This window comes from Acartia tonsa, chromosome 6 (assembly GCF_053477335.1).
Source record: "Acartia tonsa isolate MP-2025a chromosome 6, ASM5347733v1, whole genome shotgun sequence".
In the NCBI taxonomy this organism is placed as follows: domain Eukaryota; kingdom Metazoa; phylum Arthropoda; class Copepoda; order Calanoida; family Acartiidae; genus Acartia; species Acartia tonsa.
In genome coordinates this window covers 26,202,329-26,346,507 of record NC_137265.1, presented here as the reverse complement: position 1 = coordinate 26,346,507, position 144,179 = coordinate 26,202,329, and the positions used below count along the sequence as shown (strand labels likewise).

Below are 144,179 nucleotides of genomic sequence, written 5' to 3'. Positions count from 1 at the left end.
AGTAAAACATTAGGATGTTTGTATATCTGCCTCTGTATTAAAACATCATGGACGTAGAATCTGACTTAGGTAATAAACAGCCTGAAACCATCCAATTACATTAAGCTTCAGCCAAAAAAAAAACAATTACTTTATAATATCGGATAAATGATAAACAATGTTACCTACAGATTGAATCATAAGAGAGAAATCTCTAGCTACCATAGGATTTACATCAAGAGCTAAAAATAAACAAAATAGTCATAAAAAAAATTAGTTCAAGATTAATAAATTTAAAATCTGCCTCTTTTTGTCCTCATTCCTAAATTGTCTCAAACAAAATAGAATCTTCATGCACGGTTTGAAGTCGATAGGACGAATGCCCAGTTTTGCCATGCTCTGCTTTCCTTGACGAAATATTGTCATGGTTTGTCTTAATTGATGTGCATTGCTTTGCTTAATTTGATCCAATATTTTCACCCAAAGTCATTACAGGAAAGGCAACAGCTCCACCTCCTTCACTTGTCATTCCTGAAATAATTATTTCAATAAACACTTGGAATATACAGTATTTTTCAGAACAATTATAGGTTGAAGGACGGACGACTGTTGGAAGTATAAATAAGTTATTTATAAAGTACCTGCGCTACTAAAAAGTAAAGAACAGAATTGATTTAAAGTCTTTAGTTTTAACAAATAAGGAGAGAAAGGTCATTATCTATTTTATTTTGTTGTTTATTTGTACATAAAAAAACGTACATAAATACTGGCGGCTGTGCTCCTAGCATCTAGGGACATGACACTGTCTATAAAGAAGTAAGAAGAGGGCAGAAATTAGCTTAAAACTATAACAAAGCTAAAGTATAAAAACCTATGTGTGAAGCTTAACTAAAAAGAAGAACTCAATCAGTTGTGTAGTTATCGAAAAGACAAAAAAATCTTTCTCCTTTATATTATAATGTTTTTATGTCAATGCTTCGACAACAAGTGTACGAAAGTCAACCAAAGTCAAAGTTTACCTGCAACTGTAGCCCCAAATATCATGGTTATTGTCATCAAATATCTTTCTGGAAACAGTGAAAAGTAGTCATAACGTCCAGCCTAAACAAAAATAATTTTAAAACCTTGTGGATAAACGTGAATAGTATTATAAACAACTTTCCGCGGATATAAAAATGTACAATTATATGATTGAAACCAGTTTTGTTAGCCCCGAGATGCCGAAGGCACGGGCTAACATACTGGTTTTAATATTATGGTTATTCATTTTTATATTCGTAGGAAAACTGGAAAAATACGATACGATACATTACTTTCAGTATTGATTAGAACCGGTTCTAATCCAGCGGATATTAATAGGTTTCGAAGGCTGGAAAATTTTTTCCTTATCTGGAGTGGTAGTGCATCTATATCATATCCCTGCTATATATTGACTTAATCTATAATACAAAGTAGCTTGATGTCTGTCCGTCTGTCTGTCCCTTAAAATCTCGGTAACCACTAAACCGATTGGATTCTACTCTTCAGGGTATATACCTATTGGTCCTGCGGTGGTTTTAAGCTATTTTCTTGGAGGGTGGGACACCCCAAACCCCCCCAAAAACAAAAAAATCCCCCCCCCATTTTTTTTTTACAAATTTTACGAATTTTACGAATTTTACGAATTTTTCGAATTTTACGAATTTTACGAATTTTACGAATTTTACGAATTTGGCGAATTTAATCGCAAAATGTTTTCCTGCTGGGTAGGTGCGAAAATTTGTGATCCGTTCTGCTGTGTAAGTAATAGAAGATGTAATTATACCTCTTGGGGCAAAGAGTATTTTATAAAGTAGGGTTATATAATAACAATATCTTTATGTCGATAATCTAACTTGCATTGTCCTATCTCTTTATTCTAGTAATAATTTCAACATAGTACATGACAAAATATACTTTTTAGTCAAAAAATATTATTTAATTTAAAAATAACAGATCACAGTGGGATCTTTTGAAAAAAATCGGGACATCCAAAAAATTCAAAATCGACTTTTATCTATCCTAGGAATTAATAATGGCTGTAAGTAGACAGCTAGAAAAGAAATTTTTAAAAAATATTAATTTTTGGCGGATTTATGCCATTTTTAAAAAAGGTAGTGAAAAATTTCTTTTCAGTTTTGATGATTTTCCAGATTTTTTTACACAATTTTTTCAAAGCAACAAAAAATACATTTATGTTCATCTTATGAAAAAAAAAATTATTGAGGTACTTTTGAGATACCTGTACCAATGTCTAATTAAAGAAAAAATTTTAAAAAATATTTTTTTGGTGGTGTAAATTGACATTTTGTGAGAAAATTTCACCAAAAATATTAAGATTTTTAACCCAAAAAATCAGTTTTCTCCATTTTACCGAAAAACGGACAGGAGGCCCCGGGTTTTGCAATAATAATATCAATATACAACATGTATTGTGTATAAAACAGTTTTCACAACCTGGGGCCTCTTGTCCGTTTTTGAGTAATTGAGCATTTTACATTGCATGGTTTGAACAATTTCGTTCTTGTCAATTTCAAATTTTCCCCCGTTAGAGGGGGAAGGAGTCATTTTAGAGCCCAAAGTCATCTCTGCAATATTTTCAAACTTTTTAAGGCGGATCTTTCTTTACTTCTGCATTATTTGCCTCCGGCGAACCGTTTCGCCGTTATTTGCCGCCGTTGGCGTGATTTTTAACGATTTTGCCGTTCTCGCGGTTTTAATGGACATTAAGGGATAAAGGAGTCGTTGAATAAAGATGACTTAAAAACACTTTTATTTTAGCAATTAAATTTGCTAAATTTCATGTGTTCTAAAAAAATTTGTAGTTCTAACTGGTTTTGGTCCAGCAGAAATTCAAATATGGGGATTAATTATAATATTGCAAAAACATTATATACGCATCAGAGAGAGTGAGAGAAATATACGTTTGAGAGAGAATATAATTTAAGTAATTATGCTTATATTCTTATACAAACTTTAAATGAAGATAGCTAGACTTAGAATAAAGGTATTAACACAAAATCAAAAGTGTTTTGAAAATTATGTTATTGTTGTTTATATCTGTAAAAAAAATATTTGAAAACATGCCTTATAAGTGTCCTATTTTACTTATACTGGACCTACCTAAAAATGCCGGGACTCGAAATGGGTGCACCTGACGCTATATTCTTGTTCACAAACATTGTTTGCATTGAAGAAATATTTACATAGACGTTGATTTTGTTAAAATATTCCTATCCTAACTAAAGTTATGAAGTTTTATAGATTATTTAAAAATAGGGTAGCTTCGCTCCTTCAAAACAGCAAGACGTACTTACCAAATGCACATTAGAAGTTAACAGAGGCAAAATTTAAGTTATTTCCGAGTTAAAGCAAAAGAAATTACATCATTTCTTCAAATACAAGCTTATTTATTGAAGTTTACTTTTGCCTACTCTTAATGTCCCGATATTTGTCAAAAGATCCCACTGTGCAGATTGTAGTAATTGAAGTTGAAATAAAGGAAATTCAGAAAATTCTCAATCTTAATTGAAAATGTCATTTTTAGTGTTGTATTGTTTTACGTAATGTTTTTAGATTTTGATTTGATAAATCATTTATCCTAAACAAGGATGGCGTAGCAGCTAGTAATTTCAATATAGTACATGGCAAGTTGTACTCTTTAGTAAAAAAATATTCAATTTAAAATATCAGATTGTAGTATTTGAAGTTGAAATAAAGAAAATTAAGAAAATTCTCAATCTTAATTGAAAATGTCATTTTTAGTGTTGTATTGTTTTATGTAATGTTTTTTAAATTTTAATTTGATAAATCATTTACCCTAAACAAGGAAAAAAATATTTACATAGAAGCAAAGCGTTTGTTTAGTAAAATGGCAAAATGGCTTAACTTTTGAGCATTGTTATATATTGCTATATTGTTTAATATTAGCCAAAGAGTCCTTATGAGATTAGCACTCTTTTTAAAGGCGAAGCTTTTCTATAATTATTAAATCTAAATATCTTGTGATATTTGCATGCCTAGGCATTGTTTCTGTTCTATAAATTTTTAAATACAACATACATAACGCAAAAAATTAGAGCTCACTTACCTTTAATTTATTTCTAAACTTTACAACATGAATTGAAAAAAGTTGGCATGAATTGAAAACAAAGTTTAAGATGTTAAAGTGCAAATTTATAATTCTGCTCTTAGATATAACTTTTATAGGCAGGCCAGGGGGCCGAGCGCTGCGGTCATGATTATTATTAACAGTTTAGGCTGTATTCCTTAAGTAAATGTTGCGAGGCTATTTTGTACTAGATGCTATTTTGATTGAGGCTAATTTGTATAAGATCCGACATTAATGTTAATATTATTAATTATCAGGTAAATTCTATGAATAAGGTTGTCCTTATTATGCAATGTTCAGAACAATCGTATTACCAAGGCAACCTAAAACGTTTTGACAAGGACAAAATTATTAGGCAATTGACAACAATACATTTATTTTTTTAGAAGAAAACTTAATCTAGTACTTTCAATTTACATTTCCAAAAGTTAATTACAAGGAACATAGATATCAGAAATACAAAAGTCCTTTAACATTTACCTAACTTGCATGGTTTCGAAACTTTTTACTTCAAAGTAAAATTATTTGTGGGTTATTAAAATTGGGGAAAAAATTAATGCTAAAAAAGGGCAATACATGAAAAATAGAGCGCTATATTTTTAGCCTGTGTTTAAACCTTTAATGTCATTGTTAGAATCCTCAATGTGGGCATTTAGATCTTTTCATGAAAATACCCTTTCTTGAATTTCATTCTTCTGCTAACCTAAAAAGTTACTTTAGGGGCCTAGAAATACATGTACAAAATTTCAGCTCTTTATCTCTACTGGCGACCTAGCGCCAGGCATGTAAAATATCAACAGATAACGGTAGCACGGCGGTTTTAACAATATCTCAGTAATGTGCAGGTTTTAAGCTCATCTGCATATTTCAATTTAAACACATAAGGCCAAAGATATTATATTCAAAAAAATCTTTTGTCAAAGTCTACTCTACACCTAGCGCCAGTCAGTTTTCTAAAATCATGCATTTTATACCTGTGAAAAATGAAAAGGCCTAAAAAGTATCTTTTTTTGTCCCTTTTTTCACTGTTTATAGTTACAACTTGATAAGACATTATTCTCAGTTAAAAAAAATTGGCGCTTCCAGCACCAAAACCGGCAAAAACAGGCAGTTAAACTTCTGTACCCCTACTTAACCCCCTAACAGAACCCCCCCTCTATCTCGGCTCCTGTTACAGATAGAGACTTAAAACTTTTTTCTGGTGGTTCATGTGTAATTTTAGAGAAAATTACTTTCTAGTCATAGCGGTCAGACCGCTCCTTATCCGCTTTTTAGCGGCCATCTGCTAAATATTAAAACTGCTGTAGAGCAGCCAATTTTAAAGCTAAGAAAACCAAATTTTATGACGAACTATTATTTTTTATAACAAAAAAATACCTTTTTGACCATCGCCGAAAAATGACAAATAACGGAAACCGCCAATTTTGGCGGTAAAATGGCGGTTGGTGGCGCTAAATAATATTTTTATCTGTTTATAGTTACAATTTATTAAGATATTATTCTCAGTTAAAAAAAAATTGGCGCTTCCAGCAACAAAACCGGCAAAAACAGGCAGTTAAACTTCTGTACCCCTACTTAACCCCCTAACAGACCCCCCCCCCCTCTATCTCGGCTCCTGTTACAGATAGAGACGTAAAACTTTTTTCTGGTAGTTCATGTTTATTTTTAGAGAAAATTACTTTTTCTAGTCATAGCGGTCAGACCGCTCCTTATCCGCTTTTTAGCAGCCAGCCGCTAAATATTAAAACTGCTGTAGAGCAGCCAATTTTAAAGCTAAGAAAACCAAATTTTACAACGAACTATTATTTTTTATAACAAAAAATACCTTTTCTGACCATCGCCATAAAACAACAATTAAAGGAAACCACCAATTTTGGCAGTAAAATGGCGGTTGGCGGCGTTAGTTAATATTTTTATCTGTTTATGATCACAATAAAAGAATACAAAAATTGGCTGATTAAGGTCCAGAAAGGGGCAACACAGTTAATTGTTGAAACTAATGTAATAGATTTTTATTTTAGTCAGATGCCAGACGCAGGCAATTAAATAAATTAACATTTAGAAATAGGAAAGAAAACAAAGTCATTCCTAATTAGGACAGAAGTCACTGGAAATTGATCAAATTGATCTAAGGAAGGCTACTTATGTCCTTCATCTAACAAAATCTAACTTAAGGGAGATGACTTATGTCCTTTGTCTGACAAATTCTTACATTAGGAAGGCTGCTTATGTCCTACATCTTGCAAAACTTAGCTTTTCTGTCCTTCACATAGCAAAACCTCACAAAACATAGCTTTTCTGTCCTTCACATAGCAAATTCTTGCAAAACATAGCAAATTCTTGCAAAACATAGCAAATTCTAGCAACACATGGCAAATTCTTGTTTTAAAAAAATTGGCTGCTCTACAGTAGTTTTAATATTTAGCGGCTGGCTGCTAAAAAGCGGATAAGAAGCGGTCTCACCGCTATGACTAGAAAAGTAATTTTCTCTAAAAATATACATGAACCACCAGAAAAAAGTTTTACGTCTCTATCTGTAACAGGAGCCGAGATAGAGGGGGGGGGGGTCTGTTAGGGGGTTAAGTAGGGGTACAGAAGTTTAACTGCCTGTTTTTGCCGGTTTTGGTGCTGGAAGCGCCAATTTTTTAAAAACTGAGAATAATGTCTTAATAAGTTGTAACTATAAACAGTGAAAAAAGGGACAAAAAAAGATACTTTTTAGGCCTTTTCAAAAGGCAGTTTTGAAATCCCGTTATTTCATAAAAAAATTTAAAATGCATAGAGAATGGCTTGGAAGGTGAATTTAGGTGTTCTGCATATTTCAACTTAAACACATAAGGCCTAAGATATGATATCCCAAAAATCTTTTGTCAAAGTCTACTCTACACCTAACGCTGGCGATTTCATTTTTCACAGGTATAAAATGCATGATTTTAGAAAACTGACTGGCGCTAGGTGTAGAGTAGACTTTGACAAAAGATTTTTTTGGATATAATATCTTTGGCCCTATGTGTTTAAATTGAAATATGCAGAAGAGCTTAAAACCTGCACATTACTGAGATATTGTTAAAACCGCCGTGCTACCGTTATCTGTTGATATTTTCATGCCTGGCGCTAGGTCGCCAGTAGAGATAAAGAGCTGAAATTTTGTACATGTATTTCTAGGCCCCTAAAGTAACTTTTTAGGTTAGCAGAAGAATGAAATTCGAGAATGGGATTTTCATGAAAAGATCAAGTGGGCATATTGCTAGATCCTTACTAAATTTAGAATCAATGTAATAGCAATATTGATAGATATTGTAAGAAAACTAACGGGACAAACATACGTGCAAACAGAGTGAGGAAAGCTAAACATTATAGATCATGTTTTGCATGTTAAAAATGCTGACCAACAAGAAATACTTGAAAGATTTTATCCAATCTATATCATTGTATACTTTCAATAAAAATGCGTAAAAATATAATGTAGTGCCTCTGAAATTGTTTTTACCGTCTTGTGTCTGCAAAAAATATGCAAGTAAATTTGCTAAAAAGATGAAATAAACATATTGAAATTACATAACACCTTAGATTTCAAAGGAAATACAAATAAAAAAAGGAGTTTAATAATGTTTAGAGAGAATAAGAGAGAGAGAGAGAGAGAGAGAGAGAGAGAGAGAGAGAGAGAGAGAGAGAGAGAGAGAGAGAGAGAGAGAGAGAGAGAGAGAGAGAGAGAGAGAGAGAGAGAGAGAGAGAGAAAGGAAAATGAACCTAAAATGACTCTACCCGAAGGGTTAAGACTTGCTCTGCCATTGGTTAGCTTAAAATTTGGGTCAGAACTTTGTACCTAAAATTCTAAGTTTAATTTTGATGGGTTGAGGAGATTAATTTATGAATCCCTGTATTTTCAGGTTCATGCTGTTGCAGTTGCAATGCAAATTTATAAAATCTGGTTAAAACCAGATTTTAGCCGCGAAGATTCCTTATAATTTAGGTGTAAGCACGGAAAAGGTTTTAGTAGCTACTCCATAACCCAAGGTACCCAAATTAATTACTATAGTTCAATAATCAATGATATCTTTGCAATATATAATTTACCCAGTTCTTCAGGATGTGTTTATCTATGACGGATAGCTCGGAAACAAAAAAAATAAGATATTACTATGTATGTATATCTAATTAAGAATGAAAAAAAGGCTTTTGCATATTAATCAATTTTGTGATTGATAAATAGCATACTTTTGTTAATCTATAATACAAAGTAGAATGCTGTCAGTCCGTATGTCTGTCTGTCCATCCTGTGGTGGTTTTAGGCTATTACCTTGGGGGATGAGACACTCCCAACCCCCTCAAAAAAATTTATACAGGGTGAGTCAGAAAAAACTGAGTTTTTCGATTTTCAGAAACAATCAGAAGGAATACAGAAAAAATAATTATATGTCCATGTTCTCTGTACAAAAGCACTTGCAAAAGGTGTTTTTCATTATCTCTAAAAATGCGGCCTCTATGATAGGTGTATGGTGTCAAAAAATGCCTTGTGTGAAAAATGTTGATAAAAAAAATTAAAATAACTCATCTATATTGTATAAAAAAATCTTAAAATTTCAATATTTATTTAGAAAAAGATCTAAGAAAAGTACTTTAATTAGTTTTAAAGGTGAAATGATTTTTGGCTCCTCACAAAAGCATTTTTAGAATACTGCAATTTGTCATTTTTTCTTATATTTCTTGATTGTGATGCATGTGGTTTAAAAGAATCTTCTATAATAAAGTAGCTTATTGTAAAAAGAAAAAAAAAACTTTTTATTTGACAAAAAAATCTCTCAAGATAAAAAAGTTATCAAGGTTTGAATTTTTAAAATAAAAATACCTTTTAGAAACTATCCTATTTAAATGAAGTTATTATGATGGATTATAACACACAAGTATAATTTGTCCAAAGGGGGCGGAGATTTTGGAGATAAAATCCAGTCTTGCACCAAATATAGAGGAAATTCAGGGGGAGGGGGGAGGAATTTAGGTAACAAGATGAAAAAATTCCGGTCATGAGGTATTAAATCTTAACAATAGATTACAACAAAATGTTTGATTTATAATGTGATAATTTAATTTAAATAAATTGTATTTTTAAGATGTTAAATATTTACAATCTGTTGAATAAAAATTTTAATAATCAAAAAATATATTTGTTTAACTTTTTAGAATGTTAGACATTTTTTATTATAAAAAGTACAAATGATAGCCGAAAAAGTCATCACACACACTTATTGAAGTCTTTATGCTCTAAAAAGCGCCGTTGTTTTCAGAGATATTCAAAAACACCTTTTCTAAGTTTAATGTATATTTTTATAGAGAACAAGAACCTATAATTGTTTTTTCCATATTCCTACTGGTTGCATCAGAAAATCGGAAAACTCAGTTTTTTCTGACTCACCCTGTATATTTAAAATTTTTTTTTAATTACCTCTTGGGGCAAAGCCCCTAGAGGCTAGTGGCGAATCCGATAGTATCCTTTTAAAGTATATTCTGTTACCAAAACACAATCTGTAACTTTTAATGTTCGTTTCAATGTTTGATTTGATGAACCCTTTTTTGATATCATTACCTTACAAGCAAAATATTTTTGTGTGTTCATATTTCATACCCATTTAATAAAGCAAAAATAATTTCACCTTGCTATAATTGAAACAAAGCATTTTACTTACAAAAAAAGAACACAATTAAAGTTCAATTTTTAAAGCAATTAATTATGGTTCTTTTATGGAAAATTTCTATTAAAATGATTTGCCACATTTTACATCCCTCTTTCTTTCTATCTCTCTCTCTCTCTCCCTCTCGCTCTCTGACTTTGTTCTACCCCACTCTTTCTTGACAAAAGAAAATTTCATTTATTTGTAGCGAAGGTACATAATAATTTTAATCGTTCGCCTGTCTGTACGTTCCTACCCAGCCCAAACTTTTTAAAAGCCAATAATAAAATGCTTATTTTTCTATGCAAGGCTAAAGAAACCCTAACTCCTAGGCTAGTCCAGGCTATTTAACTAATGGAGATTTTCAAAAGGTTATAAAAAACTCGTTATAGTTGAAATATTATTGATTCAAGAATAAAGTCATTCTTTTCCAATAACTTTAATGGCAGCTAGACGCCATCCTTATCCCTTAGAATCCTTGATCTTAGTCAATATAGAGTTGATGCACTCTATGAAAAATCTACATGGGGTCTAAAGGGATACGACAATGGCCGACTAATTGATGGTTATCCCCAATGCTAACTTAATACACAAAATATTCCTTCTGTAGATTACAATTAGTGGTTAAAACGTATGGACACTCAATTTAATAAACCACCCAAAATTCATTAAAACTCCCCAAAGTTGTTATCCAATGAATAAGAAAACGTTATTATAAAACTTTGGGGACTTGTGAAATAAACAGCCCATTGTCCCTTCCTTTCATCTAAAATATGTACCTGTAGCCACCAAAACAGTTGTACTGTCACCAAAGGAATCATTATACCTAGAATAAATGAATAAAATATTTCCCAGTATGGCTTCGAAACAGATTAGTACCCGCTAGATATGTACCGGTTCTCAACCATACTGAAAAACCATGTATAGTATCGCATTACAGGCAATTGTCCAAAAATTTACTAACCTTATACAGTTCTTCTTGATATTTGACTAGTAGCTTTAAGTGAAAGGAGCATTCGTTTCAAATTTACTAACCTACAATTTGTCTATGTTTGACTTGTGGTAATTGAGTAAAAGGTGCATCCGTGTCAAATTTACTAACCAACAATTCTTCTATGTTTGGCTTGTAGTTTTTTAGTTTTCATCCGAGTCAAATATACTTTTTAAAAAATTTTTCTTTATTTGATTAGTAGTTTATGTAAAAAAGGAGCATCCGTGTCAAATTTACTAACCTACAATTCTTCTATGTTTCACGTGAGGTTTTTTAGTAAAAGGAGCGTCCGTGTCAAATTTAGTAACCTACTATTCTTCTATGTTTGACTAGTAGTTTTTGGTAAAAGAAACATCCGAGACAAATTTACTAACCTACAATTCTTCTAGATATTTGACTGGTAGATTTTGAGTAAAAGGAGCGCCCGTGTCAAATTTACGTACCTACAACTCTTCTATGTTTCACGTGAGGTTTTGAGTAAAAGGAGCGTCCGTGTCAAATTTACATACCTACAATTCTTCTATGTTTGACAAGTAGTTTTTGAGTGAAAGGAGCATCTTCTGGTAAATTTTCTATCGCTTCTACTTGTTTCTGGTCCAATTTTTGACCTAAAAGAATAAAAATGATTCAGCCAGTAATTTGCGAAGTTATAAAAATAATATGATAATTTTTTAAGCAAAGCTTTTCTACTCTTATTATCGGTCCATATGTCTGTGGAACATATATCTGATTATGAATTTAGGCATGTAAGAACAATCTTATCGATTTTAAACTTTGCGTGATGATTCTGGAAGCAATAAGTCATAATTTAGAAAAGTAACATCTTATGACGTAACAAAAAAAATTAGCCAATGAGAGGCCATTATTGACCAATGGTAAGATTAATAGTGGCCTCTCATTGGCTATTTTTTTTTGTTACGTCATAATCAGTCAGACACTTTTACTGTGTTCTTAATTTTGATTTTAAAATCAACTTTACACCTGACACATAAGGCAAACTCTATGACCTGACATTATCCTAATTTAATGATTCCTAGAATGATTGGGCAAAGCTACAATAAAAATTACCTTCTAGAAAGTATTTTTTCCCAAATCTTTTTATATTTTCAAGCATTTTCATTTTCAAGTCTTTTTGCTCCGACCACCTAATTAAATAATCTGAAATAAACTGTAATTTGAACTTAGTATGAGAAAGCTTTTATAACACACTAAAACAAGGACATTAATAAGCACAGTAACAACAAGTAAACTGTTTTACAGTACTACATATAGATATTGTTATTGTTAGTTAAAGAAGGGAAAGATACTTCAACACAGACGACCAAGGGGGAGAGGTGTAAAATTGTAAAACAACCCCAAAACTTGAAATACCTCTCCTATCCCCCCCCCCCAAAAAAAAAGAGCTTGAACGTACATATATACATTTTTAATTATGAATTGAGAAAGACTAAACTACATAACTTTTGTGTCACTTTTGAGGTAGACAATTCCCTTTTCTCCCATCTCTTTTAAAGAGATTTTCTTCCCCCCTTCCCTTTTTCTTTTCCCTTTATATAACGTCATATAGGAATCGTCTTCCTCAAAAGTGACACAAAAGTTATGCAGTTTGGTATTTCTCCGATGAATTCAGTTATTATAAAAATATAATTACAAAAAATATAAAAAACAGTTTATTTGGAATCCAAGTCAGAATGAAGCTATGTTGGAAGGCGGACAATCTCTAAAAGCGAATAGCCGTGCTTGTAATTAAAGATTAGCTCATAACTACCACTTTTGAATCCCGTTAGATTTGCTGTGAAATGGGCGTTTGTATGTTTTATTACAAAACCTTTACATATATACATGAATACTACCCCGTCCCGGATTTTAAAAAAAATTGTTAAAATTTTTGCCCCCAGCCAAAATATGGTTGATTTATGCATAAAAATGACCCATGCAAAATATTTTTTCTGTAATGCAAAAATTAAGACGGTACAAGCACTGCAAAGTTTTTAAAATCTGCAAAAAACCCTGTTTTTATGGCTTTTTTGGGGCTTTTGTACCATCCCAATTTTAAAGATTTTTACAAAATTTCAATTCGAGTGTGTTGATATATACCTGAAATTTACCAAAAAAAATGGGGGCAGTCTCAATTATAACATATGAAGGTGTAGCAAGTAATATTCCAAATACAAAATTGTCAAATTGCATACATATATAATAGGATCGGGCTGGATACTTTTTTGGACGGATACTGGATATCTGGCTGATTTATAATGCCGGATATCCGGCAAATATATGTTAATTGGCCGGATATCCAGTTATTTGACCGGATATCCGGTTATTTGGCCGGATATCCGGTTATTTGGCCGGATATCCGGTTATTCGGCCAGATATCCGGTTATTCGGCCGATGTTCTTTTATTCGGCCAGATATCCGGTAATTTGCCATATAACGATTATCTGTCATTAGAAATCAACCGGATATCAGGTATCCAGCCAAAAAAGTATCGGCCCAACCCTATTATATATGTATGCAATTGTTTCTTCTTTACAGTAAAGTTTCTGATAGATCCAGGGAATAATTCAGTTATTACCACTTAAATAAAATTAGAGGATCGACCCTTCTCTCAGGTGCCCAAGAGTCCTTTAGGAGCGTTACCGCTAGAAAGTAATATGGAGAAGCTCTTCTTGTAAAAATTAGATAATTTTTAACATTATCTTTTTATGTGTCATTATTCATTGTTTATCTCTGTTAATTTTGTATTGACTTAATGAAAAAAGATGTCTCAGCTTATAAAAGATGTTCGGTGCTTTCCCTCAAAGTGTCTTTTAAACACTGACAACCCCTCCCTCCTTATATTAACTTGCAAGGGTCCCTGGTACCCAATATTAACTATCCTAACCTACCTTATATAATTAAGAAACAAACTAGAAAGTATCCCTTCCTTTTTTCAAGGTCGGTAGATGGGGGGGAGGGGTATGTGCTCGACTTGGCACTTGCGAAACTGGCAATAATTTGCATTAAACTCACGTCTTTAATATATCAAAAACTAAAGCTATAAAGCAGAAGTACCGATTGCAGAGTTGCTACACTTTCTAAACCCTTATTGTTACAGGAATCATCAACCAAAGTTTTCAATCAAAAAATTTCAACTTGTTTAGATTAAATAAAAGAGCTAACCTTTACAGAGTTCATTCATACTCATATTATAGAAAAGATTTGCATTTAATAAGTATCAGAAATAGATTGGACAAAATAGGCTATTTAATACACTAGTCCTAAAAGTTTGAAAATAACCTTTTCTTATTCGTTGACTTAATAACTTTGGGGACTTTCAATAAATTTTGATGGATTGGTTTATTAATTTGAGTGTTCAATCGTTTCTACCACTAATTTTAATCTACAGAAGGGTTAATTTGGTGTATTATTAGTGGGGATGTACATCCATTCATTAGCCATAGTCTTATCCCTTAGATACTTCAGTAACATGTTATTTCTTGTTATGTAATAAAAATGAAAGTGTTATTATTAGACTTTGGGTACAGGGATCTAGAGGAATAAGACAATGGCTTTTTAATTTATTTGTATATCCCATGATGATACACAAACTGACCCTTTTTTGTTGAAAACATAGTGGTTGAAACGTTTGATCACTAAACCTAATGAACCAACCAATTAAAATTCAATAAAAGTCTCCAAAGTTGTTGAGCCAAGAAATAAAAAAAATGTTATTATAAACCTTCCGGGACTAGTGTATTAAACAGCCCAATGTCCCCTCCCTCCCTAGTTATTATTAGACTTGTGATAAACTCTTGTACAGTTCAGGGAGGGAGGGGATATTGAGCTGTTTATTAAATTAGTCCCCAAATTGTTATAATGGTGTTTTCTTACATTTGGGTTAAAACATTGGGGAAATTCAGTAAATTTTATTTGGTTGATTTATTAAGTTGAGTGTTTAAAAGTTTCAACTTCTAGTCTTAATCTACAGGAGCCCTTACTGTTGATCACAATAGGTGGTTGGAACATCTTATTAAACCAATTAAAATTTCAAACAATCTAAAAAGTTGTTGAGCAAACAAATGAAAAAGTTGTAAAACTTTGGGGACTAGTGTAATTAACAGCCCATTGTGCTCTGCCTCCCTAGTTATTATTAGACTTTTGGTACACTCTGGTATAATTCAGAGATGGAGGGGAAATTGGACTTTTTATTTCACTTGTCCCAAGAAGTTTTATAATTGTTTTTCTATATCATTAGGTTAACAAATTTTGAGAATTTTATTGAATTTTGATTAATTGGTTTATTAAGTTAAGTGTATAAACGTTTCAACCGCTAAGTTTAATCTACAGAAGGGATAGTTTTGTGTATCAAACAAATTTCATACTTATATAATAGAGATAGGCCGGATACCGGATATCTGGATGATTTAAAATGCAACATATTTGGTATCCGGCAAATTACCGGATATCCGGCCGAATAACCAGATATCCGGCCAAATTACCGGATATTTGCTAGATATCTGGCATTATAAATCAGCCAGATATCCAATATCCATCCAAAAAAGAATCCGGCCCAACCCTAATATATATGTATGCAATTTGACAATTTTGTATTTGGAAGATTACTTGCTACACCTTCATATGTTATGAATGAGACTGCCCCCATTTTTTTTGGTAAATTTCAGGTATATATCATCACACTCGAATTGAAATTTCGTAAAAATCTTTAAAATTGGGATGGTACAAAAGCCCCCAAAAAGCCATAAAAACAAGGTTTTTTGCAGATTTAAAAAAATTTGCAGTGCTTGTACCGTCGCAATTTTTGCATTACAGAAAAAATATTTTGCATGGGTCATTTTTATGCATAAATCAACCATATTTTGGCTGGGGGCAAAAATTTTAACAAAATTTTTCAAATCCGGGACGGGGTAATGAATACTTGAATGTATATAGATTGAAACAAGGAAAAGTATCTAAAAAATGGTATAACAAAGCAGCCATAAATATAATAACTAATCCTTATTTAAAAGTAACAAGACGTCTATCTGTGTTCTATTTTGAGAAAAGTACCTAAAAAAAAAATAATAACATTCACAGAACCAATATAAGCATTCTTTAAAAGTAAACCGCAATATGTCCGTCTGTTTGCTATTTGAAATGTAATTAACTCTTTTTCCTTTTTATTATGACATCTGTTCTATTACTTACTTCGTCTGTTTGTCCATCCATAGTAATTTTGTGCACAATGTCATCCTAGTTTTAGAATAAAAGAAATAATGGGAATAATGGTTGGTCCACTAGTGATATTAGATATTTTGCTAAGTACTTTAGGAAGAAAGGAAATGCTTCCGATAAAGAAAACAAAGTAGCTAAGAATAAAATTCTTAGAAGCTAACACAAAAAAAAAATTCATGGCTGTCTGTAGTTCTGTAAAGCACCAGAAGGACCAAATTGTCGGGCCCCTGAGAATAGAAAAAAAGTTTTAATAGACAAAATTAGAAAAATCTCCCCTTCTTTCTCTTTTTTCCTTCAATTTTTTGAACGCTGTCAAAATCAAATTGTTATTCCTATCACTAAATTTATAGGAATTTTGTATTTTTTGAAGTTTTCATGCTTGTTCTTGTAAAATTGACATAATTCTGAATAAGTATTTCATACTATTTCTTTCTTCATTAATTTGTAAATTATGCAGTATGGTTCACAACAATAAATTTTAAATGGATATTAATAATTGTTTGTTTGTTTTTTAAGGCGAAGCTTTTCTATAATTAGGGTCGGTCCGTCCGTCCGTCCGGGACAATTAACTCTTTTCATTAACTTATAAATGTTAGATTTGTCCTATCGATTTCAAAAGTTGCACGTTTATTCCTATAACGATAAGGAACGATTTAGGAAGCGTAGCAACTCTATAATCGTTACCATTTCAGTTACCACAAGGTACATTGTTATACGCGAAGCTCCTTTATAATCAATTCCTGAAAATGTAAGTATGTCCTAAAACAGTATCCTGTATTTAAGAAGTTTTGCAACAAAATAAATTGTTTTGACTTATGCATTAATATTCTGCATATTAGATGTGTCACTCTACAAAAGCTAATGTTCTGTCGTTTCAGAGCTTCGCTTTTTTTTATGTTGTCATCCTTGTTAGTTTATAACTATGCTTTATGGATTTATGTGCATTGCTGCCAGATCGACAAACTATAAAAATGCTAAAAAATATTTGATTTAATTTCATCTTAAGAAAAATAATTTTAAAACTATTTTATACAAATTATGATTTTAAACAAATTAAACACACTTATTTAGTAATACATTATTTTTTGCAGGGATGTTGTAGTAAACGCTACAACAGTCTGTTAACAACTGCTGTGGTGGAGCGACGACGTTGTTGTGTATGTATAGTGAAGGGGGAGGGGGGGCAGTATATATCATTGCCGTAGTAGTAACTATTAAAGAAGAAAGCATTTCAATGTCACCGAAATAGTTTAGTATGAAGTGTTAGAACCCCCAACTTCTTTGAATGTTAAGGAATATATTTTTTATACTTTCAACTAACGTCTGTAGTCTGTCGATTTGATACATAAGATCCACAAAATTGCCGGACAAAAAAGACTTAATTTCCACCCCACTTCCCAGTGAAATTAAAATTTATTGTGTCTTTTGGGGGGATGTCCTAACAGTAGTATATATCCATTAATATAGCAATCAAAGAATATTTCGAGGAGGTTGCAGTAAAACTGTTAAAATTTATAGAAGGTGGTGTCTTTAGAAGGTTATATAAAATAAATGGGTTATTATTGCAGTGTTTCTGTACGTCCAACCACAATAACACACAGAAAACACAGTGTTAGTTTTAAACAAGGATATCAATAAGCAATTTTTTACAAACCTTTAGTAACAAAGCTCATTAAAGTCTGCAGGTCGCTTACAAGTACCCGGTATGTGTATCTATCTTTGTGTGTTTCTTTCCCTATTTTTTTTTACCGTTCCTGTTCTTTTATTTTTTGTCTTTTTTATCCTTATTTTTTCGCTCTTCCTGATTTGATATAAATATAAACATAAATCTATTAAAAATATTAGGCGGATTAAGATTTTTTTCAATTTTTGAAATAGTTTAGCTTCGCTTCAAAAAAAGAAAACATCTAGTGCATGATTTGTAGGTTTTTTTATGTAGCTTTCTTTATACATTTTGTCGGTCTTAACATTTTCAAGTAGAAATTTTAAATTCATGCATAAACTTCGAATAATATCAAATAATATTATTACTTTTTTTTGCTTAGTAGCATAAGAAAAAATAATTACATATATAAAAGATAATAGAGCATATAAAGAAAATTATATGTACCGAAATAAATTACAAAATCAAGGTAATAAAACACCCTACTACAGACACCCAACCCTTTGGTTACACTTTCTTTGTTGTCAAGTTTTTTTTTGTGTACGCGATGATAAGTTTAGTTTTAATGTTGACGTCTTGTGTCTGACAAAGCAACAGTATGACATGTACCAAGTTTATTTTTAAAGATTTCATTAAAAAGGCCTTTATATCGTGATCGTAACTTGCTTACTCTGTTCTACGCTTTGTTTTCAGAATATCTTTTTGACTGACGCAAGTTACGCACGTACTTACAGAAGTGTTTTTCCCTATCGCGCGTCTATGCATATCTATATTTACCCTAGAGGTGTAAGCACCGCTGCATATATTTCTAATTGTTTTTTTTCCAAGCTTAGAAAAGATTCTAAATATGTTCCATTAAAACAAGAGCGATAACTTATAAACAAGCAAAGCTTACCAATTCAGATAGAAGTAATAGTTATTTCTTTCATCGTATTATAAACGGCTTTCTGCGGATATAGAATGTACAATCATAAGATTAAAACCGTTTTTTTAGCCCCGAGATGCCGAAGGCACAGGCTAAAAAAACCGGTTTTAATCTTATGATTGTACATTTCTATATTCGTAGAAAACTGGATATAATACGATGCTAGACATAGTTTTTTCGTATAAATGAGAACCGGTTCCTATCCACCAGATTCGAATGAATACGAGAAATAGATATCAACAACACCTTCGAAAATAACCACTGATTTTTTTGTTGATCCTAATAACGGAGTTGGGTTTACAGTTTACACACATATTTTTGTTAACAAAAAAAGATAGAAGGAGAAATACTATTTCTCGGTGGGATTAGGGTAACAATCTTGCTAAATAGCATAAAGCATGCCGTGTACCGATACAACTAGAGATAGACATAAATCCTATTACATGTAATTAGAATATAAATTTAACTTTTTAAGTTGTAGTTATGAAGATATTAAAGCTTAATAATTGTAAAAATACCTATAATTTAAACTTTTAAATATTAAATCAATTGGAAACTTATCTTGTCAAAATTATTCGTTTAAATAAGAAAAAAAATAAAGACTTTTTGTTCTCAATAACATTTCTCAAAACTACACTTTAAATATGTACATTTCGTCAAACACAAATAATAATTTTTTTTACTCTAAAAGAAAGGGTTTTTATAAATATTTTAGTTTCACTTCTTGTGTCTATACTTATACGTATGCCCAATAAATCTATATATATGTATACCCAGACAACTATCTGGATTCCCCTGTTGGGGACCTTTTTGTCTGCTAGCAATTTGCTTTCTGCTCTTTTGTAGCGACTTGCTGTGTTAATATCACCGATGCAAGTTTTTTATTTTCTAGGACCCAATTGGTAGTCGGCACAGGGTCCTCGTTAAGGGGACATACAGTTATAGAACCCCTTTTCCCCTCTATTGTTTTACTAAAATCTATGTTCTAACCGTCAATACATAAAATAATAGCTGTAGCTGGATTTAATCCTAAAGAAGAATCTTGCGAGGGGGCTGATACCCTCCTCCAAAATAGTTAAAAACTGTCCCAGGACTTATGAGAAGCTGCACAGTAAAGGAGAACCATATCGGTTCAGCGAATAACGAAATCCTTCTGTACACACAGTTTTAAAGTTTGAAAATCAACAAAAAAAATTTCCCCTCAGGGACAATTTCAATGAAACAATAGTTGTTCTTGTTTTTGATCAAACAAACAAAATAAATAAAAGAAAATTTATTTTTTATTTGTACAAAATGATTAAATAAAGAGCATACGTAAATAAAATATTCAAACAACTAAAACATAAAAGATAATAATTAAGTACGGTTTATTATTTACTTAAAGTTAAAGAAAGAGAGAATTACCTCATACCAAACACCCGGGGTATTAGGTTAAATAACACCCATAAGAACCCAAATTTTTCATTGCACGAGCTTTGTCTGAGAAGTCCTAACTGTGCATGGTAATTGTTTTGGGCCAAGGTATTCCCCCTACTCTAACTATTAATGTTGTGCACCTGTCATAGCAGCAGTAAGAACCATTTTTAACGTCTGTAGTTATGACTTGGTGTTAAGCCGAACCTATCACCTTCCCGACGACAGAAAGAAAGAAAAGAGGTATGCTAAATAACTTGACATGAGAAAATAAGATTTGATTGTGTCACTGCTATTCCAGTGCTGATAACAATACATTCAACCTGACACAGACAGATTGTACAAAGGAACTAAAAGCAAAACTACAATAAATAAATGTTTATGATTTTAGCTATAATGCTGTGTAGTCGTATTTGCTGAAACAGGAGGACGCCGAAATCGAAGAGGTAAGGGATTTTCTCGTATTCATTCGAATCCGGTGGATAGGAACCAGTTCTCATCCATACGAAAAAACTATGTCTAGCATCGTATTATATCCAGTTTTCTACGAATATAGAAATGTACAATCATAAGATTAAAACTAGTTTTTTTTGTAATTGTACATTCTAAATCCGCGAAAAGCTGTTTATAATACGATGCAAGAAAAAACCACTTAAACATCTATGTTGCAATTGTTAAAATCGAAGCCTTTCTATAAATATTAAAAATCAAAGCGGTTAAGCACTATCTTATTAACTTATTTTTACTTTTATTTTCTAAAACATTTCCTATAACAAAGACGACATTTTATGCATTAATTTTTAAAAACAGAATGCTTGACATACACACAGTTCGGGATTTATTATGATTTATTGAAAAAAAGTTTACTTTGTTAAGAAAAAATAATTGTTAAACAATATTTTATTTTGAACAATAAAACTATTAATCTGGCGTTTACAGATATTTGCCCAGGGTTGCCACATCTTGTCAGAGGTGTGTTTAGATTTGAATGTTGTAGCATATCCATCATGAAGAACCTTAAAAAACACTTTAATTAAACTAAAATAAAATATCAATTATTTCAAGTTATGCTACGGCTGGAGGTAGGCAGCTAATGCCGATCTTAACTACCTTCTCATCCTAAATATCTCAGCCGCGCTCAGCCAATTCGGATTCTAGACAAAATTTTGAATAAGATTGTTCATATTCAAGATTTTTTTAATTTGAAAATTTCTTTAAAAGCCAGTGCCGACACTTTTATTAATCAAAACCTTAGATTTTGGATTTGGCAGGGATCTTAGGAATAAGGTAATAAACGAAAAATTTAAATACATCCTAAATTAATAATAGTAAACTAATGATCCCTTCCGTAGATGAAAAGATGTTGAGTTGAAAAGTTTGGACACTGCTAGTTCGGAACTTACCAATCAAAATTCATTAAAAGTGCCAAAGTTTTTTTTAGCCAATACATAAGATAACGTATAAGATAACGTATTGAAAAACTTTAGATATGTTTATTACATTCCAATGTCTACTTTCCTCTTGGAAATTATAGTGAAGGTTGGCCATAAAAATACTTACACTCAGCGACATCAGTGACTTGAGCTACAATCTTCATGGAGCACTCTCTTTCACCTATAATTATAATGCATCAAATATTTGTGAATCACTAAATTTGTTCAATAATAGATCTATAATTATTGGATCATTCTACATAAAACATATTAGGTTTGGCCAAGGGAGAATTTTAGAAATAACATAAAGCCTGTCTTTAGCAGGAAGTTCAAAGGAACTGACATTTCAATCAATGCATGCAATTAACCGTTTGATTGAACAAACTTTGCCTGGAATTTATAGCTGCTTTTGACTATTATCTGGGACTAAATATATGCTTTACATATTAAATCATGACTTGGGTCCGAACCCATCACCTTCTCAACGTACATATTCATTCAGTGCAGTGTTACAAATCAGTCATGGGATGTCATGCATATTCCTGATTAATTAAAAAAAACAAGCAATTATTTTATACCTGAATCATAGCAATCACATTTCTCAGTCTCTCTGTTCCATGTCATGAAATTAGACCCAGGTGCTATTGCGCACAATCTTTTGCACACATCATAGGAAGGAATAAGAGAAAAATAATCTATTATTTCTCCTGTCATCTTAATTAGAAAAATAAGGATAAGTATGTTGTTGAAAGCAATACTGAAAAACACATATAATTTATTATAATAAGAAAACCATAGAAGTAAATACTGTCCCTTAATTGATGTAAATAACAAGAAAGTATTAAAAGATTGAATTGGTGGAAAAGGTAAAACATGCCTTTTTTTTCTCATGAATGTAATTCATAAATATATGCAAGGCTTTTCATTGTATAACCATTCTTATAAACTTGCATTTAATAGCATCTAGCAACTGTTTCATTTTCGCTGTTTGTTTTCTTGACATCTTTTAATAAATTTTAGCTTCGCTACTTAAGGGTGTTGTAATCCTTGTTATTATTTCTTAAATTTCTTAAAATTACATTCTTGTTAATCAAATTTTTTCTGTTTCAATCTTTTATTCTGAACTGTGAATTTTATTGCATTTCAATCAAAATTTAAAAGACAGCAGCTACGATTTTATTAAATTGCCTCATATTTTGAAGGTTATTCTTCTATTAGATGGCTTCTCTAACCTATAAAAGGTGTCCCGAAAAATAACTGCGTTTTCCGGTTTTGGGAAAAATATTATCTGTTCATATACTCTGTAAAAATAGGCAAAAAATTTTTAAAAAGTATTTTTGATATCTCTTAAAACAACAGCTCATTTTAGAGCTTAAAGAACTCAAAAGGTCCGTGTGTTGCTTTATTCTTGTAGAATTTTGTGCTATAAAGTTTGATTAAAATAATCTTAATGTTATCACAGATTCAGCATCAGATATTTTTACCCTACATGCACTTATTAGTACAGCCACATTTTTAGAGATATTAAAAACACCTTAAGTAAATTTATGTATATTTCTACAAAGAATATGGACCTGTAATTTTTTTTTTGGTGCTCCTTCTGGTTGATTGACAAAATCGAATAAAAAAACAGGTTTTTTTTCGGGATACCTGATCTTTATGTATATAAACTAAGCGCAAGATTAAAACCTATCTTACCTCACATTGACTGTCCATGTATCCTCCACAAGTTCCGGTTCCACAGGCAGTACAGGCAGGGCAATCATCAGTTATTTCACAGGTTTCCTTACAAATAAAATGTGTTCAGTTGATGTAAAACAATTAACAATTAATACAAATCCAATGCACTGCATTATAATAACCTGATTTCTAATTTTTTGATAAATAATTTATAATATATGCCCTTTTGAAAAAAGGCATATATTTTTTACTTCTTCCAAAAATTTTAAAAATGCTTTCTCCACATTTGTGTGATTCTTGGGACATCTAAAAGGATGGTCCCCAAATAGTAGTTTGTTTTTCTGTTCATTTGTTTGATATAGGAGGTTTTGAGGTTTTCATGTGTTTTATGATTAAGCTTTCTTGATTTTTGCCTTTCTTTCGGTTTTAAAATGATATAATTGAGCCTTCTCATTTGTATATCTGCCCATCTAAGTATTCTAGCAAACAACTCTAACATTTCTTACGAAGGGCTAGAAGAATGATTCTTTCAGTTTTACAAATCATCAAACTGCCGACCTCTGAGTTTAAGGTTCGTACGTTTTTACATGAAAGGACAGTAACCTTTTTTACTTCCAAAAGGCATCAGTTTTCATAAAAACTATTCTTGTTAATTCAAATATTGAAATATTGTAATTGAAAATATATTTTTAGCAGGGCTCGGCAGCTGCGACTAAACCTCGAATTAAAACCCAATCGGAAATGCTTTAAAATTTGTTAAATAGAAGGATTGCCACATTCTGGTCAGGATTAAACTTTTAGCTGATTTTTAAAATTATGAAAAAAAGTTTATTTCTCTAAGGCTTACAGGCGGCTGACGCACAGATGCCGAGCCCTGATTTTTAGTGAGACTTACATCATAAAAAACACATTCATTTACAACAGGAAAGGCAATAGTGCCACACTTTGCCTGGAATTCTGGGACTGTCTCGTCAAGAACATAGAACTATTTATAGAAAATATGATGAACCTAGTAAAAGTGTCTGACTCTGTTTATGACGTAAAAAAATAGCCAATCAGAGGCCAGTATACACTGCAATTGACCAATGGTAAAATTTATAGTGGCCTCTCATTGGCTAATTTTTTACGTCAATATCAAAGTCAGACACCTTTACTAGATTCAAATATGATTATAATAGAAAAAAATTTCAAGATCATTATTAACAATATTATAATTATAAAATTAAGTGTTCTACAAAACCTAAAAGTAATTGTAAATTATGTTTACCGCACAATTTAAATCCACATTAGAGTCAAAAGTATACAGATCACATTTTCCTTCGAGGGCAGCAATCTAAGTTTAAAAATGACGTTTATGAGTAATGTTACTTATTTATTTTTACTATGCAGATTTAAATAGAAACTTAGGGATTAAAAACAGCAGGTAACAAATGTGATAATAATTTCAATCATATGACATAGTAGAAAAGAGCAGCTGACGAACACCTGATTTAATTCGAAAAAATACATATTTCGTAATTTTACATATTTTTTTCTCTTGTTGGCTAAACTTTATTCATGATAAAAGACCTATAATTTCACTTTACCCAAAACGCCATTAGTCTTTTTAGAAGCGGAGCTACTCTATAATTGAAATATCCGTATGTCTGATTTTCTCAGCTCCTATAAAAGATATAAGGCTAAAACTTCTTGTCAACATTCTAATCATTAAGGAGCATAATCAACTAAAAGTCATCCATGGCGGCCGGACTGCGTTAAGGCAGTTTTTTTGCCTATTATAAATTTTTTCCAATATCTTTGGTGTTTATGGTCCAATTTTCAAAATATTTTTTTTTAATAGGGATACCAAAATTAAATTTCCCGGCGTTTACAGAAAACATCTATAGCGGTCAGACTACCTTTTTAAAATCCTTGTCCCTATTCTTATAATAATTGTTAATGACAAATACTTACATCACAAAGTTCAGCACAGACAGCAATATCATCTGCATGAACATTAGTGTCCACACCAGGGAAAGTACAGTCATTCATTACTGTGTTCTATGTGTATTTATATACATTATACAAAAATAATATTTTTAAAAAAATTACGAAATGGTAATAAATAGTTCATCATTAAAAAAATTACCTTGCAGTCAAATTGAGCAGAAGCAATACCAAACGAAGCCTTTAAAAATATGTTTAGGTAACATAATGTAAGAGCGTGTACATGAATTTAGAGAAAAAGAGAAAGAAGGTGTACGACAAAGGTACCTTCATTATACTTAGAGGCGCTACCAAATAAATATTGCTTAATTAATGTTCCATTTAAGATCGAAATTAAAGTCACAAAAATTGTCCTGTTTGTAAGGGGTATCTCAACAAAAGTTTAGGTTCTGTCTTGTTCTTGAAACAAGCTTAAAACCTGTAGAAAAATATAATGAATAATTGCGGCAAAAAAGTAGTGGACTTAAATACTCAAACTTGTCCCATACTTAGAGAAAATTAATACTAAAAAAGACCGCCAGCATTCATAACCGCTGAGACAATCCAATTTTTGTAAATGTAATGTTTAGGAATGATGGACAGACGATCCCAACCATGTTTATGTAGCCAGATAAATATAGTGGTGACTGTACAGCAAAATTTAGATAACAAAATACTTACAGCGATTAAAAGAGATCCAAACATTCTGTATGTAGGATGGAGCAGCTTTCTATAATATCTTTATTTTCTCTTCATCTCAACCTTTTAAACATTTTTTATCTCTATGTAGCTAGGCTAAAGATAATTATGCATGTCATTTGAGTGATAACTTTTTATTCTATGAAAGGAATGTACATAAACTTTGTACCTATAGTCATAGAAACTAAACGTTGCTATGTCAATGTTTGTTACATTAATTACAAAACTACATGGGGCCTTAGTTGCATATCTCTGAATAATAAAAAAGAATAACTTGCATAATAATACAATAACAATTTCAAATTCTTTCAAAAAGCATCATTTTCTTTTGTTAGATGATATTTCCAGTTTTGAGATACATTTTATTTTATATTGACGTAGTATGTAGTAGGTCAAATTTAAAAAACTTTGTAAATAATCTCTAAAATTTGCAAAATCCGGTCTTTAGTGAATTTTCATAAGCTATAGAGATGTTTTGCTGTAAGTTCATATGAATCTGCTTAAGCAAGTTCAGATTCTAATATTCTAAATGTAAAATCTGTTCCATCATATACAGCCGAGACAACAGACGGATATTTAGAAATGTAGACTATCTTCGCCAATAAAAGAATTATCTTTATAACGTTTGATGACATTTCTAGGAATTTCTGTTTCTCAGGAAGCAAACCACCAATTCTAAAGTTATTAGCTGATATGTATATTTTTGTTGTTAAATTTTTAATATAATATATTTATCGTATTCATCATTTGATTTTTGGAATATTTATGTCTAGGATGATAGGCACAATGTTTTAATGTTTTAAATCAAGTCTTAAAATGTATGTATGTCCATACTAAGAATCCCGTGTTTAAGCAATTTTGGCTAGCGCATGTCAATAGGCTAATAGACTAATAGACCTAATGGAAAGAAGACCTGAAATTTTTATGTTTTTACCTCAGGTAAGGTTGTATTTAATCAACGGACCGACTATATAGAAAAGTTTGGTGTTAGTAAAGATTGGCTGCACTTTCTAAATTGTACCTTATTGTTACATAATTCATCCTGAGCTGGATATTTAAATCATTTTAATGGTGAGCCAGATCGGTCTGCGCCGAATTTCAACCAATCACAGCGAAGCATTTCATAAAATGCTGTGCTCTCATTGGTGGAAAGTTGGCTCACCCCGATCATGCTCACCACTAAAATGATTTAAAGATCCAGCTCTGCATAGTTTGAAATACGTAGATAAGATTACTCCTAGATATGCCCTAATTAAGTATCATAGACATTTGTTACAGATGTATGGATCGACCCTGTTTGAAAAGAAGCTAATTATCGTAATGTTCAAAATGAACGCCAGGACGTTCTTTAAATGATTATAAGGTTGCTAGGCTTTCCAGATTATGCCAAAAATTCAAATTGTAAGTTGAAAATTTTGGGTGTGGGTTTTTTATTACCCTATGTTGATGTAAGCCTATGAGGCTTAAGCCCAGCGAGATTTTAATCCTAACAATAAACAATTTAATCACATAGTGATCATTTCAAACAATGAATCAACATATAATCAATTAGCTATTATGTTCTATTTATACCTAGTGGGCGTGGCCCTGGCTGGTTTTAGGGATTTATTAACTAATAATCACAACAAAGTTTTTACCCTAGCCACGTCAAGTACTATGCTGTTAAAGAACAGATTTATAAGTCTTCTATTTTTTATTAAATTTAAAAGGCATTATTAATGGTAAAAGCAGCTACTATACTTAAACGTTTAAACTTAATAGTAAAGTTTTTAAATTAGCACAAAGACGTTTAAGCTATTTATTTTGGTGGGGGTAAAAATGCAGGGTGGAGAAAATGACGCGCGATTTTTTTTGCACGCAGTTAAGATTGACATAACTTGCAACCGTGGCTCAACCGTCGTCGTCGGGGAGGTTATAGGTTCGAATCTCGGCCCGACAACGCGTCATAACTAAAGACGCTAAAATTATTTCTTCTGCTGCTATGTCAGGTGCACGACATAAATACTTTGAGTAAATAGAATGCCTTGGCACAGAAACAGGCACAACTCATTACCATGCACAGTTAGGACTTCTCAGACAAAGGTCGTGCAATCAAAGGGTTGGCTGTCTGTTGGATGTTACTTAACCTAATATCCACCAATAGGCGTTATAGTATTGCATACCATTATGAGCGAATGATGCCCTTGGGATCTCTAGATTATCACTTGAAATACATAGAAGGAGTGTCCAGTCCTAATTAGGTAAAAGGTATAAATTACTTGGTAGGGGTAATTACCACAACATGTAAAAAATTCACCTGTAAGCCAAGATAAATAATTATCTCTTACGAAACAATTGAAATATTTTACACTTTTGAAGGAACATTTTATTGGGTATTCAAAATTTGCAAAAATAATTTAGTTTAAATTTTAGATAAAATCTGTGCAGAGTCTGATTGATTGGACAAGACAGCTGACTACAAAGTGTTCGCAACTAACAGAGAAACAAAATATAACTCGCAAATAGAAAAAAATTAATTTTAATAATTGAATGTAAGGATTTTCTTTTTTTAATTTTGGGTAGGGGAAGAAAGTCACCCAAAAATCAGCCACGTGGTGTCATAAAAATGAGGGATTATCCATCTCTCTTTGGAGGGGTTTCCTTCCCACTTCTCCTCTCATCTCCCTCATTTTTATGACGTCACTCGGCTGATTTTTGAGTGACTTTCTCCCCCTACTAATTTTGGAGAAGTTACGATTTCAAGATTTTACCTAATTTTTGCAAGATTTCAAATGCAAGATTGAAACTCAAAAGGGTGATTTTTAAATGCCTTGTTCAAGATCGGAGCTGGCCTAACTAACTGATTATAAATATCTATTTTAGACAGTTCTAAAACATCCAACAATGTAAATGATAACAAAAGCCCAGGAACAATAAGAAGCTTTCCTGTAAGGTGAATTCAAACGGAGCAGTGGTTTAACGAAAACTTGAGAGACAGACATGAATATAATAAACACATTTCTCGTATTCATTTGAATCCGGTGGATAGGAACCGGTTCTCATCCATACGAAAAAAACTATGTCTAGCATCGTATTATATCCAGCTTTCTACGAATATAAAAACGTACAATCATAAGATTAAAACCAGTTTTTTAGCCCATGCCTTCGGAATCTCGGAGCTAAAAAAACTGGTTTTAATCTTATAATTGTACATTTTATATCCGCGGAAAGCCGTTTATAATACGATGCGAGAAATAACTATTTCTACACTACAAGAGATATATTATTAGGTTATCTTTAAATGAATATAAACTCTATGTGTCCTTACATCGGATATAATAATTCATTCTCTCTAAAACTTATAACTTAAATTTTTTTGTAATGCATGACTACTTGCATTTTTAAACTATTTATTAATCAGAGCTTTTACACAGCACGTTTTTAGATACTTTGTCTTACTTTTAAGATGAAAGCTGCTCTCCAATCTACTTACTTATGAAAATTCAAGGAAAGTAACATATTTTTAAAATTGTCTACCTTATAGTTACAGTTACATCTAAAAAATCATTAACTTGTATTGGTTTGGTTTACCAAATCCTTATAATATAGTAACAGAATATCTCTTTGTGTGTACCGAAGGATCTCGCTAACCGCTGAACCCTCCCAAGAGAAATAGACACCAGAAAAAATTTTCCCCACCCCCAAAATTTTTTTCTTCAATTTTTAAAAACTAAAATTAAAAGAGTGGGAGTGGTGGTCGACCCCCTTCCCAACTCCCAAAAAAAGAGCCTGTTGTATTTAAATCTAGATACGGTTTTTTTATTTTCATTCAAATGAAATAGTTAGTCGGGTTATAATTGTATTTATTCTTGTATCTTGTTTTCTTTATTACTGTAGATCAAGCAAGCTATTCAAATTTATAAACAACAAAAAATTAGTTTTCTTCATTTTGAATTGAGACTCCCAACAACCTCTTTTAACAGTGGTTCCTAAGTTGATGCATCAAACAAGTGGAATCAACGACGACGTTGGTCTACACTGGTTTCCCAAATTTTTGTGCAAATGTTTATTTAATGATAAAAATTCGCCTGTTCAGGGTGAGCAGCGGATTATTTTATGTTGAGGGGGGCCTATGAAGCATTCGTTTGTTCTTTTTAAAGTTATAGTGGATAATGATACTATAAATGTTTTGAAACTGATTAAATTTGACAAGTTACTTGCTAAGTTGCTACCTCTTTGTTTTACATGATAGAACATTTTTTCATTCAAATAAAAATGTTTCTTTCTTTAGGAATAAAAAAGTTAAAATTTTAAAATCAAAATTATTTTATTATATTTTTAAATTTATTTTCATTAATTTATCTTTAAATCATTGCGACTGAAAGTAATATTTTATAGAAAATAAACATAGAAAAAACTCAAACCTTTATTGAAAACCTCTTAATCTAGCCAAGTTGCCTGAATAAGTAAACTTTAGAAATCTATTTTTACCATTAAACGCTATACTAAAAATGGATTTAAAAGTATCAAAAAATATGTATAAATCAAACTTTTTTTTACAAAATAATATGTATACACAAAATATAATACATAGATAGTGGTGAAAAATATTTAATTGAAGGTAGGAAAATTAAAAATCCTTTTGACTCATAGAAATTCTAGTAACAGCAATGGATTTATTATTACTTGGATCTTTCATCAAATTATCATGTACTCTAATAAAGTGAAACTTGTAGCTGGGGAAAATAACGACCCCCCCACCCCATTAACCCCATTTACCCCAACCTCTCCCCTCCTACTGGATGAAAGAACTGAGCAGTAAGTGATGTACATGTTAGCAACCTAAATTGACATATCATTTTTAAAATAGCGTCTTCTGATAGAAAAAAAGATGATAATTCAAAAACACTTTTAATCACTAAGAAAGTTTTAAAATGGGCGGACGAAATTACCTTATCCAAGAATTGGATGAAACACACAATTTCAATACTTTTAGTAAAAAACCTTCAGCATTTGGCGAGAAAAACGCCCAATATTACAATTTTTGATACATTTGTAGTCTTAATATTACATTATGGTTGATATTATTTTACCAAGGAAAACGCCCAGCGGTTAACTACTTGAAATAAAAGGCTATTATTTCCAAACAAGGACAGTTACATGCAATAGTAGCGAGGCTATTGAAAGAAAACATAGAGTAAATTAATTTAAATATGTTATATATAAAGGTATTACCCAACATCAGGTCAATTTTTAACTCATTTACTGAACTAAGGATTTAGCCTAGAAAGAAAGAGGCTGCGCTGTAAAGCTTATTTTAACTGCTCAAACTTTAATAAATTAAAATACACCAACTAATTTTATTTATTATTTTAGATTCATCCACATTTTACCTAAAACTTTAAAACATTTCGTTTTTTTGAATATTACATGTATCAAAATCTCTCATCTTAAAAACAATGGGTGCTCTTTAAAAATCCTTTAATACAAACTTTTCCCCATTTACTTTTAATCTACATAATAGGTAATTTTGTTTATCTTAATCGGGGTGTACATCAATTTATCGTCTATTGATCATCACTTTAGATCCTTGATTTCTGAATACATGTCCCTGATCCTCCACGGGCGGATCTTTAAGAAAGTTGGCAGTAATGACAAGTTTGATATATTGATCTAAAGTTTTAGGATTTAAAAAAGAAAGTTTAATACATTAATGGCATATTTCACAATTTTTGTTGTGATTTAGCAAATTAGAAAAGTTTGGTGAATTATAGGGTCAAAAGGACTATCTTATTGTAATTATGTACAGTCGAATTTGAAAAATAACCGGCGTTGAGACAGTAATAAGTTATATGGAAAAAGACCTAATTATGATACAACAAATTCATATGAGGTGGTTATTATTAAATCTAAAATAAAAAAGGCAGTTTTTGTCGATCGACTTACCCTTCACAAAACAAATAGTCTAACTCAAATAAGTTATTTAAATTAAAAGATACATAAATTAATATTATTTGAATAGTGAGAGATAAAGAGTCAATCATATAGATTATTACTATTATATCGGTTTTGTACAATTAATACTTTAGTATTTTAAAAAATGTATAAAACAAATAGAATTTAAAAACTAAACGTAAATTGAACCTTTATCATGCAGTGGTATTCTACTTGTACATTTAAGTGTTCTTACATATATTTTAGGTCCAATGGGAGTGGAATAGAGTGCGGTCTTAGGTTAATTAGGGAACAGCTACTGAAATAATCTAATTCAAACTTTTAATATAAAGTTTAAGATAACTTAGACAGACAGTTGAAATTACTTTTATTTAAAGAAGTATTTTTTCAGATGTCACAATCCAAAAGATAGTCCTATCAGAATTATGCAAAAGTACATAGTTGTGCATTCCTAGTTATTAATGATATAGGTATACAATGGATAACAATTATTTATGCAACGAAGGAATAAAGGACATACATTAATGACATATCAAAACTATAGAGCAGCCATCTATGATTAAAGTAGAACTATGTCTGTCTCTCCGTCTGCTCGTATTTTCAAGAAATCTACCTACTGGCCCTATTACGGTTTTAACAATTTACCTGCAAAAAATTACTCTCTCCCATCAAAATATATTAAAGAAGGAAATTATATTGAGGCGCATAGTGAACCATATAATATTGATCAACTTTTTAAAAAAAAAATATTGTTAGTTTTAATCTAACTGCTTTAAAAAACGTTCCTTCTGAAGGCTAGGGGCAACTCCACTAGTAATTGTAAAAAAGTCTGACTCAAAGTTGTTAATTTTAAGTTAAAGATAAGAAAGATAGACAAAATATTCATCATGTTTATTTCTATAAACAAGTAAAATAATGTTACATACAGTTGTAAAAAGCTGGATGTTTTTGGATGGTTTTATACTATTTGAATTCTTCCTCTGTCATATGCTAAGTGCGAGGCCATTAGTTAAATTTAGCATTCAGCAATATAGTTTTTGCGATTTCATATATATACATATGTATGTATTTGATATATTTTGGTCGTATTGCAATACAGGGATTGAAATGAAGACAAAAAAAACCTAGCCTGTTGAAAAATTTGACAGACATCGGTACAAAGTAGAAGAATCGTTACATGATAGTGGCATTGACCTTGCAAATTTAGTTTTGTATCGGAAATACTTTTAAGTATATTCATTTCTCAACTATTTATTACCCATTTCGCAGAAAATAAATAAAAACTAAAATTTTTGGTGTTTTGGTTAGGTATATTTGTTTAGGGCAAATATAGATTTAGTTAAACAAGGATGCCACTTAATGTCCAACATCAATTAAAGCGAAGCCCTGAAACTGTATGACAACCGAACATTAACACTTGTACAGTTCCAAAACCAGATAATCATAATATGAATGTATAAAAGTCGAAACAAAATTGTAAGTAAATTTGTTGAAAAACTGCTTAAATAATATTTAGTTATATAGATGCTTTTCTTATAACATTTTACTGTGTTTTCCTAGGAATCAGTATTCCAAAGATGAGATCAATCGGATAATCATATCACATTAAAATTTGATGTTAAAAAGTTACAAACCAACATGCTTAAAATGGAAGCTTGATGCTGGTTTTTCAATAATAGAAGAATTTTGTTGTTGATTTTTTCGTATTAAAGGGTAGTTTTTTTATATTTATCTAATATTCTGTGGTTTGGACAGAACTAAAGAAATTGATTCAATGATTTGTCCTAGGACAAGACGTTACTCATCCATATGAATTAATTTACAAGATGCAATTTTACATTGATATAATAACAACACAAATCTTTATCAAGAAAAAAAGAAATAGTTGTTAAACAGCGGATAAATTTAAAAGAGAAAAGTGAAGCAAAGAACATTAAGGATGAATTAATTAACCAATAAGGAAATATAAAAATATGGACATAGAAAATCAAATTCAATTATATGCAGGAAACAAACAAAGGATTTCAAATAATTATACAGAGTTAGGATGAGTTACAGAAAAATTTTGTGTTGTGTTTTTTTTATTATTATAAACCTATCTATATATTTTAACCACACTAAGAATAAATAAAAGTAGTGAGTAAACTACCAACTACCTCACCCAAATCCAATTAATAGTGCCTCCAGGGGCATATCCTCTAATAAACTATATTTACTGTGTTTTATTAAAAATAAAATTATTATTCCTTTATCTAAACATTTTATCATAGTTGGTCTTCATAATTATCTCTTTTAAAATCGACATATGGAAACCATTTGACTGTTCCTCGTGGACTTTGAAGCTGGTATTTTATCAACACGAGGCTATAGAATTGTTGTTAGAATAGCGTAAAGCTGTAGTTAACATTTGTAATTGGGGTTTAAATGTTAATGCTGGACACAATTTCGACGTAAATTACTGCTAAACAATCTTTTCAAAATAATTCAAACATAATCAATAATCGACATAAACCATGTCAATATAATGTATTAAAGTTTAACAGGATTATTGACAGATGGACAAACAGACAGATAGACTTTCAGGAAATTATTGTACTCAGTGCAAAATGGAAATTAAGACTGGTTCTTTTAATTAATTCATTACCTTGTATTTCAACAAGGACAAGAAAAAGAACAGCAAGGTGTTTCACTGTACTTTTCAACATTTTTATACATAAATAGATTGAGGTGGATGTACATGGTCAAGATGGACCAATCCAAACATATATGCTACGCTACTAACAAGGATAATTATTTTCATATGAGGTATACATGTACAGGGTGGGGCAAATAAGACCGGACAAATTCTATCTTCTAAACAAATGAACATGAAATCGTCAATTTTGAAGATTTTATTGAATTTTAAAAACTGGCAAGCAAAATAGGTATATGACTATTAGATTATTCAAAAAAATCGCCGCCAGCCTTAATTACCGCCTCTACCCGCCTTCTCAATCGCCGACAGGTCCAGGTCAAATTGTACCTGTCCAGGATGGCGTAGTTCTCCTTGATGATGGCAATGAGGGAGGTCTTTGTAACATGGGCACGTCTATTGGTGCATGCTACAGAGGAGCCCGAGGCCCAAAAGTCCATTTAATTAAGATCAGGCTGCTGAGAGGCCACATTTCCTTAGAAACGTGAGTAACCGCAGGATCCAAATTCGCCCAACTTTCAATCTATCCTTATACACAGAGGCTCTTATTTGGACCACAGTTGAGCTAGAACGACGTTCTTTACCTTTTTGGAAATGGCATGAAGTTTCAGCTAGGGTTGTCAGCGCAACCCATAGTCTAAAATGAGTTTTAAAGTTCAATTTGGGTCCCTGAAGTCAAGAACCGAGAAATTTTCAAAATTTTTCACGGTTTTGTGACGTTTTTTATATCTCAAAATCTGCCCCGTTTCACTATGCTGGAGTACTACGGCCAAGCCATTTCAGATAGAGAGCTCTAGTCTTATCTAGTGTCTTACTTATGTATCCAACAGTATCCCCAGCAAGTTGCATAACTCTACCTCACCTACAGATGGGCTGAGGTCAGATTTAGTGAGCCCTAGTCGATAATCCAGATTAAACCACCGGCGCATTTGGAATCTGCCTTGTTGAACATATGCGCGGCCAGCTCGTTTATAACGTCTATCTTCGTCCAAAGATTTTTTTGTGCTAAAAGGTCATTACCTAAGCTTTTTATAGTGTGGTCAAACGTCCTGATTGGTTAAGTAGTTTTGGCGCTATGGCCGTTTAAAGTTTGTCCGGTCTTATTTGCCCCACCCTGTATATCATATTTACATACATACATATATGTTATAAAATTTGTAAAAACTTTATAAAATTAAGCAGTTTCCTACGTTATAAAAATGACGTTGCGTTAGGGGGGAAATTGGGCAAATATGTCGTCCTACTTTGTATTCTATGGGTTCTCTTCGGGGGAGAGTGGTGACAGAAAATAGCTTTAAACCATTGTAAACTTGAATTTGAAAATGGGATGGCTTGATAACATCCTGAGACCTTTCAAAAGCCATTCTAAAATGGTTGGCGAGATCTTAATGGGCAATCCAGAAAACCTATACTATTTTAAATAATATGTACAAGTTAAACTCATCCATACACACAAACACACACCTACTACTTTAGTAAATATGTCAACGAAAAATATATAAATTAGCACATAAGACATGCAAACTATAGATAAATTGCAAATGATTAGTAAGTGTTACATATTAACAAACCTGAGGTTTTTTATATATATTAAGGTTTTAACTCTTACTATCAAAAAACTAAACAGTGGCGTGCACATATAGTTCTAGAGGGGTTGTATGCATTGAGTGAGTGAAGTAAAGAATCAGACAGTTTATATTCATTGAATTTTTATTGAACCTATTTACAAAAACCCCCCGCGTACGCTCATGAAACCAAACATATTGAGACCCCTTCAAAGATTTTTTAAACTTAAAAATATTATTCTGGCGTGTTTTTATAGATAGTTTCTTTCGGACATCAAACAATATGAACCAGTTTGCATAAAGTTTTTAGTTTTAACAAATTTATTTTTGTTTCAGCCTATTAAAAAAGGACTTTTGATAATGTCACCATGATTTTTTTTCTACATAATTAAACACATACTTTTTAATGAGGGCAATGAGATATATTTTTTATCACATGCAATTATAATGGTTTATTGATTACTAGCGGCTATGCCCCTAAAGGCTCTTGAGGTAAAATGAGGGTGAGGGGCGGAAGGTTATGTGGTGAGTCGGCACCCTACTTTCCATTTTAGCTTTGAAATGAAAAACAATGCTTTTTCTAGTTAGGGCAGATTCCCCAAAATAGTATTAAACATTCTCCGGACCTATAAGAAGATTTACAGTAAAGAAGAACCGTTTCGGTCCACCGGTTAGCGAAAACCTAAGCTACAGACACATTTTTTACTTTCACTTTTAGATCATGTTTAGTAATTTGATCCAATACGGGACAAAAATGAGCAATCCATGATCCATCCTTTAATTTTTTTTTTGGTGTGGGGGGGGGGGGGCGACTTATCTGGTTGGGTTGTTTTTCTTCTTTTTCTAGACGGACGGACAGACTTAGTTTTACTTTTGTTCCTAATATTTCTATGGTTACAATTTCTCTTTTTCAGTAAAGCTTCTCCACCATAGCTAAATATGATGTAAACCATGTATCTCAATGTTAGATAGGGATAAGACAATGTCCGATAAATTGATGAACATCCCCAATGACGTTACACAAAACTACTCGTTCAGTAGATTAAAAATAGTGGTTAAAACGTTTGAACACTCAGCTTAATGAAACAACCAATTAAAATTCATTAAGGTCCCCAAGGTGATGGGAGACCAGTTACGTGCACGCCGTCCATCCTGCACCGTGCATCAATGATCCTAGGAGCTACACCAGAAGAGTCCTACTGTGCTGGAAAGGTCCTAGGGTAGATGCCAGACTGAATTCTGGTCACTTCCCCCAGTTCAGGGGGTTTGGGTGGGGCTAACAATCCTTCCCTAGAAAAAACCTGCTCACGTTCAATCTGCACAAAGTAAAGACCAATTTAACTTTGGGCTCGGGAACGAAGTAGAGGTTGGAAACAACAATATGATGTTTGGCTGGGAAACCGCTAAAGGACCAGTCAGGCGGATGATTCTGAATTCCTGCAGACCAGCAAAAATTTGCACCTGGAATGTTCGGACAATGTTTCAGTCAGGCCAGACAGAAAACATTTGCCGAGAAATGCTTAAAGCCAAGGTTGATATCCTGGCTATCACCGAATCAAGGTGGACAAATAATGGAGAGTTTAAACATCATTCTGGCTTGAAAATACTTTACTCAGGCCATATGAATGAGGATCTAGGACATAACCAAGGGGTGGCTCTTATGCTGACCAAGCAAGCAGAGCAGGCCATGATCAGTTGGCAACCCCATGGTCCAAGAATCATGGAAGCTTACTTCAAATCCTCAGATAAAAACATCAATCTGAGAATAATAGTAGCATATGCTCCTACAGAACAAGCAGATACAGAGGTCAAAAACGAATTTTATGACCAGCTTGACTCTGTATTTAAGAATGGTCATAAAGAAAAGGACCTGACCATGCTCCTAGGTGATTTCAATGCTCAAGTGGGGAGTAATAATGAGAATCTAGAAGAAGTCATGGGCAGATATGGCCTAGGCTTAAGTAATGGCAAGGAAAATGACAATGGTGATAGACTTGTAAGTTTTTGTACTGAAAACAAACTTGTCATTGGTGGAACCATCTTTAAACACAAGAAGATTCATACTGCCACCTGGAGATCACCAGATCAAAGAACCTTTAATCAGATAGATCACATCTGTATATCTAGACGTTTTAAAGGTTCTCTCCTTGATGTCAGGGTTGAAAGAGGACCTGATGTTAATTCAGACCATTATCTTCTATCTTCTAAAGTTCGGCTTAGATTTAAAAAGCAGGACACAAAGCCTAACCCCAGGAAAAAGTATAACCTAACAACCCTTCAAAACTCTGAAAAGCTACAAGAGTTTAAGCTCACTCTAAAGAACAGATTTGAGTTGTTGACTCTTCAAGAGGATGATGGAGTTGAAGATATTTGGCAAGGTATCAAAAAAGTTTATAATGATACTAGCCAAGAAAAATTAGGTTTCAAAAAGACTAACCAAAAGCCGTGGATCACTCAAAGATCCATTGATCTCATGGATCACAGAAGAGAGGTAAGACAAAAGACACTTTCCAGAAGATAAAGACCTGTATAAGATGCTCAGCAGGGAAATCCAAAGAAGTGTCAGAATTGACAAAAAAGAACACTTGGAAAACCTTGCTATGCAAGCAGAAAATGCTGCTAATCAAAATAGAATGAAAGATGTCTATGAGATTACTAAGAGCATTGCAGGCAAAGTACACAAATCAGGATCACACATCAGGGACAAGGATGGTTCACTCCTTAAAACTGATGAAGATATTCTAAATAGATGGGCAGAGCACTTCACTGAACTGCTGAATCTTCCAGTTCCAGAGGAAGAAACTGAGATTCCACCCTCAGATGCACTTGACATTGACTGTCGAGCGCCAAATCTATTGGAAATCAAGGAGGCCATTAAAAGTTTGAAAAATAACAAGGCCGCTGGACCTGATAACATACCAGCTGAGGTCATAAAAGCAGACCTAGATACATCTGCTGAGGCATTCCTACCTCTGATCACAAAGATATGGAATGATGAGTTATGCCCAGAGGACTGGAAGAATGAACATATCTCAATACTAGCCAAAAAAGGAGACTTGACCCAATGTGGAAACTACAGAGGGATAATGCTCCTTTCAGTACCTGGCCGTATCCTTAGTAAGATTCTTCTTAATAGAATAAAGAAGAAGGTTAATGAAAAGCTAAGACCTAATCAGGCTGGATTTAGACCAAACCGTTCCACTATTGATCAGATAACCTCTCTAAGAATCATCATAGAGCAATCCAAGGAATGGAACTCTGAGCTTTTTGTAAACTTCATTGACTACAAAAAAGCATTTGATTCTTTAGACAGAAGATCTCTCTGGAAAATCTGCCGACACTATGGCATTCCAGAAAAGATAATCAATATCATTAAAGCTATCTATCATAAAGGAGGTGGAAATGTAATGTATAAAGGTAAACTATCAACCTTTTTTGAGATTGTAACAGGCGTCAGACAAGGATGCCTTCTTTCTCCCTTCCTTTTCCTCCTTGCCATTGACTGGATCATGAAGAACTGTGAAAGTAATGATGGCATTCGCTGGGAGCTATTTGGCAATCCCAAATATTTAGGAGATCTGGACTTTGCTGATGATATCGCTTTGTTAACAAGCAATATAAGTCAAATGCAAAGAAGGACTAACAGGATAGCTGAAACCTCCAAGAAAATTGGACTAGAAATAAATGTTCCTAAAACCAAAATACTCAGATTAAATGCAAATTCCCAAGAACCAATTACTATTGGAGACCAAATTCTTGAGGATGTAGATTGTTTTGAGTATCTTGGAAGTAAAATTGATGAAGCTGGAGGCACTTTAACAGATGTTAAAGCTAGAATTAACAAATCTAGGACAGCCTTTGCCAGCCTGAACAAAATTTGGAATTCCAACAACATCTCCATAAAGACCAAGTTAAGACTGTTCAAGTCAAATGTTCTCTCTGTTTTGCTGTATGGGGCTGAAACTTGGTTCCTAAACACAGCAGTGGTCTCCAAGCTACAGACATATGTCAATAAATGTCTAAGGAGAATCCACAAGATCTTTTGGCCTAATAAGATCACAAATGCTGAGCTTCTAGAGCGCAGTGATATGTCAGACATTAAACTGACAATAAAACAGAGAAAATGGAGATGGCTGGGGCACACTCTAAGGAAAGGGCATGATGATATAACCAATCAAGCCTTGAATTGGAACCCCCACGTAGGAAAGAGGAAACCAGGTAGACCAAAAACAACCTGGAGGAGGGAACTCTTAAGTGAACTGAAAGAAAAGAAAATTCCATCTTTCAGCAATGCCTCAAAACGTGCCCAAAAAAAGGAAGATTGGAGAACCTTTGTGCATGGCCTACGTTCTGCCGAGAACTAAAAGGCAATGATGATGAAGGTCCCCAAGGTTGTTAAGCCAACGAAAAAAATCGTTATGATAAAACTTTGAGGACTAGTTAATAAACAGCCCATTGTCCCCTCTTTCTCTGGAGGTAAACAGTTTAAATTCTCCTCCAAGTTCAAAATGATAACAGTTAACACCAATAAATATTTTATTTGAGATAGACACTTCATAAAGTTTTATTAAAAAAAATATTTTTATCGCAATTTTTTTTGCTGCGCTTCTTGTGGATACAATTGTACATGTTTGTAAATAAAGTCCTTCATGGCCTTTTGCCTAAGGACACTAAACGCTTATGATGTTTTCTTGCAAAAAGCGTAGAAACAAGTTTTCACATATAAAAACATCTTAAGTTTGTTTTGACTTATACATTTGAATTCTGATTATTTAGTTTTGAGACTCTACAAGTAATAATATTCGTTTGTCCTACCGTTTCATAGCTTCGCTTTCATGGATATTGTCGTCCTTGTTTTAATATACAGCATAAAGAGTATTGAATGTTTCTAAACAAATTTACTTACAATTTTGTTTCGACTTATACATTTAATTTCTGATTATTCAGTTCTGAGACTCTACAAGTGTTAATATTCGTTTGTCCTACCGTTTCATAGCTTCGCTTTTATGGATATTGTCATCCTTGTTTTAATATACAGCATAAAGAGTATTTACGGTTTTTAAACAAATTTACTTACAATTTTGTTTCGACTTATACATTTAATTTCTGATTATTCAGTTCTGAGACTCTACAAGTGTTAATATTCGTTTGTCCTACCGTTTCATACCTTTGCTTTTATGGATATTGTCATCCTTGTTTTAATATACAGCATAAAGAGTATTTACTGTTTTTAAACAAATTTACTTACAATTTTGTTTCGACTTATACATTTAATTTCTGATTATTCAGTTCTGATACTCTACAAGTGTTAATATTCGTTTGTCCTACCGTTTCATAGCTTCGCTTTTATGGATATTGTCATCCTTGTTTTAATATACAGTATAAAGAGTATTTACTCTTGTGGAACTCATAATACTATTTTTTAAAAGCTAGGAGCTAGTCCCTATTTATTTATCCTTTATCTTTATTTATTCTTTATCTCCTCTGTTTTTTGTTTATGAAAACTTTTTTATTAATTTTTAAAGTTGGATAGGAATTTTAATGAATCTCCGCCAAATGTTCGGCTTCCTAAGAACAAGATATGATATTCAGTGTTTTACAAATCCGTACAGTTTTTAGATGAAAATTGATTCCGCTAGTATCACTCATATCACTATTCCCCAAAAATAAAAGCCCAATAGGTTCAGTGATTTAAAGCGAAATTTAACTGACAAACAAAAAAACAACTAAATATAATAGGAAAATAATGAAAAAATTGCCAAAATTGTTTGGACACTTTAATAAAAAGAAATCAATTGTTTTAATCAAAGATATATTCAATAGATTAATTATGAAACAAAAGAAGGGAAATGGAGGCGAGTTCAATAGATTGAAGATAAAGAAATTTTAAATTGATCGAATATTTAGAAGAGTTAAAAAATTAAAAATGCAAAGACATATATTTTTTAATTGTTATTTTGAACATAGTAAAAGTGTCTGACTGATTATGACGTAACAAAAAAAAAATAGCTAATGAGAGGCCACTATAAATTTTACCATTGGTCAATAATGGCCTTTCATTGGCTAATTTTTTTTGTTACGTCATAATCAGTCAGACACTTTTACTGTGTTCGTTATTTTTAACATCTAATTGGAACTGATGATCTATTAAATTAGTGAAACAATTTTATTCCATGCTAGAATCAGAAAAATAGAAGTTGTGTTTATCTCCATATATGCATAGCTCTGTATACAAACTAATGAATCAAAAACATAAAAACTTGCTCCCCAGGAAATTAAAAAATATATTAAAACATTCTTGAAAGTTATACTCATACATACGATTAGAAAAGCAATGAAGGATTATGATTCAATGATTATCTGTAAACAACCCAAGTACAAAATATTCATTTGTCCATCCGCTATCTGAATAATAGAATTGCAAATAACAAGAAAGATACACAACTTAAATTAACATCTTGAAACAACTAGTTTGAAATAAATTTTAAAATTACAAAAGTTTTAAGATTTGATTATCAATCAGAAACGTAGGAAATATTAGGGGTTTGGTTCGAATCCCCCCCCCCCCCCCCGTAAAAAAGAAAATTAACCAAAAACTAATCTATATTACTAATAGATTTTAATTTTTGCACTAACTGATTATATATATAAACTACAGTTAAGGGGCCAGGGCATAACATATCCCCATACTTATGTCAAGATGAGCCGTAATTCACCCCAATTAGAATTTTTTCTATATGAATGGATATATTATTACTTGGATCTTACACCAGATTTTCAAGTTCTATAACAAAGTGAACTCTGTAGCTAGCGGGCTAAAATGCGATCTTTTCCATTACCCTTCTTTACCCCATCCCCTCCCTTCCTACTGGATAAACGGCCTGACCAATAAAAGCGAATGGATATTGCACCTTAATTGAAGACAATCTTTTCCTCTCATAATATCAATGTGTATTCTACATCCATTATATGTCTCTGACATATTGATTGCTAAAGATACTAAAAGAAATATATCATTGTATTGATTAAAGGTTATGAACTCAATAAAGTCAGAAAAAAAGTAATTCCAAGTAAACCTTCAAATAAATTCTTTCAATAATGCTGATTACTCACCAAAGGAAACTTTTTTTCAGTGAGATATTTTTTAATACATTGTAAGATCCTTTACTATAAATTTCAGTCAGTTCACTACTTAGATCCTTGAGGACACTAAGGACAATGGATTGATTATTACACCAGATTATCTTTACTGTAATAAAGTGAAATTTGTAGCGGGCTAAAATTACAATCCCCCCTTTATCCCATTCCAATGAATGAAAGGGGAAATAGCATCATAAAAAGAAACCAATTTTTCCCCTGTCATAATATCCACATATATTCTTCATCCGATGACAGGACATATATATATAGGTCTAGATGGACATAGACAGACATACTACCTATTTAATAAAGTTAAAAAAAATAACAAATTTTCATCTTTTTAACATATGTATTTTCTTCTCAATCTATAATACTCAACATATTATTCTTTTAAACATTGAAAGTGTCAAAATTTCAATCATAATACAGTATAGTAAGTTTAAAAGGTCATTTGATATATATTTGCCACCAAATAAAAAATCATTTTTATGAATGTTGATTTTTACCAATGAAAACGTTAATACATATCTATATATAAATTTATCATTTTAATTAATTGTTTGGTAAAGTAATAGTAATTTTTGTTTTGTTAAATAACCTTTTCTGGGATATAATTAGTAATTTTTTGTAATTGTTATGCCTCTTTATAAAAGGTTTAAAACTCTCATACCTTACTTGAACCTCTTTTTATCTTCTTTTAGAATAAGTAGAGATAACTAGATTCATCATCAACCTATTTTTCTAGTGAAAAGCATCTATACAAGTATTTTGAATTATTCTGTTCTTCTAACTTGAATCTAATATCATGTTTCAACATACAAATTCCTTAACTAACAAAGCACGAAATTGTAAAATTGTTTATTAAACTCTAAAGAACGTTCATGAAGACATCCTTTGTGGAAAGAATCAATTAAGGTAAAGAGTTCATGTTTATTGGCGAAGGAAATCTTCATAAAAAATATCTATTTTCAATAGCAGCCGAGGAAAAATATGCAATTTTATATATTAGTAGACAGGCAGAAATTTTGATACTAAATTACTCATTGTATTCATAAATAGAACCCACAAATAAAATTTGAAGAAAGCTGTTAAAAATTACTCTAATAAACTCTAAATTGTACAAACTATAATGTACTAAACTCAATTATGTACGGGAAATTCCTGTTGGGCTTAAACTCTTAAATTATCCTTCCACGCTTCTTTGTTAACTGCTGAATTTATGAGGTTAAATTGCTGAAAGATCAAATAAATGTAGAATAAATTGTTGTAGTCATTGAGTAACAAGGATACACTTGGTAATAAGTTGCATAGCAATCATAATTATAATAATTATTTTTGAAGAAAGTGAGAAGTAAGGTTTTTTTTGCATGTCTGTTTTATTATCTTGTAGGGCTCGGCCACCGCGCGTCAGCCGCCTGTAAGCCTAAGGAAAATCAACCTTTTACAATTTAAAAACTCAGCTATGTAGAAGTCTAAAACTGACACAAATATATGGTAATCCCATTTTTAAAAACTTTAAAAATATCCGAATGGGTTTAAATTTTTAGGCTTCATCGCGGCTACCGAGCCCCTATATCTTACAAACAATTAAAACGATTGAGTTCTCAATATTAGGAAATTAGGCTGGTTTTTAGCCAGCTCATACCAATAACGAAATTAATTCGGGAAAAAATCACGAAACCTATACGTGTTTTTCAGCTGTCGTTGGGGGGCAACACATCGTAAAATTGTCGACCTCTCCATTTGCCCCCCAAATATTATTTTAGATTTATTTTGCTTGTTGGTTATACCTTATTCCTGGTTTTTAGCTAATTTTCTTTATTATCTTATGTAATCCTTGAGGCTTTGGATGCAGCTTCAAACTGTTAAATATAGCACAATTTAGTTTCGAAATGTTTTGAATCTATTTTTACTAAAAAAATTTACTATACCGACGGACATGATCAGATTTGTAGAAGCTACACTAGTATGATAGGAAGAGGAAGGATGCAGCGCTAAAACTTCTTCTTTGGGGTGCTCATGATCATATGTTGAGTAGGTCATCAGACAAACATTCGACACAGATGAGTTTTTTTTATTAAAATTTTCATGAATGTGACTTAGGCTATTACATTTCGGACATAAGCGTTATAAACGCCCTAAGAAATCATATGCAATTTTAAAGCTACAATGTAAGAATTTTTCTGCTGGGAAGCTACTAGAAGGTTTAGTCTTAAAATCAATTTCCGATTCATGAATAATATCTGAAAATAAGAGAGTTACGGGTTAAAAGAAAAATATCTTAAATAGGAATGAAAATCACGTGCAGTCCACCAAATGTCCTATTGCTAAAAATCAGTGGGGTATAATGGCCACTTTAAATAAATTACGATCCAAATGAGTTTGATTGGGAGGTTTGGGAGGTGTGAGGGTAAAATACCTTTCAGTGAAATGGTTATTCATTTATATCCAATATATTCTAGCTTATAATTTTGACTTGGTTTATTACTTTTTAAAAGATGCAAATCTAAAATGAATTTTAATCAAAGTAAAAAGAGAATGCTGATAATGATGTAGTCGAGTCTTTTCAAAAGTTAGACACAATCTTATAGCGTTTGCTTTCTATATTCCTTTTGATTGACCGCCCGTTGTCGGAAAGGTCATTGGGGGAATGCCTTGACATTAAACAGCTGCGAGTAAATACCATACTTGGATTACTAGACTAAGGCCTTGCAATCAAAGGGTTAGTTAATAGTTATCAACAATATGATGGATATTTGTGCGAAGGGACTTACTATAGATCAAAGAAATTTTTTTCAAAATATGATACGAGACATGATATTTCAGTAAGGCTCAGAACCGGATAGAAGATAAAATTTTTCTCCCCTGTCTGTCTATTGACATATTGACTTTTATTTGATGTAAAAATGTTTGTAAACTTTCTAATTTCTCGCCATTTAGACATTTTACTGTATTTCTAAATAGTTGTAACTTTTTGTCAGTGTCTTATTATTTTTAAGCAGGGTGTTCAAAAATTAGTTTTTTTTTACCACTTTTGGGACCTTAAACCATCGAAAGAAACCATTACAAACAGTTTAAAATTATTTATAATAACATAATTCCTTTATATGTAACAACTTTAACTTAAGTCAATTAAAGTTAAAAATTGCACGGCATTTTTATTCTCGAAAAAAAGTTACATGAAAAGTAAGCTTTACGCGTGGTATAGAACTATCGCAAATCTATAAGTTTTGATTTCATTTGTTGCTGTTTGAGGCATATATGGTTTATAATCAATAATTTAAGATCATCAAAAGATCTAAATCTTAACAATGAGTAGCCTAAACAAACCAAGGAACCTATGTGAAGCTTCAATCGGTTTATTAGTTATCGAAATCCTGAGCTTCGGATAAAAAAAACTGACTACATTATATAATAGGATTATAAGCTTAAATTATAGTATTTGAATTGTTACAATAGTCCTATCAGTTTTAAACTTTATTTGTTGGATTTTTTTAAACACCTCCTCCCTTCAATATGCATCTAGGAAACAGTTAGGGTATGTTTTAACAAGAAACATATTATACATAGGGATGTCTAATAAAACAAAAAAAATAGGAAACAATATTAAAACTAGGCGCCCCCTTCCCTTGACAAGGTTCAACACTTCCTGATACTACAACTAATAGGGTCAGGAGGGGGGAGTGTGTTATAGAGATTTAAAAAAATAAAATTAGTTTATAGAGAGGCTGCGCAACTGAGTGAGTGTAAAGTGAAATTTGTTTAAATTTGGACAGCTCCGTAAGTATTTTTACTGAAGAGATATTAGGAATAAAATAGGAAGATTTAAACATTAAAACTTTATGTGCGTGCTTTTGAAGTTAGTGTATTTTTAATGATGAAGACAAATGTTAATATATTTCGTAAAATAGATAGGTTAGGTTAGGTTAGCCTTTTGGCTATACTCAAAAAACGCCCATCTCAGAAAACGCCTATCTCAAAAAACGCCCATCTCAGAAAACGCCTATCTCAAAAAACGCCCATCTCAAAAAACGCCTTTTTCATAAAATGCCTACTAAATTTTAAAAAATTATCTTGTAGTGAAACATGCAAGTCTAAGAAGGTATTGTGAATATTATACAATAGGTACATTATAAATCTTCTTATTGAAATATCTATCCCTGAAGTATAATGTCACTCCTGGCATACTAAAGGTTTGCTTTTTGAAAATTGATCACAATTGAATATCAAAAACTTTTACCTAGTTAATTCATCTTTTATTTTTATTTTTTTCATATATCTACTGCAAACAACCCAGTTTACTTTTCAGTTATTACAATAAGATGAACAACTATGAGCTGTATTAAAACATACTTTTTATTTATTTTCTTTATTGTTTGACCTAATATCTTGAATTAACAGAATATCAGGTTGAAATGTTGTAAATATGACTAAACCTAGTAAATTTGTTAAGAGATAATGGTGCTTGCTTACATGTGAAGACCGGAGCACCGAAAACCCCCCTCCCCGCTTAGTTTTGACAAAAATCAAAAATAAGGGGGGGGGTAGTTTTTAACCCCCCGCTTAGTTTTGACAAAAATCAAAAATAAGGTGGGGGTAGTTTTTAACTTTAGTAGGGGGGGGGGGGGGGTTAAGTCTTTGCCTTGCTGAGCACTTTTCCTCCTTGCCGTTTTCCAGACATTAAAAAACTACCCCCCCCTTATTTTTGATTTTTGTCAAAACTAAGCAGGGGGGGGGGGGGTTTTCGGTGCTCCAGTCTACCACATGTAAGCAAGTACCGAGATAATTATTAAAATACACAAATAATATACAAAATATTTATTGAGTATGATATGCTTTAAACTTATCAGAATTAGATAGCTGTTCCTCAAAATAAAAAAATAGTTTAGAATTATAAATTATAAAGCAATTTAACATTTTTTTTAGATTCTACTTTCCATAGTTGATGAATTTTGGGGGAAAAATAGGGTGAGGATATTTTAATGTCTTATCCCTATATTCCTTCTTATTCTTTCCAGATTAAAAATTGATGTACTTTTAAATGAGCTTCAATTATTAAACTCTTTCTTTCAATGAGTTCTCCCTCCAATAAATTTCTCCCATTGATTTAAACTACCCCTTTTCTCTAAATATAGCAGCTACTCTTTAGTTTACCATTTTATCCATCTTTGTACATAGTTTATAAAATGGTTGATTTGGTAACTTTTTATTTGTGTTTTAAATAAGAGATCATGAATGACAAGTATTGTATTATTCTTTTGAATACTATTAATAAATTAGGCTTTATTTTTAAAAATGTAGTGGGCATTTTATGAAAAAGGCGTTTTTTGAGATAGGCGTTTTCTGAAATGGGCGTTTTTTGAGATAGGCGTTTTTTGAGATGGGCGTTTTTTTAGATAGGCGTTTTCTGAGATAGGCGTTTTTTGAGATGATCCAGCCTTTCTTATTGGTTATACTAAAACAAGGTTTATGCCCCCTGCTGAGAATCCGTTTTGGGGGGAAATCTTATATGGGTTGAACATCAAGAGCCCTATTTAATATTACAATGAAATTTATAAGTATTTCGTCAACCAACTTTACTGCATTATTCGGCAGCTTTAGTCGTAGTCAGCCACCTAACATGCTTCAGGCCTGCTGCTAAAGGTTTACCTACATAACAGCCCTGCTTAGATTAACTCCAAATTGATTTTTGGTCATTAGCAGATTTTTGGCTACTCTACTCCGAAGCAAAATAACCTCTAAAACAGTAACATATAATTGTTTTTATTTTCAATTTCTAATGTAGAAAGCTATGCACCACGCTAAAAAGTGATGACATATTTTCTGGATACATTTTTGCGTAAGGTATTTACACTAGGCATATCATAAAAAACCCAATGCCTAAATCACGATTTTTGCTTTCTTCTTTTTATCTCAGTTCTTGTTGAAATTGACATAAATGGTAAGCTTAACAATCATGTCTCATAAACAGAATAAATGGATATTTAGATGAGGTGCTAGATTTGGGAACGTCAAAACACTAAAAGTGAGCTCATGTTTACTTTTAGTAGAAAATTACATTGTTGTACATTTTATTGCTGTGATTTGTTGGTTATGATTTATAAAATTGAATAAATTTTTTAGCATAAACTCTCTGAATATTTTATTGTTACTTTTAATTAACCTCTTATTCCTGATGAGAAAAAAGATACTTTTACAATACCGCCAATATTTTAAAACAGCTTAACCCTTACAGATCGGGCCCCAATTCCCACCTTAATAGATCGGGGGGGGGGGGGGGGGCTCCAAGAGCCCCCCCCTCTATCTCGGCTCCTGGTACAGATAAAGACGTAAAATTTTTTTTTGGTGGTTCATGTGTATTTTTAGAGAAAATTACTTTTTCTAGTCATAGCAGTCAGACCGCTCCTTAGCCGCTTTTTAGCGGCCAGCCGCTAAATTTTAAAACAGCTGTAGAGCGGCCAATTTTGCAGCTAGGATGACCAAATTTTAGGACGAACTTTTATTTATCATAACAAAAAAAATTACTTTTTCTGATCATCGCCGAAAAACGGCAAATAACGAAAACCGCCATTTTCGGCGGTTACGGCGGTAAAACGGCGGTTGGCGGCGCAAATTAATATTTTTATCTGTTTATTATTGCTCAAGGATTTACCAAAAAAAATTATAGGTCTCTAGCTGTAATAGAAGCCACGATATTCATGATATATGTCTGTAGTAAAAGCTGGACAAAAATCGGTCATAAAGTCGGTCAGGGAGCGGTCAGCGGTCATAACACCACTTTTCTCAGAAGGTCATTGATATCTAAGTATTCACCAAAAAAATTTTAGGTTTCTACCTTATACACAAAAGTCATAATGTAGAAATTAAGATTTATTTATAATTTTTTCTAATTTTTTTTTGCTACCCAACCGACTTTGACCGGACACCACGACCGACACAGACCAGATATCCTTATAAAATCAACTCTTGCCGACGTATAATTACTAAACTTAAAAAGTCATGAAGTTACAGCTCTCCATCTTAGCTACAAAAAAAAATGAGATTGAAAAAACTAGAGGGGGGGGGGGCTCTTGGAGCCCCCCCTCCTCCCCCCCCCGATCTGTAAGGGTTAACATTAGTTAAAATGTTTTGCGGATTTTTCAGAAGAAAAAGTTGATAATAAACAAATAAATAAAAGCAGTAGAAAAAAATAACTGCATTATAAAAATTTTAGCAAAGTCAATATCAGTCAATTTAACGTGGAAATGTGTCACCCAATTAAAGAGGTAGTGCCCATAACATTTTTTACAGTAAATAATTCAATAGGAGTTTTAATTAAAGAAATAGTACACTTTTAAAAAGTATTTTTTTTTTGTGCTTAACTGTATGAAACACTAGACACTAGAGATGAAAATGTAGATCAGAAATGGAACCGCCGAATTACAAAAGTTCAGACTTTTTGTTTATAATTTGAAAAATGTTAGGAGTTAGCAGTATTGCAATTTGAAAAGTAGTCTATTCTATAAATCCTACAATATAAACTAAAGATAGTGGGAAATATTATTTTCCTGACTTATACCTAAAGACTAGATCGAAACGAAGCTTTTTTTTTGGGGGGGGGGGGGAGGGGGATTGAGAAGAAGGTAAATATTTATAGGTTTGTTATTGATCATTAAGAATTGAGATTTTTTTTCAGGTAATTATCATCGACATACTGTTATCATATAAAATCAAATTTTTAAGGAAGAACCCAAAATGTAAAAAAATATGGACATTGCTAATTTTTTTGCGTAACAGGTGTCTGTGAAGTGTGGAACAGCAAAACCACTCTATAATTTTTATTATAAATTACTTTATATGTCTTGTCGTTTTTTTCCTGACTGTTTAATTTGTCAAGATTCACTTTTATTGGTCTTATTATCCTTGTTAAATATAAGGATAATAAAGGGAAATTAGAAACTAAGGAAAAGCAATTGATTTCAACGTTTATAGTTTATTACATTAAAAAGTTAAAATTGTCACATTTTTGAATTACTTTTTCGTCGTGTAAGATTAGAAATCAAAATGCTGTTAATTCAAAAAGTTAAATAAGTTTAGATTTAGTTATTTGAATTTTATCTAAACTATTTTTTGTGCTTTTGTTTTTATAAACAATAACTAAAGGCAATACTTTAAGATAAAACGCGTACAATGTAGTAAAGTTAAAGTTGTGTTTATATCCATCATCCCCTGCGATATTAACTAGGTATTTTAATAAGTTTAGCTATTTTAAGTGGTTGACTACATTGTATTAAATGTAGAATGATCAGCGATCACATATCTTATCATATAAAAAAAGACACACCCTATAAGCTTAAGTAAGAAATAAAAAGAAGGCATTTTTTTTTCTCAAAACGTTCCACGCTAAAATTTATGAGATTTAGAATTTTTAAAAAATTATTGGAAGAATGTCTTTATATATTTAAGAAAAATGTTTTGTTTGTTAAGTTTTTAAAATATTTGCAAAGAATCTCGAATTTCTTAGTTGGCCAAGAAACCAAGAAACCGGGGAGGTGATAGGTTCGTATAATTTGAATAAACCAGCCTGCTACTAAAGCAGACATAAAGACAGGAAAGGAGAGGGGGGCGCCGTAGCTCTGTGGTACTGCACTGAGTTACGGTGATGAGAATTCGAGTTCAAACCCATGCATGTTGCAATCACAACATGTTGTCTCGAATTCTCCAATGTGTATTCACTCAACCTCCCCCAGTTGCGTTGGAAGGGAGATTGTTAGATAGTTTGGATGCCTATTAATCAAGTGTATAATACCATCACTTCCCTTAATCCCAGGCTCCTCTTAGGAGAGTGTCATTCATTACGGTGACTTAATCTGGGACACCTGCCATACTCAAAACCGGCGAGGGTGAGGTAATAACGAGGAGCTCTCATGAGACAGCTTGTCAAGTCATACTTGAACGTGGAGCTTAAGCTGGCCCTGGTGGCTATGCAAAAGTGTCTCAACATACTCCAGGAGTCTTAGGTCCAAACCCTAAGAAACAATGGCTAATCAAACAGGAAAGGAGAGCACATCTTTGTAAAACTTACATTTACTCTTATATTATTAACGGGCAGATTTAGAATTTAAATTACCAAAACGTCAACGTGAATTAAGGCAAATAAGTTAGCCTTGACCCAAAATATAATTTTTTAGAATTTTAACTTTGCATGTCAACAAAATATTTTTTTTATTGAACAGGACTAGTATTGAATATTTGCTTTATAGAGCATATAACCCTGTCTGTTTTGCAAATACCTAGCCATGAATTGAGAAGAATCTTTATATGAGTCAATGTTGCATCTTTAACCCCCCCTCCCTTCTCTCTTTAATAATGGAGTTTTATCCTAGAAATAATAAGGTGAATAAGGTGGAATCTACATCAACAGGAGAAATTTATTACCATTACTTAAATTGTTGGTTGTCTGTTGGGCCTTTCTTTGGATAACATCCTCGCCCTTTCGAAAATATATAAAAGGTTTTAACACCCCCCCCCCCCCTCACTTAAGAGCTATTATATTTAATAACGGCTAGGGGGAGTAATCTATGTTTTACTAATATAGGGTTTCTTCTAAAAAGAAATGTTTTAAAAGAATTAAAGATGATATCTCCACCTCGATTAGTGCATAAAATTAAATATAAACATAATCACAGTATTACGTTTAGGAATAGATAGTAATTAAATATAACCTTTTCATTAGAATATAACCTTTCATAAGATTTTCATTATGATATAGAATCACCTTGGGGCCAATATAAAGCTGTCCTAAAAAGTATATTTTTATGTTCTGGTATTTTTTTCTGAAGTTTTTTTTCAGGGTGGGGTTATATTTCCACCCCCCCCCCCAAAAAAAATACTAAATTTTTGTTGGACCTTTGGCACCCCACCATTTTCTTTGAGATCTTTGAGGGTATTTATTAAATCTTTTTTACATGATAAGACATCTCAGTATCAAAACTTTTCAACCAATAATTTTAATTGACGGATGAGATAATTTTGTTTACATCATTGGGTTGTATGAAAATTTATCACCTATTGTACTATGGTTTTTCATAAAGTCAAATACATGTTTAATCGTTAAACTGTTAAAATTACATTTTGGCGCAATGATATTTTATCAATGTTTAAATCTTAAAATCTTTAATTACAAACAAGAATAACAACAATTCAAAATGCATACTTTAAATTAATTAGTGTACATTGAAATCAAAACGCCTATCCAGTAAGCAAATTATTAGTTGGTGGTTCAAAGTTACTGTTAGGTGTTTTTCTAAACTGATTTATTTCCGCAGGACATAAACCAGTTCAGAATCGTGTAGAAAGAAGTCTATTTGGCATTTTCAATTTTACAATACATATTACGGATCATGTAAAGAAAACATAGTAATGGGGTTTCGTCGTATTTTCACAGTAGCTTTTCTCTTTCTAGCCCCTGTGTGTGTGTGTGTGTGGGGGGGGGGGCACAAACCCTGCGGGACAATCATTAGCATTTACCTAACTTAAAATAACCTATCAAAAGCTACTGTGAAAATACGACGAAACATGGTAGTTTGTTTTCTTTTCCTGATCCCATATAACTTATAAATGATTGGTTTTTGAAAGAAGGAAAGATTTCTGTCAAGATTTTTAGCACCTTCAAAATATACCAAGTCACGAAAAAGGACATTATATACTTTTGTTATTTGTAAAGCTAAGTACAATAACTTTTAGATTTATAACAAAAACGCTAATAAAGTGATTTGTTTTGCCATTTAAAATTCTACAAATAAAATGAGAATATTTTTTTTTATAAAATGTCAGCTAGTGCAGAATCGGCTAATTGTGCAATACAGAGCTAGAAGGAAAAGCATCTTATAGAAAATTATTGTTTACTCCTCTAAAACAGAATTATACATTTCCTTAATTTATTATATAAACTATTCCAATATTGTAATTATTACAGTCTTATATTAATATATTAACAGCATATAAGATTGACAGAGTGATTGAAATCTTGTTTCCTTATTGTGGATAGAAAGTGGGAAACGCTAAATTTAGGTATTATCTTATTCTTTAATCCAACCAAAAGTCCCACTAATGAGACATAACAAGGATGATAAAATCCATAAATAGCACAAAAAAGGACAAACAAACGGATAAAGTGAATTGTATGGAAGATGAAAGATGTATGGAAGATGTTAGGTTGATAAATATGCAATAAATTATAGAAATCACAAAATCTTTATAAAAAACTAGCGGCTACGCCCCCAAAAAGCCTTTAGGGGCAATAAAGGTAGGAGGGGGAAAAGTCGACCTCATCCCATTTTAAATTTGAGTTTCAAAAGAGTAAAAAAAATAATTTTTTGGGGGGGAGGGGGGTGAAGACATACTCCCCAAAAATAGTTTAAAACCTTTTCAGGACCTGTAAGAAGATTTACTGTAAAGGAGAACAATATCGGTTCAGCGGTTAGCGAGATCCTTCGGGACAGACATAAAACGCTTACTACTTTATATAATAGGATAATAAAAGTATTTTTTATGTCTTTTGATGCATGACCTACAGACCGACGGACCAAGTAAATTATATGCTAAATGGTCTTTCATACATGAATTCTTAACCATCTAGCTTAAATCGTCTAGAAAATTACATTTCCATTATAGCATTACAGATAGACTTACGGGCGAACGGACGGAACTAGTGAATTATAAATTAGTTTTGCTATTACAAAATATATTGATTCATGTTCAGGAATTGCTGAAAATTAAACTTTTTTAGACATCTGGCTTCTCCTCCAGTCTCTAGTGGCCGCAAAACAGATTAAAATTTGAGAAGGAACAATGCCAATGGATACTTTGGCCCTCGTTTATTATAATTTACCTAAGAAAATGCTTAAAATTGTGGAAAAGATGTACATTATAAGAAGCGAAGCATAATGCTATGTTATGTTTGTACATCGTTGTGTTGGACCTTAAGAACCTAAAAGGCTAAACTACTGATTTGTGTTTAATTGTTTGCTTTATATTTGAAATGATTAAGGAATTTAAAACATAAAGCTTGCAAAAGGAGAAACAGACTTTGTTGTGCCTTTTTGGTAAAGTGTCCTCCTATACAGGTTATCATGGAAAAATGTTCCAATCAAAAAGGGGCGTGGACTTTAACTTTAGACCACTTTAATAAAGATTTAAGTGCATGTGGATCGGGGGAGCGGTTGGTAGAACCCCTAACTCCCCCTTCTTCTTACCATCGTAATGTGAAGTAGCTATTAAAGAATATAGCAGCTACTACAAAATGGTTATTGCTTCAAATTAAGATCTTTTTGTCTAGATAGTGTGTTCATTCAAAACTGAAAGCTATTTTTTCAAAGATAATTATGGTAAAAATTGGCCTTGTAATTAAACTGTTCTTCAAGATCGTATTGAATACACACAACTAGAACCTATCCTTGCTAGAACCTTTCATACACTTTACCTTAATAAATTCATTGTTATCTTTAGATAAAAGTAACGGGATGTCTACCTGTGTGTCTATATACAGTGTGTTTTTTTTATGAGCACTTTTTTGAAAGCAATTTTACCCCACTTATAGTTATCAGAATTTAATGATTAATGGCTTATTTTCTTCGTTTTTTAAGGGAAATTATGAAACAACCAAAAAAATTACAGTTTTTGTTGAAAAAGTACAGTAAAGTTGAAAATTAAAAACTTAGGTGTCAACATCTAAAAATGGTTTTAGCGCATTTTTCTTATGTTCAAATATTCTACCTTTTGCAAGAATGGCTGCAAAACGCTTCAAAATTGAGATATAGAGCTATAAATTTATACAGATACTATTATGGACATGTACTAGAATAGATCAAAGTTTGAAGGCCATATCTCGATCAGGGAGAAAGTACTGGCCCCCCAAAGTCGACTACTGAAAATCCAATTTTGAGCATAAGAAAAATGCGCTAAAACCATTTTTAGATGTTGTCACCTAAGTTTTTAATTTTCAACTTTACTGTACTTTTTCAACAAAAACTGAAATTTTTTTGGTTGTTTCATAATTTCCCTAAAAAAACGAAGAAAATAAGCCATTAATCATTAAATTCTGATAACTATAAGTGGGGTAAAATTGCTTTCAAAAAAGTGCTCATAAAAAAAAAAACACTGTATATAGGTGTATCGAAGGTTCTCGCTAATCACTGAACAGCTTTGATTCCAGCAAAGTTTTATATCTATTTTGGGAGAGGGAATTGGCTCAAAGAAAAAAACAATTTAATAAATTTATTAGAAATTAGCTTAAAATGGAGCCCCATTCCCTAAAGGCCTCTGGTGGTCTAACCGTTAGTGGCAAAAAACAGAGTACTCGTCTGTTGAACAATTCCGCCATTTACAACATACCAAAGGTATGTATTCACACATGAGAATTTGAGATTTCATGTGTCTTCTATTGTCCTTTCCCTGAAACTCAAAGTGTTTTGGAAAAAATATTGTAATTTTGTTTTAACTCCTGTAGTGGTGTAATAACTTAAGTAGAAAAATTCTAATAGGACAAGTTTTTTTTACAACTTTTGGGGATAAGCAGATACTTTCGGTACAAAGATGGAGGATTTAGAAATTTAATAAGGGTGTGCTTGCACTTCCACACTTGTACCAAATAATTAGAACAAAACAAATTGTCTTCATTGATCCAATACTTTTACTATATTGTTATTGTGTTTTTATTTATTGTCACAGTGTAAATTCAATAATAAATGCGGAAGGAAAAAAGAAGAAATACACTGACTAATCCCTCTATCCCTCTCCCCTTCTTCCAATTGGCCAAGAAATCTCTCAAACCAACTTGGTTTAAAGACTTGGGTAAAATTTAAAAATCTCATATTAAAATATGGGGGATGATTAGCCCCACGTAAATGATTTTAACTCCCCCCCTAGCTAAAAATGAATAGCCCCCCCCCAAAAAAAAAAAGTTTGGACTAATTCACGTTGTAATGATAATATATTGAATTGCATACCAAGAATATAATTGCACACTATTTTTAGGGAAAGATTAAATATCGTTTATTTTCCAATCCCTTAAACCATGGATTTTAATATCATAAAATTAATTGGCTATCGGATTTAAGAAATATGTATATCTTTCGATAACTATATTTAACCCCTTACATAAAAAATGGAGTAGTTCGTTTTTTTTTAAATTTTTTAGGCTTAAATATATTATTATCTAATTTCATTTATGAAAATTATTACTATCTACACTGTCTGTCTGTGTTACTATCTATGAAAGTAAAGCATCATATCGGCTGGTTTTATTCCACTTTTTTTCTCAGATGACTGCGAATGCTAGGGGCGCAACTGTTAGAACTTTGATATTGTAATACATATGTTTCAATAGCATATATTTGTTTTCGAGATAGTGTCTTAAATTATCAAAATAAAAACTTAACTTAAACCACTCTTTTTTTTTATCGATTATTAGATGTCATTCTAATAATGAAATTATGTTAAAGCCTTATTCTTAGTAGCAGAGCTCGGCCGTGCTGGTTATAGAAATCATACTTGCCACATTTTAGTTGCCTCTTAAACAGACTCCGATCTCAAATGGAAATGAAATGATGAAGCCAGTCTCTTAATGCTGTAATTTTTCTCTACAAAATTTTTCTCTGTTCAAAGAAAAAAATCCCTGATTTGAAAACGCCCTCTATCAACACGATTATTGTCAGGGATGAAAAGGATATGACATTGATTATTAAACGGTACCAGACATGAGTTGGAGTAGGATTAAATAGCGTCAGAAATGAATATTGATATTATAACATTACTGCTTCTTGAATATTAATGATTAGGACAAAATTTTGCAAGGTTTGTCATTGATTTCTCGTCCCTGACATACTAACATCTATTTATCTGATGCAACTCATGAAAGTGCAACAGCACTATGAGAAAAAGAGAGGTGTTGTTAAGGCAAGGAAGATTAGGATTGTAAAATCTAGATTTTAATATAATACTAAATATACAAAAGAGTCCTATGGTGAAGATTCTTTAAGCTGGGAAGCGGCGGCTTATATATAGTAGCTTCGTTTAAGTCGCACAACAGTTGAGTCATGTTATTAAAGAGCGGCTTAAATGTAGTAGATACCTAAAAGATACTCAAAAATTCAGACAGCCTCCCCAAAAATAGTTATAAACCTTCCATGGACATATTTGAAGCTTCGCCGTAAAGGAGAACCACATCGGTAAAGCGGTTTGCGACATCCTTTGCTACAGACAAAAAACTTTTTATATGATATGATATTCACAAGGAGCGCAGCAAAAACAATTAGTAATATTTTTTTAAAGCAAAGCTTTTCTACAATTAGGGTCGGTCCGTACGTCCGTAACGGTTAGCTCTTTTCGTTGATTTACACAGGTTAGAATTGTCCTTTTAATTTCAAACTTTGCATGCTGATTTTTATAACAGCTAGGTACGATTTAGAAAGCGCAGTAACTCTATAATCGTTACCAGAAAGTCCCAAGTTCATTTAAAACATGCTGGTTTTTTACTTTTTTGATAACAAATTTCTGTATGTTAAAATTATCCGATTAATCTGATTTTTTGAATACTAATTCCTATTACAACAAGGATGAAAACATCCATAAAAGCGAAGCACTTAAACAGTAGGACAAACGGACATTAACACTTATATAGTGTCAGAACTGAATAATCATAATATAAATGTATAAGAGTCAAAGCAAAATTGTAAATAAAATGTGTTGAAAAACTGCTTGATTCAGGATAATGTTTATGGACATACTTACATTTCTAGAACTTGATTATAGAGTTGCTTCGCTTATTACATTATACTTTGTTGTCCCAGGAATCAATATACCAAAAATCAGATCAATCGGATGATTAGATCACATAAAAATTTGTTGTTAAAAAAGTAAAAAAATCAACATGTTTAAAATGGACGTACGGACATTTTGGTGATGATTATAGAGTTGCTACGCTTTCTAAATCGTACCTAACTATTAAAGGAATCACCATGCAAAATTTGAAATCGATAGGACAATTCTAACATGCCTAAATTAACGAAAAAAGCTATCCGTTACGGACGTACGGACGTACGGACGTACGGACGGACGGACGGACCGACCCTAATTATAGAAAAGCTTCGCTTTTAACAAGGTACCTATAATGTTATTTGCGAAACATCTCTATAATCAAGTCCTAAAATGTAAGCATGTCTTTAAGCAGTATCATGTATCTAAGCAGTTTTGCATCAAATATACTCATAATTTTGTATTCACTTCCATTCAGAGCTTCGCTTTTATGGATGTTGTCATCCTTGTTTTGTATAGTATTGCTTTTGAGCTTTGACGATTTTTTTACACTAAACTTATATTACAATTAGACGTACTCGACCTTGTCAAAAGTTTTTTTTTTCTAAGGTCCATCTTATGCTTGAATTTTAAATCAGATCTCATGTTACTGAGCAACAACCAATTAGCATGGTTTACAAATAATTAAATAATTTCATCTAGAAAACATGAAACATGAAGGGCATTTTGTATAACAGGAATTATTTCATTGACAAAAGTTATAAATGTGATATCTCAACCTTACATCATAGAATTAAAGTAGTCTTAACATCGGAACAACATGAGCTTAAGCTGTTTTTTTACCTGGAACAATGAGAAACTAAATATAACATTAAATAAAAATTGCCTTTGCTATCATATTGATGACAATATGCCTGATAGATAAGACTCATAATAGTATATATAATTATAAAGCATGCGGAAGGGGATATCTTAAAAATTGAAATAAACAAGGACTTCCTTTTTATCCACTCCTGAAATACACACTATATGACAAAACCCTGAGCATGCCACTGTTTAAACCTAAGATGAATACTTACATTATGACTTTTTTATTATTGATAAAAAATTATAAATTAGGAAAGATATTCAAGCCTAACATATCCAAAAAAAATCAGATTTGTTTTGGGACATGCTAGCACGTAAATTTAGAACAACAAGATATGTAAAGTAAGTATTTAAAGCGTGGCTCGGCAGGTGCACCAAAGTCTAGCTGCACTATTTTCAAAATCTACAAAAAAAACCCAAGAAATGTTTTATCTTTTTATTGTCCGCAAGCGAAGCCAAATCGTACCTTCTCTCTATAAAACAATCTGCAACCGCAGCCAAGCTGCCAAAACCGCAGCCAGGGGCTCCGAAATTAGACTGCTGTCGAGCCCTGATAAAAGGAGATGGTTTACTAGGGAGGGCAATTCTAATGGATCAAGTTTCAAATGCAAAAAAATTCACTATCAACATACTAATAGTATTATCTATAATACAAAGTAGTACGATGTTTGTCTGTCTGAAGCTTAAGATCTCAGTAACCACAGAACTGATTAGGCTCTAATCTTTGGGGAATATACCTACTGGTCCTGTGAAAGTTTTAAGCTATTTTCTTGGGGGGTGAGACACCCCCCCCCAAAAAAAAATGAAAAATCCCCCTCCCCAATTTTTTTTCTTTTTAGAACTGAAATTTAAAAAAAATTCACCCCTCCCCTCCCCCCAATTTTTTCTATTTTTCTTCTTAAATTTCAACAACACAAAAATAGGTTGATCAAACCTCTTGGGGCAAAGCCCCTAGAGGCTAGGGGCGAAGCCGCTAGTGATATTATAAAATAAGATTATTCTGGATATTTTTCTACTTTAGAAAATTGCTGAAACACGAATTTTCATTAAGAAAAGAAGCAATATAAAAGTTTTAAATAGTTCCTTAAGTTGATAATAAAATAATTTTATACGTAATACTGTAATTTCAATACAATAGTAAAAAACTGTCGCAAGCCTTTCTTTTCATGGTCTAGTAATCATTGATACAAATATTTTCATGCTTGTTCTAGTAACAGCAAAGTTTTTATATGATTTACATCTCAGAGGGGCAGCTTAGCCTCTGTAAAACAAATTCAAGAACTATAATTGATAGAAATTCAATGTTACCTTTTTTTGCAGAACTATTCCGATAATTAATCGATAAAACGTTAAAATCTTAAACAAAATTTTGCCTTTTTTGTTAAATTATAAGCTTCACTTTTATTCATTGTCATTCTTGTATTTAAAGAGATAGACAGAAAAAAATTTAAAAAAACGACAAATTAAAACAAGACAACGTTTATAACCTTACGAAGGGGCGATTCTCTACAATAAGACAAAAAAAACAGCACAAGAACAATGCAGTAAATTGGTAGCGGCTATATAATCGGTAAATCTTAATTAATAAAAGCTCATGTTGTTTTCCACTGATTTCTTAGTTAGAAAATTCTACCATGAGAAAATAAAATGCCTGGCTTATAAAACCATCCATTAATAAATGTTTTGTGTTTAAGATGAATTTCAGACGAATATGCGGATAGTATATATACATTATATAATGTGTGACGTTATAAAAATACGTCTATTATACATCTCTTTTTTAGGAGTTTCCTTTCACACTTCTCCTCTCATCCCTTTTTTAAGACGTATGTATTTTTGTTACTTCACACATGACTCTTTCTCATATCCATTCCAGACAGAATATCCTGATTATACAGTTGCTGTGCTACTGAAACTATGCTCAGATCGGGCCCCTATTCCCACCTTAATAGATTGGGGGGGGGGGGGGGTTATATTGACCCCTCCCTCTATCTCGGCTTCTGTTACAGATAAAGACGTAAAATTTTTTTTCTGGTGGTTCATGTGTATTTTTAGAGAAAATTACTTTTTCTAGTCATAGCAATCAGGCCGCTCCTTAACCGCTTTTTAGCGGCCAGCCGCTAAATTTGCAGCTAGGATGACCAAATTTTAGGACGAACTTTTATTTTTCATAACAAAAAAATTACTTTTTCTGATCATGGCCAAAAAACGGCAAATAACGGAAACCTCCATTTTCGGCGGTTACGGCGGTAAAACGGCGGTTGGCGGTGCCAATTAATATTTTTATCTGTTTATTGCTCAAGGATTTACCAAAAAAAATTATAGCTCTCTAGCTGTAATAGAAGCCACGATATTCATGATATATGTCTGTAGTAAAAGCCGGACAAAAATCGGTCATAATGTCGGTCAGGGTGTGGTCAAACGGTCATAACACCACTTTTCTCATAAGGTCATTGATATCTCAGTATTCACCAAAAAAATTTTAGGTTTCTACCTTAAATACAAAGTCATAATGTAGAAATTAAGATTTATTTAGAATTTTTTTTAAAATTTTGGTGCTACCCAACCGACTTTGACCGGACACCACGACCGACACAGACCAGATATCCTAATAAAATCAACTCTTGCCGACGTATAATTACTAAACTTAAAAAGTCATGAAGTCACAACTCTCTATCTTACCTACAAAAAAAATGACATTGAAAAAATAGAGGGGGGGGGGGTCAATATGACCCCCCCCCCATCTGTAAGAGTTATTAAGAAATATATGAACTGTTAACGACAAATCTAGAGAAAGTTGTAGAAACTTGAAAACATGAGTCTCCCAAAATATTTTTTACATATTTTTCTTTGAATATTTGCAGAACAATTAAATTTTGCTAAGTACATAACTCAACAATTTTGTTCTGCAAATTATAATAACTCTATTAGAATTTTTAGTTAATTTCTGTTTTGAATGGATATAAATTAACAATAGAACTTTTATTTTTATAATATTTTAATACACATAATATCAGAGATAAGAAGCCGTATTTTGTTAGATCTTATAGGATGTTGCTGATTTTTGTTAGTATACTGATGAAATATAAAAAACAGCTGAAACGGCACAAAAATAAAAGAATCAAAATTTAGAAAAGCAAAGGATGATTGATAAATAGCTACTGCGGGTAAGTTTTAGTTTCTTACTTAACTTTAGCCGATGCCCCTGATAGAGCGCGTACCCAAAATAATTTGTTATTGGATAAGCACGGATATATAAAAGGTGCTGAGCCTTGGCTAACATAGATGTTGTATCCAACTATTTTCATACGCACCATTGGATGAAACTTCTTTTAAGCTAGGATAATCTATAATACAAAGTAGCTTGATGTCTGTCCGTCTGTCTGACAAGATGATACAAACTATTTGGTGCTGTACCACATGTACTACATTTTTTAAAATTACCTCTTGGGGGAAAGCTCCTAGAGGCTATGGGCGAAGCGGCTAGTGGTTAGATATAGGAGTAAAAGTAAAATACTAAAAGCCAATCAACGAACATAAAGGTTTAGACTTTATGTTGAGTAGCTTTGCTATTAAAATATATATGGACAGCTTAAAAAAAGATTTTTAAGGGCGTGGTGTGCTACATTTTATATAATATCCTAACAACTTTAAGTGTACTGCCTTCCATCAGCCCCCTTCCTCCTTCACGTTCTTTCTAAGTAAAATTTTAACGAAATTAAATTTTCTTTAATTCAAATTAGTGTTAAGTTTCCATTATTTTATTGTAGACGGATTTTACAGAAATTATTCATAATTGAAATAATTATCCAATTTAACCAATTAATAAAACTAAGACAAAATTTGGTAAAAGATTAAATAATATCTTTATGGTCCAGTCCCCAAATATTTTCATGGCTGTACGTTAGATAATAAATGTATAAGTATAGATGTACAACTCATACAACTACCTGGCTCCAGTTGTGGTGACCTTTTTCGTCTGCTAGCAAATTCCTTTCTGATCTTTTGTAGTGAGTTGGATGGCTTGGATTGGCTAATATTCAAAGACTCCCAAACATACAGTTATTTAACCTCTCCCCTCTGTATTCTTTTACTCTAAGTGTCGAATACAATATTTTTACATATCAATTAATTTTTAAAAATAATATGCCGACTTTGAGAATAACGTCCAACAGTGGAAAATATGTAGAAATGGAGTGAAATGCAAAGAGGTATTTTATTATGACCCTCATTTCACATAAAAAGAAATTGATTTTTTTGATGTAATGATGATCAATATTATTCTACAAAGAATTTAGAAAAATCATTTTTCTTTCAAAATAAATTTCTTTTCAATAAAAGAAAAAATCAAAGGGTTTAATTTTTGCATTATTTAAAAATTCAACATCATAATTTATAAAACAAGGATGAAAATATTTATAGAAGAAAAGAGTACAAAACACATACAAACTCGCTCTCAGTAGATATAAGCTGTAAAACATTACATTTGACAATTGAACATATACAAGGATCTAAAGCGACAATACAGTGAATAATAAATTTATGTTCAATGTAATCCCCAATGATGATACACAAAATTATCCCTTCTGTAGATTAACATTTTTGGTTGAAACATTTGAACACTCAAAATTCACCAAAGTCCCGAAAGATTAAGAGAACGTCATTATAACTTTGAGGACCAGTGTAATAAAGAAGGGAGGTGGAAGCAATGGCCAGAAGTATAGAATAGTAAAGCAAAACCCAATCGGTCCAGCCGTTATAGTTAGACAGACAAACTGACCCACATACTTCGCTCTACTTTCTATTATAGATAATAAAGCATATGCTGTAATAAATATATGTACAGACAAAGCATAAAGGAAAAAAGTTGAGTATTTATGAAAAGATATGTTTATGAATAGTTTGATATATTTGACTCGTGATTTATAGTGAGTGGGGGAAAGCAAAAACTTTAGAATAAGCGAACAATCCTGGTAAAAAATCTCAAGTTTTTATGGGGGAAAATTTATAGATACGCGAACTAAACTTTCATAATTTATATTCACAAATTATAACTATTGGTTTGTCTGTCTAAAAATAATGCATATATTTAGTTAATTTGCATTCTATTTAGCAACTATTAGCAAATAGAGGTTAAAATTTTTCGTTGTTATTCTTTTTGTTGTTCTTGAAATTAAAGATATCCCTGTAGTAAAGAGGCGAAACCGCTACAGTAAAAGTGGGGGGGGGGGGGGTGGGGTATACGATGACGATTGAACAATCTACTATCTTTTTTCATCCTAAGATGGACGATCTTTCGAAAGCAGAATTTCAATCGTAAGAATTGGGGAAAGAATTAATTTATCATCCAACTTATCATTTATGTAATTTGGCTCTGAAGAAGCAAAGCAATCAAGTGATAGTAAAGTTTGATTTAAAAAATGTTAATCAGTGAAGTTTAGAAAAAAATAGATTGTCTTTAAAAACAATTTCTGATATTAAGCATTACTCCTGTTTCAATAATCAAATTTTTTACTACTTAGGTTCAAATGCGTGCAATAATCCTTGTTTTCCAATATGAAGTATTAAAATATGTTTATATTTTGATTCCATGATAGGATGAAATATCGTAAAACTAAAAGTATATCGTAATTATCTTTCACTTAGGTCCTTACTTCATGTTAAAGGTCTAACAAAATTTGTAAATTGATGTATATAATAGACTATAGTACCTATAAGAATAAAAGTAACAATATAAGGAACAAATTTTCCTGCTTTAACTTTTCCAATTATGACGTTTAATAAAGAAATGACAACGCACATAAGTTGATGGACTAGCGTACAAAGTGACTGACGGACATTGCGACAAAGTGAATCTTAGAGAAGCTTCACTACTTAAAAAAAACTTAATCTAACTCTACTTTAATTTCTCTATTTTATCCTTTCAATTTACAATTTAATTTATGAACCATAAAGAGCATATGGATCAGTAACATAAAGTATACTTATAATATGGTCTCCGGGTAAATTTGAGGGATGAAATAAGTTGTAAGCAATTAGCTTCGTTGGATTTTATATGGCCAAAAATATCTCAATTCTTAAATACATATATTACAATATTTTGGCACAATTAAAGCTAGAAATAATTTATCTTATATCTTGGATCATGTGCAGTTCACGGTAAATGTTCCTGGTGACGATTATCTAAAAAATTCTATGAACTTTAAAGGCTGCAATCGGCAAACGGCGGAGCGTCTAGGTTATGCTAGCACAAAATTTCAACCGTCAAAGATAGGATTTAAAATTTTTTTTGTAGTCGTTGCTTAATAATGCACAGTTATCTCGCAGTGTACATTAATTCGATAAATAGACTTATTTTATACGTTTTTTCTTCAGCGAAGCCTTTCCTGTGCATCATTGGATCTTGGATATTTCAGATTATTTATAGCCCGTCTTGTGCCGCTTAACAGGCATGACATTTACGTTCAGCCGTTTGGCAGCTTGAAGCCTTTAAATGTCATACATTTTTGGGGATAATCGATACCAGGAACATTTTACCGTGATCTGCACTAGATTCTATGTTTGAAAAACAGCCACCCCAAACTAACTTTTTGCTACGCTTTTATCCATGAGTGTGAAAGGTAATTAAAAGTGCTTCACATTGTTTCCAACTATTTGCTGCTTTCACCTAACTTTACTTGTAAAGGATGGCTCTATTTCAATTTGTATAAAGAAGTAGTTGTTTTTTTATATTTTATTTCAGATATCTAAAATAAGGTTACCCGCGACCGTGGCTCAACATGGAGCGCATTCGCTCGTCGTCGGTAAGGTGAAAGGCCCAAAACCGCGTCATAACTAAAGACGTTGAAAAGTGTGCCTACTGCTGTTATGTTAAGTGCGCGACATAGATTGTTAGAGCGTGGGAAATGCCATAGCCCATAATTAGGCGCAACGCACTACCATGCACATTTAGGACTTCTCAGACAAAGGTTGTGCGATCAAATAGTTGGTTTCCGTTGGATCTTACCCAATTTACACCAATCGGCGTAGAGTATTGGATCCCATAACAAGCGGATGAAGCCCTGGGTTATCTAGATGATCACTTCAGATAGATGATCTAAAATAAGGTTTCCAATATACGCTTTTGATTTTAAGGACATCTTTGTATTATTTTGATCTTGGGGTAGTTTTATGCTATTTTCCATATCTTTCCCGTCACGTAAATGCTAGGGACAATGCAAATTGTTATAAAATTTTAAAGTAATCTGTAATACAAACAAAAAAAATTGGGGAAAATCATTTAAACAAATTATAAATCAAACACAAAAAAACTGTGCCAGCCTACTAAACCAGGGGACATGTATGTCCACCTGTTTCCCCTCTAGTTTTTACTTCACGCCAAGTGCACACATACATAATATAATAATTAATTCTAGTCTATAGCTTTTTAAAAAGCTTTTAGGTGATTGCCCTGAGGCCCCATGGGTTAAAATCAGGGATCTAAAGGGATAAGACAATTAACGATAAATTTATGTGCATCCCCGATGATGACACACAAAATTACCCCTTCTGTAGATTAAAATTAGTGGTTCAAACGTTTGAACACTCAACTTAATAAATCAACCAGTCAAAATTCAGTTAAAGTCCCCACAGTTGTTAAGCCAACGAATAAGAGAACGTTATTATAAAACTTTGGGGACTAGTGTGATAACAGACAATTGTTCTCTCTTTCTCTGAGATGAAATAGAAACTCAATCCTCCTCTGTAAATTTGGCTCAAATTAGAAAGATATGTTTCAAAGAAAATTGAGAAGGACCAGAAAGAAGCTGCTCTAAGAACTTTAAATTTAACTTAAATAAGAAGAGGCTTATCCTTACCTTATCCGCGTCTTGCTGTTTCAGCAAATTCGGCTACAAGAAGAGACCTATACGAAGATATATATCGCTTTTAATTAATCATACTTAAAATAGCTAATTAGTTTAGGAACTAATACTTTCTTATAACTTACTTGTTATATCTAAAAGTGTTCTAAAACAATTGATTCAATATTATTAATTCTAGGTGTTCATCAATTAGTTTTTCTTAATTATTCCTGTTATATTTAGAGTTCTTATTATGAAAATAAGTTTATAAATTTTTGTTGCTACAATTTACATACACTGAATAAACGATCAACGTCGTAGTAAATTTGTAATTAAATTTATTGTGAGTAATGTTTAAATTAAATAAAACAGAAAATGAATCATTTTAATAGTGAATAATAGGAAATGGTTTGTTAAATAACTCATTTTTTCTAGTTTCAAAGTTTAATAGTTTTTTTTATAAGCAAAGCTACTTTACGTGTCCTATTTGTCAGTGTGTAAGTATGTTTATTATGATCATTTCAAGATCTCATTGTTTTTATATGTCCCTTTCTTACCAACCGCTTTTTATAGATAACCCATTCCGACCGTTCTTAAAATAGAAGCCTACAATAAAAAAAATAATTTAGTAAAAAATAAAACTATATTAAATAGCCGGAAAACCGTCATGGTCCATTTCAAAATTTATATTAAGTATAAAGAATAATTTCAACTGAAAAAAAACTATTGGATCTAGATATTTCAAAATCGCCGACCAAATATTGATCAGATAATCTGATATTCATGCAAAAGGGTGGAGTAAAAGGAGATATAGAAAGGAAAAGAAAGAGAAATAAAATAAGAGAGAAATAGAAAGATCTACGTCCATTCATGGGTGTAACATAAAAACAGCAAAAGTATTTTGGCATTGAAATATGATATTCAAGTTATTGTTATGAAAAAGAAGAAAATATCTACAGTTTTTAAGTACTATAAATTGAACCAGCCATAAACTTGAATAACGTAATATTTTCACCACTTAAGAAGCAATTGATCGTTAATACTAATTATTGACAAAAAGCAAAATAACCAACCCCAAAAAAGTGTTATTTGTACGGCCACCGAAAAGTTCTCTCCGTGTTTCAATTTTTGCTTGAGCTATCGCGATTCATAGAGCATACCTTGGGCGCTTTTTTTTGTATTATACATATAATGCATGATTCAAAGGGGGGAGAGAGAATAGCTTGAAAGCTACACAATGAAATATTTCAAGACATTTTAGATGCAATTTCAAACTAATTTTATTGATTATATTAGTTTATCGCTAACTTTTTTGGATCCCGTAAATGGCTAGACATTTTCAGTTGGTCGTGCATTTTCTTTTCAAATTATGGCTTTTTTTTCCATACTTTTAAACACATTTCTAAAAAATGTAATATGAATTTTTTTTTCTGTGTTAAAAAAGACACAAACATATGTATAAAAAACTGTCATTCTTTTTCCATTAGGAGAGTTCTTTTTTCATCGACAATTAAGAAGCTCTCCTGAAAATTGAAGACCATCTGGTCTGGCTGTTTTAGACAATATAAGGGACATAAAGGTAGCCATAAAGTGACAAGACACTCGCGATAAGAAAACCAACTTCTTCGTTATGCGATTTTTCAAAATTCCTTTATGGTCTACAGTACAGTGCCCCATAGGGGCGTGGGATAAGGGAGGAGTAGTATGGCTTACACACTAAGTATTTAGTAGAGACAAAACTTAGTCAGTCGGAACTTAAACTTCCAAATAATAACATGTGAAAGACGCTTTTACGCTAAATAAAATATTATGTGAATAATTGTGTTATAAAAAGGAAATATAAACATAAAAATAAGTGATTCTTAATTTTAATCATTTAGTTATTTTATCTTTTGAAAGATGAATTTTGTGATTTTGGTTGTCGTTGCTTCTCTACAATTGTCAGCTTTTACTCTGGCCAATGAAGATCAGCAAATCAATAATGAGGAAAAAGAATGTTTTTAACTATACAAAAAAAGTTTTTTTTTTGTATATAATATTTAACTTAGCCTTGTGACGTCATAAAAATGAGGGATTATCCATCTCTTTTCTAGAAGTTTTCTTTTCCTTTTCTCCTCTCATCTCCCTCATTTTATGACGTCACGTGTCTGATTTTTGAGACACTTTGTCCAGCTACATGTTTAACGAACTTCATAAGAATGTAAAATTTTATGGGAAAGATAAATTTAATCTCTAAAACGAATTTAAAATAACTTAAGTATCAACCCTTTGATAGCATAACCTTTGTCGGAAAGTATCTACTATGCATGGCAATGAGTTACTGTTTATGGGCTGATGTATTTTAAATTACTATTGTTGTCACGCGCCGAACCTCGAAGTAGTAAATAAAATGTCTTTATAATGACGTGGCGTGGTTCTAAGACGAACATGAAAACTCCACGACAACAAGCGGACATTTTACCTGATGCCGAGAAAAGAAAAATTGTTTATTATCTAATTATTTTTTTTATAGAAAATTTATCTTTTTTTTGGTTAAAATATATCTAAATATGATAATATATCAATTGCTTTTTTGACTTTATGGTATTTTAAAAATGCTATTGTCAATTTTTAAGGCAATACATACAGATTTATAACAATAACTAAAATGGTGCTCTAAGTAATAAAATCTTATTTACTAAGTATATTTGCGATTACTTTTATTTTATGAAATCTTCCAATTTTTAACATGTACAAAACGGCCTGCTTAATTGCTTCAAGATCCATGTCAGATCTATATAGGAAATAAATGTCTATAAACGAGCTCAAGTTTTCCAAGGAATATATGATTAAAACTCATAGTGCTCCAATAATCCATAATAAACTCTCATTGCCCAGAACGATAAGACCCATTATTTTACTTTATTAAAAATAAATTCATTTTTTCATTTCATGTTGCTATTTACCTTATATTGATGTATTTAATTTCTAATCATAAAAAAGAAAATTTAAATTTATAATATGATAAATTTAAGAAAACTAGCTTTTAAAAGAATTCGATTGTGGCGACATTTTGTGTGTTCAAATATTAAACTAAAATTGTAATCATCATCATTAACCCTTTGGTGATGGTAATGTAAAGAAAAAAATATAATTTAAAAAAATCTTTTAAGAATCATTTAAATTATTAAATATTTACTTTCTTTTAGATAGTAATGCCAAACCCGCGACCGTGGCTCAACACGTAGTGCATTCGCTCGTCGTCGGGAAGGTGATAGGTTCGAATCTCGGTCCGACACCGCGTCAAAACTAAAGACGTTAAAAATGGTTCCTACTGCTACTATGTCAAATGCGCGACGTAAATAGTTAGAGTGGGGGGAATGCCTTGGCCCAAAACAGGCGCAACTCGTTACCATGCACAGTTAGGACTTCTCAGACAAAGGTCGTGCATCACAGAGAGTTGGTTGTCTGTAATGTACTGTACTACGGGTATGAGGTGAAGGACCAAGAGTCTGGCCTTGAGTTGACAAGTTGACTGTTCAGTCCAGGTGCAACTCACCCAAACGACATTAGCATTAGATAGTAATGCCGGGTGAGGAAAATAGATTTATTGAGAAATAGATATGCATATAGAAAACTAGCCAATAGGGAGATAATTATATCGAGCCAACTCTAGTAATTTAATATGCATATAAGACGAAAACGAAGCCCAAAAAAATAAATTAAGTGAAGCTCTTTATAGTACCTATAAAAAATGACGTCATACAACACAATGACAATAATAGGCCAATACACAGACTAAATTACCAATGGAAGGTCAGAATGACGTCATTTTCAATAGGCAGTATAAAAACTTCAAATTCTATAGTTTTCATCTTTGATCTAACTAGAAATTCTAACATTAAAGAGGTATAAAACATAAACCTTTATATAGTTTTACTTTTAGAGTTGAGATGAGTAAAAACTAACGCATAGTCCATAATTATTAAGATGGTTCGCTTTAATTTAAATGTAATTAAAATATCAGTGGGTAAATAGATTAATCTTGGGTAAAGTAAATATTAACAGGGACAATTGTGCTTATAACAGTGCAGCATTATTAATATTTTTACATAATGATAAACTTTTCAACATTCGAAAAACAAAAAACTATGCCAAAAAAAGACAATGATATATCCTATTTTTTAAAGTGTTAAGGCTTTTTTATGTCTGTAGCAAAAGATTTTAATCACTACTGAATAATGCATCATAAAGATTTAAGGGTCATTTTTGACTATTCTATTTCTATTTAGGTCTTGGGAAGATTTTAGGCTATTTTAATGCTCTTTCCTACTCTTTCGGAAACAGAGCTCCTAGGTGCAAGGTTACCGCTAGTTAATATTTATGAATTATCATTACTAAATAATCAAATATTCCTATTGACATATAAATTTATTTTTAAAGTAGCTACGCAGTCTTTTTTACTACAGGGATAAGCGGTTAGGGAAACAAATGAAAACTTTTCTCGTTTTGCCTCGTTTGAACTAAATAAAGTGTCAATACTTTTCATTGTTAATCGAACGTGAACATAAAAAGTAATAGGATGTCTTTCTGTTAAAATGTTTTTGCTAAATAATTCTTTACAATATAGCACTAGAGGTTCTTGAAGGTTTATAACTATTTGTGGGGAGGGTATCACCATCCTCCGAAGAGAAATCGCCATAGAAAATATCCTCTCCCCCATATTTACATGTATCATTAGAACAAAAATATGCCATTCCTTTATTTGAAAATGTTACCACCCGCTATGGTTTATATATTTATAATATCAGAAATGATTTATAGTAGCGGATGCAATAACCGGGAATTTGAATACATTGCTGTTTACTTTAGCAAATAATCTTCAACATTTCTTTTTCGGTAAAATTATATTCTCGTGTTTTATAAGCTAGAGCTGCAGTCGCATTAATTTCTCCATGCAACTTCAAAAGATTTTAAAAAGCTGCAGGCGTAACAATCCGCACTGATACAAGAAAGCATGGTGGCTTGGAGGAGGAATCAGCCACTCCAAGTCACAGTCGTCCTGTGCCACAAACTGTCTAAGCCAACTTCAGCTTCTCTCAGCCGCAGCCACCCCCCACCCCCCCATCGAAACACCCTCAGCCGCATCCCCGCTGCTAAAAAAACTGCTGAAGCAAATTGTATCCTACTCAAGTTACAAAGAAAACGTTACTGTTTAATAATACATTTTAATTTAGGCTATTCAATTATGACATAAATAACCTAAAAGATGATTTTTAATATTTTTAAGCATGTTTCTATTAATATTTTAGTTTTCTTTAAAATAAATAGGTACAATCAACCTCTTGTTGAGATGCCTAATATAATATTTATGACCATAATTACCAAAGTTACTATTTACTAAGATTTTTACAGTTGCTCATATAAAACTGAGAAAAAAGAGTGTGAAAATCTGGGGTCTATAGAAAACGCTGTGTGTGTTAAAAATGTCGGTATTATTTTGACATTTTAAAAATTTATGTAAAATGTACATATATCAGGGATTAGGTAATAAGTTATTTTCTTTTCCTATATGGTAAAGGAAGAGTAAGAATTGTTTTACGCCAAAATAAAATACAAATGTTTATCCGTTAGTTTTATTTTTGCGTCAAAGTACATGAAAACAAAGCTTTATATAGGTTAGGCTACTGCAGGAAAACCTCGTGAAAGCATTAAAGGTTTACCGTTCTGCAGGGTTTTGCTTCCTTCAGGACATTTAGAGTTCATACTATTTTGTTTGAATAATAAATTGGGAACATATATATAAAAATAATAAATTTCGTATAATTATTTTTCTTTAAACATTATCGTTCTTGTATTATTACTTATAGGACCATACCTTTTCCTGTGAAAAAAAAAATGTGCCATCAGCTTGAATACTAATAGTGGTAAAAATTTACATATAATTCATTTTAATGTGCGAAAACGACTATTTATCCAAATTTATTTACCTAAACGCGAAGATAATACAAGTAGTAAAAGAATGGCGTGCACAAACAGGAGGGGGAAGTCATTTTTAAATTCCACTTTGAAAGACATATGCAAGTAATACGCCAGATTAAGTAAATGAAAGTTTATATTTGAAAAGAATAGTAAATGGAAAAACAGTATTTAAAAAAAACATCTTTAAGGCTACCTAGATAATTAAGGTTAAAAATCCTACTGTAAAATTAATAATAAATTTGATTTTTGAGAAAGTCAAAGTCATTTTTAGAATGGCTTCAAAACCAATTAATATCCGCTGGATTAGAATCGGTTCTCAGCCATACTAAAAAATAATGTAACGCATAGTATTACAGACAATTTTATACGAATATTAGAATAAGAGTAATAATATTAAAACTTTTTTTTTAATACCCACTGAAAGCTGTCTAAAATACGATGCGACATATAACTATTCTTAGCTCCCTCGTTTAAAAACTGATGTACATACATAAGTAATTTATAGAGTTGCTGTGCTCTTTTGTATTGATGTGCTGTCTAAGAAGCTTGTGTATAAATAAATGCATTATTGAACAGATTTAACTAATAATTACACAAATTACAAACCCATTGAATTTTATTTGTATTTCATGATTGTTGGCATAAAAGGAAAGGTAAATAGACTGTCTAAAATGTAGTGCAGGTACTCTATTAAAAGGGTTTATTAGTAGGTAATTCCATCCAGATATTAAAGATAAAAACATGCAGCATCTATCCAATCCTCGATTACTACGTGTGCATAATAAGATTAAAACATAATCACGATTCCAGAAGAGATACTACTTGTCATTTTTACTCAATACGTAAAAATATTTTAGTTATTATAACCGTATTACAATTTTCTACTGTTTTGAAATAAAAAATATAATCTAAGCTCCTTGTAAAGCAATATTGTGTTTTCTTAAGTTACTTATAAATTCATTATTCCATGCTAAAATGTATAATTTAGCATCATCTTATTGTATTATTGAATAGATACTAAATGTAAGTGATACTTGATATGGTGTTATTTGACAATTACTTACATTTAATATTATCAAGATCTATAATTATCATAATTTTCTTTATTCAACTTTAAACATGTACTCTCAGAAATAAAATTATTAAAAGCAAAGCTTTCTTAAATTAAGGGTTGGTCGGTTCGTCCTCACAAACGTAACGGATAGCTCTGATTGTTTTTAGGTATTTTAAAATTGTCCTATAGATTTTAAATTTGTAACAGTTTGATTCCTTGTTTGTGACGTGTAGCAATAGTAAGAACAAACAGCTAAATATTCTAATAAAGTGTATTAATTCAAGACAAGTTAAACATACAATAATAATATTAAATATAATAGCAAGTATTCACTTTTAGGTTCGTGCCGAGTTGCAGAGCAAAGTCTTGCTCCGAAACGGTTGACACAAGAACTGACAGCTAATATACAAAATACATATAATGCTCTCAAGACAGGAAGAAAGGGACTATACATCACATTTCTCCCCGGCTTTAACATGAACATAAATTTCGAAACTGTAACATTACAGATTGAATATAACAATATGTTTATTACATGTTAATTATCAAATATATTATAAATAGCATTGAATGCTTATTAAATAGATAATAATTGATCTGGTATGACACCTGCCATAATTTTTATTTATTTTTTTTTTAATTTTATTTCCAGATCTTTAAACATTTCATATACATTTTTTTTCTTTTTGTTTTGGTTCCTTAGAACTCTTTTATGTTTTTTATATGTTCCTTTTTTTCTCTTTATGTGTTTTTTTTTCTCTTTTTTTTATATTTTTTTTAAAAAAACATTGATTAACATATAATCATTGAAAAATGCATTGATTAACATATAATGCATTGATTAACATATAAACATTGGAAATGCATTGTTTAACATAGTTATTATAAATGCATGATAAATAAAAACACTGATTAACATATAACCATCAGAATGCATTGATTTAAAAACATGTCATTAGAGATGCATTGTTATAAAAGCATTAATATTAAACCTTTCGAGACTACTACTGCCTCAACAAATACTTAAACATTAATACATAAAAATAAAATAAAATATGAATTAATACACAGTAAAACTATAATTATTCTTGATCATAATATTCATTTCTTGATAATAGTAGTATCATTCATATCCATCAATCCATCATTATCCATCAATCCATCATTATCCATCAATCCATCAACATCTCACAAATGACATAACCATACCAATGCTACAACACCACAAACGATATAACCATACCAGTTGACCTTAGCTTAGTTATAAACTTAGTTATAAACTGATTTCCACTTAGCAACTGTGATTTTCTCAAACAACACAACAGCCATTCACCTCCACCACAAGAAGCCTCCAATCTCTTCAAAAAATTGGGATCAAATCCTTTCTAGCATCGACTCTAGCTACTTCCCAAAATTCACCCTTTCCTGATTCAACATACGTTGCTGATCCTGCAGGTTAGCCAACCGAGCATCTAACTCAACCATTCTAGTAGCCAAACCTGCCAAATGTTTGAGGTCTCAGGTCAAAAATCAGAACTGCTGTTCACATTTATCATCCAGGAGATTATATCTATTGCATAGTCAGGCATGACTTAAGCCTAATAATGACAACCACAATAACTGCTATTAACATCTCTGTTAGAATCCAAAAATCTACATGTCATTCAAAATACAGAAACTGCCAATGATTTTCGTTATAACAATGATGCTACTGTCGACACTCCAACCAATGATAACGTTGACAACAATGAACAGAAACAACAAACACAGAGAAAACTGCAGCCGAACAAAAGCAACCAAAACCTTCGCCATAGATTGATTCGAAATCTGATCCATTTCGTTTTTCAATACTAACTATCGACAAAAACACCAGCTATTGACAAGTAAGATATCCAACCTGGCAGTCAAATCTACAACAGCCACATCATCTTTAAGCCCCGCCTTCTTTAGAACAGCTAAAATTTCACTAACCAGCATTTTACTTTAACTGCCCACTGTATTAACAACTTACAAATATCCGTTTTATCAGTCATAAATATATTTAAGATACAATGCATGCTATTGAAAATTCTGCACAACTTCACAATAGCTTCTAGCCCATGGTGTATATCTCTGTATATCATTATCTAGCAACTAAATACTTCTCATTTTGACAACTGTAAATACATCTCTTTGTAGCTACCTGACTCACTGTGCATTTATTTGCATCATCCTGACACACTGTGCACATCTGTTCAAAATAAATATCAACATAATTCGTTTAGCTCTTTGTATCTACCTGACTCACTGTGCATTTATTTACGTTATTCTGGCACACTGTGCACATCTGTTCAAAATGTTACAATATCAACATATTTCGTTTAACTCAATGTTATTTCATTATCCTTGACATACGAATCCTCAATTTTCAAATTAAGCTTCAAAACTACTCTCCGACGTCTTATTATCCACAACTGTTGCTTAAATGCTTAAATTTAACACCTCCAAGTCTTCAAAACTTTTCAACAGTTATTATAAATCTATCAATCTATAAATCTAAATTACTTTTCTTCTCCTTGGCAGCAGTTGGACTGTTGATTGGAGTACTTGTAACAGGTTGAGAAAGGGTTGCAACAACAGTACCAACAGATTGACTTGCTTCAGTAAGATTATGATCATCACTATCACCAGTACTATCATTAGCTGCATATGATTTGCCACTACTGGTTGATTTAAGACTCTTCTTGCCAAGATCTTCCCATATATAGAGATATCATATTCAAGCTCAAAGATAGCTTCATCAATCATTGTTTGCAAGTATTTAATCTGTAACATCATCAGCTCTCCTTTTACTTTCAACTCTCTTCTTCAGCTCTAGTACATCATGAGGAAACATATTCTGTTGCACAATAGACAGAATATCAGTAAATCCATAAACATCCATAAACTCCAGCAGCTCCTTACATTCCAAATATGTTGTCAATCCAGCACAGGCTTCCTTTGGAGTTTTGTGCAAGCACTCAGTTGTTAGCTTCAGGTACTTTTCATGATCACTAAATCTCCTTATAGTTGCCAGAGAATACAGGAACCTTGAACTTGATATCTACCTTCCTGGTGATACTCCAAGCTTCTTGACTGCATTATTGAGAGCTTGTTTTAGCATCCTGTTTAGCTTCCTGTTTAGCTTCCTGTTTAGCATTCTGAACTTCAACAGACTTCACATCTAATCTATAAACAGATTCTACAGCAGCAATAGCATGTTTCACAATATTACTGACCCAATTACTAAACAATCATAAATAATGCTCCTTTAATATCGATAAAATTCAACATATAATCGGTCATGTACCATAGTGTATCCTGTACCAGCCTCCACTCTCTCTCCACCAACAATTCAACATATAATCGGTCAGAGCAAAGTGTATCATATACCAGCCTCCACTCTCTCTCACACCTTTTAACTATATCATAAAACAAAACAAATCACTCACCTACAAATAATACCAATGTCAACACAAAACAATGGCCAAATTCAAAACTAGATTTCAGTCACCACCAACTACTTCTCTTGCGGCCGATCTAAAACAAAATACAATCATTTTAGATGCCAAAACTTATTTAATACATATTTTATTTTCACTCAACAAAATAAAATAATTTCTTTAACATGTATTAGTATATATAACATTAATCAAATGTATATCAATATTGAACATCATTAAAAATAAAATCTTAACAAACTAAAACTCACCAACAGGTAATACTGTATCTCAACCACCACAACTACTCCTCTTTTCGACCAATCTAAAACATAATACAATTATTTTAGATGCCATACTTAAATGTTATCACTTAACAAATAAAATTTCAACATGTCTACTTAAAAATGTATTAAGAAATATAATATTAATCAAATGTTTGTCAATAATCGAGCAACATAAAAATAATTCTTAATACAATATATTAGTCTAATACAGTAAAAAATTTACCTAATTATTCTATGAAATATCTGAATAATAACTTATATCATCCACAACTATTTTTATGTATTAGAATCTTGAAAGTTGAAGCACAACTAACTATTTTTCTCTATACCTGAGAGCACTTTCTTGCGCAGCTCAACTTTTGCGCATACAACGCCCAACTCCTGCTCATCATTGCAGCTACCTCTCTGCACCACCCCATCTTGCGCATACCAACTCCGAGAGACAGTGCAAACTTTCCTTGCCAAATTTTTGCCCACCCCCCTTCTCCATGAGGAGAGACAGCTCCACACAAATATCTAATGCATTATAACAATTTTGCTTCATGAAATTCTAAGCTTCATAAATAATTTTGCTGAATCAACATCACTAAATCGCAATATATATTATTCTATATCGAGTATCCTTAAAAAAATTTAAGTTAAACAAAAACTTAAAAAAAAACTTATTTTGATTCATCCAAAATTTAGCAACACATAATGTTTCAATTTCAAGTTTGAGTGCAATTTGATTGACCACCCTGTGTTATTGATATATTTGTTTTTTCTATAATTAGATTCGGTCCGCCCATCCATACGACCGTTCGTCCTTCCGTCACTCTGTACGTCAATCCTTTTAGCTTTTTTTCGTTAATTAATACATGTCAGCATTGTCCTATCGCTTCCAAACTTTACATCTATCTACTTTTTGTATTTCGAACTTTACATGGTGATTTCTGCAGCAGGTAGGTACAATTTAAAAAACGTAGCAACACTATAATCATTTCTATGACGTCCATACTTCCATTTGTAAACATGTTGATTTGACCACAAATTTCTATATGATCTAATTATCCGATTGTATACTAATTCCGGGAACAACAAAATTCAACATTATAATCAAAGCAGTTAAAATATCTAATTATCCAATAATTTTATATGATCTAATTATCCGATTGATTCGATGTATATTGATTCCTGGGACAACAAAGCACAATACTTTATGATTGCGGTGTCAATAATTTCATATGATCTAATTATCCGATTGATTTGATGTATATTGATTCCTGGGACAACAAAGTACAATACTTATGATTACAGTGTCAAGCATCCAATCACCCTTCAGACAACCAACACTCTGAGATGCACAACCTTTTTCGAGAAATTTTAACTGTGCATGGTATTGAATTGCGCCTGTTTTAGCCCAAGGCATTCCCTCACTCTAACTATTTACTTCTAACTATTTACTTCATTTACTTCAAGTATCTGACATAGTAGCAGTGAGAACCATTTTTAAAGTCTGTGCATGGTAACGAGTTTCACCGGTTTTGGCCAAAACATTCCCCCCACTCTAACTTTTACGTCACACATCTCACATAGTAGCAGTAGGAACCATTTTTAACTTTGTTAGTTATGACTCAGTGTCAGACCGAGATTTAAACCTATCACCTACCCAACGACAAGTAGATGTGCTACGTGTTAAGCGGTTTACAAGCGAAGCCACTCTATAAGCAAGTTCATAAAATGTAAGTAAAACATCAATCTGTATCAATCAGTTCTTTTTTAACAAATTTACTTACAATTTTACATCGACTCTTATACACTTATTTTCTCAGTTTTGACACTATACAAGTGTTGATGTTCGTTTGTCCTACCATTCAATGCTTCGCTTTTGTTAATGTTGTCTTCCTTGTTTTTTACAAAGATTATTCAGTTCTGACACTATGCAAGTGTTGATGTTCGTTTGTCCTACCATTCAATACTTCGCTTTTATTAATGTTGTCTTCCTTGTTTATTACAAACAAATTTGCTTACAATTTTGCATTGAATCTTATACGCGTATATTCTGATTATTTAATTTTGACACTATACAAGTGTTGATGTCCGTTTGTCCTGCCATTCCATTGCTTCGTTTTTACGGATGCTGTCATCTCATTACAATAAAAATCATATATCATATAAATCATATATCAACATTTACTATACGAGTGTTAATGCTCCATTTTTATGAATATTAATATCCTTATGTAAAATATAAGTCAAACTAAACTTGCAACATTTAACCACCAAGTCTAAATAACACATTTAGTATTAATCTATATTGCATCACCCATCATTGGATATAGATATACACAATAGACATCTCTTCCCTACACAATCCTATATATAATAGATCTATTGTCAAAACTTGCACAAAGTTTTATTTTCAACAAGCATCCATAAATAATATATCCATTGTACACACATCAACAAGTTTTCTCTTCTCTCCATACAAATATTTCCAATAACATTCATTTCCGTACCATACAAATATTTCCGATAATTCATTCATATATATATAATATGTCCATTATACATTTCAATTCTGCACACATATCATAATTAATCCACATATAATATGTCCATTGTACAATGTTCTGCACACATATCACAATTCATCCATATATATATAATATGTCCATTATACATTCAATTCTGCACACATATCATAATTAATCCACATATAATATGTCCATTGTACAATCCAATTCTACACACATATCTCTCTCTCACTCTCTCTCTCTCTCTCTCTCTCTCTCTCTCTCTCTCTATCTCACATCATAATCAAATACTGAATAACAATTTTTGCTTCATTAAAAATTTTTGCTGAGTTATGCATTCCAATCTTAAATCGCCATTTAATTGTTTAAAATAAATCTAGTTAAATCCACAAAAATTCCGCCCACCAATCAAATATCACATTCTACTGATCATGATGACAAGTATGTATCAATCCAAATCAACGTAAATTCAAAAACAAAACAAACAAAATTTCTGTTCTATCTATAATAGAAATTTCGTACTATGAATAATATATCACAGATCAAAAATCACATATCTATTTTCACGCAAGTACAATCGTTATTATTCATAGCACATTTTAACCATATTCAAAATATTTTGTTTCCATACATATAAACTTAAGAGTAGCTCTACTCTTTTTATACATAAACCGCAATATAATTGTTTTTAAAATTAAATACTTAGAACCATAATAACTGACTCAACTTTTAAAACAATTTACAGCCTTTTATCAAAATTCTAATACTTTTTAAAATATCCAATTTCAAATTTTTATCCAATTTTCATAAAATCACGATATTAACATTTAATAAAATCAATTTTCTTCCATTAACAATTTTTACAAAATTGTATTCCTATTTTCGTTGAAATTAATCCATCTTCAATTCTTTATTATTCTTATCTCTGTTAGACTCCACAATAGTCTGAAACAAAAATAAATATATCCAAATATCCAATTCCAGTGTAACAAAACAAAAAACTAAATGCATATATTTTGATTTTCATAATAACATAATCTCATAAACTTGTATTCAACAGTTAACAAAATGTTATATTTCCAGAATTCAAATAATTATCATAAATCAAAATATTTTCCATCACAAACTTTATAGAGTTGCTTCGTTTCTCTCCTTATTATTTAAACAATGTTAGCACTTTTCAAATTATACATGTTATAACTTCTAACCTTATGCATGGACACATCAATGACAGATAAATTAACATTTATCCCACTAATTCGAATAATATCAGAGATCTACATTGATTTGCAATGGATACGACAATGGCAAATAAATTGACGTTCATTCCCAAAAAATCGAGTAAGATCAGTAATATACATGGATATAACAATAGCAAATAAATTTTCGTTCATTCTAGAAAAAGTTGCTCCACAAATAATTGATATGATTTGTATGTCAACATAACATCTCCGAGTTTTTCATCCTAAATAAAAATACTTCCAGAGGCACAACTTCTATACATTTTTATAAGCCGTCATGTCAAATCTATCAGATACAAAACTTATTCAATTATAGATATCTTAATTTCAAAACTACAAAAATCGATCGCCGCCACACCGCCGTCAAATCGCCGTAGTACATGTATATCCTGCTGATACAATCCATAACTGTAGAGAAAATCCTTCTTCCCTGCAAATTGTAGAAAGGAATAAACTGTAGAGAGAATACATTTTTAACAATACTCATCTTTCCTCGTCTCCCTGAAATAAACTGTAGAGAGAATACATATTTAACAATACTCAACTGTCCTCGTCTCCCTGAAATAAACTGTAAAAGGATATATTTTTAACAACACATGTCAATCCTTCTCTCCCTGCTGATACATGTCCAGGGCGGCACCTTTTCCCCTTTCATGGTGTCCTCCACCAACATAGTACATGTCCAGGGCGGCACATATCTTTCCCTGGACATTATGTTGGTGTCCTCCACCCACATGTTGTCCTGCAATGTCCAGGGCGGCACCTTTTCCCCTTTCATGGTGTCCTCCACCAACATAGTACATGTCCAGGACATTATGTTGGTGTCCTCCACCCACATGTTGTCCTTCACTTGACAGGATGGTGTCGTGGTGTCCTTCAATGGACAGGATGGTGACATGGTGTTCTTAACCATCACATATCTCTCCTTCACCAGGGGTTCAACCTGGTTCACCATCTCTCCATCCTTCTTTTGGTCCACCATCTCTCCATCCTTCTCCTGGTCCAGGAATTCGACCTGGTCCAGCATCACATGTCTCTCCTCCATCAGAGGTTCGACCTGGTTCACCATCTCACATCTCTCCTCCTCCAGGGGTTCGACCTGGTTCACCATCTCTCTATTCTTCAAGCATAACTGGCCCAGGAATTCGACCTGGTCCAGCATCACATGTCTCTCCTCCTCCAGAGGTTCGACCTGGTTCACCATCTCCTTGACTGTTACCTGGTCCTCTCCACCTATACACTCTCCCCCCCCTAACCTGTTTGGCAACACCACCAAACTTTCTTGTTCAAGGAAACACAATTTTTCATTAGCAATTGGAGCTTTGAAATTGTCCATAGAAAGTGTTGGCAACACCACCAAACTTTCTTGTTCAAGGAAACAAAATTTTTCATTAGCAGTTTGAGCTTCGAAATCGTCCATACTAATAGCTAATCCTGTAACCGCAGCACTGTTGGTATCAACATTATCCGCCAACTCCTTAACATGCTTCTCCAGCGGCGATACACGCCCAGCCATCCCCGCCGCCACATTATCAATTCTATTATTCAAAGAATTAAACAGAGACACCCACATGTTGTCCTTCTCCTCACGAGACATCTTCCTCCACATCTTCCTGAACTCAGCAATGTCCATCATGGTCACTGCAGATATCCTGAACAAAAACCAAAAGCAAAGAAATAATACAATTAAAAGAAAATCTGAGCTATAGATTCGTACTACACTACTGCGCCAAAATGACGTGTAGCAATAGTAAGAACAAACAGCTAAATATTCTAATAAAGTGTATTAATTCAAGACAAGTTAAACATACAATAATAATATTAAATATAATAGCAAGTATTCACTTTTAGGTTCGTGCCGAGTTGCAGAGCAAAGTCTTGCTCCGAAACGGTTGACACAAGAACTGACAGCTAATATACAAAATACATATAATGCTCTCAAGACAGGAAGAAAGGGACTATACATCACATTTGTTATTGTTCTTTGATTTTACCACTATATAGAAGCCTCTAGGGACACTTGAGAGAATGGGTGCGATTTTTCTTAGGAGGGTGGACATACCTTTTTAAATATAGTTATAAATCTTCCCTGGACCTATAAGAAACTAGATCCTTTTCGGCTTTTTCGGTTAGCGAGATCCTTCGCCACAAACATATAGGATATGGTTTGTTGAGCCTCGTTTTTATGAATGTTGTCATCCCTCTTTCATATTTTCTCAGGTGCATAAGATTTTTATAGTGATTTCATTTTATGGGTTTGATAAGAAATATTTATATGTAAATATTGCATTTAAATTATCAGGCAATGAAAAGTTTGAATTTCAATCATAAAAACTATTATTTTAATCTGAACAATTTTGTTTGCAGTTTTACGATACCGTTTTGTATTTCGTTTAAGTCACTTTCTCTTTATAATATCAAAATTTTTTACTAGATAATTTTGTAGATTACTTTATTAACTTTTTGTCGCACATGTGTTATAGGACAATTCTTGTTATTATTCAATACTGTTTATTAATATTTTCATCTTGATGTCCCTCTGGGGAGATGTTTAACTCGCCTTCAAAACCCTTTTTAAGACACCTATGCAAAACGACTTTACAAATATTTTACTTTCTGATCTTAAACCTAAAGTTCAAAGTGTATTTGATTTTATTTCTTTCCTCTAAACATGAATTTCATTTTGTAAAGATTCAAGAACGAGCATTCTAGAAATAACATTGCAGAAGACATAATTACAAATCATAACTTACAATGATGTAGTTACGGATAGATGGACGGACTTACTATAGTCATAGAGGAGCTGCGTTTCTAAAGAGACTATGTAATTCACTAAAATATTGTTTAATTCACTTAGTCTGTCTGTCGTTATGACAAAGCTATGGGAGAAAGGTTTTCCGGCTGCTATTAAAAATATACAGCTAAAAATCCATTGTGAAAATTTCTATTATACACTTGGTCCATATTTCTGCCTGTCTTTAAAAAATCAAGGAAGAAATATGATTTTGTTTCTTTTCTTTGCTATTTATTGATGATCTTATACTTGTTTTTATTATTTAATAGACAGAGAAGTGTAAGTTAGACTATAAAAGTTGGAAAGATTTTTAATCAATATAATAGATTTGAAATCTGCATAAAATTTTAAGGATTTTTTATAAAATTAGTTTTTTATATAATTCTTTATTTAAAGGCGCAAATACAAATTAAGTTAAATAATTTTGAGATCTGTTATTGGTGGATTGAAAACTATCTGCGCTCTGATTGGAGAAGCTTAAGTGACGTACATCATTCAACCAATTAGAGCGTAGGTAGTTTCCAATCCAGCTATCCTATTGGTCAAAATTTATTAACTTAAATCGTATTTGCGCCTTTAAATAAAGAATTATACAAAAAACTAATTTCATAAAAAATCCTTAAAATTTTATGCAGATTTCAAATCTATTATATTGATTAAAAATCCTTAAAACTTTTATAGTCTAGTGTAAGTGTCAGAATATCCTTTTAAGAATATAGTTAGAAGTAGTAAAAGTAATTTCTTTACTACTTTATACCTTAATTTTAATCAGTCATGCTATAACATAAAAAGGCATTTTAAAAAATTTTAGGACTACAATAACAATCTTTAATATATTTCTAAAAGGAATTAATAACTATTTCCATTTTAGCTTGCAACTAGAATCTATATTGCTTGATAATAAATTATTTTAACATACGTCTTCCATATTAGATAAACCGCCAATTAAAAAAACCTGAATTAATAGATGTAACCAAATCTGATTTGTTAATTCAAAATAACTTTTAAATGGCATAATTGTTTGTTGCTGCACTTTATACTGTAGGTGGAATGAGGGAGGGGGAGGGTGGTTATTAGTCATAAATCTTCAATATTTGTCTTAGAATTAAAAAAATAAGAGAAAAATAATCAGGATCAATACATACAACTATTCTCTGTAAAATGTAGTTTTTTTTATTCTCTTTAGATGCTTTGCTTTAATAAACTTTTAGTACAATTTTTATTACTTTTTAAAATTAGAAAGCAAAGTCCTTTTAAACGTCTGGCTGCTATGCATACATATTTAAAATCCCAAGACCTATAAAAATACAGTCCTTTTAAAGCATAACCACATAAAAGGGCAATATAGTTAGAGTTTTGAAAACTCAACAAATTTTTTTGCGTAGCTATTCTTTACTTATGGTTTATCCTGTTTCAGGTCTTCTAAATGTCACTAAAAGTTCGTTAAGTTAGTCAAGAATAGTTATTTCTCGCATTGTATTATAAACAGCTTTCTCTGAATATTAAATGTACAATTATAAGATTAAAACCAGTTTTTTGAGCCCCGATATGCCGAAAGCACGGGCTAAAAAACAGGTTTTAATCTTATGATTGTACATTTCTGTATTCTTAGAAAACTGGATATAATACGATGAAATTTTTTCCGTATGATACGCTACTTTTATTAGAATGTGTGCAGGATAACTTTATATAATAAAACTTTAACTAAAATGTAAAAACTCTTCATTCCCATATCTAAGAAAGCAAGCCTTAAAAATTTATTGGCTTTTCTTGTTAACACCTTTCATAGAGCCGATTTAAGTATTATCCTTTTCATTTTATATTTACCCACGAGGAACTTAAAGATCTTGAAGTTTGTTGTCTTATTTTTTCAATGATTTTTGTCGATTTTGCTTGATAAAGTGGTTTATACTGACATATTATAGGAACGTAGTAGTGAAAATAATTGAGATTTACATAGATATAGTGACTAACTAATATGAGTTTATTTTTCCCTTCAATTATATTTGACTATGGCGATCTTCACATTAGAAATTAAAGTTAATGAACAATATATTGCTGGATTGATCATTACAAAATTAGTGTTTTAAATAATAGGGGTTCAGAAAACGTTTTTTGGAAGATAATGCTGATTTCTATTACTCAAACTGTTTTGTAAATTGTAGAAAATTTGTTATGCCTTTTAACTCTAAACACCAGAATTGTTTAGCAGTTTAGTAATTTTTCATGTTTTATCTAAAATCTAAAGGGTAAGAAAAAACAGAAAATTTGTCTAAACAATCACAAGACTTAAATCTAAAAATAAAATAGCCTAAAACAATCCTTCCCCCAAAAATAGAGAACTCAATCCGTTCAGTATATATCAGAATCTTAAGCTTCAGACAAAAAACCCTCACTAAGTTATTTAAACTATTAATAATTCAAAGCAATTGTTTGAAGAGTAGATTTGCGTCTAAGAATCTATTATTTTTTCCAAATCAAAGTAAATTGCCATAATTAGATTTATCTGTCTGAAAAACAATTGCAAGAAACAAGAAACAAAATATTCTTAGGTGCGAATGTTAGTTGAGGAAACAAAATAAAGATTTTAAATTCATTATTGATTTGAATTGGTCAACAAATGAGGAGATACTTCTTGTAGGATGTTCGACCGTATCAACTTAAATACATGCCCAAATTGAAATGTGTATACATATGATACTTAGATAGATGCTTCGCATTTAAATTGTATGATTTTAGACATATTTGAAAATGGATACTTTTAGATTTAAAAAATCCATTTGTTTTTGTTTTGATAGGCCAATAGTGGTTTTGGTGAACTAAAGGTTTGAAAAGGTCATTTTTAGTTTTAAGGGTTAAGAACTCTAAATAAGCCGCCATGGTTATTTTTAAAGTTTTACTTGCAACGTTAGCTGTTTGATATTATTTTATATCTACTTAACAGCTAGATAGTTGTTACAAATACAATTATAGACAAATGTTTTGCTAAACCTAAGATTGGAAAATTGTCAAAAACGTTCTCAATTTTATAATTTCGGTTACAATTACGTACCGTGACAAAAACTTGTCACAACAACTCTACATATATCAGTTACAATAAGGAAAAAATAAAATAAAGTGAGATAGTAGGATATTTCGTTTATATATTTATTACTTTAGGGCAGTGTAGGTTAGGTTATATTGAGTACTGGGTAGCCTCTTAGGGTTAGGATCCCTTGCAAGGGTTAGGCATAGGGAAAAAATATTCCACCCCTTATTTTCAATCAATCTTAAATAATAAAAATAGGCTTGGAGAGTGTATTAGCAAATAGATATTGTCAACTTGTTACATCTAGCAGCTAGATCATGGACATAATTGACCTTGTTAGAAATAAAGATTGCAAAATTATTGTAAATGCTTGGCTGATAATCTACATGCACGATACAAATAAAAATTCTGAATATTTGCATCAAAACAGCAAGATTTTTAAGACGAATACATTTTAAACTTATATCAGTCACTTTGTCCTATTTTAATACAAGAACTTTAATAGAAGTTACACATCTGACATAGTAGCAGTGTAATTTTGAACGTCGTTATCTATTTAACGTGTGTCCAAAAATCTATCATTTCTTTTTTTGGTGTTTACACAACAGAATGTTAGAACTTAATAAGCAGAATGCAAATGTATATTGTATAAGTCCAAAAAAATTGTAAGTAAATCTGTTGCAAAACTGCTTAAATACACAGCTATGCTTTCTAATTAACTAATACAAGGATCACCATGTCAAGTTTGAAATGGATGGGACAATTCTAGTCTAGTCTTATTTAGATTTAACATTTGCTATTTTAATTTATTATTTTTAAAAACAAACACCCTATGTGCAAATATAAATGGTTATAAAATAGGTGGATATTTTGACAGGTGAACTTTCATCCTTAATTTAGGTTGCTAATAAAGTCCCCAGTTATTGGTCAATACGTTCCTCCATTGTCAGGGGAGGGGATGGGGTAAGTTCATATAACCAGCTGGAAGAAAGAAGGTAATGCGAAAATCTGTCACAATATCCACGTATTCTATATCTATTTAAATTTATGTTGCTGAAAGGGAGGCAAAATATTACAGAGGGAGCGAAGCGTAAAAATCGCATAAATATCTCTATACAAAGTCACAAAGAAAGTAAAAATTGGATACTAGAACCCTTTTTTATATCTAGCTGTCATTTTTCTGGCATTAACACTTAACTTGGATTCTAACAATTCTAGTCTTTCTTTTAAAAAAATTCTTTTCTCTATTTTTTGATTTTATTATACATAAATTTTATATTTCTTTTAAATCGTTTTGCAAATTGCCATAAAGATTATGAAAGCTTGGAGTAAAAACATTATAATATATAACAAAATATTATCATAGCATAAAATCTTTAACACAATTAATCTTGAATGAGATCATTCCTTAATCTAACTTGTAACTCTTTAATTTAATGAGTAACTTATGACATAATAAAAGATTTTTTACATAAAAAGTTTGAAAATAAATCTATACATTAAAGTAATATATATAGAGTGATAAATAGTATTTGTAACCCTGTTCCTTTCTCAAAGGCCTTGTACCGTCTGTGGGTTGGGTCTTTCAAATCAGCTGAATCTTTCAAAAATGTAAATACAACCGGGTGCTGGCAAAAGAACAAAAAGCAAATTGGAAACTAATTTGAACACAAGGACGCCCAAGCTTTTTACTTTGAATGAGGGGTTCCATACGTTTAAGGGGAGTAATCTAACGTATTTTTTAAAAACTTGTGGGGTGTAAAATAAGAGATTTCAAAGTCTAAAAGGGTGAACACCCCTTTACCCCTTTTCTTGGACGTCTTTGTATGAGCTGCAATGATATTTGCATTCATCCTAGTTAAATTTGTTTTGCATTGTCTAAATACTGTTCAATTGTTGAAAAATATTTTGAAAAATATCTACTGATCTCAAAAAACTGACAATAACCCAATTACTTAAAATAAGGACATGGTTAATTTGCCACCACCTGAGAGAGAGCTCAACCATTTATGGAAAAATAATTGAAAACAACGTAAATTCAGGCAAAAAATAAATTTGGGAACATCTGCAATATATTAGTTCTACATTTGTCGCTAGATGTCACTAAAAACTTGATAATTTTGATTTGCAACAAAGTATTCACATCATTAGGAAAAATGTCTTGTTAATCACAAATAACTATGGCTTAAAAATGCAGTATTGTAAATCGGAAAAGATGATTATGAGTATAATTTTATAGTCAGGAGCCTAGTTGTGAAAAATTGATAATCACAGTTTTAAATACTTAACTTAGATTTAGACAGAAATGGCAATTTTACACAAAAATTGTCCCTTTCTTTTTCAAAAAGCAGAAGAAAGCATTAAACAGCTGAAATTAGAAAGCAAAGTTTAATGAAATTATTTTTCGTCTGCAACGCTCTAGGTCTTTGCAATTGGAAATCAAATAGTAAGCTCTTTATACATCTATACTATAAATTTATTATCTATACTATAGTGTGTGTTCTCTCTCTCTCTCTCTCTCTCTCTCTCTCTCTCTCTCTCTCTCTCTCTCTCTCTCTCTCTCTCTTTCTTTCTCTTTCTCACTCTCTCTCCCTCTTTCTTCTTCTCTCTCTAAAACCTGTGCGGATGCGATTGGACAATAAAGTTTAGCCTTTGCACATTTTTTTCTGTGAAATTGTTTGCATTCTCGCTTGAAAACTTTTAAATAACACTCTAGAGCACGATCTAGGAACACAGTAATAGTGTCTGACTGATTATGACGTAACAAAAAAAAATTAGCCAATGAGAGGCCGTTATTGACCAATGGTAAAATTTATAGTGGCTCTCATTGGCTAATTTTTTTGGTTACGTCATAATCAGTCAGACACTATTACTGTGTTCACGATCTAGGAACACTGCGAATTATTTAATTGTGGTTTGAATCGTGTATTATTTGTGTGTATTTAAATTTCATTTATGAGTTTCAATAGTTTTCTATTTATTGGGAAAGACCGTGAACTTGCAGATAAAAGGAAATTGGTTAAAATGAAAAAAGACAAAATTAACATCTTAAAGATTACTTACTTAAGAGAAATTATGTTTGATTAAGTTATATACCATAGGGGTTTATCATCAATGTTATCTATCTTTCTATTTTTATCTCCTTTTATATTTGTTTTATCTCTTTTTTAATGTAATGCTTTATCTAAATCTTATCTGATTATTTATGATTATTAGAAATCTCTCTTCTAGTTGCTTTCTTTCTCTCTCTTTTGTCTTTCTGCCTATCTTAAATTATATTTCTATCTCTGGCTATAGTCCCTTTCGTGGCAACGCCTCTTAAGGGGCGTTTTGTCGTATTTTTACAGTAGCTTTTTATAGGTTCTTTTAGGTTAGGTCAGGCGATTGCCCCGCAGGTAAGACATTTGGCCCCACAAGGTTAGAGCCCCCTTGCAAGGGCTAGAAATAGAATAAAAGCTAGTTTGAAAATATAAATAAACGCCCCTTACGAGGCGTTACCACGGAGGGACTATAACTCTATCTCTTTTTATCTCTCAATTTCTCCATCTTTCTACATATACCTATATATCTATTTTTTTGTTCAATACTGGTTTATCTATCTCTCTATTCATGTTATACATCTAACAATAATATTATTCCTTTTCTATATATCTCTATAGCTCTCTTTTTATTGTGTTATACTGACTCTTTATCTATATATTAATCTATTACTTACAAAACAAGGATGACAACATCCATAAAAGTGAAGCACTGAAACGGTAAGACAAACGTACATAAACACTTATATAGTGTCAGAACTGAATAATCAGAATATAAATGTATAAAAGTCGAAGCAAAATTGTAATTAAATTGTTAAAAAACTTCTTTATACAGGATAATGTTTATGGACTTTATTATAGAGTTGCTTCACTTATAACATTATTCTTTGTTGTCCCAGGAATTAATATACCAAAAATCAGATCAATCGGATGATAAGATCACATAAAAATTTTTTGGTAAAAAGGAAAAAATCAACATGTTTAAAATGGACGCACGGAAATTTGGGTTATGATTATAGAGTTGCAACGCTTTCTAAATCGTACCTAACTACTAAAGGAATCACCATGCCTAAATTAACGAAAAAAGCTATCCGTTACGGACGGACGGACCGACACTAATTATAGAAATGCTTCGATTTTAAAGATATCTCCTTGTCTCTCCCCTCTTATCTACTAATCTTTATCTCTTTTTTACATTTATCCTTCTATCTCCCGGAATTGTATGAAAAAATTTCCTGGATTAAGCGGGCGAAACCGTTAACCCCCCATGACCTCATATATAACTGGGAGAGGGGGGGGGGGGATTATGGTGATATGGGAAGTAATATGAGTCAGGGAATGTTCAGTAAAAGGTGGCTAAATCAACACTTAGACTCAAATTAAAGTGTTAGTTTCATTTTTTAAACTAATATAATTGACTAAGAATAAATAATAATAATAATAACGGAAAACATGGTTGCTGAATGCTGAACTTAGAATTTGCCAAATTTGATTAAGAAGGGATGTTTTACGTAAGAAAAAGACTAAAAGTATTTTTTATGTTCAATCTGCAATATTAGGCTGTTATTGTTATAAAGAAATCAAATAGAATCCATATACTTTTTATATTGAAAATATTTATTCAAACTTTTAGTAACAATCCATGTTTTTTTATCCATACATGCAAGTAACAAATATTTTAGCAATATTCTTTATATTTTATTTTTGAACCCACTTTACTTTCCACTTAAAATTTCAATATAATAGTACACTATTCAGATGTTTTATTTTAATAATTTTTTTTGTAGATTTTTCAAAGCTTTTTTTTGGAAATTGAAATTTCTATATTATGTTGGTATATTTTGGAGGGAGTTTTATAAGTCACATTGCTAATCGAGATGAAATTGTAAAAAGATGCTTGTATTTTACATATTGCGATATATTACCTTATTACATAAGAGAGTTAATGCAGCCCCCCCGATTTATTTGTTCAATCCTATTATATAAAGTAATAAGGTTCTTTTGTCTGTTTCTTATAATTTAAATATCTTGTAAACCGATTGAATACTCAAAATTAGCTGATCTTTATATTAGTCCCAGGATGGTTTTAAACTATTTTATTTTTAGATTTATAGATTGAGATGATTTAGGCTTTTTTTAGCCTATAACTAACCTATCAAATACAGAGCCCTTAGATGCTGGGACGCAGCAGCTAGTTGTACAAAAAGCTAGAACTATGGGGAATGGGGGGGGGGGGGCTGATATGTGATTGAATTTAATAAGATTTTTCCACTTTGCAAGTATACACTTACATAATGTGTATGAAACTTGCATTATAAAAATGCAACTAATCTTAAAAAAATACCCAACTACATTTTAATACAAGATGATGAGTATTGATACAAATTTTTCATAATGAAATGTATCTTTATCTCATAGATTACAGACGCACTAAACTTACCTGTTAAATAATGACAGCTTTTTCAATTCTTAACCCTAACCTATTTTAGTAGATAAATACTTTAATTGCTAAAAAGTTATTTGTTGGAAAGAAGCTTCGCTCCTACGTTCTTGATTATAGTTTAATTAACACTTTAAAAACAATTAAAATTCTAATTATTTTTCCCAAAACATAAAATTCTATTCAGAATTCCGTGTATAGGCTTTTTTTAGGCTAAAAACGCCGAAAAACCGCAATCCCAAAAACCATAAATAATCCTTAAACGGACACTCATGGTTTTCATTTTATAAACTAAATGCAGATTTCAAAATTTTTAGACAAACGTCATGCAAATAAAACATCATTATTAACAAGATTTTGTTCAATAGAAGGAATCATAGTTACCACCACCCCCTTAAATTTTTTAAATGCAAGAAATTTTAGCTATGTTTACCTCCTAAGCGTCGATATAACCGAATAAAGAACAAAACATGCAACCACTATCAACCAAATAAATCAATTAGTTTAATAATTCAAAATCCGAGTGTCTCTTCGAGTGTTTAAATTGAAGTTATCACGAGATATGGTTACTTTACATTTCTGGTAATAGGTATCTTACAAAGTAAGATGTATCAGTGGATTTCTGGTAATAGGTATTTTTCACAGTAAGGTGTATCAATAGAATTCGAATTATAGGTATCTTACACAGTAAGGTCTATCAATGGATTTCTTGTAATAGTTATCTTACACATTAAGATAAATTAATGGATTTCTGGTAATAGTTATCTTACACAGTAAGGTGTATCAATGGATTTCTTGTAATAGTTATCTTACACAGTAAGATAAGTCAATCAATTTCTGGTAATAGTTATCTTACACAGTAAGGTGTATCAATGGATTTCTTGTAATAGTTATCTTACACAGTAAGGTGTATCAATGGATTTCTTGTAATAGATATCTTACACAGTAAGATAAATTAATGGATTTCTGGTAATAGTCATTTTATCAGTAAGGTGTATCAATGGGTTTCAGGTAATAGGTTACTTACACAGTAAGGTGTATCAATGGATTTCTGGTATTTGGTATCTTATACAGTATGGTGTAACAATGAATTTCTGGTAAAAAGTATCTTACACAGTTAGGTGTATCATTGGATTTCTATAATCGGTATCTAACTTATAAGATGTGTCAATGGATTTCTGGTAATAGGTATCTTAAACAGAAATGTGAATCAATGGATTTCTGGTAATAAGCATATTACACAGTAAGGTGTATCAATGGTTATCTGGTAATAAGTATACTATACAGTATGTTGAATCTTGGATTTCTGGTAATAGGTATCTTACACAGTAAGGTTATCATTGGATTTCTGGTAATAGTTTTCTTTCACAGTAAGGTGTATCATTGGATTTCTGGCAATAGTTATCTTACACAGTAAGATAAATTAATGGATTTCTGGTAATAGTTATCTTACACAGTAAGGTGTATCAATGGATTTCTTGTAATAGGTATCTTACACAGTAAGATGAATTAACGGATTTCTGGTAATAGTCATTTTATCAGTAAGGTGTATCAAAGGGTTTCTGGTAATAGGTTTCTTACACAGTAAGGTGTATCAATGGATTTCTGGTATTTGGTATCTTATACAGTATGGTGTATCAATAAATTTCTGGTAAAAGGTATCTTACACAGTTAGGTGTATCATTGGATTTCTGTAATCGGTATCTTACTTAGTAAGATGTGTCAATGGATTTCTGGTAATAGGTATCTTAAACAGAAGGGTGAATCAATGGATTTCTGGTAATAAGCATATTACACAGTAAGGTGTATCATTGGATTTCTGGTAATATACATAAAATACATTTGAACTATTCTAAGCACGTTATTGTCAAATATATCAGAAATTATATGTAAACTTAATATCTTGGAATTCAATGCATGTACTAAATACGCCTGACTCTGTACATGTGCGTCAGTGTGTGTGTTTGGGTGTGAGTGTGTGTGTGTATGCATGTGAGTAAGAGTGTGTGTGTTTTTCAAAGTTATATGTTATACAGATTATATTTGTAAAAAATAACTTGAAGACAACTTTTTATTTAAAAAAAATAATTAAAAGTCAAATTAAGTCCATACAACACTATTTTCAGACATATTTACCGCTATAAGACAATGTAAAAATGTCTTATCTAATACTACATTTTAAAAATGTACCTAAAATATGCTGTTTTGGTCTACCTTTATTGAAAACCAAACCATGAAATGTATTTGAAGTCATACGAATATACATTTTACATTGTTATATTTCAACTTATCAAATATTCTGAAATAAAGTAATAGATAAATACAAAGACCAAAAATCATGTTTATAAGTAGCGCAGCAATAACAATCTAACTTTATTTTCATAGAAACTAATGTTAATTTGCGTTATTATTTGCGGATTCCTGTAACAAATAATTCATTTTTTTGGAACACAAAAGTTGAAAACTACATTTATTTGTCACATTACAATGGTTATTCATACAATTTAAAAGTAATAGCATCGTATCAATATCTAAATTGAAAGATTTTTTTCTAAAGTCATATGTGTATAACTTTATGCCTTGAAATATTGAATTATAATGAAATGAACTAGTGTATACAACATTTTATATTTGGATTCAAATCATGTCTTTCAAAATTTAGTTCAAATAAGATTAACACAGACACAATTTACTGGAAAGTTTTCATGTTTTGAACTGTAAGATAAAGAGTCGTTTCTTCTGTATTATTTAATATATTGCGACGGCTCTTTGGAATTTAATGAAAGTTGCTATGGATGAAATATAATCTTAATACATAGTATCCTATAATATAAAGTATATAGTAAGGTCTTTTTATGTCTAAAACTTACTGCTGATCCGAATTGGTTGTACTTTTCAGGGAAGCTTTATAAATGTATTAAGGTAGATTTTCTTTGACTTCCTTCGCCTTCCCCTAGAGGCTAGGTGCGTAACTTTTAGTTCATATTATAACAGCTAGTTTAATGTATGGAATAATATCATAATATGATAAAATTGCCCTCTAAAAAGATTTTTTTTTAAACTTATAAATTAAAAACCAAGAAATTTAGAGAAAAAATTAGGTGATTATAATCATTAAATGATCAAAATTGTGTCGAATGCTTCAATATTTTTATTTAATTTTCACATCCTTGTCTTGAAGATAAAAAATATTTTTTTTTATTGGAGCAAGGCAACTCAATAATTAAGTTATTGTACTTCTGTAAAAAATTAACGTCTTTTCTTGACGCGGCGTGAGGTTGACTCTAAAATTAAATTTCCATGTCGACTAACAGACGCGTAATACTCATTTTTCCTCATTATTTACATTTTAAAAGTTGTTGCGCTACTTATTAAAATGATTGATCTTGTTTATCTAAAAAATATTGATGAGAAATTTCACAAGTAATTTTATTTTAATATCAATGAGATTTTTTTATACAAAAAAATTCCTTTACAATATAATGAAAACAAGGATAATAACTTCAAGGTTCAGCGTTAGGATGCTGTTGAAAACAAAACTATTTCAGTAAAACCATGGAAAATTCTGAAACAATTGCATTTTCTAGTAGTATAGCTACTCTATAATTCAAAATGTCCGGTGTTCTGTCTAACTGTCTGTGTCCTTTAGAAACTGTATGGATAAAATGTAATTTTCTCGGCCGATAAGAGGGATAGACGGCTGAAATGTTTTGTGAAGTTTCCATGTTACAATTAATTCACTTGGTCTGGTTGTCTGTCGATCAGGCTACAATTAAAATTATCTACTTTATATATACTTCATATTGATTGTTTATGACCAATGAACATCTTCTCTTTCACTTACTTTGTCTGTTTGTCCATCCATCACTTTCTTGTGATACCTATTTATGAATTATACCATGCTTGTTTATTTTACTTTTTTCTCTCCCCTTCTTTACATCACTACAGTCTTTAACTAGAAATATGTGTTTCTAAAAACATAAAATTTTCAACACATATGAATTATCTTTCATAATTTTAATAGCCCAACATTTTAGCATTCATTAAGGGTATAATTTCCAAGATTACATATTATTTCTTTTTAAAAGGCATAACATAAATGTAAGTTTAAATGCTTTACATAAAGATCTCTAATAAACCAACGTTAGTATGTAGTTATGATGTTATTAGAATTCAGTTATGTCGTTATTATGTCACTTTTTATTACTAAACATGTCGTTATCATTTCAGCCCTGGACAATTTATTCAAATCTATAAAATCGAAAAATATTGACAGAATGCCAAAAGTTTTGTCTAAGAAAATATAATAATATATGTCATCTTTGTGCTATTAATATTTACTTCTACAGAATATCTAGCATTAAAAATACTACTATAAGCCATCAATTTAGTCTTAAAATGATATTAATAGTATAGTTTATGTTGATATTTAAACAGCAACCAACCTTATTCGCTTTCCCACCATAAACAAATTATTCTTGTCTAAGATTAAGGCAGTATCAAATAAAAATGATAAAGTGCATTTTTAAAAGCGAAGCTTTTCTATAATGAGGGTAGGTCCGTCCGTACGTCCGTCCGTAACGGATAGCTTTTTTCGTTAATTTAGGCATGTTAGAATTGTCCTGTCGATTTTAAATTTTACATGGTGATTCCTTTAATAGTTAGGTACGATTTAGAAAGCGTAGCAACTCTATAATCATCACCAAAATGTCCAAAAATTTTAAACATGTTGATTTTTTTACTTTTTCAACAACAAATTTTAATGTGATTTAATCATCCGATTGATCTGATTCTGATTCCTGGGACAACAAAGTATAATAAGCGAAGCAACTCTATAATCAAGTCCTTAAAATGTAAGTATGTCCATAAACATTATCATGAATCAAGCAGTTTTTCAACAAATTAAATTACAATTTTGTTTTGACTCTTATACATTTATATTATGATTATTCAGTTCTGAAACTATACAAGTGTTAATGTCTGTTTCTCCTACCGTTTCAGTGCTTCGCTTTTATGGATGTTGTCATCCTTGTTTAGTAGTGGAGACTTCTCTAAAAATAGAGTCTGTCTGTTCTTCAATTAAACTGAAATGGAACAAACATATATTTTTATATCAAATGTAGAAAACTTTTTTCTACAAATGAGAAATAATAGAAATATCCTTATAATAAAGTAATAGGATGTGAGTTTGTCTGTGTGTTTGTGTGTGTGTTTGTGTGTGTGTTTGTATGTTTGTACCGAAGGATCTCGCTAACCGCTGAACCGATCGGGTTCTCCTTAACAGGGTAGATTCTCATATGTCCCGGGAAAATTTATAACTATTTTGGGGGAGGGCTTATGATAAAGTAACAGGATGTGTGTTTGTCTGTGTGTTTGTCTGTGTGTTTGTGTGTGTGTTTGTATGTTTGTACCGAAGGATCTCTCTAACCGCTGAACCGATCGGGTTCTCCTTAACAGGGTAGATTCTCATATGTCCCGGGAAGGTTTTTAACTATTTTGGGGGAGGATACCACCACCCTCCCTAGAGAAATAATTTTTTTTTTAAATTTCGCGATTTTAGAAAGAAAGTTCAACGAAAAATAAACGTCAAACGTAAAATAGCCATATTTTAGATTTAAAAAAAAAAACATTTAAAGTGCCACTAGAGGCCTCGAGGGGCGTAGCCGCTAGTAAAAAATAAAAGAATACTCAGCTTGCTAAAGCTACGTTATCTAACAACACAATTCTCCTTGTTAAGATTAAAGTAGCATCAAATAAAAATATTATATGCAAATTAAATTTGACTTTAAAAAAGGTAATTCATCAGAAGGCCCTAACCACTAACTACAGCCACATTAATTTACAGTTCAAATTTTTAAACAAGAATGGAAATATACTTTACATTCGAAAGAGTGAAATTAATGAAGATACAAAGATATGCTAAAAAAGCATCTACTAAACAGATATCTTGAATGGCGAGTCTTTTCAAGTTTCAGTTTGTAATTTTAGTATATATTTAATTCTTAGTTCTATAAGCAGGTTTTAGGCTATTTCTATACATATGTAATTATTAGTCTTGGATTCAATTGAGAACATAAACAATAAGTACATAGCATTTATTTTAGAAACCTCTAAATACCTACTGAGATAGGTTAACATAAAGTTCAATTACAAATTTATATTTTTTTTATATATGATTTGATCGTATTATATTTTCTACTTAATTCTTAGTCTGCCCTGTTCAACAGCTTTTTTATTTTTCATTTTACGAGTAAAAAATATTTAGATATTTTTTGGGGGTTTCTCATCCTCGCAACTCAGTTTAATTATTTTAACAAAAAAAATCAAGTTTTCCTATTCACAGATTTAGAACAATCTAGAGAATAGAAGCAATACGGAATACATTTTGCGAGTAAAAAAACTAACTGAATTTCAGAGGGAAATTTTTCAAAACAGCAAATTTTTTTTCTACATATTCACGAATGTAATGTTAAGAATAGTTTACATTATTTCAATTTTATCCAGAATTAGCGACTTGTTATAGAGGCCTCTGGAGCAATTAAGGAAGGAAGGGAAGGAGTCAAACCTCCTATTTTTATCATAGTTTAAAAAAAAGGATTGAGGGTGTTATTTTTTCAGAGACGATTTTTCTTGTAATGTTTGAGGTACCCCAAATTAGTCATGAATCCTCCCTTGACCTACACGAAGCTTCAATGTAAAGGAGAAACACATCGGTTCAACAGTAAGGAAGATCTTAAGCTACTGACACTCAAAAAGACAGACACCCTGTTACTTTTATATAAGGCTTATTTGTTAAAATTTGACTCTCAAGTTGTTTCGAAAAAGAAAAAACTTTACTCTAATTTACGTACTTTTGTTTAATTTGATAATTATTGTATATACAATTTAGTTGTAATGCCAGCACACCTGGTTAAAGGCATGTGCGCTGATAACATTAAATGCGTGAATATTTTTTAAAGTGCCTAATATGGCACAGCATATGTGCATAATCATACATCAATGGATAGGCAACTATTATAACCCAGTTTACATGGGTTTCTATCCATGTATTCATTGATTTAGCTTTCCTTGTCAATATATTCTTTTTGAGTGCCTTATGTAAGCCATATAATATATATGCTTGGGGATAAGGCTTATGTAAGCAGCTGAATGTTGCTGAAACTGCGGCTGCCGAACCCTGCATGTAAAAAACAAAAAAAATTATTAGAAAATAATCTACTGACAAAGCATCAGTTGCTTCTAAATTTGTTTGTCTTCTTACAAATGAAAAGGTCTGTAATTCAGTTTTAAATTTTGATAAGTATACCTGGCACCAAAATTTTAAATCATCGGTAGCTGTCTACTAAATTTTTTAACACCTATTACGAACATATATCAAGTCTTGGCTAAAACTTTTCAATAATATTGAAATCGTAATAAAAAATGTATTGTATTAGCAATAAGAAAGTAAGATAACATATTTTGATAACAAAAAACGCTTCACCTACGAAAAAGATAATAATAATATAAGTTATTTTTACTTATTACTTCATCCATACATGGTTCTATTAGAGCTAATATGATATCATAATGAACTACGAACATATTTCTTAAAATGTTATTCAACGCCCCTATTTTAACACCGAGGCTATTTTTAAAAAGCATTATGTGTGTTGCTATATCAAACATTCAAAAATAATTTTTATTAAAGTGAATCATTATTTTTAAAACCTGTCTTAAAATTGAGTTTACTTTATTCGACTTCAATGAAAAATAAGATTTAACCGAAATTTCTTTATTTTCATATCTAAGGAAAATTGCATACCATGCAAGACAACTTTCTATTAAAGCAAACTATAATATATAAGTTGTTATAATTTGATAAATATGTGATTTCCTTCAAAGTGCCTGGCGAGCCCAGAAATGTATTTTTTTGAATATGAGTATATGATAGAGTAGCTTCAAAACCAACAAGGCCTTTGGAAAAGAAAACAGATTGTTTTAATTTCAACAGAAGTTTCAGATTAAGATGAATTGTTAAAAACCAAGAACATAATATTTCCGTATGGTTTACAAGCACGCGTTTCCTTCCAAGTAGCGCAGCCAAGTTTCCTTTTGGATAAACGTAATGTTGATATTTAAAACTAGAGTTGGCTCGATATAATTATCTCCCTATTGGCTAGTTTTCTATATGCATATCTATTTCTCAATAAATCTATTTTCCTCACCTGGCATTACTATCTAAAAGAAAGTAAATATTTAATAATCTAAATGATTTTAAAAAGATTTTTTAAATTATATTTTTTTCTTTACATTACCATCACCAAAGGGTTAATGATGATGATTACAATTTTAGTTTAATATTTGAACACACAAAGTGTCGCTACAATCGAATTCTTTTAAAATAGAGTTTTCTTAAATTTATTATATTATAAATCTAAATTTTCTTTTTTATGATTAGAAATTAAATACATTGATATAAGGTAAATAGCAACATGAAATTAAAAAAAGGAATTTATTTTTAATAAAGTAAAATAATGGGTCTTATCGTTCTGGGCAATGAGAGTTTATTATGGATTATTGGAGCACTATGAGTTTTAAACAAATATTCCTTGGAAAATTTAAGCTCGTTTATAGACATTTATTTCCTATATAGATCTGACATGGATCTTGAAGCAATTAAGCAGGCCGTTTTGTACATGTTAAAAATTGGAAGATTTCATTAAATAAAAGTTATCGCAAATATACTTAGTAAATGATTTAAATCAGTAAAATTATGTTTAACAGCTTAAAGACAGTCGACCAACCGATAACTTTTTAAACAGTAACTTCGTTAATTACATTTTTGAGAAAAAAAAATATTCTAAAAGAATCTTACGAACCGATGGACAGAGTTAGTTTAAGAGTAACTTTATATTGAAAAAGGATCTATCTGTTAAAATGCATATTTCTATTTATGAATTATAAGTTTTCAATGAATACTATTTTTGTAGCTTTTCTTTAAATAAACTTCGACGTTTTTGCTTATTGTTTGAAACGTCACATACTGAACTATACATTATTTAAAAGGAAAAATATCCTTAACCCTAAATGAAACTGTTTTGAATAAAAGAGAGGGAATGTCTGATTGAGCCAATAGAAGAATCGCATCGGAATTTACATTGGATCTCATTGGTTGAAATTATGTACACATTTTCCTACGAAGGCATGTTTTTTTTCATTTCATACATACATAAAAGTCAGCTGTTAACAGTATATTTTCTTAGTAGAAAGCTTTGCGGAATCAGAATTAATTGCCCAAAAATTTCGTTTACAATTTGAAAGCTTGAAACAAAGTTGGATTCTTAAAAAAAAAGTTAGGCTGGCAACTCGCTGGTGAGGCAAAATTATTTTTGTGAAAAATCCTCCAAAATCGAATAAAAAAATTTACAAAAATGAAATAAAATCTTAAGAGGGTTATTAACATATGATTTTGTTTAATTTTTGTAGATTTTTAATGTGCTTTTGGGTGATTTTTCACAAAAATAATTTTGCCTCACTATCGAATAGCGAGTCTATCATTTTTTAAGAATCCACATCAGCTTGAGTCGAAAGTAAACAATACTTTTGTCTGCTAGGAATGTTCTCTCTTAGATTTGACGAAAAAAGGGTTCAGAATATTCTTCTACTCTTCTATTTCTATTCTGTTTTGCTTCCAAACTAAGAAATAATGTTTAGAATATTAACACAAACACGTGAAGAAAAAAACCAAATTGCGACTTTGATCAATGATCATGGTTTTTGACTAGCTAATAGTTAGAGTTTTGATAGTTTTTTCGTTACCATACCCCTTCCTACAAATTACAACTATTATTAATATTAACTTTTGAAATTTTTTTGTTAAGAATATTTTCATTCTTGTTCTTTTTTGGGTGGATATAGTTTTATGTATTTTAAGAACATGTTAGTCAGAATCAAGATTATAAGGTATATACCATTTTCGTTTTAAAACCTCTGAAATAAAAAAGCAACGAAAATTTTCTTAAGAAAAACAGGAATAACTGAATATAACTTTATTCAACTTACTTGAACAAAGTGACGTCTTGACGTCCAATCTGACATAACCTTATGATAGAGTAGGTGCGCTACTAAAATAATATATGTAACTACGAAATTTATTATAATATTATTGTTCCCTTGAATTCTTGACAACCATACATGTATACACTGCAGAGTTGATTGATTTAAATTAGATTTTTAAAACTTATCCTTGCCCTTCCTTATAATATATCTTGATCTTGAAAACTTAACAAAAGTAGTTAGATGTGTTTCTGTGTTTTTGTTTTTTAAAATCTCTATAAATGTCATTTTCTTAAAAGATTTTTTATTTAATTTCAGTGATAGTTGTCTCATCTGGAAAAAATGTTTTTGCATAAACTTTTCAACCAGTTAATTATAACATAAGTTTGTCTCAAAAATGGTAATTAGGATTTGTGTAAAAAAATCCATTTAGATACTTTTTATTAAGAATTATCGGATCATAGAAAGAAAACGACGTAGCGGGTTTCGTCGTATTTTGACAGTAGCTTTTGATAGATTATTTTAGGTTAAATAAGGTAGAAATTAATGATTGCCCCGCAGGGTTAGATCCCCCCGACCAGAGCAGAGCAGAGGCTAGAAATAGAAGAGAAGCTACAGTGAAAATACGACGAAACCCAATATACCCATTTTTTTCTATTATCCGAAATATCTATCTGCAATTTGATTTAATTTAGTGTCGTAAGAAAGGGCATATAATCAGTGGGGGTTCACAATTCCCCCCCCCCCCCCCAATCTCTTCTCTACACTCCAATCACGCAACTGATTTGATTAATGGTTGTTTGTTTAAAATCAAAACTTAATAGTTACAGTTAGAAAATATAGAATTTAAAAATGTAAAATCATCACTATGACATATTTTTCTTTTTTTATTATTATTTGTTTTTCAAAATGAATTTGAATATCAAGAAACTAAGCTCTTCTATGTATGATTTAACTCTTTGGAAGTATTCAAGAGAATAATCAGGTTCTTAAGAATTAAGTATAAGTACATCCTATTATATAAAGTAGTAAGCTTTTTTGTCTGTAGCTAAGGATCTCACTAAACGCTTAACCGAGATGGTTCTCCTTTACAGCGAAGCTTCTCATAAGTGCAGGGGAGGTTTTAACTATTTTATGGTTGGGACCCTAGAAGCTTCTAGGTGCGTAGCCGCTAGTTTATTATAAAATACCATCACCAAAGACTAATTGATGAGGCCCGCTACTACAAAAATTATTTATCGCATCGTATTACAGAAAGCATTCTGGAGATTAAAGTAAAAAGATTAAAACCAGTGTTAGCCTCGAGAGGGCGAAGGTTAGGGCTAAAAATCTGGTATTAATTTTATGATTTTATTTTAAAATTTGAAGAAAATTATCTGTAATATGCGGTGATATACATGAGTTTTCAATATGACTGAGAACCGGCTCTGATCAAGTGGATATCAATCGGTTTCAAAGACATATTAGAAAAATGTTTCCTAAATGCCATCGTTTTCTGCAATCTAAATTATTGTAAACTTGCTATGCATTTTGCTTTTCTTGTTTTGACATTGAATAAAAACAATTCTTTATTATTTGGTTTTGAATAACAATCAAAGATGATAACGTTCTTAGCTGTAAAAAAGGTTGAAAATAAAACTGTACAAAAATGCAGACCTCGTATGATGCTTGTCCATGACATAGAACTTCAGACCAGTAACCAAGGATAATCATCTTTTTCTATAGAAAAAAACATCCAGTTTATTGGGTAAAGTAGCACCCATCAGCCTACCAACCCTTTGATTGCACGACCATTGTATGGAAGTCCTAACTGAACATGATATTGAGTTATGCATTTTTAAGGCATTCCCTCTAGTCTTTGTTAGTTTTGAATGTGCTGACCTATTTATATAACGTACAATGTGATGCACACTAATCTATGAATTGAATAAATTGTCAATACAGTATACAATACAGAAATTAGAAAATGGTTAGTGACCGAGCCACTAGGAATATAACGATAATTTTGTATTTGTATTAAAACAACAGCAGGATAATTGTCTCAACCATGACACTTTGGTTGAGTATGACTTCCGAATTAGCGGGAAGTTCTCGAGATCTGTTGGCGAACATACAAACCCCCAATACCAGGAACCATCAAGTTTCAACAGCAGGTTTGAATATAGATTTATTGATGAAATTATTTCAAAGTCCTGAAATTACAAAATCAATTAATTCATAATTCCAGTTATTTATAACCACGTAATCTTAATTGCTTTTTAAAAATCATTTTTCTCTACGGTTAAGAATCTTTGGAAACTTTGGCTTTAAAGGAAAATTATTTGGTTTAATAAGTCATTGTTAAATGCAAAAATAAAGCACATAAAAAATTACTAAAACATATATTAATCATAATTAATTTTCATGCTTAATTGGCTAAAGCCTTTTTAAAACTACATATAATCGTCCTATACACCATTCTTCTTAATAAAATTAACAAATTCTACCTGAAGTTCTTATGGTTTCAAATCCCTGGTATACTAGGGTCGTTCACGCACTATGAGACCAATGATAGGCCCAATTTTGTTCTCCGAAATCTTCACACACTCATATCTCATTCAAAAGTGAAACGTGGGCGCATATAAACAATCCATACCGCGCCACTTTATGAAAGGAAAGTCAAAAAAGACGACATTTGCGCTTAATTCTAGGATAATGATAAGGAATTAATTTCGAACTTGATAAACACAAAGCTTCCTCGAAAAGAGGTTAAGACACACCCCCCGTTTGAAAGTCAAATTAACTTCCTTAACGAGATTCAAGGTTTTTTTGTGCTGAGCACTAGCAACATTTCTCACTAAACTCAACTCACCATAATCACATGAGAATGGCCACATCCCGAAAAACGTGACAATTTTTGCTCCTAACTAAATGAAACCCCGTGAAATGCATACGCAATATTATACTCCTCACTAGGACTCATAATACCTCACATTTTAGGATAGAAGGATGGGGATTGGTTTGTACCATACAATATTCCAGGCACATGACACTCACAAGATCACATACACAAATCCTAAAATGGATAATCCTATTAATCATGATGTTGTAAATATAACAACTTATACTAAATAATAATCATTTCATAATCAATAGGTAATAAATCATTATTAATAAATCAATAAGTACCTACGAAATCAGGTTGAAATGTAAACAGATAATGGTAAATATAAAACGAAATAAACCTTAGACAAGAAACTTAAGATTTATAGGTACTTAAAACTAAATTCGTTAAGCATCAAAAAGAGTAGTAAGAAAAATATTTCAAAATCCTTGGGCAGAAAGTTTTTCAAACTTAATGAATAAGAACTGTACTATCTTAATCAACAATAAAACTTTTCAATACTTAGATAATAGCAAAATAATAATATTTTCGTTAGAATTTTCATCGAAATTATGAAAAAATACCAATTTTTCTTTGTAAAAAAATATGAGACTTTAAATATGAATTTTCAATCATTCCTTGATCTGAATAAAAATGTTTTACTTGATTGAAATTCATATGCAATTTTAAAAAAAATCTGCTAAAAAAATACTTGATTTTTTTCTTAGAATAAATATCGAATCACGCAACCTCGACACATTTATTCCTTTTTGGTAAACTTTTCAGGTAAGTTTTATAATGAATTGTACTTTTGAAAAGAAATTAAACTCAATAAAATTAAATTTGAGCATATAAAATAGAATAAAAATTAATCGCATTTCGGCTGATTCTTATTTTAGGCATAAAATAGGCATATGAAAATGTGGCTTTTTTTTACTAAAAAAAAATGTTCTCAATTTTCATAAAATAAGAATCAATTATTGATCATAATTTTTTTTTATAACCGCTTTTATTTTAATATCTGCGATATGAATGAAGGAAAGGTTAATTTAAAATATGCATAGTTTATCTTAAATTAATTCTGTGATATTCATATAAATAATAATCAATATTTTAATAATATCATACATCGTGTTCATTATTATAAATGCTTATCTCATAGAAAATAGAGTTTACATTTTTAAACATGAACGAAAATATATGTACCTAGGAAAATAATTGCTATAAAATACTTTCTCAAGGTTTAAAATTGTCCGAAGTCGCTAGGTACATATATTACTACGAATCTCTGCTCTCGGAATGAAGAAAAATCTTTACGCGTGGATTATTAGGAATCCTTGCCTCCGGAGTGAAAGAAAAACCTTTATTTGCTTACAAATTAAAACAAATATCTTGATTTTTTGCGATAATCTTTTTAAAATAATAATAAGAAATATTTTAAACATTATCATAATAATTTTACATGTTGTGTTCTTTACTTTAATGCATTATCTCATATGAGAATCTGAGAAATAACATTTTTTAAGCAAACGTGAACCATGAAAAAAAATACCTCGAAAAATAATTTAAAAAAATCTATTTTTCTCAATCTAAAAAAAAAACTGCAAAAATCATTTGGTAGTTAATACACACAAACTTCTGCTTTTCAAAATCATACTTAAAGAAACAAAATCTTTTAAATTCTGCTTTAAAAGTCTAAACAATTTTGTAGAATTTTTGTGCTTAAATATGAACAATAAAATTAGTTGAATAATGAATACTTATTCTTTACAGAACCCTTTTAGGTTCCCTTCACAAGCTTAATATATAACTTGTATTATTTTTTCTTTAAAAGATCATTTTCACACATAAATAGTTTATGTTGTAAATTAGATTTGTGGGGTTGGTAGACTTTCAATAACTTTCTGGCGGCAACACCCGCCATATTGCAGGCCCTTTACCCTGTGTCGGGCGGCCAGCTTGGCAGCAGCCAGGTCGATTCTTGATTCACAACAGCACCAACCTCATTATCAGAACCGGCTGCAACACAACCAATTTCAGCATCATCATTGTGAACGGCTACAGCCTCACCTGCCGTAGCAATGTTATCAACAGCTACGGCAGTATCTTTAACATCAGAAATGACTGCAATACAAACAACAGCATCAACTGCAGAAATAACAGGTTTCTCAATAACAGCATCACAAGCAGAACCAACAGGTTCATCATTAATAGCTACGGCAGACCCAACCGGTTCATTATCAACAGCTACGGCAGTACCAACCGGCTCATTATCAACAGCTACGGCAGTACCAACCGGTTCATTATCAACAGCTACGGCAGTACCAACCGGCTCATTATCAACAGCTACGGCAGTACCAACCGGTTCATTATCAACAGCTACGACAGAACCAACCGGTTCATTATCAACAGCTACGGCAGTACCAACCGGCTCATTATCAACAGCTACGGCAGTACCAACCGGCTCATTATCAACAGCTACGGCAGTACCAATCGGCTCATTATCAACAGCTACGGCAGTACCAACCGGCTCATTATCAACAGCTACGACAGAACCAACCGGTTCATTATCAACAGCTACGGCAGTACCAACCGGCTCATTATCAACAGCTACGACAGAACCAACCGGCCACGCACTCTCATCAACAGTTACGGCAGCTTTATACGCAGATTTCTGCTGACCAGCTCCATAGTCAGCACTTGTACAGATAAAACCACTACCAAAAATGGTTCGCCACAACATAGACTGGCCCACTTTCTGGTAGGTTGATGGAAACACGTCAGGATGTGTATTTCCAATGATGATATCTAAACCTCCACTAATATATGTAAATCTTTCTGGCGGCATCTTAAATATTTTGGCGGCGGTTTCCGGATGGACCGAGCGCATCTCGTTGCCACCTCCGAGGTTAGGCATAACAGCTGCCTCAAATTCTCTCAAGTTACCATCCCTGTCCTTCAGATAGAACACCACATTGCGGCAGGATGATTCACTACCGTCAGCAACAGAAATGTTTGTATATCTGCCGGTAGATTTCAGCTTCAACTTGCTGGACAACTTCTCAGACACAAGTGATAGATTTGCACCAGAATCAAACCTGACGGCGGCATGGCAGGCGCCGCCGCCAGGTGCTACAACTGGAACTATTTGCAGCAGAAAGGTACATGTGCTAGGCGCAGAACTTGATTTGTAGACTGTATTCACACTAGCACTAGCCTCATGCAACATACGACTATGATAACTGTCGTAATTATTGGTGCCACAGACACCAAGCTTATCCGAGTTAGATGAACGACGTTCCATCTCTCTAAGCCTTCGGTACATATCACGTACTTCTTGGCGCAACTCCATGGAAATTTTAAGCACTCCCATGTCCATCCTCACCTTCTCAACGACGTCGAGGTTCCTGGCGACAGTGCTCGACCTCACGTCGTCTGAATCATTGTCAAGCCAGTGCAGAATTTTCGTACACTGTTCCAACGACGCATAAACTTTATCTGCAACAGTTTTCTGTTCACTAGCTTCATCCAAATCACGCTTGAACTTGCGCATCTCACTAGTCTCCACGGCAGATTTTAGACTTTTTATTAGGTCAGATTGGTCCTTGACCTCACTAAAAATGTCACGAATTGATTTTAAATTCACATTTTCACATGAACTAAAACTTTGGCAGGCTTTTAGATTTTCATAAAACACTTTTATCTGTTCATCAAACACCTCTAGCCTTTCATTGCCAATAGCGATAGCTCGCTCAATTTTCTGCTTTTTAGTGAGCACCATATTGATTCACTAGGTAATTATTTCACAGAAAAATTGTCAATGTTTTTTGCATCAATACACTATATGCTATTGATTTATTGAAGAATGCTAACGCCTATTCTTCAGATTCTTTGAAGAATGCTAATGCCTATTCTTCAGAACCATTTGAAATTGCTTGTGCAGCTCCTTCCAACATCAGGTTATTTGAAATTTGCTAATGCCTAAACTTCAAACTTCACTTCTTTGAAATTGCTTGTGCAGCTCCTTCAAACATCAGGTTATTGAAATTTGCTAATGCCTAAACTTCAAGTCCTTTGAAATTGTCTCAACCATGACACTTTGGTTGAGTATGACTTCCGAATTAGCGGGAAGTTCTCGAGATCTGTTGGCGAACATACAAACCCCCAATACCAGGAACCATCAAGTTTCAACAGCAGGTTTGAATATAGATTTATTGATGAAATTATTTCAAAGTCCTGAAATTACAAAATCAATTAATTCATAATTCCAGTTATTTATAACCACGTAATCTTAATTGCTTTTTAAAAATCATTTTTCTCTACGGTTAAGAATCTTTGGAAACTTTGGCTTTAAAGGAAAATTATTTGGTTTAATAAGTCATTGTTAAATGCAAAAATAAAGCACATAAAAAATTACTAAAACATATATTAATCATAATTAATTTTCATGCTTAATTGGCTAAAGCCTTTTTAAAACTACATATAATCGTCCTATACACCATTCTTCTTAATAAAATTAACAAATTCTACCTGAAGTTCTTATGGTTTCAAATCCCTGGTATACTAGGGTCGTTCACGCACTATGAGACCAATGATAGGCCCAATTTTGTTCTCCGAAATCTTCACACACTCATATCTCATTCAAAAGTGAAACGTGGGCGCATATAAACAATCCATACCGCGCCACTTTATGAAAGGAAAGTCAAAAAAGACGACATTTGCGCTTAATTCTAGGATAATGATAAGGAATTAATTTCGAACTTGATAAACACAAAGCTTCCTCGAAAAGAGGTTAAGACAATAATTTGTAGCTAAAAACTATGAATTGGATAAATGCATTTGAAAACATTGTTTTAAAACATTTTCAGCATCATATTATTTTGTTTTTATACTTTCTAGATAAGGAAAGGATAATGGACGATAAATAATTCCTTCAACAAAAAAACTATCTTAAGCATGAAATGTTGAGGGGAAAGGTTCAGAAATGCTAAAGTGTCAACCTAAAATATAAAGTAGTAAGCTTTTGTTTTGTTTGACTGTTAAGATCTCGCTATTTATTCAATCAACTGAGTACTCGATTTTAGGAATATTTACAAGAATCTGTGGATGGTTTTTAGCTATTTATCATGCCACTCTTTATGTTCTATATAGGTGATGCTTCTTGTAGTGACGTGAATATCAGACAAGATCAGTAACATGTCGAATTCATTTATCATCCTATATTCGGCATTAATGATTAAATATGTCAACAGGACCATGTTAAAAACATTCTTAACAATGCTCAGATTGCTGACGGGTGCAGAGTGAAGATGTGCAGATTTGTAGAGTCCGAGGAGTGTGGAGTCTGCCATAGTCTCTTCATGAAAGAATGTCACATACAGATGGAATATACATATAAACCTATCAAGGAACAATTTCAGACATTTGATTTTCTTATTAATAAAATAAAACTCGTAGATAAAGGTATTAGTATTCTTCTTTGTTTTTTCTTATTGGTATCATATCGTTGCTTTCATTCAAAGTGCCTAGCGAGCACAGAAACCACCCCACTCCTTTTATCAAATAAATTGAAAAAAATTCCAATGTTAAAAATGTAGAGTAGTTGTTTAACCTTTCCATAGGTTGGTCGGAGTCGGACATAAGTATCGTAACACTAATTAAAGAGTTGCAGTGCTTCAAGAACGGAAGGAACAACAACACCATTTAAAATGCTAAAGAATTACAAATAAAACAATTTTTTTACATCTATTTATTGATCAAAATATTATATATGACAATTTTTTTTATTAATTTTTCAAAGCTTTAGTTAGAATCTTCCGTAGACTGATGTTCAGTGTTTGTATGAGTGTTGGTGTTGCTCTGCCCATACTTGTTGTGCCTGGCGGCTTTCTTGGACCTGGCCTTTACCTGGTGCTTCTTAGACTTGCGCTTGATGTTGTGTCCAGTGTCCTCTTCCTTGCGGGAGGTTCTCTCATGCTGCTTAGACTTGTAGCGACGACTTTTCTTATTTCCAGAGCCAGCTTTCAGGTTCTTGGCAAGCAATTTTGTAGCAAGCTTTGTTTTCGCTTTTCCTGCTTTCTTGACAGGAGTCTTTGCTAACTTTGTCTTATTTTTTGCACCGCCAGCCTTTAGATTTCCAGCAATAATATTCTTAGTTGTCTTTGCCATAGCTTTGAATGTGTGTTTTACGTTGAAGGTTTTAAATATACTAAGCTTTTTTCAATATTAGTTCCTAGATTTTTTTGATTTTAGTAGAAGATTTTTCTGAAAAAATTGGAAGATTTTAAAAAATTAGTTTTTAAAATTTATACTTGAACTAAAGCAAAATTTAACATCATATAATCTGGACGGATAAAGGGACTACCCTGTATCCAATAAAACCTAACCTAACCTGACCTAAAACACACAAATACGAAAAACCAACCCATCTACTTTTATTTTTAAATTATTTCAAAATAAGGGCGGGGGATGGTGCTCGTCTAGGCACTTTAATGGTCCTTCCTATCGTGTTTTAAAGACTGAATGATAATTAAGGATAGTTTTCATTATGGTATGCCTATATTAATGTAACTGGATTGTCTGTTAGTCTTTAGCGTAAGATCTCCCTAACAGTAATTGTCTGAACCAATACAATGAAGAATCTTTCATTCGAAATAAAATTTGCCCTTTAGAGGCAGTATACGAACAAAATGATTTTATTAAAACCTTTACAACAAAATGTTAAAATACTAAGACGGTTTCTTTTTTCTTTGTTAAGACAAAAAAAATAAAATCTCAATGACCTTTATCAAGAGTAAATTTTATCATAATTTTATCAAATAAAAATTTTATTATTTTGCCTAAAGCTAAACTGATATTTTCGTTGGTATTGCAGCTGCTTCTAAAATAATATTGTCGTATATTATAATAGTATTTTGCTATTTTTCAAGATGCAAACCTTCTTTTTAATTTGCCAATTACGCCCCTAATGTATGCATCGGCATAATATTATTTTTAATGTGAATTTGATAAGAGACGGTGTTATTAATGAACCTCTAGTGAGTGGATAGGTTGAGAGGGGAGGTATTCAAGACTCTAAGGTGGAAGTAAATGCTCCTTTGATCGCACGTGCGTTAATATGTAACATCTGCAAACTACAGACTAGACAGACCTACACACAATACTTAAATAGTGGGTTCGCTAATTTTATAATATATACAGTTTAGCAAGCAATTTAAAGTAATGGGAAAGACTTGTAAAATTTAATAAGGACATCATTCATACGCGGAATAATTGAATTAATTATAATCTGACACTTAGGTTTCATAATAGATCACTTTTTTAGGATAAACTTTTGTGATTTTTTTAGTTAATGAAAATACAATAGGTATGTTTAAAGACAAAATTGAAAACTTACATGTGACAGTTCTTTATAAAGAAATTCTCTTTGTGGGATATATACTTAAAAACATATTGAAGCACTTAACTTTCCATGGTATTAATTAACTAAATTAATTCAACAAACAGAATACTAATTTGCTTTAAAAAAAACCCAACTTTTTTTGGGTCATTAGAATTATTAGCCTATCCTTATTACTCTATATTAAATTTCAGATAATGACCTAATTAATTAAGGCATTAAAAATCGCACTAACAAGCTACAAAAAAAACAGGGATAGCAAGATCTAAAAAATAAGCAAACAAACTGAACTAAGGCAATCTTCCTCATATTTACTCAACCTTTACATCCATCTTGAGGATCATAACGTAAAAACAGTAAAAAATATCTATTTTGACCCATCTAATTTAAAGGACAGGTTAGGTTATCCAAAGGTTTAATTCCTCCCGATGGGTACCACGTGTGACAACAATTTTACAAAAAAAAAGATAAAACAGACAATGAGAAACAACACTGTTAGCTTCTTTAATGCATAACCTGAATTGTCCGTGTCTAAAATGTTCCGCATTCCCTAAAAGTAACAAATTCATTTTCCGTTTAACACGAGTTCGGCCCCTTCATGACATGATTTGAAAGAAGGGTAATAGGGATTCATAAACTAAAAGAGTAATTGAGCTAAGTTAAAACATACACGCAAAAAGATACTAAAATCTAAGCCACTATAACATAATGATAATATATAATACCTACTTAAATAGTGCAAGGGTTGAAACATTTACCACCAAGATGCAAAAATGTACAGATTAATTCGTAGCCTACTAATTAATCAAAAAATCATAAAATCTATATTCAAAGTGTCAAATAGAACATGATATTTATAACAAAACCTAAAATGGAAATATATTAACTTTTCACTTTGAAAATGGAAGGTCCAATCAAACTCATAGGGATATTGTGCCGACAGTTGATATTGATTGAAAGGGCTTCCAATTCTCATAGACGTATGAATGGTCATTTTTAGAAAGGTTAGATGTGCTACATTTTGAGTAGTGAAGCTACTCTACGGCTATACTTAAAAACGCCTAATAAAATATAGGCTTATCTCAAATATATCAAATATTTTGTAGTTTGTCTACTAGCGGATGCGCCCCTAGCATCTAGGGACTCTGTATTCGTATGCAGAAAAATAGCCTAAAACCATCCGGGGACCTATGTGAAGCTTAACTAAAATAGCGAACCCAATAAGTTCAGGAGTTATGGAGTTATAAAGCTTCATACAAAAACCTTACTTTATACAGTGTGTTTTTTTTATGAGAACTTTTTTGAAAGCAATTTTACCCCACTTATAGTTATCAGAATTTAATGATTAATGGCTTATTTTCTTCGTTTTTTAAGGCAATTAATAGAACAACAAAAAAATATTTCAGTTTTAATTTAAAAAGTACAGTAAAATCTAAAATTCAAAACTTAGGTGTCAACATCTAAAAATGGTTTTAGCGCATTTTTCTTATGCTCAAATAATCAACCTTTTGCAAGAATGGCTGCTAAACACTTCAAAGTTGAGATATAGAGCTAAAAATGTATACAGATACTACATGTACTACATTAGGGACATGTACTATAACATATCAAAGTTTGAAGGTCATATCTCCCAGGGAGAGAGTACTGGCCCCCCAAAGTCGACTACAGAAAATCCATTTTTTTAAGAAAAATGCGCTAAAACCATTTTTATATGTTGACACCTAAGTTTTGAAATTTAGATTTTACTGTACTTTTTAAATAAAAACTGAAATATTTTTTTGTTGTTCTATTAATTGCCTTAAAAAACAAAGAAAATAAGTCATTAATCATTAAATTCTGATAACTATAAGTGGGGTAAAATTGCTTTCAAAAAAGTTCTCATAAAAAAACACACTGTATAATAGGATAGGATAAATGTGTAATTTTGATACAGGCGTTTGATGACGTTCTGTTTTTAGGGATTATCCCCACTGGGCGGCATAGCATGGCTTTAGGCTATTTTTTATTGAAGGAACACTCTCATCTTAAAAATGACTATTATGCTTTCTGTAACAGATATTAAGTTTGGGGGTTATCCACCACTAATCTTCTCGGGGAGAAGCCCCTAGTAACTAGGGGCAAAGATAAAGCTAGAATCCGATAAATTTCCTAAGCCACACAAAAAAAACACACTCACGTACACGCAATGAAGAAAATGTGTGAGTATAATTTAACAAACTTAGTTACATGAAGTCGATCTCAACGGACATACACTAGCTATAGAGTAGGAAAACTAACTAATGACAGAATAATAACAGAAACCACAAAATTAAGCCTAAACAGGAATTGACGTAATCGTCTTTTACTTTGTTTGCACACAAGAATTTTGTTTTTATGCATGGAATTTCTAATTTTCCATATTTAAGAAAACTAATAGTAGGGTAAGAAGCTTATCAAATATTGTACGCTTGTAGACAACAATTTATAACAAACAAGGACATGAGACAAGTATTTTTCCAATATATGATATAAATAATAGCGGCTACGCCCCTAGAGGCCTAAGTTGAAATCAGCTGTTTATCAAAAATGTCCGCTGGGCGGCGTTTTTTTTAAAATTTTTTTGCGATTTTTCAACCTACCCACAAATAGCTATAAACCTTCCCAGGACCTATGAGAAGCTACAATGTACAGGAGAACCATATTGGTTCAGCAGTTAGAAGATCCTTCGGTACAGACAGACACCCTTTAACTTTATTTTAAGAATTCTTATTAAGTTCCCTGACATTATCCCAGTGTCTTTTTGTCTTCCAAAAAAAAATTAGGTTTCTAGGCGAGTTAAATTTTTTTTATCTTTCTTTGTCCGGCATATATTAAAATTTATTTGGATTGAAAAATTTATGGAAATATTTTGAATTTTAATTTCTTGTCCTTTATACAAAAGGAGAATAGGGTTCACTTTTTAAGCCTCTTTTTGATGCTTTTTAATCTAAAATATGAAATAGGAGGAGCTATCCGACCGACCTCTGTAAATTTTAAGTTAAAAAAATTTCAAAACATATAAGGAGCTTAAATGTAAAGTATAGCCAAATCAGTCTTCAGATAAACATCCTATTACTTTTAAATTAGAATTATCATTTCCCTGCTAGTCAATAGATATGTGGACATTTATTGTTTGATTGTAGGTTAGGTTATGTAGTACACATTAGCCCTGCAGAGACAAATAATGAAGCTCTCAAAGTGTCTAAAAAAATCAGCCATGTGACGTCATAAAAATGAGAGGTTTTATTTCCCACTTCTCCTCTCATTTTTCATTTTATGACGTCACATGGCTGATTTTTTTAGACACGTTGTAAAGCTTTCAAATAAAAAGTACGTACATTCTTAATAAGTTTAGCGTATTGTTAAAAATATGTGAACGTGCGTATTTTTGTTGTTGTTAAAAGCGTACATTTTACATCTTTCACGTATCTTTCATTAATTTTGATTAGCTATACTCTACAGAATTGAAGGGATATAGCCTCTAGAAATTATAATTCTATTAAAATCAATTCCAATTTTCTTGTATTAATGTGTTATTTTTTTATTAGTGCTAATACTTTTTCGATATTCACGTTCGACTGTCATGGTCCATTGTTATTGACAAACTAACTAAATTTAGAATAATGTTGAATTTTGCTGTATGACAACTTATTGTTGTAATCTTGTTATTGCTGCGCTATTTTTATTTTAATCCTAATGTTAATTCTTGGATATTTCATCATTTTCAACGAAAAATGTTATGAAAAAAGGCCAATCCCTCCTATCCTTACATACTTTTGAGGCTTATTCTTCTTTCCTTTAATTGTGCTCTATATAATTTCAGGGTTTTACGGATAAGCAAGATGAATATACGGATAACGGAAAGAAAACGAAATAGCCGGTTTCGTCGTATTTTCAGAGTAGCTTTTCTCCTATTTATAGTCCCTGTGGGGGCAATCATTTACATTTAACTAACCTAAAATAACCTATCCAAAGCTACTGTGAAAATACGACGAAACTCGTTTTCTTACCATGATCCGAATATAATTTAATTGAAAACAATCTATAATACAAAGTAGCTTGATGTCTGTCCGTCCGTCTGTCCGTCCGCCTGTCTGTCTGAAGCTTAAGATCTCGGTAACCACTGATCCGATTAGATTCTACTCTTCAGGGTATTGGTCCTGTGGTGGTTTTAAGCTATTTTCTTGGGGGGTGGGACACCCCCAACCCCCCCAAAAATGAAAATTTCCCCCCCCCAAATTTTTTTTTCATATTTTTTTCTAATTTTAATGTTTTTTATGTTTTTATAAATTTTTACATATTTTGGATCATGGAAAGAAAACAAAGTCATTCCTAATTAGGACAGAAGTCTCTGGAAATTGATCTAAGGAAGGCTACTTATGTCCTTCATCTAACAAAATCTAACTTAAGGGAGGTGACTTATGTCCTTTGTCTGACAAATTCTTACATTAGGAAGGCTGCTTATGTCCTTCATCTTGCAAAACATAGCAAATTCTTGCAAAACATAGCAAATTCTTACAAAACATAGCAAATTCTTACAAAACATAGCAAATTCTTGCAAAACTTAGCTTTTCTGTCCTTCACATAGCTAATTCTTGCAAAACATAGCAAATTCTTACAAAACATAGCAAATTCTTGCAAAACATAGCAAATTCTTGCAAAACATTGCAAATTCTTGCAAAACATAGCAAATTCTTGCAAAACATAGCAAATTCTTGGAAAACTTAGCTTTTCTGTCCTTCACATAGCTAATTCTTGCAAAACATAGCAAATTCTTACAAAACATAGCAAATTCTTGCAAAACATTGCAAATTCTTACAAAACATAGCAAATTCTTGCAAACATAGATATTTCTTACAAAACATAGCAAATTCTTGCAAAACATAGCAAATCCTTGCAAAACATAGCAATTTCTTACAAAACATAGCATATTCTTGCAAAACATAGCAAATCCTTACAAAACATAGCAAATTCTTGAAAAACTTAGCTTTTCTGTCCTTAACATAGCTAATTTTTGCAAAACATAGCAAATTCTGTCCTTCACATAGCTAATTCTTGCAAAACATAGCAAATTCTTGCAAAACATAGCAAATTCTTGCAAAACATAGCAATTTCTTACAAAACATAGCATATTCTTGCAAAACATAGCATATTCTTGCAAAACATAGCAAATCCTTACAAAACATAGCAAATTCTTGAAAAACTTAGCTTTTCTGTCCTTAACATAGCTAATTCTTGCAAAACATAGCAAATTCTTACAAAACATAGCAAATTCTTGCAAATCATAGCAAATTCTTACAAAACATAGCAAATTCTTGCAAAACATTGCAAATTCTTACAAAACATAGCAAATTCTTACAAAACATAGCAAATTCTTGCAAAAACTTAGCTTTTCTGTCCTTCACATAGCTAATTCTTGCAAAACATAGCAAATTCTTACAAAACATAGCAAATTCTTGCAAAACATAGCAAATTCTTGCAAAACATAGCAAATTCTTGCAAAACATAGCAAATTCTTTTAAAACTTAGCTTTTCTGTCTTTCACATAGCTAATTCTTGCAAAACATAGCAAATTCTTACAAAACATAGCAAATTCTTGCAAAACATAGCAAATCCTTACAAAACATAGCAAATTCTTGGAAAACTTAGCTTTTCTGTCCTTCACATAGCTAATTCTTGCAAAACATAGCAAATTCTTACAAAACATAGCAAATTCTTGCAAATCATAGCAAATTCTTACAAAACATAGCAAATTCTTGCAAAACATTGCAAATTCTTATAAAACATAGCAAATTCTTACAAAACATAGCAAATTCTTGGAAAACTTAGCTTTTCTGTCCTTCACATAGCTAATTCTTGCAAAACATAGCAAATTCTTACAAAACATAGCAAATTCTTGCAAAACATTGCAAATTCTTACAACTCATAGCAAATTCTTGCAAAAACTTAGCTTTTCTGTCCTTCACATAGCTAATTCTTGCAAAATTTTCAGCGCGATCCGACCACTGGTTCTTGAGATATGGTGACCTGGTGTCCTTGGTACTGACTGTAAGATTTGGGAAATGGTTCGAATACTTAGTAAATTTGGCTAAGTCCAAAAATATTTTGACACTTAGTCAAATTTTTGAAGTAAAAATACCCAGGTGACACCAAGTGTACCTACTGAGAGGACACCAGGTTGAAAATATTCTAAGTGTCCAAAAATTTTAGGACTTAGCCAAATTTACTAAGGATCCGAACCATTTCCCAAATCTTACCATCAATACCAAGGACACCAGGTCACCGTATCTTGAGAACCGGTGGTCGGATGGGGCTGAAAATTCGTTTTTGAGTTTGGGACCCTCATTGCAAGAATGTGCTATATTTTGCAAGAATTTGCTATGTTTTGTAAGAATTTGCTATGTTTTGTAAGAATTGGCTATGTTTTGCAAGAATTTGCTATTTTTTGTAAGAATTTGCTATGTTTTGCAAGAATTTGCTATGCTTTGTAAGAATTTGCTATGTTTTGCAAGAATTTGCTATGTTTTGTAAGAATTTGCTATGTTTTGCAAGAATTTGCTATGTTTTGTAAGAATTTGCAATGTTTTGCAAGAATTTGCTATGTTTTGTAAGAATTTGCAATGTTTTGCAAGAATTTGCTATGTTTTGCAAGAATTTGCTATGTTTTGTAAGAATTTGCTATGTTTTGCAAGAATTTGCTATGTTTTGTTAGAATTTGCTATGTTTTGTAAGAATTTGCTATGTTTTGCAAGAATTTGCTATGTTTTGTAAGAATTTGCTATGTTTTGCAAGAATTTGCTATGTTTTGTAAGAATTTGCAATGTTTTGTAAGAATTTGCTATGTTTTGCAAGAATTTGCTATGTTTTGTAAGAATTTGCTATGTTTTGAAAGAATTTGCTATGTTTTGTAAGAATTTGCTATGTTTTGCAAGAATATGCTATGTTTTGCAAGAATTAGCTATGTGAAGAACAGAAAAGCTAAGTTTTCCAAGAATTTGCTATGTTTTGTAAGAATTTGCTATGTTTTGCAAAAATTTGCTATGTTTTGTAAGAATTTGCTATGTTTTGCAAGAATTTGCTATGTTTTGTAAGAATTTGCTATGTTTTGCAAGAATTTGCTATGTTTTGTAAGAATTTGCTATGTTTTGCAAGAATTTGCTATGTTTTGCAAAAATTAGCTATGTGAAGGACAGAAAACCAATTTTATGCAAGATTTTGCTATGTGATGGACCAAAAACCAATTTTATCAAAAAAGGATCAAAAAGCTAGGTTTTGTGAGGTGAAGAAAGGCTACTTATGTCCTCAATCTTGCAAAATCTTTGTTCAGGGAGGCATGTTATCCCTTCATCTAACAAATTCTCACTTAAAGGAAGCATGCAAGAAATACCACGCTTTAACTGCTGAAAGACTGCCACAAGTAGACCAAATACCCCAAATTTGAAGCCTTCAGCTTCTATAACAAAAAAGTTCTAGGCATTTTAAAATGACATTTTATGTACAATGGAAATTTTGAAAGAATTGCAATGCTCATGTTGAAAACTTCAAAATTAAACTACGTAGAAACAAAATTATAAGCTTATTTTTGTCATAAATTTAGGTTTCCAGTAACTAATTATATTTTTACAATAAAAATACCCATTTTTATAGTCAAAATCATTAAAAAAAATTAAGTTTTACTTGCGTTGTACCGAATGTACTGTAGCCAATCAGAAGGCTGAATCAGCTTAACAACCAATCACAGCTAAGCTTGTAATAGTTTACCCCTTTGTTTCCGCTATGATTTTCGTTTAAAAATGCAATTTAAATCGAATTTTTTCTATAGATTTTGACTATGAAATGTGGTGTTTTTATTGTAAAAATGTAATCAGTTACAGGCAATCTAAGTTTCTCACAAAGATAAGGTTATAATTTTATGTCTAGGCAACGTAATTTAATATTGTTTTTTCTTTTATGAGCATTGGAAATCTTTCAAAAATTCCATTGTACATAAAATGCTATTTTGAAATGCCTAGAACTTTTTTGTTATTGAAGCTGAAGGCTTATAATTTGGGGTATTGGGTCTTCTTGTGGCAGTCTTTCAGCAGTTAAAGCGTGTTATTTCTTGCAGGCGTCCTTTAAGGAAGGCTACTTATGTCCTTCCTAGGAAGGTAACTTCTGTCCTAATTTAGGAATGACTTTGTTTTCTTTCCATGATCCCATATTTTTATTAATTTTTATATTTTTTTATACTTTTTTATACTTTTTTATATTTTCTTTATATTTTCAATTATTTTTCTTCTTTTTAAATTTCTTTTCTTCTATTAAACTTTGTTTTATCAAATTCAAAAAGATTGTGAAAACTTCCTTCTCCTGTGGGGAGAAGCCCTAAAAAGACTAATGGCAAAGAATTTTTAAAAAACAATAAAAAAAGAAAAATTTCAAAGGTTTTAAATAATATAAATCAATATAAAAAGTTATAAAGAGTTATAAAATGTTATAAAGAGTTATAAAATGATATAAAGAGTAATAAAATGTTATAAAATACAAAAAAATATCTAAAAATATGTAAACAAAATTTTTAAAATTCTCCCCTAAACCTTTAAAAATAAAGCCCCTAGAGGCTAGGGGCGAAGCCGCTAGTACTAATATATATTTGATTACTGTTTGTATTTAGTTTTTGGGACTCAAGTTATTTCATTAATTTATACATTTCCCTGTTAACATTAATATTAATATGTTTTCCAGATATTTTTATCCTTCCTTATATTTCTGGCAATGACCTTCGATAGAATTTTAGAGGTGTAAAACGAATTTTGACAAGGACAATCAAGTCCGTAATTATTGTAGGATAATTGTAATATTCTATATAAAAATAACAGTAAACTATAATAATAAACTGCAAAATATAATTGCGAACCACACATCTCATCACAACATTTCAGAGCATTTTCAAGTTTTATTGATCTATCCAGACCAAATAAATCTTTTATCACGCTTTAAATTTGGTTATTAAATTACACTCTAATGAATTATAAAAAATATTTTTAAAATGAAACTAATGCCTGAAATTTGTTTGATATAGGTGAATGATTGCAAAGAAACTCTATGTGATGCTTCAGGTAAGAAAATTTAATTTCTCTAGCTGTCTGTATAATTATGTATTCTGCTTGTTTGCTGTATCTTCTGTATGGTTATAATGTCTGACTGTCTCTACTATTATATTCAATTGTCCCTCTGTGTCTTTGTTCAATGTATTGTAATGGATTTATTATTACTTATATCTTACACTTCATTTTTATGTCCTCTAATAAAGTGAACCTGGTAGCGGGCTAAATTAACGATTTCTCCCCACCCTCCCTCCTTTTACCCCATTCCCTACCCCTCATACTGAATGGATGGCCAGACCAAAAAATGACGAGAAAAAGCAACCTAAATTGCCGACAATTTTTCTCTTATCATAATACCCACGTATATCTACGTAAAATTTTTGTAGTTAATATGAAACGCTTTGTAATTATGACATTCTGGCAAAAATTATAGCATCATCTATACTTTTACATATATAATATTTCTATTCTAATGATGATTAAATTGCATCGAACATTCTAATGATTATGAGAATGTAAAATAGTTTTAAATGTAATAATCTCACAGTATAGGTGATACTCCCAACGAAGAACAGGATTATGAATACTTAATTTTTATTTAAATCATGTCATATTTGTGTACATTGTTAACTATTAACCTCCCTTTTTTATTTATTAAACCTTTATATCCACCAACTAATCAAAATTCAATATAAGTACCCAAAGGTTTAGAGCCAACAAGTAAGATAACTTGGCTATAAAACTTTGGGTACCTGTTTATTTACAGACCAATGTCCCCTACCTCCCTGTTTAAATCTGTGAATTTTTGTCAGTGTTCCTATTCTTGATATTGTAAATACAGTCTTAATCACTTAAAGCCAAAAGGAGAGTAACAGATTAATGGATAAGTATGTTAAACCTATTGAAAAAAGTAGTAAGGTTTTTTTTGTAACTGAGTTCTCAGTTTTAGGTACCAGGATGGTTTCAGGCTATTTTATTTTTAGATTTAAATGGATGGTTTTAGTCTGTTTTCATATCCGCTTCTTTAATGTTAGAGCCATTATGTAAGAACCATTTTGAATTTTTTAGTGTTGTGATTTCCGATTTTTTATGCTTTTACCTACTCCTTTATTTGGAGAGGTCCCAGAGTAATTAAAAACTCGTCTTAATTGATCTTAATTATATATTATTACCATATTAGCATCAAATATATGCATACAGGGATTTAGGGTATTTATATAGGTCAAGAAAACTTCAAATTTGGGGTAAAAGAATGATGATGCTATAGCCATCTGAAAAGCGGTTACGCCTTTAGAGACCTCTGGGAGAGATGTTTGATGGGGGGGGAGGGGGGGGGGGAGAGTCTACCATTAATAGCTTATTTTGTTTTAGAAAAAAAATTACATTTTTTGGAGGGGAATATTTATTCCAGGGACGGTTTTTCTTGGGAGCTTGGAGGTACCCTCTAAAGTTCTTTATAATGCCTATAAAAAAATGACTTCATACAATACAAATGACCAATGACAGGACAATACACAGACTAAATTACAAATGACATTTTAATTGACCATTTGTAGGCCAGTATGACGTCATTTTTCGTACCCTCCCCACAATAGTTATAAACCTTCCCGGGACCTATAAGAAGTTGTAAATGCGAACCATATCAGTCCAACGGTTAGCGAGATCCTAGGCTACAGACAGAAATCCATTGAATTTTATTTAAGGATAAATCTGTAAGCAACATACAAAAACATACTTGAAAATTCATCTCGGCATTAAAGCAGTTTTAACATTGTTAGGCAGGGATCTTCAGAGATATGACGATGGACAATAAATTATCACAATAATTGGTTGAAAAGTTTGAACATTTATAGTTTCAACTACAAAATCAAGATTTGACAAAGTTAATGTGTAATATGTATGTACATTGTACATGGTTTTGTGTGTAAATTAGTGTTTTTAAACACTTTGAAGAAATTGATTGTATTTTAATTGATTCAATAAGTTAATTTGCCTTAATTTAATTCAATTTCTTCTATCTTTCATTCTCTCTCTTATTCTTTCAATCTATACCTTTTTATTAGCAAAGCTTCTCTGTTTTTTCTGTCTTGATTTTCTTGGCTGCGATAGAGAGTTGAATTTTTAAAATGGAAATTCCATTTAGAATACGCATTGGGTCTATGATTATTTCTGTCTGTCGGTAATTCTATATGGGTATAATGATTTCTATAGAGAAACAGTGTTGTTATCAGCTCATAAAAGATAAATTAGCTAATTCTTCAATGGATATTCAACAAAACAACAAATTTTCAACTTTTACTGTTCTAGTGTTTACTTTTTCAACTTTAATAAGCTTTTTTGATTCACGAAAATTTACTTTATAACATTTTTTCCTTGATATTTCTTTTTTTACTTTTGTGGTTCGCTACTTATGTATGTTGTCATCCTTGTTTCTTTGTTTCTGTCTATCTCTCTTTTTCTGTAACACCATAAATTTATTGTAAAAAAATAAAGATTTATCCAGTGGACAGTTCATAACCCTCCTTACTTTTTTACATCATAGCAGCTCTGCTCCTAAAGGCCTCAAGGGGCTTTTGAGGGAAGGGTGGAGGGTAAGTCGTCTTTTAATTAAAATTTTTTAAGTATACAAAAATATTGTGGGGTATATTTACCCACCCCCAAAATAGTTATTATAGTTAAAAGTCCAGCGGTTAGTGAGATCTTATGATAGAGACACAGAGGTAGACAAACATCCTGTTAATTTTATATAATAAGTTTTAAAAACATATCTGTATAATGACTGCAGGGCTTTACCTAGAGGAATACGGTTTCTCTAAATATTTTTCTGTAGGTTGTGTTGAGTCAACTAGTGGTATAAGAGATTAACCAATTTACATTGATAAACTATTAATGATTAGTAATGATTTATGTTAATCAATTGCTTTATGGACAACAACAGATAGATAGATTTACAAACGAGGATAGATTTATACTATCATATATTCTACTAAATATACCATATAGGCTCCGAAAAAAAAATTGAGACTATTTAAGTTTTTACGTTTAATCTTTATGGTAAATGTTATAGAGTTGTCATGCTTTCAAATTCAAATTGACAAGAAGCTAACTGTTTCGGTTCATTTAATAATTTCCATATTATACCTCTTTAATTAATTTTCCATTGTCCTATCTCAACTCCTTGAGAAGTATCTCACCAATTTTTGTGCTTTGTTCAAATTAAAATATTCACGATTAAAATACTCTTGTTTTGGTCTTGTAATACTCTTCTTAGCTACAGGGATAAATGATACTAATATAGATTAAAATACTCTTGTTTTGATCTTGTAATACTCTTCTTAGCTACAGGGATAAAGGATACTTATAATAATTAGAATTCTCTTGTTTTGGTCTTGTAATACTCTTCTTAGCTACAGGGATAAATGATACTTATAATTATAAAAATACTCTTGTTTTAGTCTTGTAATACTCTTCTTATATTCAGGGATAAAGGATACTAATAATTGTTAAAATACTCTTGTTTTGGTCTTGTAATACTCTTCTTAGCTACAGGGATAAAGGATACTTATAATTATTAAAATTATCGTTTTGGTCTTGTAATACTCTTCTTTTTTTTAGGGATAAAGGATACTAATATTGATTAAATACTCTTGTTTTGTTCTTTTAATATATATCCTTCTTGAAGATGTTTGAAAAAAGATAATCAAAACGTTTATCGCTGAAAACAGCCGAGAAAATCACATTCTCAATTTAGGAAATACTGACAAATTAAGTTGTAGAATTGTTTCGCTATCAGGTATTGTTGCATACATGGTAGAAAAAAAGAATTTTTGACAACATTAGCAATATGAAAAGAACCCATTCCTAAATCTTTGAGCGCTAATATAATAATTCAAAATTGTATAAATACACAAAGAAATTTAGAGCACTTAGTATTCATATTCATCCCACCTTTTAGTTTGGCATTTAATGGGATTGTAGTTTACTTACGCGACTTTTCATTCTTTTTTAGTAATAAATAAGTTGTATTTAAGTAACTTTATAAAAATAAAAGAGTGTGTCTGTCTGTGTTTGTTAAAGGATCTCGCAAACCGTTAAAGCGATAAGATTCTCCTTTACATTAAATCTCTTTCGAATATCCAGAAAAGGTTTTTAAATATTTTAGTAGAGGACACCACCACCTTCCTAAGAGAAATCGCCCCTAGAAAAAGTACCACTTTTTTTATTTATTTATAAACTAAAATTAAATGCTAAGGTATGGAAATCTCTCTCCCTCCTCTTACCTCAAGTGCCCCTTGAGGCCTATATGAGCAGCCGATAGTAAATATGAAACTAGAAGAATATTCGCTTTAGCAACCAATAATTCATCCATATTCCAAGTTGGTTCATTTACTAAAAAAGTGTTTGTTCATTATATTTATTATTCTTTCTTTCTAACTATCTTTCTCTGTTTGTCAATTAATTGTATTAATTTTATTTGTTTTGACTTAATATTCGTGGAAAATTGACTGTAATACGATGCTGTACATCATTTTTCAGTATGGATGAGAACCGGTTCTAATCCAGCAGATATTAATCGGCTTCGAAGCCATACTTGAAAATGTATTTCTATTTATTTATCTATAATTCAAACTACCTATCTAGTATCTATGTAGCTAACCATCTATCTATCTAAGAGTAAATTATTGAAATGAATAGAAACTAAATTCTTGTCAAAACCAATCAGAGTGTCATGAAAAAAAAATATTGGTTCTCTGAGACAGGGATAACTATCCTTTATATTCCTCAGATTTTTTTTATGTGTGTCTGTTTTTTTTCATTTCTTTACTTGAGGTGCCCTAGCCCTGCGGGTCAATCCAATAATCCATGTAACTTAATCTTACTTGATCTAAAGTAATACACAAATAGACGAAAAACCTACCCTCATCCCTTATTCTTAATTTATTTTAAAAGTAAGGGGTTGGGGTATTTGTGTCAAAAAGTTAATTCCAGGGATAGCGCCAATGAATATTTCCCTTCTACCTAATTTATCTTTTTAGAAAACAAGTATTCTTCCTTGGCTTGTGAGTATTTTTTTGTGCATAAAAGGCCTTTTATATTTCTCTAAACATTCAAGCCTATCTTTTATCTACTGGGTCTTACTTTAGTTTTTAAAATTCAAGTCTTTTATTTTATCTAATTATTATTTTTTATATCTAGCTTTTACTTATAATTTTTGTTAATAGGTTTCACTTGTTGCTTGTAATTAAAGTTTGTTATTAAAAAATATTTGTTGACTTATTGAAAAAATTTTCTTGAACAGTTTTAACTGTGTACCCTGTAGAATGAAGAACAAAATTGTGCCTATCTAGCACCCAATTGCCCTTTTTTATGTTGAAAAAACTTTTGTCATATTTTGTGTTGTGATTACTAAAATTCTAGGAATTAGTCAACTAATGAGCTTGGTGTGTGCGTGTGTGTGTGTGTGTGTGTGTGTGACGGTACGTGCATGTTCTAGGGATGTTTTACTAAAACGTTGGTAAATTATTAAATTTGAATAAACATATTATGACGCTAATTTGTAAGTCTTTGTGTTTTATACCTTTCAATTTTACACGCATTCTATTATATTTCTTCTTTTCCATATCCTATGATATAAATATGTAAGATTTTTTTGTCGGATGCTGAGGATCTCGGAAAATACTGTACTGAAAGGAAAGTAATTTCTTTTAGAAGCTTTTAAAATGATTTGGAGTGGTTTTGGAATAATTTTCTGGCCTCCTCAGTGGCGAAGCAACTAGCTGACTATATTTTGATAGATGGTAACCCATATTTCAGGCCTTTTATTATGCCCTCCTTGATAGAAGGGGTATATTGAATTGAGATGAGCGTACATTAAGCAAAGCCAAGGACATTAGTATTTGTAATATTCCTTGTACAGCGATATGCATGAAGTAACCTCCCAAATTGTTGTGGGTTATGTTGTCCACGCAAATATCAGTCAAGTCAGTGTTATTAAATATCATATAGTCGATATAAGCATTAGAATTACAAGTGACAAATGACATTGACCTGTATATTGGTATCAAAAGTTTTCTCTCATTAATTGGCTTACGAACTTTGGATACTGAATAAGGGGTGGCTTTTGTTTATCATCATGAAGATGTAAATCAATTTGTAACCTGACTTAACATTACTTAATATAATCTTTATATATGAAGAAGATAGAAAGGGGGGGGGGGGATGTCGTGCAACATGAAAGATATTCTGCATTTTCATTAATAAAGTGTACAAAACATTAAGGCATAGTCACATTTTTTAACAGTTATATTTTGATTTAAGTTTAGATTTTTACATATTTTAAAATTTTTATCTTTTTTTTTTAATTTGGATTTTTCCAAACGTGGAGTTTTTTGTTGCACAAATTGAAAGTAAATTTTAATTTTATCTTTTACCACCATTCACTAACTTTATCATTCATTATTATCTTTTACAAAGACAATAATTTGTATTGTTTCAATATTTGTTAATTAAGATAACCCACTTTTCCTTATTGATTGTTGGTAGTTTTCGTCTAAATGAGGCTATATCAGTTTCATAAAATTGTGGTAGAAGATTTTCCCATTTCTAACTCCAGCGGGCGTAAACCTGCAGTGTCCTTACCCGACGGGGCTACCCAGTACCCAATATAACCTAACTAAGTAGTAAACAGTCAAACGAAAACGAAAAGCTACCGACTATATTTAATTTTTTTCCAAAGTAAGCGAGTGGGGGGGGGGGGGTATATCGTTGCTTAGGACGGTGTTCATTTTACATTATTTCCATCTCTGATTGCAATTTATAAACTGTAACTGCTGATATAAAATAGATTTTAAAGGTATGTGACGAACTAAATATTGGTTGACACAATATCGACGTGCTAATCGAGTTGTTTCTATATGAAAATTAAATCAATATAATATTAAGTTTGTCCATCTAAATATCTAGAAATACAAATTTGTTGGTGGGAAACCTCGCGGCTACCATACCCTGGAGAAAATGACAACATATTTAGTCTAATTCTAATAATTGCGTGATTTCAAAAGAGAGAAAAAATTCGAAGAATATTAGCCGATATTTTTTTTCAATTTGATAAGTGGATTTTTGATTAGTTTTCAAATTTTGCAAAGATTTTATATAAATTTTGGGTTACATGGTATCTTTTAAATTGTTTTTAGTAGCGATGCAACTCTACAATTCTGTATGGCTGTCTGTACTACGTGTACTACACTACTCTAATTCTCTATTATTAGCATGAAATAAAATATTAAGATGTTGATTGATCATCAAAATAAAACTTTGCAGAATTTAAATTTTTACCCTTATATATTTATTTAGTTGCTTAGTCCCATTCCTTTAAAGGATGCCGTAATTTGTTAGAAAATAGCATAAAACCACACAAAGACAACTATAGTTCTTGTTTTTCTTCCATATTCAGTTAAGCAAAGCTGCTCTAAAAGTATCAAATTGCAAAAAAATCAGTTTTCATGAGGCCTTACATTTCAATGTTTGTAAAACACGCAGCCGCAGCCAGCTTCTCAAAAACAGCAGAAGCACACTATCCTATCATTCAAACCATCTAAAATAATATAAAAGTTTACAGACGCAATCCAGTCACATAGCTTCAACAATATTTAAATACTTAGCTACAACCCCCTCAATATGAGGCGGCCATCTGTGGATATCATTTCTATAACCAGAGCATAGTTTGTTTTGATCTTTCACACATTTTTCAAAATATGTATGTTTCTATCAATGAGCAATAGTATCCTTGTTTAATATATTCGCTTGTTATGCATTTTATTTAATAGTTTCCTGTAGTTTAACAAAAAAAATATTTTTTCTTCATATTTTAATCAAACATCTCGTAATTACTACAAAGAAAAACATAATACAACTACGCATGTTCTGCATATTTTTATATTTTATCTATCTATCTATCTATCTAACTATTGATCTATCTATCTATCAATCTATCTATCTATCTATCTATCTATCTATCTATCTATCTATCTATCTATCTATCTATCTATCTATCTATCTATCTATCTATCTATCTATCTATCTATCTATCTATCTATCTATCTATCTATCTATCTATCTATCTATCTATCTATCTATCTATCTATCTATCTATCTATCTATCTATCTATCTATCTATCTATCTATCTATCTATCTATCTATCTATCTATCTATCTATCTATCTATCTATCTATCTATCTATCTATCTATCTATCTATCTATCTATCTATCTATCTATCTATCTATCTATCTATCTATCTATCTATCTATCTATCTATCTATCTATCTATCTATCTATCTATCTATCTATCTATCTATCTATCTATCTATCTATCTATCTATCTATCTATCTATCTATCTATCTATCTATCTATCTGTTCATTTAGGTTACACGCGAGAATGTAGGACGAAGTACTACACCGAGTGCAGTACTGACATGGTGTATCATAATATGGTTGAGGACTACCCGGAGTGTGGCGTCACCAAGCATAAGAAGTGTGTTGACAGTGGAGAGTGTTTCATGGTCCCAGTTATGAAGTGCAAGATACAACAGAGAACTATAAGGTAAGGAGAGAGTTTCATGATCCCAGTTATGAAGTGCAAGATACAACAGAGAACTATAAGGTACAGAGATAGTTTCATGATCCCAGTTATGAAGTGCAAGATACAACAGAGAACTATAAGGTACAGAGATAGTTTCATGATCTCAAATATGAAGTACAAGCTTGTTATTTTTTCGCTACTGAATATCAAGTGTCTCCTTGTTCATTGATCACTTTACAAAAGTTCTTTGTAATATAAGAATAAAGAAGAAAGGGATATTGTATAACTGAGTATAAATATATTTTTAAGAGAAGCTACTTCAAAATATTTTTTGTCGGTTTATACATCTATTTTTGAACACTTTAATGGGATTGAATAAAAAACATTAAATTAACTTTTACTCTATTTTCTTTATAAATTTTTATTTTGATAACTGGTATTTAGTAATAAGTATACCTTTCCTTTATTTTGCTGTGCATATTTAATGACACTTTTAGGTTAGATTAACTTAATATTATAAAACCGCTATCCTTGAAATTCAATATATTTTTCTTCTTTTCTAATAGTCTAGGTATTATTTTATTAAACCAAATTTTATATGTTTGATATATTTTTTATAAAAGTCACTATCCCTTTATGTTTATTACTTTTGGCATAATAATTTCATGATTTAGTAGTCAGATAAAACAAAGAAACCTTTTTGCAACTATTTTTAACATTTCAAACACAGTATATGAACAGTAGTAAGCACCATTACTTTGCACATATTTTTAACATCTCATACATTAATTCATACACAAATTTTTTTGTTTTACATTAATGGAGAGCTTTATTCAGCACATTTTCTTAGAATAAACTTTTTACATTATTTTTTAGAACGTCGATGAAAATGTGAAAATTTACTATTTTAACAGAATTGAATCTACATAAACACAGACAAAGTAAATATGTATGTAAATGTTCGAAAATATAATAGGTAAATGTTCGAGTGTTGTAAATTGTTTAATACAGTATTATCAGATACAAAATAGTTCACTCTTTCTATATCTGTCCGTTTTCACGTACATTTATTTGTCTGGAGCTTATTTGAGCTTTCTAATAGTCCATCAGTTTAAAGTTTATCTATTAAAAAAGTCATTAAACACGAAGCTCACCTTTAAACCTAACGTATTTGATCTGAGACGTTATTAAATTAATATCATGCCTAATATAAAATATGTATTATATCCAGATGTTTTTATTTTTCGTTCGGGCACTCTTAAAATGATCATAGAGTTGCTACGCCTTCCATTTCACGTATTTGATATAGAATATATTTTAATATGCCTACATTTATAATCAGAGGTATCCGATACAGATTGATCCAGATGCTCGGACAGAACCTAATTCAATGAGTTGTGCAACCAAATAGAAATTATGAAAGCTGTAAATGAAAAAATGTATATAGAATAGTGATTGAGTGAAATACAATGAAAGAAAGTACGGCTAGTCAGTTAGGATGATTAATAATATTTTTTTCCCATACAATAAGCTATACAATCATTACTATACAAGGATGCCAACCAACAGCCATTAAGGAGAAGCTTAAAATAAAGACAAAATAGCCATATACCAAGCCAAATAGATATGCTAAAAGCTCTCATATTTCACGTTAAAATATTATGTTTTGTCATTATGTAGATTTTATTTTCATTTAAATTTTTCCTCCCCGGCAAAAGTAAATTAGAGAATAGCTTAAAAGCTACCCCGAATACATAACAATAGTAAATCAATTTCACTATGAAATACTTCTACAACCTTTGCTATCATATCTGTGATCATAATCACTGTGATGTAAGAAACATATAATTATGCAGGGCAGGAGGGGACATTGGGATGTTTATCACACTAATCCTCATAGTTTTATAATAATGTTTTATTATTCGTTGGCTTTTACAATTTTAGGGACTTTTACTAAATGATGATTGGTTCGTGTGTGTCCAAACGTTTCAACTACTAATTTTAATCTACATAATGGGTAATTTTGTGTAATATCAATTAACAGTCATTGTTTTATCCCTTGTAAGAACCCTAAAATTATGTCACTTATTACCCGTTGTCAAAGGCTTTCTATTAAAACAAAAGTACAGTTTAGTATAAACCTAAATGCATCTGCTACTGTTCTATAACTGTGACTCAAGAATTAACCTATAATTTTCATTTTTAAATCATCCAAGATTAAAAAAATAAACGCTTAATAACTTAGTTAAAACTTATTTTAAGCAACATTTTGCGTTCATATTTATATTTCATTTTATAATTATCAGTTTGTTTTAAATAGCCCTACAAATTAACCTTATTTTCAATTATTTTCTGAAGCTCAACCCTCCTACTTGTGGGAAAGCACCCAGAATTATCAGAATAAAATAATTTTTTGTAGTTTTTTTGTGGTTATGTCAATTTAGATGAAATAAGAAGTTGTTATTTGGTTAATAGTAAAAGACACTTTCTTTGATCTTTCAATATTATTTCTATTTTCATTATATATTTGTATATTTTCTTTGTTGATAATAATTCTGCATGCTTTTCTATAATTTAAAGTAGTAAGGTGGTTTGTCTGAAGCTACTCGGAAATTGCTAGTCTGAAATGGTTGTAATCTTCAGGCAAGCTTTGTAAATGTCTTTGGAAGATTTTAGGCTATTCTTATTCTTCCTCGCCTCCCCCCCCCCCCATTCCGAAAAGGATGGTGGCGAAGCAACTAGTAATATATAATTGGCGGAAAACCTTATCGTGAAATGTGTTTTTCTTTGAAAAAACTTTTATTTCCTTACAAGCAAGGTATCCAAATTGCTTGACTTACTTGAATTAGATTTTGAAAATAATTTTCCTTGTTAATAACAACAAATTTAACTTTTATGTAAGAATGCGTTTTTTTATACAAGACAAGATCTTGGAATGTCCTTTTAATGAGTGAAGTGTTAAAACAAGAACGATTATGTTACATGTTTATTGTTTATAAGTGTTTTAGACCAGCTCATGCCAACAACGAAACTATTTCGAAAAAAATCCAAAAACCTAGAAGTGATTTTCAGCTGTCGTTGGGGGCGAATTTACGACCTTTTATCTGCCCCCCAAATATTTTTTAGATTTTTTTTCGCTTGTTGGCTATACCGTATTCTTTTTTTTTAAACGACAATTTTATTAGAAACACATACAAGAGTAGAAAATCCATTGTAAGAATGTTAGAGTAGCTGCGATACTGAAGAATAGATTATTATTATTGATTACTTTAATATAATAAACATTATCACAGTTTCACAGTTATCATCAGCTTATGTCACAAATCAAACTGTTTTGATAAACACAACTGATTAAGATTTCTAAACCACCTATACTTTTCTTTCGATTTTTCACTGCTTATACCAACAACGGAATAAATTCGAAAAAAATCACAAAACCAACAATTAGTAGAATTGACCACCTTTGTATCTGCCCCCCAAATAATATTCTAGATTAATTTTTTCTTGTTGGCTATATGTTATTTCTGGATTTTTCAATTTAGTTTTACATTGTTCTTGGTAGTAGATGGAGAAAATTTTATATACAAAGTTATAATCCTGAAATCTATAAGAACCACCCGTAAAATGTTAAAGTACCAACAACATAAAATGCTAAAAAAGGACATTGAATTAAAAAAACGTTAACGACAAATATGCCTTTTCTTTAACTTTCCAAGTGCAATAATAGTGGTGCCATTTTTCTACTTGCGGTCTGGCCAAGTCAAAGGGTTAAAAAATGAACAGCTAAATTGCAACGGTAACACTTATATTAGCATGAGGCCAATACTTAAACAAGAGTGAACTAAATTATTTGAATAGTGACGTGTAAATACTAGAAAATCATATTCATTTAAAAAAAACATTTGCCTTTAACTTTTTCGCTAATCATAGATTACCGATCTTTCTTATATTTCACTTACAGCAAAGCATGGTTGAATAAATTTGTCCCATTTTGACGGGTGATGAAGATTGTTGTTCATTGTCCTTTTCCTTCTCAAATGTTAACATGTTTTAAATTTAAGTATCGGACCCGAGTGATAAAAGGGTCATAAACTTATTACAAAACTGATTTGAAATCATGAACTTTTTATTTCAAGCTAAAAATTCTGTATTATTCATGGTAACTTTACAGTTATATCAAACAAAGATAAATGGCTTCACACCCAACATCTAGGGAGTCATCTGATTCAGCAGTCTCAAGAAAATATTATTGTACTAACATGTCTGTTGGTTACAAATGAACGTAAATGAAACAAAATGTACTGTTTTTCCATTCAATATATTCGATGATTTTTCATCACAAAGATAATGTCATTTAATCTGAAAGTTAGATGCTAAATAATTTCAAGGGAGCTTTTTAGTGGGCCATAGTTTGTTTAAGAGTTTATGGCTGTTTGCACAAATCTTTCGGCAAAAACCCCAAATTTTGGGGTAGGGACTATTTTTTTACTTGATTTTAATTGTGATTAATATAGCGCAAAATAAATTATCTCAATCACATATTGACTGTATTTTCTTTGAATACAAACAAGCTTTATAAAAGTCTAAATAATTTGAAGTAGTTTAGAATAGTATTTTTGTAATTTAGCAATAACAAAGAATAAAATTGATTTTAGGTGCTACATTATTATTTGAACTAAGTATTTTTAAAAGTTTTTTAGTTAGAATAATTTTGCATTAAAAAACAACAGCTAAGCCATTAGTCTCATTGTTTTGGGTCCTAGTCAATAACCCTTAATATTTCCAAATGGCCTTAAACCTGCCCAGAACCAATATAAATTATCTTACATGCAACAGTAAATTTATGTTGTTGTTTTATTTAAACATCTGTAGTTACTGCAATCAAATGATCTAAAAAGATCTCATTAGATTTGCAATTAAAGTGTCAAAACAAAATAACCAAAAAACAAGGATGACAAAATTATAAGCGAAAATTATAAAAGTATTGAATAGACAGTCTGTTGTATAGAAGTCCTAGCAAACAATGTTTCAAATACAATATGCATAGGTTGGCCATATTTAGATTATGAGATTTCTACAGTAATTTAATATGTAAAGTGATCCTTTATCGTCTCAAGAATTATAATTTCAAAATTAGTTTCAACTACTATCATAGGGTATACAAATATATAAAAAAAACTTAATTTGAACAGTTTGATAAAACTATATAGATTCATTGTGTAAACGTTATAATTTGCAATGAAGTACAACTTGAAAAGACCCGACGCTTACTACTTTAATTTAAATACATCAATATATAAAAAGTGTTGTTCGATTGTTGTTTTTTTCTTTAACTTCTTGCAACCTTAGTTAGGGTCTCATTTAAAGGAAAGCTTACTTTAGGTCCTTGATACTGATATTTTTTTTCTTCTCTATCTTGGAGCAAATTGTACTAGATAAAATTTACTCCCTCCCTATATTTTTTTCTTCGTATTAGGTCCTAATGATAAAAAATCTTATATGCACTAATAATTTTCCATTAAGGTTATGATGTTTATCTATTTCTATTTTAAGATCTTTTCGGTAACTAAACCGATTATGATTTGCTTTTTAGAAAGATTAGCATAAGCTTTGGTAGCTCAATTAATTTCTTAAAATAACCATTTCAAAAAGCTGTTTTTTATGTGGGAAGAACTCGAAGGCTACGGGGGCAAGACAAGTACTTGAATTATGATTGTTGGCTTGTATTCTAGATATACAAACCAAGTATAGTTAAACTAATTTTTCTAACCAACATTTCTTTGCATATCTGATGAAAAAAAACAAGGATTGCAACATCCAGCTCAACCGTATGTAATATTAATATTAATAGAATTACCAATTTTTGTGCCTTTTTACTAAGTGTGACAGTTGCGTGTTTTGGCTATTAAAGTAACCCTGTATACTTTGACACTTCTGTTGGGAAATGTGGTTTAGGTACTTATGCAATTCCAATTCCATTAATTCAATTATTTGATAATAAGCCTATAAATAATGTCTTATTGTATGAATTTCTTTTGTCTTTTAGAATAAAACCACTCGATCATATCACAATAAGATAACATGAGATATCTTAAACATAGCTCCCTATTATCCTTGGAATCATCATTGCAAAAATCAAATTATCAGACCATTTTTCATTTCATTATTTTTTAGGAAAGCGAAGCCCGAGAGCAAATGTAAGAGGGTTCCTTCAAGGATCTGTAAAAAGACAAGATGCGAAAAGAAAAGGTAAAAATGATATTTTGAAATATATTTGATTATGAATACGTGTTTCCTAATTTCTATTTCATCAATCTTATCCATTTTTGTAGCTAGGCAACCATATTATTAGGGTCTGTCCGTACATCACTACGTCTGAGTAAGTTCATTACAGACAGACCTTACAAATTTTTAAAAAAATATGAAGCTTGAATTTAATTTGTTATCTGAAGAGCATTTAATATTCGGTGATTTATTTACACAATATGCCAAAAACTTGAGAAGAGGAAAAATTATATTTTTTTAAGATTAATTTTTTATCTGTTTTCAGCTTGCTATTACTACGCTACGCTGGCAAAACATTAGCAGCGGCATAAATATTTATTTTTCCTCCGGTGCAACTAAAATTTGTATGGACCCAATTTTTGGATTGAGCTAATCACACTAGGCATATCTTCCATGTATCTAAAGGGATAAGACAATGGCCGATAAATTAATGTACATCCCCAATGATGACACACAAAATGTCCCTTCTGTAGATTAAAATTAGATTAGGTTGAAACGTTTAAACACTCAAATGTTGGGGGAGAAAGTCACTCAAAAATCATCCACATGACGTCATAAAAACGAGGAAATATCCATATCTTTTTTAGGAGTTTTCTTTTTTACTTATCCTCTAATCTCCCTTATTTTTATGACGTCACATGGATGATTTTTGCGTGACTTTCTCCCCCTACACTCAAAATAATAAAGCAACCACTAAAATTCACTAAAGTACCCAAAGTTGTTAAGCCAAAGAATAAGAAAATGTTATTATACAACTTCGGGGACTAGTGTAATAAACAACTCATTGTCCCCTCTCTCTCTATTTCTCTTCAGCCAAACAATTATGGAAAAAATACAGAACTTTATTTATTTTTTAGATGTTTTGAGCGAGTGATTATGTCTAAAGAAATGGAGCCCAGAGAGAAGTGTGAATACAAAGAGAAAAGAGTTTGTCAGGGATCATCAACAACTATTTTTAATATTTTAATTTTATACACTAATAACATACTATCGGCGGCTCCCCTAGCATATCGGCTAAAAATATAGCTTAAAACCATGCCAAGGATTAAATATGAAATTAAAAGCCTAAAACCATCAAAAGACCTATTTGAATCTGACCTAAAATAGAGAACCCAATCAGTTCAATACTTATTGAGATTTTAAGCTTCAGACAAAATACCCGAACTACTTTTAAAATAAAGTACTTATCATTCTATGTCTAGTTCTACATACGTCTCGTTGAGCTTATGTGTCCCAATGGATAACCAAGCGGCAAATGATTTAGAAAAATGCATTATTCATTATTTGCCAAAAGAAATGTATACAAATGAGAGCTGGATTCTAGAAAAATACTTAGATAGAGAAGTTAAGTATGCCACCCTATTCAAAATATTTTGTATCTATGATAGGTATACCTAAATGTCTAGTGATGAATACACCTGGGATTTATGTAATTAGAAAAATTATATTTTTTTGAAACTGATTCTTTTGAGTATTTTTACAAATAATGAAAACTGTTGTTGATGAAACTGTAGGAGGTTGAGGGTTCTACATGCAGACCAGTGTCCAGACAGGAGTGCGAGTATAAATACACTGGCAAACCATGCCAACATGATAAGATGATGCAGATGACCGACCATTCTGCTTTCAATCCTTAATAAGACAAAAAGACAGTTGTCTCCTTTGTGCTATACTAAAAAACTTAGTAATCATAAAATGTAAAGTGAAAAGTATATAATATTTTCTAAGCTCCGTGATTTTGAAGAATACTTTAATTTCAGTAATTTTTATAAAGAAAATAGGTCCAAAGTATTACTGGTTGGGGGTTTAAGTTTGAAACTATGGGTTATTTTAAGTATACAAATATAAGGGAAAAGGTAATAACAGATCAAAACATTTTGAACTTTCCTGAAATATATCCCTACTGAATTGTAAAATTAATAAGTTTAAAATAATTTGCTGAAAACACGTGCTTTTTTCACAATTTATAATAAAAGTCATTTTCTAGCATATCTTGTTATAATATTGATTTAATAGTATTGGGCATTTTTTATGACAATTAAAATTTAATGTTATTATTTCTGTATCATTGATTTAGCCATGGTAGAAAATTTCAAACATTTAGTAAAAGCTATAGAATCTTGTCTGCTTCTTAAGGATTTTTTTATTTCTAATGGTTATCATTGAATTTACAAAGATATCTTCACATAAAGTACCTCTTTACCAATTAGGTACTCATAATAAATATTTGTTAAATGTTAAACCTTTTGTAAAAATTATATAAAAATGTGTCCATTTTGATTTTATGTTAACAATTAATTTTCATAACTTTTTATATTTTGAATACTTTGATATTGCTAGTTTTAGTAGCATTAGTATATCTATATTTTTATTTCGTATAATTTTTTAATATTATATATAAGAATAAAACTAAATAATTTTTTTATTAAAAAGAAACTTACAGTGCCAAATGAGAAACAATAGAACAAGATAAAATACTAAAAAGTCCAACAAAACAACATTTAAATGATTTAATCTAAGATTTTTAGAACACGATATTTTTGGTGAAGTGAGGCGAGAAAGTTCCTGTATGAAATAACCTCGGTTAAAAAAAATGACCGCGACATAATTTTCAAGGTTTTATTGTACTTTTCTATAGCACACGAAAATAATTTTTGAGAGGATTATCAAAATTTGAAAAAAAGTTAAATACAATTTAATTAATGATCTTTAACCCTTACAGATCGGGGGGGGGGGTCATTTTGCCCCCCCCCCCCCTCTAGTTTTTTCAATGTCATTTTTTTTGTAGGTAAGATAGAGAGTTGTGACTTCATGACTTTTTTAGTTTAGTAATTATACGTCGGCAAGAGTTGATCTTATAAGGATATCTGGTGTGTGTCCTGTCGGTCGTGTCGTCCGGTCAAAGTCGGTTAGGTGGCACCAAATTTAGAAAAAATTCTAAATAAATCTTAATTTCTACATTATGACTTTTGTGTATAAATTTTTTTTGGTGAATACTTAGATATCAATGACCTTCTGAGAAAAGTGGTGTTATGACCGTTTGACCGCTCCCTGACCGACTTTATGACCGATTTTTGTCCGGTTTTTACTACAGACATATATCATGAATATCGTGGCTTCTATTACAGCTTGAGACCTATAAATTTTTTTGGTAAATCCTTGAGCAACAATAAACAGATAAAAATATTAAATGGCGCCGCCAACCGCCGTTTTACCGCCGCAACCGCCGAAAATGGCGGTTTCCGTTATTTGCCGTTTTTTGGCGATGATCAGAAAAAGTAATTTTTTTGTTATGAAAAATAAAAGTTCGTCCTAAAATTTGGTCATCCTAGCTGTAAAATTGGCCGCTCTACAGATGTTTTAATATTTAGCGGCTGGCCGCTAAAAAGCGGCTAGGGAGCGGTCTGACCGATATGACTAGAAAAAGTAATTTTCTACACATGAACCACCAGAAAAATTTTGTATGTCTCTAACTGTAACAGGAGCCGAGATAGAGGGGGGGGATTCCCCCCCCCCCCAATCTATTAAGGTGGGAATTGGGGCCCGATCTGTAAGGGTTAAAAACCTAAAAATAACAAGCTGAAATGATTCTTAAAAAACAGTAAATTTAGCGAATTATCTTCAATAATTTATTAAAATGGAATTTTTGTAAAGTGACTCCTAAGTTATATGTTTTCCTGTATGGCTTCGAAACCGATTAATATCCACTGGACTAAAACCGGTTCTAAGCTATACTGAAAAATCATGTATAGTATCTTATTTTAGACAGTTTTCCACGAATATTAGAATAAACATCATTAAATTAATGCCGGTTTTGTTAGCTCGCCCTTCGGCTCCTCTTGGCTAACAAAACTGGTTTTAATCTTATAATTTTTCATTTTATTAATAGCGGGAAACTGTCCATAATACGATGCGATAAATAACTATCAAACATCTTAAATTAGATTTTCTTTGCCAACAATCTCGGTCGGTTATAAACTCACAGACAGAAAAACCAAGTTTATAAAGTAGTTGCGCTTAAAACAAAAATAAAAAAAAATGATAAGTAATCCTCCAGAATAAGGACCATAGTATAAAATGCTGTAAAATAAAAACAAATGTAAAATATAATATTGTAATATTTCTTGTAATAAATGTTTCTACACAAAATTTTATTTCTTTTAGCTTATCATAATTTTTATCTACAGGGAAAGGACAATTGAAAATAGATTAATATTTATGTACAAGTCTTTTATGATGACCTAAAATTACATGCAATTCTTCCAAAAGCTGGTAGAGTCAATATTTTTGCATAACTTTATCTTCCGTTGTCCTATATGCATTCTTGGATTGTTCAAAAGTTGTAGGTTTATTTATTACCAAAGGCTATCCCTTTAAATCACTAAAATGGAAAAAAGTTTGAAAAGTAAGTTTAACGAAAAGCAAAAAGGTATCGTAATGATCAAATAAAATATGTTACTAAATATCTTATTTGCCAAACTAGCGGATGCGCCATAGCGTCTAGGTGCTCTTTATTCCATTGTAAAAAAAGCTTTAAACCATCTCAAGATCTGCAATTGATAATTAGATTCATTAAAACCAAATCAGATTCAACGGATATTGAAATCTTAAGCTTCAGACTAAAAAACCTTACAACTTTATATAATACATCAAGCTCCTTTGTATTATAGATGATAGTCCAGAAAAAATCTAAATTATATTTTTGAAGTCAAATTATTAAGCATTTTTTTGTATTACTTTGTAACGTATGTTCTCAACCACAGGACATATGTATTATGTACTTAACATAACATATCCTTTAGTAGTGCAGCTACTCTACAATATCACAAGTGGCTTTGCCTATAGCATCTAGTTCCTTTATATTCAAAGGGAGAGGAAGAGGTTGAAATCCGAACCAAGACTCTAATTTAGAGATATAATAGTCTAAGATTATTCAGGGTTCTTTTGAGAAGCTACCCTTAAGTGAAGAACTCGGTTCAGTTGTTATCGAAAGGATTAGCAAAAAAACCTTACGAGTTGAAACAGTTAGGCGACATATAATATTCTTATATAGTAGCCCTAGGAGAAGTATTGAATGTTTGTCCTAATACCTTATTTGTTTAGCTCCGCTTGTATTTTGTTTTGATTCTTGTTATATAAAATATGCACTATTGTATGTAAAACTAGTAAATACCTCTATTACACTAAACAAACAAAATATTTACGGAAAAGTCGGAAAATAATTATCTAAACTTAACAATAGTGTGCAATTTTAGGTACTAAGACAATCCCCTGTCATCGTATTACTAAATCCTTTACTACTTAAAGCGTTCTTACAAGGACAATAGGGCATCGTCTGGAAGTCCTTATAACTGAGCATGTTAATTAGTTGCTCATGTTTATATGCAATTAGATTCTCTCCTACTATCTTACTTTATGTAACTCGCTAGACATTACAGACAATTTCTAAAGGTGTGGCACGGTGTGTTACAAAATCCTTCATGATAGAAATGGAGTAATACATTCCCCTTCCTATTGTATTTCTACACGTTTTTATTTATCAGTAGTAGGAACCAGGGAGAAAGGGGAAAATGAAAGTTTATTACACTAGTCCCCAAAGTTTTTAATTATGTTTTCTTATTCGTTGGCTAACCAACTTTTATTGAATTTTGATTGGTTGATTTTTAAAGTTAAGTATCCAAACGTTTCAACCACAAATTGTAATCTACAGCAGGGGTAATTTTGCGAAAAATCATTGGGAATTTAGGTACAATAATTTATCGGCCATTGTCTTACCCCTTTAAATCCTTGAGTAGGAACAAATACCATCAAGAGTGCACTTTACAATATAGTCAATTCGCCATTTTATTCTTTAACTTTTATGTAACCATTCCTTAGCATTGCATATCCGTTCTTTAATACTTTTCATACATACACGCATACATAAGTTATATTACCAACATAAACAACACATTCATACTTCCATACATTCATGTATACATTAATATGCATACAAATAAGTATATACATACAAAATATGTTATTATTGCTTCTTAAATTTTGAGGACCTGCTCTATTATAAACTTATAATTTTATCTTTAATACAAAGTAGCTTGATGTCCGTCCGTCTGTCTGTCTGTCTGAAGCTTAAGATCTCAGTAACCACAGGACCGATTGTGCTCTACTCTTTAAGGAGAATGCCTACTAGTCCTGTGGTGGTTTTAAACTATTTCCTTTTTTTTGTAAGGAAAAAGTAATTTCCTGCGATGGTTTTAACCTAACATAGTTAGACTGAAAAAAAATTTAATATTTAGAGGCTCCTTATAGTGCCTATAAAAATGACGTCATAACATACATATTACCAATGATAGGCCAATACACAGACTAAATAACCAATGGAAGGCCAGTATACATTTCAATTGACCAATAGCTGGCCAGTATGATGTAATTTTTATGGGTACTATTCAAAGCTTCTAATATTGAAAACTTTATTTGAAAAGTATTACTAGAATAAGTATG

The 144,179-nt window shown here is 31.3% G+C and overlaps 4 protein-coding genes and 1 long non-coding RNA gene across 5 annotated transcripts in view; 1 reads left to right on the top strand and 4 right to left on the bottom strand.

Annotated features, from left to right (window-relative positions):
• The window catches only part of LOC145322233 (uncharacterized), an 18,280-nt gene extending 6,327 nt beyond the window's left edge, over window positions 1-11,953 (bottom strand). Inside the window, exons 1-6 of the mRNA XM_080164095.1 lie at window positions 11,837-11,953; window positions 11,278-11,376; window positions 10,557-10,603; window positions 999-1,080; window positions 460-510; window positions 165-221 (exon numbers count right to left, since the gene is read on the bottom strand). Of these exons, the coding sequence (XP_080020221.1) occupies window positions 165-221; window positions 460-510; window positions 999-1,080; window positions 10,557-10,603; window positions 11,278-11,376; window positions 11,837-11,888 (388 nt within the window). The 5' untranslated portion in view covers window positions 11,889-11,953. The remainder of the gene's footprint in view (window positions 1-164; window positions 222-459; window positions 511-998; window positions 1,081-10,556; window positions 10,604-11,277; window positions 11,377-11,836) is intronic.
• Window positions 11,954-20,813: 8,860 nt separating this feature from the next.
• LOC145322225 (uncharacterized) lies at window positions 20,814-25,851 on the bottom strand. The gene is made up of 9 exons (XM_080164080.1): window positions 25,743-25,851; window positions 25,225-25,263; window positions 25,050-25,136; window positions 24,364-24,429; window positions 23,992-24,081; window positions 23,115-23,201; window positions 21,995-22,130; window positions 21,544-21,597; window positions 20,814-20,999 (listed from the first exon to the last, which is right to left on the bottom strand). The coding sequence occupies exons 1-9, from the start codon at window positions 25,764-25,766 to the stop codon at window positions 20,989-20,991; spliced, it is 594 nt and encodes a 197-aa protein (XP_080020206.1). The 5' UTR covers window positions 25,767-25,851; the 3' UTR covers window positions 20,814-20,988.
• Window positions 25,852-69,334: 43,483 nt separating this feature from the next.
• LOC145322231 (uncharacterized) lies at window positions 69,335-141,830 on the top strand. The gene is made up of 7 exons (XM_080164094.1): window positions 69,335-69,580; window positions 111,598-111,721; window positions 122,792-122,827; window positions 131,240-131,417; window positions 137,571-137,645; window positions 138,539-138,618; window positions 139,197-141,830. The coding sequence occupies exons 1-7, from the start codon at window positions 69,494-69,496 to the stop codon at window positions 139,316-139,318; spliced, it is 702 nt and encodes a 233-aa protein (XP_080020220.1). The 5' UTR covers window positions 69,335-69,493; the 3' UTR covers window positions 139,319-141,830.
• On the bottom strand, window positions 77,987-78,665 carry LOC145322224 (uncharacterized). The gene is made up of 3 exons (XR_013880570.1): window positions 78,578-78,665; window positions 78,340-78,392; window positions 77,987-78,167 (listed from the first exon to the last, which is right to left on the bottom strand). It is a non-coding gene; the product is annotated as an uncharacterized LOC145322224 (long non-coding RNA).
• On the bottom strand, window positions 82,652-84,075 carry LOC145323453 (uncharacterized). Its single transcript, XM_080165855.1, has 3 exons — window positions 83,262-84,075; window positions 82,875-83,126; window positions 82,652-82,669 (listed from the first exon to the last, which is right to left on the bottom strand). Exons 1-3 carry the CDS (start codon window positions 83,745-83,747, stop codon window positions 82,652-82,654), a joined length of 756 nt encoding a protein of 251 aa, XP_080021981.1. The 5' UTR covers window positions 83,748-84,075.
• Window positions 141,831-144,179: the final 2,349 nt, after the last annotated feature.

Excerpts from the sequence above, each read along its gene's own strand:
- LOC145323453 (XM_080165855.1), bottom strand. The coding sequence starts at position 83,747 with ATGATGGACATTGCTGAGTTCAGGAAGATGTGGAGGAAGATGTCTCGT. Across the intron at positions 83,127-83,261 it reads GACATGTGATGCTGGACCAG|GTCGAATTCCTGGACCAGGA; the intron begins GTCGAATTCCTG and ends ATGCTGGACCAG.
- LOC145322225 (XM_080164080.1), bottom strand. The coding sequence starts at position 25,766 with ATGTTTGGATCTCTTTTAATCGCT. Across the intron at positions 25,137-25,224 it reads CTGCTCAATTTGACTGCAAG|AACACAGTAATGAATGACTG; the intron begins GTAATTTTTTTA and ends AAATACACATAG. Across the intron at positions 22,131-23,114 it reads ACATGGACAGTCAATGTGAG|ATGACAGGAGAAATAATAGA; the intron begins GTAAGATAGGTT and ends TTTCTAATTAAG.
- LOC145322231 (XM_080164094.1), top strand. The coding sequence starts at position 69,494 with ATGAATTTTGTGATTTTGGTTGTCGTTGCTTCTCTACAATTGTCAGCT. Across the intron at positions 137,646-138,538 it reads ACAAGATGCGAAAAGAAAAG|ATGTTTTGAGCGAGTGATTA; the intron begins GTAAAAATGATA and ends TTTATTTTTTAG. Across the intron at positions 138,619-139,196 it reads AGAGAAAAGAGTTTGTCAGG|AGGTTGAGGGTTCTACATGC; the intron begins GATCATCAACAA and ends TGAAACTGTAGG.